The sequence below is a fragment of the Hypomesus transpacificus genome, chromosome 23 (genome assembly GCF_021917145.1).
Source record: "Hypomesus transpacificus isolate Combined female chromosome 23, fHypTra1, whole genome shotgun sequence".
Classification (NCBI taxonomy): Eukaryota; Metazoa; Chordata; class Actinopteri; order Osmeriformes; family Osmeridae; genus Hypomesus; species Hypomesus transpacificus.
Window position 1 is genome coordinate 20,100,427 of NC_061082.1, and position 140,518 is coordinate 20,240,944.

At 45.8% G+C, this 140,518-nt stretch overlaps 6 protein-coding genes across 9 annotated transcripts in view; 3 read left to right on the top strand and 3 right to left on the bottom strand.

The window, feature by feature from the left end:
* Positions 1 to 27,379, bottom strand: part of slc4a10b (solute carrier family 4 member 10b) — a 37,420-nt gene extending 10,041 nt beyond the window's left edge. Inside the window, 8 exon segments of the mRNA XM_047046019.1 lie at positions 1,828 to 2,205; positions 3,463 to 3,538; positions 3,590 to 3,799; positions 3,922 to 4,082; positions 4,828 to 4,966; positions 8,868 to 9,017; positions 12,492 to 12,573; positions 27,326 to 27,379. Coding sequence (XP_046901975.1) covers positions 1,828 to 2,205; positions 3,463 to 3,538; positions 3,590 to 3,799; positions 3,922 to 4,082; positions 4,828 to 4,966; positions 8,868 to 9,017; positions 12,492 to 12,573; positions 27,326 to 27,373 — 1,244 coding nt within the window. The 5' untranslated portion in view covers positions 27,374 to 27,379.
* Positions 27,380 to 31,059: 3,680 nt separating this feature from the next.
* Positions 31,060 to 35,015, bottom strand: tbr1b (T-box brain transcription factor 1b). Its single transcript, XM_047046053.1, has 6 exons — positions 34,017 to 35,015; positions 33,573 to 33,727; positions 33,214 to 33,335; positions 32,682 to 32,840; positions 32,513 to 32,574; positions 31,060 to 31,900 (listed from the first exon to the last, which is right to left on the bottom strand). The coding sequence occupies exons 1-6, from the start codon at positions 34,706 to 34,708 to the stop codon at positions 31,060 to 31,062; spliced, it is 2,031 nt and encodes a 676-aa protein (XP_046902009.1). The 5' UTR covers positions 34,709 to 35,015.
* A 17,836-nt stretch (positions 35,016 to 52,851) lies between these two features.
* tank (TRAF family member-associated NFKB activator) lies at positions 52,852 to 58,144 on the bottom strand. The gene is made up of 8 exons (XM_047046059.1): positions 57,949 to 58,144; positions 56,956 to 57,097; positions 56,472 to 56,577; positions 56,216 to 56,301; positions 55,048 to 55,112; positions 54,846 to 54,964; positions 53,756 to 54,243; positions 52,852 to 53,301 (listed from the first exon to the last, which is right to left on the bottom strand). Exons 2-8 carry the CDS (start codon positions 57,052 to 57,054, stop codon positions 53,140 to 53,142), a joined length of 1,125 nt encoding a protein of 374 aa, XP_046902015.1. The 5' UTR covers positions 57,055 to 57,097; positions 57,949 to 58,144; the 3' UTR covers positions 52,852 to 53,139.
* A 5,918-nt stretch (positions 58,145 to 64,062) lies between these two features.
* Positions 64,063 to 96,454, top strand: LOC124484929 (RNA-binding motif, single-stranded-interacting protein 1). 4 transcript variants are annotated; one of them, XM_047046055.1, is made up of 14 exons: positions 64,063 to 64,461; positions 75,128 to 75,297; positions 79,993 to 80,051; positions 82,256 to 82,347; positions 87,239 to 87,396; positions 88,208 to 88,287; positions 90,652 to 90,767; positions 91,197 to 91,246; positions 91,338 to 91,425; positions 91,763 to 91,813; positions 92,854 to 92,964; positions 93,321 to 93,401; positions 93,561 to 93,639; positions 93,873 to 96,454. In XM_047046055.1, exons 1-13 carry the CDS (start codon positions 64,390 to 64,392, stop codon positions 93,630 to 93,632), a joined length of 1,200 nt encoding a protein of 399 aa, XP_046902011.1. In that variant the 5' UTR covers positions 64,063 to 64,389; the 3' UTR covers positions 93,633 to 93,639; positions 93,873 to 96,454. The 4 variants fall into 4 exon arrangements, with proteins under 4 accessions (XP_046902011.1, XP_046902013.1, XP_046902014.1 ...); XM_047046057.1 differs by having other exon boundaries at positions 92,899 to 92,964; XM_047046058.1 differs by lacking the exon at positions 64,063 to 64,461 and adding an exon at positions 70,964 to 71,344 and having other exon boundaries at positions 92,899 to 92,964.
* Positions 96,455 to 99,352: 2,898 nt separating this feature from the next.
* On the top strand, positions 99,353 to 102,745 carry cd302 (CD302 molecule). The gene is made up of 6 exons (XM_047046061.1): positions 99,353 to 99,541; positions 100,080 to 100,205; positions 100,321 to 100,431; positions 101,058 to 101,237; positions 101,343 to 101,366; positions 101,486 to 102,745. Exons 1-6 carry the CDS (start codon positions 99,460 to 99,462, stop codon positions 101,686 to 101,688), a joined length of 726 nt encoding a protein of 241 aa, XP_046902017.1. The 5' UTR covers positions 99,353 to 99,459; the 3' UTR covers positions 101,689 to 102,745.
* A 4,711-nt stretch (positions 102,746 to 107,456) lies between these two features.
* LOC124484924 (bromodomain adjacent to zinc finger domain protein 2B) overlaps positions 107,457 to 140,518 on the top strand; it is a 69,469-nt gene continuing 36,407 nt past the window's right edge. The window contains 3 exon segments of the mRNA XM_047046047.1: positions 107,457 to 107,675; positions 116,919 to 116,961; positions 138,409 to 138,618. Of these exon segments, the coding sequence (XP_046902003.1) occupies positions 138,411 to 138,618 (208 nt within the window). The 5' untranslated portion in view covers positions 107,457 to 107,675; positions 116,919 to 116,961; positions 138,409 to 138,410.

Below are 140,518 nucleotides of genomic sequence, written 5' to 3' on the forward strand. Positions count from 1 at the left end.
CCTGATTCAGATGAATGGTTGTTATCATGCTTCTGCAGGGCTTGATAATGACCCGTTCATGTCAGTCAGGTGTGTTGGTGAACTCCCTACAGGGAGGAAGAGGACTGAGGGGAGCAGGGCAGGGCAGAGGCTAGACTTCCCTGAGTAGGGTGGCCATCTATCTCACACTGGTCCTGAGACAGGGGGGTCGGGGGCAACCTCCCCCCTTCTCAAGGAAGCAGAGGGCGGAGCCTGAAGACGGAAGTGGGGGGGGGGGGGGGTTGCTGGTGGAGGATGAGGAGGGAGAGGGCTGGTGGAGGATGAGGAGGGAGAGGGCTGGTGGAGGATGAGGAGGGAGAGGGCTGGTGGAGGATGAGCAGGGAGAGGGCTGGTGGAGGATGAGCAGGGAGAGGGCTGGTGGAGGATGAGGAGGGAGAGGGCTGGTGGAGGATGAGGAGGGAGACGGCTGGTGGAGGATGAGGAGGGAGAGGGCTGGTGGAGGATGAGGAGGGAGAGGGCTGGTGGAGGATGAGGAGGGAGGGAGAGGGCTGGTGGAGGATGAGGAGGGAGAGGGCTGGTGGAGGATGAGGAGGGAGAGGGCTGGTGGAGGATGAGGAGGGAGAGGGCTGGTGGATGGGGATGAAGGTGAACAAAGCCTGTCCATTAAGGTTCCAGCCTAGCTTGTTGTCCTCAGAACACTGACTGATGCAAACCCAATAACTGTTTTTTGTTACTTGGCTAAATATACATTTTCAGTGTTTGATCCGTTGAATGAAAAGCAGGTGGAAGTCCTAAGCAACATATCGCTGGGAAAATAAGGAGAGACAGAAATAAAAAACATGCCTTGTGAAATTGGATTCAAACTCCACATTCAGTATCAAACCAATGTGCAGAGGCTCTAATCTACAAGCAAGCTGCAGAGGTAGCAGCTGTCCATGAAGAATCACCCTGACAACACCTTTCCATGCAGCAGTGTCTACACTGAGTGGGATTCTGCCTCCACATACTCAGTGAAGGTGATACTTCAGTTATTGTATTTTTGTTTCTGCAGTTCAATCTGGTGCTTGTAGGGTCAGCAGCATGATAGAACAGTGTTTCCACCACTAAAGTGGTCTGTTAAAACACTGTGCTTTTGTTAAAACACTGTGCTTCTGTTAAAACACTGTGCTTCTGTTAACACACTGTGCTTCTGTTAAAACACTGTGCTTCTGTTAAAACACTGTGCTTCTGTTAAAACACTGTGCTTCTGTTTAAACACTGTGCTTCTGTTAACACTGTGCTTCTGTTAAAACACTGTGCTTCTGTTAAAACACTGTGCTTCTGTTTAAACACTGTGCTTCTGTTAACACTGTGCTTCTGTTTAAACACTGTGCTTCTGTTTAAACACTGTGCTTCTGTTAAAACACTGTGCTTCTGTTAACACTGTGCTTCTGTTAAAACACTGTGCTTCTGTTTAAACACTGTGCTTCTGTTTAAACACTGTGCTTCTGTTAACACTGTGCTTCTGTTTAAACACTGTGCTTCTGTTAAAACACTGTGCTTCTGTTAACACTGTGCTTCTGTTAACACTGTGCTTCTGTTTAAACACTGTGCTTCTGTTAAAACACTGTGCTTCTGTTAACACTGTGCTTCTGTTAAAACACTGTCTGGTGTTCTTCATGTCTTAATAAACTTGTGGAATGCTGGCAAATGTAGCTTCCGAAACATAATTCCAGTAAAATGTGCGGGAGATGAGACCTCTGTTTCTACACTTGAATAAACATGCCATTCTCTGTCATGTTCATTTGCTGCTGATAGGCAGATATTAGCTTCACTTTGTAACCCTCCCTGGTGATGGTGTAACTGTACCTGGTGATGGTGTAACTGTCCCTGGTGATGGTGTAACCCTCCCTGGTGATGGTGTAACTGTCCCTGGTGATGGTGTAACCCTCCCTGGTGATGGTGTAACTGTCCCTGGTGATGGTGTAACCCTCCCTGGTGATGGTGTAACTGTCCCTGGTGATAGTGTAACCCTCCCTGGTGATGGTGTAACTGTCCCTGGTGATGGTGTAACCCTCCCTGGTGATGGTGTAACTGTCCCTGGTGATGGTGTAACTGTACCTGGTGATGGTGTAACTGTCCCTGGTGATGGTGTAACCCTCCCTGGTGATGGTGTAACTGTCCCTGGTGATGGTGTAACCCTCCCTGGTGATGGTGTAACTGTCCCTGGTGATGGTGTAACCTTCCCTGGTGATGGTGTATCCCTTTGTATCAAAGGCTGTGTGTATGATTCCTCTTGGTTCCACATACACACTAAATCTGACTGACTGACTGGCTGACTTTCAGCACTGTATTTTCTTATCAAATCTTATCAAAAACATCTCCTCCATTCACTATCTATAATTGAAATATTGATTGGATTACCACCTTCATAAATTATGTTTTAGGAAGTACTAGCAGAGAAAGGCTGTCAAGGGTTAAGTTGCCTGGATCTGGCTTCTCCTCCTCCTCCTCCTTCTGGGATCTGGGGGGCGGAGGGGCGGGAGGGGGGTGGGTGGAGGATGGTGGGAGTGGAGAGGAGATGGAGGTCCGCTGGGGGCAGCAGAGCCATGGGGAGCAGGAGTCCACCTGGATGTCACTAGCCATGAACCTGCCCCACAGGGAGCTCCTTACAGGACAGAGAGATGGACCGCCTGCTAGACACACACACACACACACACAGATACACACACACAGATACACACACACACACAGATACACACACACACAGATACACACACACACAGATACACACACACACGGATACACACACACAGATACACACACACACAGATACATACACACAGATACACACACATACAGATACACACAAAAACACAGAGATACACACACATCCATACACTCACGCAGAGATATACACACATGCACACCCTCTCATACACACACACGCACAAACACAGATACACACACACATAACAACACACACTCACACATGCTCACACACACGAGGAGACAAGAAAAGAGAAACAGACTGAGACAGTGAAAAGGAGGTGACACATGGATGATGTCTAGCCCTTGGCTGTGACCTCCACTCTGAGGCAGCTGGGTCATCTCTGTAGGTAAGCCTCAGACACCACAGACAGTACACGCCACACACTGACACGACACTAACACCTGACACAGGTTCTCTACATGTTGAACACTCAACTCATTTCACATCCCCAGCCCTCTTCCTTGGTAACCCTACAGCTGCAGCATGCAGCAGGGAGCTGTTTATGTTGCTGTATGTCTATGTTGATATAGGTTGATATAGGTCTATGGGGTCTATGGGGGATATAGGTCTATGTTGCTGTATGTTGGGGAGTCAGGTTGGGGAGTCAGGTGGCTGAGCGGTGAGGGAATCGGGCTAGTAATCTAAAGGTTGCCAGATCGATTCCCGGCCGTGCCAAATGCTGTTGTGTCCTCCACTTCACCCTACTTCGGGGGGAATGTCCCTGTACTTACTGTAAGTCACTCTGGATGGTCTGTGGTGCTGTAGGTCTATGTTGCTGTAGGTGTGTGGTGCTGTAGGTCTGTGGTGCTGTATAGTCTATGTTGCTGTATAGTCTATGTTGCTGTAGGTCTGTGGTGCTGTAGGTCTGTGACTAACCATTCTTGTCGGTGCTGTGGGGCTCCTCCGGCTGCTTGCGGCCCATGTCAGCGAAGGATCGCACGATGGGGATGCGGTTAGCCAGCTTCTTCTGGTTCTGGTGGTGGTGCTGCAGGAGCAGAGCCTCCCTCACTCTCCTCCTCAGCACCTCCCCCAGGGGACTCAGCGCCTCCTGCTGGTCCAGCACCATGTCTGCACACAGGGACACACACAGTCACAGATACACACAATGTAAGGTATCAGGCTAGTGCCAGTGTGTTCCAGTGTGTTCCAGTGTGTCTCCTTTGTGTCTCCACTGTCCAGGGCTGCAGTACCTATGACCTCCTCCAGGGAGCCGGCCCTCATGTCCAGCAGCACGGTGCCGTTGATGATGCAGCTGCGCAGCTCAAACAGGCTGTGGAGGGAGAGCGTGGCCACGTAGGGCTTACTCCACCTCTCTCCTCCGTCCTCCACGTCCTCCTCGAACTTCAGCCACCTGCAGCAGCAGACACAGGGCCAGGCTGTCAGACAGGGGGCAGGGGATTCATGCACAAACACACAAACAGGGACTCTACAATGGGGGCAGATCAGCTCATGACTTCTTGGACGTAGTCCTGTCTGTCTACGTGTGTTCTGGGCAGTGTGGCAGCAGGGTGCACCTGGTCCACACATCGCTGGGTCATGGCTCCAGAGCGAACAGCTCCAATCTGTCTGCTGCTGTCTGGTTTCCTTGCTGGTTCAAGCTGGCTGGCTCTGCCCGTGCTGCAGTGCTTATTAGTTAGGCTTTATTTAGCCAGACCGGATGGTTACATAACAAGCCTTCTTTATGTAATTTTAACCCTTTCAGGTAACACACGCTTCTCTTTATGAATCATCTTCACTCTCATATTTCACTGTAGCGTAACAGAAAGGAAGTGTTGTGTGTTAGTTTAACTGTCATAACAAAACTGGCCCAACCTCTGACGTTTTTCCTTCGTAATAATTAGTTAGCTGTGTAAATGATAATTATGTTGTCTCTGTCTGTTTATGAACCTCACATGGTGGGTTCTCTATTCTCTGTGAACATCAAAAAAATCAAAAGGTGTTGTTCGCTCATGCAAAGTGGGAAGAGCATTTCCAACCCCCTATAACCTGAACCTGTATTAGTTAGACTAGAATCAGGAAGTGTTGCCACTGAAAAAAGGGCATGACATGAGGAGCCCTGATTGGCTTTTAGCGAGAGGTCCAACATGGCGTCCGACCTGGCGGTTTCCCTCCACTCCGCCTCCTCTCCCTCTCGCAGGCAGATCTCGTCCAGCTCGGTGAACAGGTCGTGGGGGAGGTGCTCCTCGTCGTCGTCCTCCATGCCCAGGAGGAACTGCACCCGCTGGGACGGCGTGTCTGGGGCACAGAGACACACGCACATGGGTCTCATCCAGCCTCGTCGCACGTTGATGAGGTCATAAGGACATGGCACACTTCTGGCAGTATGTGAGCTGCTATTGGCTAAACCCTCAATTACCAAAATCCATAAAATCCTAGATATACGGAACCATGCAAAGTCTTAGGCACACGTTTTTTTTTTTAAGTAAAACAAAAATGCTTTGAGAAATGATGAAATGAAAATACTTTTATACTTCCGCACAAATATAGAACACAAAAATGTTGTAACACCAGAGCCTGTTTAAGGACAGCCTGCCCACTCCCTATTAAGCCCCATTGTACCGAATATTGTTGCAGTTCCACCAGAGTTCCACTGGGAGTGATCGCGGTCGAGTGCAAAATGAATGAGAGTCTATGGAGCTAAACGGCTACATTTGTCTCTTTCGCCTGATTGTCGTTGAGAAATCTCAGATTTGATTGTAGTTTTTGCTTGTTCAACCTGGATTACAGGTCAAAAGTTGAATGAACGAGTACTTATGTCCTTTCGGTTTCTTAAAGGGTGAGTCGTTGTTGCCCATAACACGCTAGCATTCTGCTAACGAAAGCTCATTGGTTAGTGAAGGACTGACTACGACCAATGATCCCCCTTGATGGCATCCGAAGCAAAACCAGAATGTCAGAGCATTAGCAACATTAGCAACAACATAAGCAAGCCAAAACTCTTTCTAGCATGTGTATTGACAGGGAGAGCCTAACCTGTCAGCTGTGTTGTCGATGCGTCAAGAGAAAAGTGGAAGTAACCAGAGCTTGCCGTCAAGCATTAGCTCTGGTCGTACGATGTCTATGACGTCAATTATATTTTCAAAGGCTTTTTAGAACGAAAAGGCGACTTCAAAAAAAAATTACACCCAGCGGTGTGTATTTTCTTTGCCTCCCCTTTCGAATTCAGAAAATTATATCCTGAGAAAAGTGGATTTTGAGGGGTTCCGCTCCATAGACCTCCATTCATTCTGCACTCGACCGTTAGCGCCCTCATATGGAACTTGGGTGGAACTGCAACCAGTTCAGAACCCGGAAGTTTCCCGAGAGTGGGAGTTCTCCCTTTATTAGACATTTTCTGGTAATCGTAATGTGACTCCCTGTTAACAATTGTGATCAGTGCATCATTAAGTACTTTCTGAGTTATGTATTAACTGATGATGATTCATGCATTAGTTAATGGATTAATGAATGCTAATTAATGCACCCTTATTGTAAAGTGTTACCCAAAAAGTATAATATTTCCATAAGACAATATATACGTAAACATGTCTTTGGCATCTTTTGCACAGTAGCATCATAACTGTAATATCATAAAGAATCATCTGTGCTCACACAAAAGGCCGATAGTGACTCTTCGATGTTCTTACTCGATTCCAAACAAACATTCTACAGTTTAGCTGCCGCTTAGTTTTTCTCAATTGGTTTGGCTCATTTCACGAAACAGAAATGACATTCTCAAAACAACACGTGCAAACCTCCAAACCGCTTGGCACTTGTTCACAACAGATTGGAATTGTTCATTCCTTTAATCAAATTGCAATTGTATTAGCACATCCTTGTAAATGACAAGTGCAATTGCCTACAGTTTGCACACATTTCAAATGATTTTGCACATCTTTGAAATGGTTAGGTATAATTGCCTTCAATTAGGCCAACTATCAATTGAAAATATCTTGCTGGTCTAAACTGAATGTTGTTTCTCAGTCAAGTGGTTGTTCTCTGCAAAACATATTGGCATAATTTCCTTGTGTACATCATCACCTGCACAATAGTTCACTCCACTGTCAAAGTCTTTCAGGCACATAATACCATGAAAAACATCATGGTATATACTGTAATATGGATCTCTTGGATCATCTGCTTACAGTCATTGTCAGGTGCAACTAGAACTTTACCAAACAAGGGGACACATCCGATCACCAATCACACAGTAAGTTTAGTTAGCTGACAGGAGCTATCCAGGAGTATAAATCCTTCCATCAAATATTTAGAGCCTGTCCCAGGCCAACTCGGGGGAAACATCACTGTTTGTGCTGCCATTTCAGAGAATGGTGTAGTCACCCACATTCCCAGTCTTGGCCCATACAATACTCAGACACTCCTGGTGTCCTTGGACCGCCTGCACTCCGATCTTATCCCTCTACATGAGACCACTTTCTTACATTTGTCATTGTGTGAGACAATGTAAGCTTCCACCGTCACCCACTCATCAGGATTCACTGCCCATCAAAGAATGCTGATGGTGCTCATATCACCTGACTCCCCATTCCTTAGTCCTATCCAGGAGGTTTTTTCTGCATGGAGGTGGAGGGTTTATGAGCATCGGGTTCAAAACCAGAGCTCCCTGCTCCAGACAATGGATGCTGCTTGTAATGATGTCACGGCAGATCAGTGTAGGGGATTGTTGCGGCATGAACAACAATTCTTCCCCTGTTGCATCGTAAGGGAGAACATCAGATATGATGTCAATGAAATTTGTGGCCAGACAAACAGTGAGGACGACAACTAGTGAAACTCCAGCTTTGAAATGCCATGAACTGCACCCTCTGCAACTCTGACTAGGAAGGGGTCAGATGCCTGAAAAGTACCGTGGTTACTCATACTAGTCCCCTCAGTGTACAATAGGAATCATTTGATGCTGGGATATACAGAACAGACAATAGAGGAGGTGCATTTCATGCCGGGCTTACTGTAATGCACCCCCTGCTAACTCTGACTAGGAAAGTGTCACTTGCCTGAAACTTACTGTGGTTACTCATACTACTAGTGTAGGTTATACATAATGTTAGTTTTGATGTGCTTATTGTATGAAAGTATATTGTGCTGTACACATTTCCTGTAACAGTAACCATGATGTATGGCAATTACAGTAACAATTTCCATGGCAGTGTAAGTGCAATATGTGATGTGAAACCTTGTAGGCTACTCTTGAATTACTGTAATCTTTTTTCTGTTTGATACACATTTACATTTGACATGTATTCATTTAGCAGACGCTTTTATCCAAAGCGACTTCCAAGAGACAGCTTTACAAAAGTGCATAGGTCAATGATCCTAAACAACGAGATAGCCCCAAAAACATTGTTGTTAGCCAAAACATTAAGGGTTTTTCACAATGTATGCTTCATGTTTTGGCTACCCGAAATGTTTGGGGCTATCGCGTTGTTACTGTATGATACAGTAAGTGACCTATGCACTCTTGTAAAGCTCTCTTGGAAGTCGCTTTGGATAAAAGCATCTGCTAAATGAATAAATGTAAATGTAGATTGAGACACATTGTATTCTGGAAAGAAAACATCTACTACAGTAACTGTAGCACAGTGCACATAAGGGATATTTCTAAGGTTCACTGCCATACTGACAAAACATCTAAACATTTTGACCTGCAGTGTTTACACAATGCCAAAGGGACTTTTCATTTTGGGGGCACTGACTATTTGTATGAGAAAAGGATTTAGTTTTGACTGATAAGTTGTCTGTTTTAGGAAAGAGATTACCCTTTGCAGGTGTTCCATGGTGTTTTGCTGAACCATCTGGGTTATTTTGGCAAACGTATTTAAAGGTTTGAGTATGTTCTCTTTTTTCTCGAGAGATGAGCCAAAGCAATCGAGAAGGAACTTTTCATTTTGGGGGCACTGACTATTTATATGAGAAAATAATTTAGTTTTGAAGCATGAGTTAACTGTTTTGGGTGAGATATGATCTTTTGAAGGTGATCTATGTAGTTGTGCTGAACCATATAGGCTATTTTGCTAAATGCACGTGGAGCTTTGAGAATGTAATTTCTGTTTCAAGAATTGAGCCAAACCAATTGAGAAAAACTGTAACGTAGCCAGGTGATCTCCTATTGGCCAAGGTCAGGGCTGGCCTCACTCACCATTGGACGGGGACTCCCTCCCCTCCGCCAGGGTGGGGTCCCTCTCCTTGCTTCTCTTCCTGTGTCGGTGGCCATGGTGTCTGTGGCCGTGCCTGCGGTGACTCCGTCGGCCTGTGGGCACGTGCACCCCGATGTAGAGCGTCCTGTGATCTGGGGACACACAACAATCATGACGACAGGTCACTAGTTAGTCAGTACCTGAGGCCTTCATGCCTGGTCTGTTGAAGGGTGATAGCTACTGTACTCCACACCTACATATCTTCTATACTGAAGCGATGACGTGTTCAACGCTTTTACCCATAACGTTGTTCTTCATGGGCTCTGAACAGAAGCCCAGAGACACATCTGTCATGGACAACTTCATCCCTCCTAATGCATCTGAAAGGCTGGGAACACAGAGCCCCAAAACACAGACCAACTTTCAAATGAGCTTCCAAGGACTCGACTGTTTTGGCTTGCCTCCCATCGGCCTACAGATGGATCATTCCTTTACGACACATAAAATAGTAATATTTTGCTGTGAATATTCTGGATCTTTATTGACACATTTTTGAAGCACGTTGTGAATCCATCTGTATCAGTGGTCAGTGGCAGACAGACAGACAGGCTGACAGACAGACACGCAGACAGACAGACAGACATACAGGCAGACAGACTGACTGACAGGCAGACAGACAGACAGGCTGACAGACAGAAAGGCTGACAGACAGACAGGCAGACAGGCAGACAGACAGGCAGACAGACAGGCTGACAGGCAGACAGACAGACAGACAGACAGACAGACAGACAGACAGACAGACAGACTGACAGGCAGACAGACAGACAGACAGACAGACAGACAGACAGACAGACAGACAGACAGACAGGCTGACAGACAGAAAGGCTGACAGACAGACAGGCAGACAGACAGGCTGACAGACAGAAAGGCTGACAGGCAGACAGACTGACAGGCAGACAGGCAGACTGACATGCAGACAGACAGACAGGCAGACAGACAGGCTGACAGACAGAAAGGCTGACAGGCAGACAGACTGACAGGCAGACAGGCAGACTGACATGCAAACAGACAGACAGACAGACAGACAGACAGAAAGGCTGACAGGCAGACAGACTGACAGGCAGACAGACATACTGACATGCAGACAGACAGACAGATAGACAGGCTAACTGAATCCCAAGCTTCACCATCAGCTGGTTTAATAGTGACTTTTCTGCTGTGCAATCATGGGCATCTTTGTCTCGTAAATAGACATTAAATTAGTTGAGAATAAAGACCTTAAAAGCAGAGCATTAATGATCAATAACGACTATTATACATCATATATTTCACATGTCAGGCTGTGCATGATTCTGAGTGTGCATGCGTGTATGTAAACAAAAGTGTGTGTGTGTGTGTGTGTGTGTGAGAGCACTCAGCCCTTATTACACAGGAGCTCTGATCTGTTCCTGTCACGGTTCACTGTCCAGGAGGATTAAGATGAACCACGTTACATTGAATACTCCTGAACACCCTGTCACCCTGTCACCATGACACCCACAACTACACAATACACTCCTCTTACCCCACCTGGGCATTCGACCCCTGAACTCCCTCCAACCTAGAACTCACACAGCAACACTTTACATTAAGGTTACGCTGACTATCATGGAACTATATAGCAATATATTTAATTAAGATCACCATCAGACTACCATATCAGTTCCAATCATGATACTATAGTTATTGCTATGTACAGTTACATGGTAGTTGATGCAAGCTTAGTGTAAAGTGTTGCCATGTAGTTACATAGACGACTATGCCGTACTTACAGTAAACTGTAAAGGCCAATAATAATAATGTATTACTGTAATTTAGCAGACTCTTTTATCCAAAGTGACAAACAGGGAGGTTTGAACCAGAGACCTCTTGGTCTGAAATCAAATGCTTTGCCACTGAGGGGGGCTGGCCTTAGGGGGGCCACTGAGGGGGGCTGGCCTTAGGGGGGCCACTGAGGGGGGGCTGGCCTTAGGGGGGCCACTGAGCGGGGCTGGCCCTAGGGGGGCGACTGAGCGGGGCCGGCCTTAGGGGGGCCACTGAGGGTGCCACTGAGCAGGGCCTGCCCTAGGGGGGCCACTGAGCAGGGCCGGCCCTAGGGGGGCCACTGAGCAGGGCCTGCCCTAGGGGGGCCACTGAGCAGGGCCTGCCCTAGGGGGGCCACTGAGCAGGGCCTGCCCTAGGGGGGGCCACTGAGCAGGGCTGGCCCTAGGGGGGCCACTGAGCAGGGCCGGCCCTAGGGGGGCCACTGAGCGGGTCTGGCCCTAGGGGCTGGTCCTAGGGGGCCTCAGGGTTTTGGGGGCACTAAACATGTATAGGGCCCTTTTGACTGGCATTGTTTTCTTTGGGAGGGGTCCTGCCACTGAGCTATACTAATGCTATTCTTAGCTGCTATGCTTAATCCTTTGATTCCTACAGAACATGTACTGTAATATTGAGTGTATGTTGATCCAATGTACAGTCCTGTGCTGTTGCTGTTTTTGCAGTTAAGTATCAGTGCCCTGGCTGACCGCTGACTGGGCCTCCCTCGACGGCCCTCCCACTCTCTCTCTGTCTCTGTCTCTCTCCCTCCCTCTCTCCTCCCACTCTCTCCCTGTCTCTGTCTCTCTCCCTCCCTCTCTCTCTCTCTCTCTCTCTCTCTCTCTCTCTGTCTCTGTCTCTGTCTCTCTCCCTCCCTCTCTCCTCCCACTCTCTCCCTGTCTCTGTCTCTGTCTCTCTCCCTCCCTCTCTCCTCCCACTCTCTCCCTGTCTCTGTCTCTGTCTCTCTCCCTCCCTCTCTCCTCCCACTCTCTCCCTGTCTCTGTCTCTCTCCCTCCCTCCCTCTCTCCTCCCACTCTCTCCCTCCCTCTCTCTCTCTCTCTCCCTCCCTCTCTCTCTCTCTCTCTCTCTCTCTCTCTCTCTCTCTCTCTCTCTCTCTCTCTCTCTCTCTCTCTCTCTCTCTCCCCTGTCTCTGTCTCTGTCTCTCTCTCTCCCTCTCTCCTCCCACTCTCTCCCTGTCTCTGTCTCTGTCTCTCTCCCTCCCTCTCTCCTCCCACTCTCTCCCTGTCTCTGTCTCTGTCTCTCTCCCTCCCTCTCTCCTCCCACTCTCTCCCTGTCTCTGTCTCTCTCCCTCCCTCTCTCCTCCCACTCTCTCCCTGTCTCTGTCTCTCTCCCTCCCTCTCTCTCTCTCTCTCTCTCTCTCTCTCTCTCTCTCTCTCTCCTCCCACTCTCTCCCTGTCAGACATGTCCCCTGCTGCCTCCCACTCTCTTCCTGTCTCCAGGGGTGCTCTCTCACTCTCTGTCTCACTGTGTGGGGGGTGAAGGGTGCCTTGCTCACAGGGGAGTTGGAGGGTTAGGGTGGGTTGTATCTAGGGATGTTTTTGTTTCATTTCTTAGGTTGGTCTGGAAATTTAACTTTTCAATTCAATGGGCTTTGTTTGGGCCTCAATTCAATGGGCTTTGTTTGGGCCTCCCCCCCTCCCCTCCCCTCATCTCCTCCTCTCATCTCCCCTCCCCCCCCTCCCCTCCCCTCCCCTCATCTCCTCCTCTCATCTCCCCTCCCCCTTCTCCTCCTCCCCCCTCTCCGCCTCACCCCCCCCCACCCCCCTTACCTTCCAGTTCCTCCTGCTCGAAGTTGGTCTTCAGCATTGAGCGAGTTCCTCCTCGGTCCAGCACTGCCTCCTCCTCATTCTCCTGGGGAACAGAGACACACACAGGCACACACATGGGCATCGTCTGGTAACACAACTGTCAGGGTTCGAATTCTACAGACACACATGTAGATGAGCTGATAAAGCATGAATATTTTAGGGCTACAGCGAGTGACCTTTGGATTGTTCCCCCTTGCGGACGTAGAGAATAAACACAATATCCCACATATCCGTTCCCATGGAAACTAGTTATAGCAAGGGCCATTATATTGGAGAGGCCATGCTGTCAGCAGAGCAGCTATAAAAGAGCTTTACAAGAGCTCTCTAAATCAAATCAACAACTTAAGCTGGAGGTTAGTGGTGCTGGATCTCCATGTTCACTGGTCCTGCAGCCCATCTACAGATCTTAGGCTGTGATGTCATCAGTAACAAAGCACAGATACATTGTTTCTGTACTTACAGTAAAAACATGTTTCAGGTGTCAGTAATTTACTTCACTATAGATTTTTCACTGTTGCTATGCTGTTGTGTTATTACACTGTTGTTATACTGTTATCACACTATCAAACTGTGTAGTTAATACAGTGTTCTTACATTGTTGTAACACTGTTGTTATGCTGTTGTTATTATGCAGAGATGGGAAGTAACGAAGTACAAATACTTTGTCACTGTACTGAAGTAGATTCTTCTGGTATCAGTACTTCACTATGTTTCTGACAGCCTTTTACTAAAACACTAAAACAGGTAGTAATGATGACTACTTTTTAGTCCACACTTCTTTACTTTAACTTGAGTGAAAAAGTGTTGTCTGTACTTAGTATAGATAGTATCTTCTACTTCTACTTGAGTGAAAGATGCATGTACTTTTGCCCTCTCTGGTCATGAACATATGCGAGGATGTGATGTGTGTGTTACTATAAAACTGCGATCTCCGTCTGTGTGCATAGCTAAGTCCCAGAGAAAGGAGCTCATGATGTTTCACAGTACATTCTACTGTTTCTAAGCTCACGACAGCTGGTAACTAAGACCAACGAGACAATCTGATGAATAATTACTCCCAGGAAGATACACAAAAAGCACTCGAGACACATCATCCAGCCATAAACATGCCCTATGACCAACCATGATGGACAATGTGACGTGTCGGGCCCCAGTAAAGGTATAAAAGATACCAACTAAAAGAGAGACCAGTTTGTGAGTGGAGGCATCTCTCATATTAGGGCAGAGGAAGTACCACAGTGTTAACGCAGAAAGAGATCATTATCCCGGGATAAGGGCATGGTTGAGATTGGGAGGATATTGACCTCAAAAAACATCATTAGTGACACACAGTGGTGGAATAGTCTGGAATTACTACCCCTTCCACACCCCTGCTTCTGAACTGCATCACATACAATCACACAAACGCACACGCACACAAACAAACAAACTTACAAACACACACAAGCACACACACAAACACACACACAAACACACACTCTCCTCAGTACACTAAATTGTTCTCTTCCTCCCACAGTGAACAGGCCTGTGCTGCAGTTCCTCTCACAGTGAACAGGCCTGTGCTGCAGTTCCTCTCACAGTGAACAGGCCTGTGCTGCAGTTCCTCTTCCTCTCACAGTGAACAGGCCTGTGCTGCAGTTCCTCTTCCTCTCACAGTGAACAGGCCTGTGCTGCAGTTCCTCTCACAGTGAACAGGCCTGTGCTGCAGTTCCTCTTCCTCCCACAGTGATCAGGCCTGTGCTGCAGCTGTCAAATATCTGGCACCTCACTACCTAGAGGGAGGCTGGTGCTGGAACGTGTCAGTCAGATGGGTGGTGATGAGAGGATTAGACCTATTCTGCTGCCTCTGCTGCCCCTGCTGCTCCCAAATCCTCTGCTGCCTCTGCTGCCTCTGCTGCCTCTGCTAACTCTTCTGCTCCCGCTGCCTCTGCTGCCTCTGCTGCTCCTGCTGCCCCTGCTGCCTCTGCTCCCTCTGCTGCCTCTGCTGCCTCTGCTGCCCCCGCTGCTCCCGCTGCCTCTGCTGCCCCTGCTGCCCCTGCTGCCCCTGCTGCCCCCGCTGCTCCCGCTGCCTCTGCTTCCCCTGCTGCCCCTGCTGCCCCCGCTGCTCCCGCTGCCTCTGCTGCCTCTGCTGCCCCCGCTGCTCGTTGGTGTAAACACCAGATGTTGGTGTTTACAGTAATAGATGGGTTTACATGATATCCACAAGTCTAATTCTAAGAATAAAGATCTTTCTCCTAATTCTGACCATGGCTCTTGTTTCCTGTGCATGCAGATGCCAGGGAAGTGGGGATTGGAACCAGCAGATTCCCTGCTGACAGCATCATTACTGTGGTCGCACTTTTGCTTTGTTGCTTTATTTCTGGGTTGTCTCAAGAACTAGGAGCAACACGATTTCAAGGGCAAAACATGATGACGTGTGACATGATGACGTAAGTATCCATTTGCTATATTGCTTTCCAGCTCACATACGGATCAACCACACATTGTGCAACTGTACTGTACATACAGTGAGTACTTTAACTAATACAAACGACTAGAGACAGGCTGTGCATATCTGCATCCAGGCTGTGCGTAGCTACATCCAGGCTGTGCATCCAGGCTGTGCGTAGCTGCATCCAGGCTGTGCATCCAGGCTGTGCGTAGCTGCATCCAGGCTGTGCATCCAGGCTGTGCATAGCTACATCCAGGCTGTGCGTAGCTGCATCCAGGCTGAACATTCAGGCTGTGCGTAGCTACATCCAGGCTGTGCGTAGCTGCATTCAGGCTGTGCATCCAGGCTGTGCGTAGCTGCATCCAGGCTGTGCATCCAGGCTGTGCATAGCTACATCCAGGCTGTGCGTAGCTGCATCCAGGCTGAACATTCAGGCTGTGCGTAGCTACATCCAGGCTGTGCGTAGCTGCATTCAGGCTGTGCATCCAGGCTGTGCGTAGCTACATCCAGGCTGTGCATAGCTACATCCAGGCTGTGCATCCAGGCTGTGCGTAGCTACATCCAGGCTGTGCGTAGCTACATCCAGGCTGTGCGTAGATGCATCCAGGCTGTGCGTAGCTACATCCAGGCTGTGCATAGCTACATCCAGGCTGTGCATCCAGGCTGTGCATCCAGGCTGTGCGTAGCTACATCCAGGCTGTGCGTAGCTGCATCCAGGCTGTGCATCCAGGCTGTGCATAAAGGCTGTGCATCCAGGCTGTGCATCCAGGCTGTGCATCCAGGCTGTGCATAGCTGCATCCAGGCTGTGCATCCAGGCTGTGCGTAGCTACATCCAGGCTGTGCATAGCTACATCCAGGCCAGGATGGTGTTCTGGTTAGAGGCATGTTACTCACGGTAGGGACAGACCTGACAGACATGCACACTAAGTGACTCATCCCAGCTATGTATCTCTCACTCTGTATCTACAGTGCTGGACCTGCAGTCACATCCGCTAGCATGCTTAGAAGAACATGTGAGGGGGAGGATATGGGATCCCAGGAGAGGAGGCTGGAGGAGAGGGGAAGGAGGGAGGGAGCATGTGCACGTCACCGGAACCCAACCCAGAGACAGTTTGTTTATCCTGTAAAAGGTACACAGGAAGACTGAAGGGCACCTTCCAGAAGGGAGAGCAAACAGGAGGGGAGGGGAGGGGAGGGGAGGGGAGGGGAGGGGAGGGGAGGGGAGGGGAGGGGAGGGGAGGGGAGGGGAGGGGAGGGGAGGGGAGGGGAGGGGAGGGGAGGGGAGGGGAGGGGAGTGATATGATTATGTACTCTAATATCCTTGTTATGAAAAGTCTGCTTTTCTTCTCGAAAAAGTGTGTTCCATCAATGTTCCCTTGCAAGGTTGTTTAGGAGTCAAATGTGGTAAGGAGAATGTTCTATGGGAAACAGCAGTTTTCCTTCCGCACAGGGCTATCTCGTGTTTTGGGAAGATAAAGTAGCACCTAGTCCATTTCTTGGGTAACGGGGAAGCCAATAAAAGGTTAGGAGATGTTGAAAACCGGATCTAGGTGTGCGTGTAAAGCAATAGTCTGGAGAATAAGATAAAGAAGGGGGGATTCACAAGGCATACACATCCTGTGATCAAACTGAAGATGTGAGCTCTGATACTTTCTGTATCCTGCTTGAAGCTTCAATAAACAATCGGTACGTTGATTTCAAATAGATTCTCAACTTCTCTACAAACTTCTGATCCGTACTGCTGAAATTGCCTCTGCACATTCAACAGCGAGCTTTTGTTAAATAGAACCTTCATCCACTAAATATGTAAACATGCATTTAATCTCCATGTAGCATAATCTCCTTATGCTTGCTCTTCTGGACATAAGACTCCTAAATCATGCCTGTGTTCCACTCTGCATGGACCTGGCACACAACATGCCAAGACATGCAGGAACCTAGAACATGTCCTGGATTGGCCTTTTTATAGGTTTTAAAGCAAAGCGGAACTGTTTCCTTGAGAGCAATAGAATAATGTATGAGTGGGAATCACTGTACGTGATGTAACCCGTGACGACCGGAAGGAGAGTCACACGGAAGCAGGAACTGTCAGTGACCCCACAACTCTGTCCACTTCCTGTCAGTGACCCCACAACTCTGTCCACTTCCTGTCAGTGACCCCACAACTCTGTCCACTTCCTGTCAGTGACCCCTCAACTCTGTCCTATTCCTGACCACTTTGCTGCAAGGTTTTCTTAAGGACAGCTGTGCTATGACCCCATTAGGGTCCTGCTCAGTTTACTGGGATCTTAACATGGGTGTGAGGAAGTACTGTGTGAGTGTGTGTGTGTGTGTGTGTGTGTGTGTGTGTGTGTGTGTATGTGTGTGTGTGTGTGTATGTGTGTGTGTGTGTATGTGTGTATGTGTGTGTGTGTGTGTGTATGTGTGTGTGTGTGTATGTGTGTGTATGTGTGTGTGTGTGTGTGTGTGTGTGTGTGTGTGTGTGTGTGTGTGTGTGGTCATGGTTAGCGTACATAAGGGATTTGTTTCACAGTTTCACTGCACCAATGCAGCTTTAAATCAAGAGGTATCTATAGACTGAGAGTACCGGGATGAATGAAATGAGCACACCCAATCACCCAATGAATACTCGTTTCGGAGGAGCCTGTGACTCTAGTTCCTGCTGCAAGGTTGCAACAACATAGAGAGAATACTGGCCCACTGAACTGCAAACTCTGTGTCAAATTACTGAAGCTAAAGAACGTGCAAAACTAATTTGTAGGACATCTTAACAGTGGAACCAAATCTAATCTGCTCCCGAGTTCATACTTCCCATTAAGATAGTCAGACACTGACAGATCAAATCTACTTAGCGAACAAAAATGCATCGACTAAAAGCCAGCGCTGCATAAGCCAAACAAAGTGTGCAAGCTCTTCTGTGCTGGAGAGAATGTGCTGCTTCACCCCCAGTCTGACCTGGACACCCAGGCAACTCTGCGGGTAAAGTGCACAGCACAGGGGTTCGAATCCGGCCCGGACCCTTTGCTGTATGCCTCTCTCTCTCTCTCTCTCTCTCTCTCTCTCTCTCTCTCTCTCTCCCTCTCTCCCTCTCTGTCTCTATTAAACTGTACTATTCAATAGTACAGTTGAGCATGAAAATTCTTAAATACATATTTGTATAACTACCAGACTCTTAACCTGACGTTGTCATACTCATAATTCTAGTCAGAATATGAGTCTGAAAACTCTCCGTTGGGCTTTGACTACGGGGCGTGTTTCAACCAAACTCGTAAAACAAATGCCTCTTTGCTCAATTGGATAGACCTACAACCAATCAGAGCAACTTAATATGTTGTTTGTAGAAAACGAATTCAACCCAAGCTCTTTCGTGACGTTGTTGATTACGTTACTGTTGATCATCTGTCCATCATTGTATAAAGCCCGCCTTGGCAATTTCATTGGTCCGTCCCGATTCTGGTTTTCTGTAGTTGTCCCCAATACGAGACCCTCCAGACCCAACTTCCCGACCCAATTTTTTTGTGGGCGGGGAGAAGTTGGGCTGGCAGCCAGGCTACCTGACTACCTGTCTGAACCTCAAAATGAACACCTGGGACCCAACACACACTCCCTGCCTCAAGGACAGAGGGACAAAACACACACTCCCTGCCTCAAGGACACAGGGACACTACCTCTGTGAGCAGGGTCTCTCTGACACACTAGGAGAAAAAGACTGGTCTTGTTTCCTCAGTAGGTTAAGCAGTCATCGATCATCTCTCCATGGTGTTCTTCAGGTTCACGCCCTGACAGCTGGGAGATGACAGTGACATTGGAGGACACAGAGATCCTGCACAGCTGGGAGATGACAGTGACATTGGAGGACACAGAGACCCTGCACAGCTGCAGCAGCAGGCAGGTCAGAGCGGCTGACTGGGGCGCCACGCTGCTAATCTGGATCCTAATACACTGGAGGGGGATCATGGTCGCTGCCGGGATTAAACTACTGTCCACTGCACATATTCTGGCCACCAGAGTATCAACGCCATTAGACAGTGATTGAAATAAGCGGGGGGGGGGGGGGGGGGGGGGGGGAGGGGTGTTGGAGGACTGAAGAGGGCTAGGGTTAGGGCATGTTCTCCACTGGGGGGGGGGGGTTCTGATCTTTGTGGGTCCTTGGGCGTGTTAAAGGACAGGCGTGTTAAAGGACAGTCGTGTAAATCGATTCACCTGTCCATCTCTACAAGACAGGGTCTCGAACACTCCCTGTACTAGAGAGAGAGAGAGAGAGAGAGAGAGAGAGAGAGAGAGAGAGAGAGAGAGAGAGAGAGAGGCGGGGGGGGGGGGGATCTGCTGAGGTCCCCTGGTGGTATCCAGGGGTCTTGAACCAGTTTCCTTAGCTATTGCAGGTTAGTCTCTGGAGCCCAGGGGACCAAGCCTAGCTCCACCCATCCTGATACGCTGCACTGTTCCACCATGGTTTAAGAGATTAACTTGGTTATATGGATATATGAACAATGTGTTATGTTACAGATTGGATCTGTCTTGATCTGTGAAGGACAGAGTGGATCTGGCTATGAGGAGTCTGGGGCTCAGTCTCTGGGTAGCTCAACGATTCTAAAGCAGAGGCCTGTTGGATTAACAAGTGCAGTCCCAAGTGTTAATTGGATGATGGAAGACATTCTAGGTCCTGCCCCTGCAAATAGCAATCATCTATTTAGTGACATCATCACCACTAGAACCATCATGGAGACAAGTAACAACAGACAGAACACATATCCCCAAAATACACTGTACGTTGGTAAAATGCAAGCTAAATGTGAAGCCATGCACAACTATCACTCTGACTCAATGCCAGGCCTTTAATGCTGCAGAATGAATATGCCTGCATTTTTCTGGTTTCAGAGGGATCAATGGATGAGATCTGCAGAATATCCTCTAATCTCAATCAATGCTTTGCCCTTCTGTCTCTCTTGTTTGGTCTGACAGTACTGTGGAACGGTTGTCCACTGTACCTGAGGGTTCTGCTAGGCAAACTGAGCTCAGATGCTTCCAGAGATCATGCGCCATGTGGTTGTTATCATGTCTTTTGTCTTTGTCCTCTGTTCAGTAGTTATAATGTACCTAGTTATTATTCTGTCTGTAATCATTGTTCTGTGCTTCACCACTATCCTGCATCTAGTAAGTATCCTGCATACAGTCACAACAATGTATCCAGCAAGTGTCCTGTATCTAGTCATTATGTTGTATCTGATTGTAGTTCAGTTCTTTCCCCTGTATAGTCATGAAAACAACAGCTGTTTTAGTAAATTATAATACAGACAGAAACCAGAATGCCCCTGACCGTCACACGTCCTACACTTAAGCTTCAGTGTAGAAATATGTTTTTCTTTACCAGAGAGTGTCCCAGACTGAGTGAGGCCAGTCCTACCTGGGTGTTAAAGCGGCTGGCGTACAGGTCCATGCCTCCAGACTGCCTGACCTCTCCTGGCAGCGGTGTGTCCTCAGCTAGTTAGGTATGAGGCTGTACTGCAGCTCCTTGTAGCGCTGTGCCTCTGTCGGGATGCTCTCCGTGTGTGTGTCTGCAGAGAGCTCTGTCCTAACCCCTACTCACAGACACACACGCTGCCCGCGCCCGTGCCTCTGTCGGGATGCTCTCCGTGTGTGTGTCTGCAGAGAGCTCTGTCCTAACCCCTACTCACAGACACACACGCTGCCCGCGCCCGTGCCTCTGTCGGGATGCTCTCCGTGTGTGTGTCTGCAGAGAGCTCTGTCCTAACCCCTACTCACAGACACACACGCTGCCCGCGCCCGTGCCTCTGTCGGGATGCTCTCCGTGTGTGTGTCTGCAGAGAGCTCTGTCCTAACCCCTACTCACAGACACACACGCTGCCCGCGCCCGTTCACCCAAGCCTCGCTAGTTTTTTGTCTCTCACAACTGAGCATCCACTCCACTCGTGTGCCAATCCTGCGTGAGATTACAGCCGTGACATTACTGCAGCTCTCCAGCCTCTTATCTAAGTGAGGATGCTAAACCACTGTGTTTCTGCCCCCCCTCTTCTCTCTCTCTCTCTTTCTCTCTCTCTCTCTCTCTCTCTCTCTCTCTCTCTCTGCCTCTCTACCTCTCTCCCTCTCTCTCTCTCTCTCTCTCTGTCTAAATCTGCGTGCACCAGCAGCTTGCTCGCCCTCCCTGCAGCGCGGAGCATCATATCTCCCCTGGGGAATTTGGGGACATTTTAAACAGCTGCTGGCTGCCCTGCCAGATCCTCCTGCTCCGGAGCGACCTCGGACTCTTTTGATTGGAGCTTAGGTAAACCAATACCGATGATCCAATCACAAAGCATAGGTTTGAACACCTGAAAGATGACAGCTGTGCTGAGTTTGACAGATGCAGTGTCCAGGCACTGTACCACAACGCAGCAGCAATACCTTGTACTGATGTACTGCAGGTCAGTGATGATTGTTTTAATCTGTGAGATTAAGTGGGTCCCACTGTAAACATAAAAACACGCTTTATACAATTTACCACACTTCTGCGTGCGACCGCTGAGAATGGAGTGGCCACCTGAAACGACAATGTTCATGTCAGTGTCCAAGCCTCAGGGGGTCCCAGTGAGGGAGCCAGTATTCCTGGTCTGGCCTCCTCATCAACAGTCATCATTTACCACAACTGTGGAAGCATGCAGTAGCAGTCATATTATTGAGCTTCACAGACTGGGCACACCTGTAAACTCTCTGGAAATCTGTAACCAGCGGTTTGATATAGCCTTGATTTGACTACGTAGTATCTTATTATTGTACCAGTTCCTACTTCAGCCACAGCACACCACTCAATTCAGATTACAAATACTTGATTTGTACTGAGACTGTATTGTACATAACAGAGAAGAGTCAGCCAGCCAGCCAGCCAGCCAATTAGTCAGCCAGTCAGTCAGCCAGTCAGTCGGCCAGCTAGTCAATTAGAACATCAGGGCCGTTACTACTGTTACTACTGGAGGGTAGCGTGAACCTCACCATCATCTACTGTTACTACTGGAAGGCAGAGTGAACCTCACCATCATCTACTGTTACTACTGTTACTACTGGAGGGCAGTGTGAAACTCACCATCATCTACTGTTACTACTGTTACTACTGGAAGGCAGAGTGAACCTCACCATCATCTACTGTTACTACTGTTACTACTGGAGGGCAGTGTGAAACTCACCATCATCTACTGTTACTACTGTTACTACTGGAAGGCAGAGTGAACCTCACCATCATCTACTGTTACTACTGGAAGGTAGAGTGAACCTCACCATCATCTACTGTTACTACTGGAGGGCAGAGTGAACCTCACCATCATCTACTGTTACTACTGGAGAGCACAGTGAACCTCACCATCATCTACTGTTACTACTGGAGGGCAGAGTGAACCTCACCATCATCTACTGTTACTACTGGAGAGCAGAGTGAACCTCACCATCATCTACTGTTACTACTGTTACTACTGAGGGCAGAGTGAACCTCACCATCATCTACTGTTACTACTGTTACTACTGGAGGGCAGAGTGAACCTCACCATCATCTACTGTTACTACTGGAGGCCAGAGTGAACCTCACCATCATCTACTTTTACTACTGGAGGGCAGAGTGAACCTCACCATCATCTACTGTTACTACTGTTACTACTGGAGGGCAGAGTGAACCTCACCATCATCTACTGTTACTACTGGAGGGCAGAGTGAACCTCACCATCATCTACTGTTACTACTGGAGGGCAGAGTGAACCTCAGCATCATCTACTGTTACTACTGGAGGGCAGAGTGAACCTCACCATCATCTACTGTTACTACTGGAGGACAGAGTGAACCTCAGCATCATCTACTGTTACTACTGGAGAGCAGAGTGAACCTCAGCATCATCTACTGTTACTACTGTTACTACTGGAAGGCAGAGTGAACCTCAGCATCATCTACTGTTACTACTGGAGAGCAGAGTGAACCTCACCATCATCTACTGTTACTACTGGAGGGCAGAGTGAACCTCACCATCATCTACTGTTACTACTGTTACTACTGGAAGGCAAAGTGAACCTCACCATCATCTACTGTTACTACTGGAGGGCAGAGTTAACCTCACCATCATCTACTGTTACTACTGGAGAGCAGAGTGAACCTCAGCATCATCTACTGTTACTACTGGAGGGCAGAGTGAACCTCACCATCATCTACTGTTACTACTGTTACTACTGGAAGGCAGAGTGAACCTCACCATCTTCTACTGTTACTACTGTTACTACTGGAAGGCAGAGTGAACCTCACCATCATCTACTGTTACTACTGGAGGGCAGAGTGAACCTCACCATCATCTACTGTTACTACTGTTACTACTGAGGGCAGAGTGAACCTCAGCATCATCTACTGTTACTACTGGAGGGCAGAGTGAACCTCACCATCATCTACTGTTACTACTGGAGGGCAGAGTGAACCTCACCATCATCTACTGTTACTACTGGAGGGCAGAGTGAACCTCACCATCATCTACTGTTACTACTGGAGGGCAGAGTGAACCTCACCATCATCTACTGTTACTACTGGAGGCCAGAGTGAACCTCACCATCATCTACTGTTACTACTGGAGGGCAGAGTGAACCTCACCATCATCTACTGTTACTACTGGAGGGCAGAGTGAACCTCACCATCATCTACTGTTACTACTGGAGGGCAGAGTGAACCTCACCATCATCTACTGTTACTACTGGAGGGCAGAGTGAACCTCACCATCATCTACTGTTACTACTGGAGGGCAGAGTGAACCTCAGCATCATCTACTGTTACTACTGGAGGGCAGAGTGAACCTCAGCATCATCTACTGTTACTACTGGAGGGCAGAGTGAACCTCACCATCATCTACTGTTACTACTGTTACTACTGGAAGGCAGAGTGAACCTCACCATCTTCTACTGTTACTACTGTTACTACTGGAAGGCAGAGTGAACCTCACCATCATCTACTGTTACTACTGGAGGGCAGAGTGGACCTCACCATCATCTACTGTTACTACTGTTACTACTGAGGGCAGAGTGAACCTCACCATCATCTACTGTTACTACTGGAGGGCAGAGTGAACCTCACCATCATCTACTGTTACTACTGGAGGGCAGAGTGAACCTCACCATCATCTACTGTTACTACTGGAGGGCAGAGTGAACCTCACCATCATCTACTGTTACTACTGGAGGGCAGAGTGAACCTCACCATCATCTACTGTTACTACTGGAGGGCAGAGTGAACCTCACCATCATCTACTGTTACTACTGTTACTACTGGAGGGCAGAGTGAACCTCACCATCATCTACTGTTACTACTGTTACTACTGGAGGGCAGAGTGAACCTCACCATCATCTACTGTTACTACTGGAGGCCAGAGTGAACCTCACCATCATCTACTGTTACTACTGGAGGGCAGAGTGAACCTCAGCATCATCTACTGTTACTACTGGAGGGCAGAGTGAACCTCACCATCATCTACTGTTACTACTGGAGGGCAGAGTGAACCTCAGCATCATCTACTGTTACTACTGGAGGCCAGAGTGAACCTCACCATCCTCTACTGTTACTACTGTTACTACTGGAGGGCAGAGTGAACCTCACCATCATCTACTGTTACTACTGGAGGGCAGAGTGAACCTCACCATCATCTACTGTTACTACTGGAGGGCAGAGTGAACCTCACCATCATCTACTGTTACTACTGGAGAGCAGAGTGAACCTCAGCATCATCTACTGTTACTACTGTTACTACTGGAAGGCAGAGTGAACCTCACCATCATCTACTGTTACTACTGTTACTACTGGAAGGCAGAGTGAACCTCAGCATCATCTACTGTTAATACTGGAGGGCAGAGTGAACCTCAGCATCATCTACTGTTACTACTGGAGGGCAGAGTGAACCTCACCATCATCTACTGTTACTACTGTTACTACTGGAAGGCAGAGTGAACCTCACCATCATCTACTGTTACTACTGGAGGCCAGAGTGAACCTCACCATCATCTACTGTTACTACTGGAGGCCAGAGTGAACCTCACCATCATCTACTGTTACTACTGGAGGGCAGAGTGAACCTTACCATCATCTACTGTTACTACCGGAGGCCAGAGTGAACCTCACCATCATCTACTGTTACTACTGGAGGGCAGAGTGAACCTCACCATCATCTACTGTTACTACTGGAGGGCAGAGTGAACCTCACCATCATCTACTGTTACTACTGTTACTACTGGAAGGCAAAGTGAACCTCACCATCATCTACTGTTACTACTGTTACTACTGGAAGGCAGAGTGAACCTCACCATCATCTACTGTTACTACTGGAGGGCAGAGTGAACCTCACCATCATCTACTGTTACTACTGGAGAGCAGAGTGAACCTCAGCATCATCTACTGTTACTACTGGAGGGCAGAGTGAACCTCAGCATCATCTACTGTTACTACTGGAGGGCAGAGTGAACCTCACCATCATCTACTGTTACTACTGGAGAGCAGAGTGAACCTCAGCATCATCTACTGTTACTACTGGAGGGCAGAGTGAACCTCAGCATCATCTACTGTTACTACTGGAGGGCAGAGTGAACCTCACCATCATCTACTGTTACTACTGGAGGGCAGAGTGAACCTCACCATCATCTACTGTTACTACTGGAGGGCAGAGTGAACCTCACCATCATCTACTGTTACTACTGGAGCGCAGAGTGAACCTCACCATCATCTACTGTTACTACTGGAGAGCAGAGTGAACCTCACCATCATCAATAGACTAGAATACAGTAGACCAGACCAGACTAGACTAGAATACAGTAGACTAGACTAGACTAGAATATGTACATTTGATGGATCCTGTATCTCATGTTTGTGCCTGACTGCCAGTCTTTTCTTTCCCATAAGTTTCCAGTTGAGTCAGCAGATATCTGGATCCTGAGTAACATCTGGATCCTCAGTAACATCTGGATCCTCAGTAACATCTGGATCCTCAGTAACATAAGAGTGACCATGGTCAAATTGTCTTCGAAATAAAATACTTTTCTTAATGTAACGCAAAAGTAACTTAACGCCTTACTCTCTACAGCAAGTAACTAAGTAACGTAACTAGTTACTTCACGGGAAATGTAACTGTAATTAATTACTTTAAAAAGTAACGTTACCCAACTCTGATCCTCTGTAACATCTGTCCTCAGACCCTCTAGTGTCTGGGTTACACATTCAAACAGGTGTTTTGGGATTTGCTAATCTACTGTCCTTTCATCCAAGTACAGGACCTCTGACATTTGCATCCCTCCATGAATAGTACAGTACTGTCCAATATAATCTACTGACTACTTTCCTCATTAATCTATGACCATGGAACCAACTCTAAATCCATAGGCAACCAGGGCATCTGCCACCGCAGAAACACTTTGACTAATTAAAGTTGGATTGTAATTTATTCCGTTCCTACCTAGTATGCTAAAGTATGCTAAAAATAAATATTTAAAAAGGTTTGGGGTCTGCATTCATTCAAATGTATGGCACAAAAAATCTAAACATTGTAACAACAAAAAAATACCCTAATTATCATGGGAATTACAGTGGGTTCACCCTAAATCTTACTTTGCTTCCTGTGTTTCTTCTAATCAAGACTTTAGTCAAGCACACAATGTATGATAAGGTTCAAATATAACGAATATGTAACCATGTTACGTTAGTCGTAAATGCACAACACATCAACCCAAATGTACCTCTGCTTTGGGCAGAGCGCTTGGTATTGGCTACATAAAAAGCAGGGCTCTCAAGTTTTATCCAAAGTTTGGCTGAGATTACCATACCTGTCAAAGAGGGGGTTTGGGTTGCTGATGATGTTTTCTGATTGGCTTAACTCTGTACAACTACCATTTCGGCAGACATCTTCCCCTCAGTATGCCTGCGTCTCGACCATTAATTGTATAGGCAAGTTTTACCTTACTTTTCAGCGTGAGAAATTGTTGAAATTCGTGAGAAATACAAGGTGCGTGACAGCGTGAGAAATTACTGAAATGCGTGAGTCTCACGGCGAACGCGTGAGACTTGAGAGCCCTGTAAATTATTCGTTATTTAAATAATTGCATAAGCTGCTGCAGGTGTGTTATCTGTGGCACTGTTTAACCGAATGCTTCGCGTAGCGTAGTTTACAGATTATTTGTATCAGTGATATATTCAAAGATGCATGTTTTGATTTTAATGGTTTTGGCAGAACACGCGTAAGCATTCCTTGACGATTTCAGTTCTCACGATCAACTTGATACAGATGCTGGTTTCGTGGAAGTGCGCCACGAAGAAGCCAGGTTTTTCTGAAGTCTGAATCTGTGTCGTGGAATAGGGGGAGCGGAGCCTTACCGTTCGCAGCAAAGGCTCCATCTGAGCACCTTCATCAGTGATATCCATCTTCCGTAACTTGAATAGTAAAGCCCAGTGTAAAAAAAAACGGAGGTGAACAACTGTCCGGTTATTATTCCAAGTAGCCTAAGTCTCGATAGTACCCTACAGTTAGAGAAACTAAGAGCTGACATGTAGTGGTCACATGCTTAGCAGGCTAGCCGGTGTGGAAGCAATGCTAGATATCATTATTCCTCTTACGGGCGCAGCTTGACTGTTCATCCTCACAAAATATGAGCATCCCAATTGCTGATCGTGACGCGGCAGAAGCAAATTGCCGCATTGGGGGAGGCCATATTCTACTGTCAGATTATGTCTTTATTTGAATCGTGATATTATCCTAGCTGCTGTTTTATTACAATCCAGTAAGATATGGAAATGTAGCCGAATTAACCTTTTAGATAACAGGCTATATAATATGCTCCTCATGATTTCAGAATATTTTAAGATGTAAGATCACTCTTATTTAATAGCTCCCCTTAGTAAAGACACAATCTTAAATTTAGGACCCACACCTGTTGCCAAGCCATGCAGTCTATACAACCAGCCAAACCCCACCTTCACATTCGTTCGTGGGACGTCACTTACTCCAACCTAGCATTCTTTCTCCCAAACATCAGGAGAAAGATATCTGACATGTTAGACCATGGGACGTTAGAATCTGTTAGAATCTGGGCGGGGTAAACAGATTCTGATTCTCAAGGTGACTCAATGTAGAGACCTAAGGACTTCACTTGTTAACAGCCTTCATATGGTGAACACCTTCAACGGGAATGTCCGATTGGTTGAGCTTGTGTCTCAGTGCTGATGTATTGTGAACCCGTGCTTAATTAACAACGTCTCCTTATTCTGGGTACACACTAAAATATTTGTTTAATCTTTTAAGATTATTTAGTGGTGTGTACCCAGCATTGGAGCCATTGTCCCTGGCTCTAAATATTTATAATAGGTCATGATGCCTTTATAGTGTCAAATGTTTTTTTAACACTTTTTTTACAATACTGCAGAGTGGAGTCATGCATGTGAACTAGACTTCCTGAGGATATCGGACAGGCGTGTGCTTGCTCTGGCTCATTGTCTGTGCTGCCCTCTGCTGTACAATACAAGGGCTCCCAGTGGACCTGCAACACGCATGTACAGAGGGCCTACCTACACCATACGCGAATGGCAATTAACAAAGAAATGCTTAAATTAATTTAATGAATTCATTATAAAAATATTTCACTGTCACAATATTACGCTTGAGTGCAATCCCATTATTTATAAAGCTAATAACCTGAGGCAAAACGATTTCAACATTAGTGAATCGCTATATAGTCTACCGGTAATCGATATGTAGAACAGTAAAGGGACAATGGCTTATGTTAATTACAATTTAAGCCTCAATCGCTGACTTTACGATAACCTTGTAAAAAGAATAGCTTACATTTTGTTTTATTGAAATCATTTGTCATTTAGATTAGAGTCATTAGATCCTGACAAAAAAAAACTGTTGTGATTGTTTTGAAGCTCATGATCGCAACCTGCTTCCTGATTATGCACGAGATACCTTTCACTCTGACGTTTAATCACATGGTAGTTTAGACTCGTGACTTAAGAAAGGAAGAATACGTTTGTACATGACCGACCAAGTTACATTTATATAATTGTTGTTGTTGCCTTGTCCGTGCTCAAATGCACAACCTTAGTCTATAGGCTGTACAACTCTACTGTTGACAACATCTTAAATCAGGGGCTCCATGGAAACGCAGGTAAGAAATAATGATGGATCGTTATTTTGATTGTAGCAGTGGCGGTTCTGGACTAATTTTAGGGGGGGGGGGGGGCAGTGATTAATCCGAGGGGCACATGAAAAAAACAGAAACAATAGATATTTAAACATTAAATACTTAAATTTTGCTTTACATTAAAATCATAAAATCATACAAAATGCTCTGGCTCTCCCTCAGCTGCTCAACTCTCTCAATACCTTGATATGTTTCTCTAACTTTTTTATTTAGAGGGGCAAAAAAGGCTGCAATGTCCCTTCCTCAGTTCATGCGCTGTATGGTGAATTAGGCCTTCTGACAACTGGCTCAACCATTGTGCATATAATGACTTCTGTTATGAACTAAATCTTTAGATGTTTGTGGCGTTACTGGTAAGACAATTTAACAGAGAACCATATATTACATTTTGATCCACATAACATAAGCAATTTCGGAAAAAGCAGACTAATGAAGGCACATATTTATGTGCATGAGTGTAGGCTACACAGCATTGGCAAATTGACTAGAATAGATGTGGAGGTTTAACAAGTACTTCAGAGATGACAGAGAATTTCAATTGAGATCTGAGAAATATAGGTACCAAAACCACTGAGAACAACTGTCATCCCCAGCTGCACCACGGGCACTGCACTATCCATAATTACAAAAATCTGTCACCGACATCATCGCCGGCACTGAACCCTGTTTTAATTCCAGGAATCTGTGTGTGCCACCCATTTTATCACAGGCACAATGCACTATCTAGTTCAAGTACTCTATTTTGTTATGTTCACTGACATCTTAATCACCAACTGCATCACGGGCACTGTGTACTAGGTGTACTAAACAAGCAACATCGTAATGGGATCAGAAGTTTAGCCTGTTTAGTTCTGGTCCCGTCTCACTCTCAATATTATGCGTTCCCTGTTGCCGCATAAAATGGCCGTTTGCCCAATAATATTGCATTTTGCTGTATCCAATAAAGGTTAGCCTACAACTTCTGTTACCGCATGAACAACCATGGCATCTATTGGTCTTTGGAAGTGAGTAATTCATGCATGCAGTCTGGCACCACGTGACACCGTTAAGGTTTAAAGTTGTGACCTTTGGATATGCGCATAAGGATAGCATATGGCTAAGTAAATGTGTGAGCAAAAGTAATGATATTTTCTACAAAGTTCTATTTAATGGCAATATACTACTTTTAAAATACATATTGCATGCCAATATTTACGTTGTTCTGTTATATTTATTGCATTAAAGCACGTTACAGCGAATACAGAAGCTTTTCACAAACAACAAAAAATCTATGAAAATAACAGGTCCGAGACTTAAAAATGAAACATTTTCCCCTCACAGTAGACCTAGAAATGCGTACATTATCAACATTAATAACAATTTACCCACAACAAATGAATTTGATTCACTCTAAATATGGTTAGGTCCGCATTTGTCTAACATTGGACAGTGATAGACAAAATGGGCATTGGGTAGACTTCAGAAATGATTACAGCCTACCTAGCTCTCGCTGCTATAACAGCAAATTAAGCCCTATGCTACACAACATTAGATATTATTTAAATAGTTCAAACTAACACTTTGTATGCCATCACACTGTACGTTATTTGCATTTTAAACACAACCAAATAATATTTTTTTGTAAATATCAAAATCGAATCCAATAGTTTACATTCAGTCACTAAATCACCAAATAGTTAAATATTAGGCCCTATATACATTATTTTCATAATTACAATGACTGTTGACTGGAAGCTTCGGAATGGCTGAACAAATTATTGTCTCAGATGTCAAACCTTCTGTCCCTTAACACGGTGTAACATTTAGTCGCCTCCAAATCTTTTGTCAACTTTGAGATATGTGCAACAGACAGATAGGATAGATAGATAGATAGATAGATGTAAACACAAGGTCACGCAATGTGATTTTTTAACTATGTGGATAGAAACTATAGTAACCAATGTCCTTGGCACAATTTTTCTCACACTCTCTTGGTGCCAACATCTCGGATTTTAACGGGGACACTGTCTCCGAAACTGGTGTGGCAGACGGAGAAATTCTTCTCCGTTTTGCTTGCTCGAAGATTCCAGAATCACTGGAATCAATTGACTTTATTGAAGACGGCGTCTCTATCCAGCTGGATTCGGACAAGTCTTTTGGTTTTGCCTCGTCTGACGCCCCTATTGGAGACCGCTCTGTGGGAATGGCGTCTCCCTCCTCGGCCAAGTAACTGGACGGGCCCATTCTGCCGGTAACAGTATTCGTGGGCCAGCATGAGAGAACGGAGCTCGACTTGCTACAGTACTGTGGTGGCGTACGGGCGCCCCAGCCTGACGGGTCGGCGTAATACCCGAGCGGTCTGTTGGAGCAACCTGCCGTGGAGAGGGGAAGAGCCTTCACTCCAGCCGCTGCGTAGGACAGCAAGGTGGCCGCGTTGCCGGCAAAATCTGCAGCAGCGGCAGCATCGTATGCCGAGGCGGCAAAGTCCAGTCGGTTGTTGGCAGGGGTGACAAACCAACGCTGTGGGGAAGCAACTGTGGGCTCTTCGGTTTGTTGCGGGGATAGCAAGCTGTTACTAAGTGGGACGCTGCGGTCCGTGCCAGGACCAGTCCCTACGCCAGGGTGAAAGCGAGATTTGGCATAAGTGCTGACAAATTGGTCCTGCAGGAAGGAACCAGTCATGGCATATCTCGCACCAGGCACGATCTGTGAGCGAGGCGAGTCACCCGGTGATGGCGTTAGGCGGTCAATGTCGCAACCTGTGTAGACACTGAAAAGATGAGAGAAAACAGACAAACAATTTATAAAAGAGAATATTTGACAAACAGCCAAGCAAACTGGATTTATTAACAATTATGCGTAAAACAAAAATCGAAAGGTCTATCGGAAATATCTACAAAGGCTTACAGCTATATTAGGACACATTTCATCCACGTCGCCTTGATATCTTGTTAGCAGAACTATAATAGTATCAGAATTATCTGTCGGAATATCATTGTTAAATTAACTCAATACTCCTTTAGGAAAGACTGATAATTTTCTATCGTTAAATAACCGAGGAATTAGTTTATGAAAGACCGCGCACAGTTGACTACATTTTCCGGAACTAACTTTAATGCATATATTTCTTTCAAAATATCAAATGGAATGTGTTGTTAATCATCAATTGGTTAAATTGTTTTTAGAGATGTAAACATTTAACTTTATGTTGCATTGATGTCCTTAAAAGTGCAGCAACAGGCTATTTGTCATGTCGGATTAATTATTCAAACTCCTCCTGACGCTGATAGATGCTTGATTTTAGACAGACAATATGTTTAGTGCTCAAAATGTGAATTCTGCTTACAACACAATTGAGCGGAAAATAAGAACATAGTTTTACGTGTCATAGTTGTCCCGAAATCCTTTGGCAAATGGATTGTGGTCGATCTTTAACTGTGTAATCTGCAAAATCACATACATTGATCCATGAGAGATATCATACATTATCAGAGTCAGTTTAAGCACATCACCTGGATGTTCAATTTCAGCACAAGAAACCTTTAACTTACATCGGTATTCTGGTAAGCCGTGACTGCGATAAACTGTGTTTCTGGGAAGGTAAAAGTCTGTACTCTTCCAGGTTGGCTGGAGTCCTCAGTTCCATCTTCGTTAACTTCCACCACGTGGAGTCTGGGCTGGTACTTGTGAAGAGACTGAAGAACCACCATCTGGAGATGTAAAAAATAAGAGGAACATGTTATAAATAACAGCCACTCTGAAGATGTAATACTAATTGTATCTAATACATCCTAATATTTCGCAGTGCAAATAATTGAAACTGAGAAGAACGACGATATTCGTTTGAGTTGTCCATAAAATAAAATGGTGCAATAATTATTCATGGAGAATGAACCACCGGGAAAATGTGTTCAAATGAATAACAGGATAAATTATCTATGCGTAAAAAGGTGTGTTCACCCGCCATGTTTCAGTGATTGAGGGTATTTTCCCATGAGGTTGTCACTATAATAGCATGCATGATATAACATTTAGTTAAACCACAAAAGATCATGTTAGTATGTAGTCCATGTGAATGCTGACCTGGCCCGTGTTGTTGGAGGCTCCCTTATTGTTTGTTAACTTCAGTTTTCCAAAAGAAATTTCTTGGCGCATCCAGTGCGCTCCGGTGTTCGGTGAGTCAGGGTGCATGTAAACTCTGTTTCCTGAAGATAAATATAACAAAAGACAACATTGAAGTAATTTCTAATCTTTAAAAATATACCCTTTTTATATTTATAAAAAAATACTATACGTTCGGAATGTTTTCGGCTATGTTTGTTTTTTTCATTGTGCGTATCCGAACGAACATGTGATCGGTTTGACAACAAATCCACGTTTGCGAAGGTATTTCTAGATCATAATCCTTTACAGAGTTATATGGGCTTTTAGAAAGATAATACCTGTCACATTTGTGTCAGCCTTTCCACATGGTACCCATTTTCCGCCTTGAAATCGCCAGTGATTAGGGTCAGCAAGGATAACGTCCACAAATATGTTGTAGTGCGCCGTAGGATCGAGACCAGAAATGTTGAAACTTAGAAAAGGAAACATTCGTCTGCGGGTAATAATAAATAAAGCACATCGTTCAGCGTTCACAGAAGGCGTCAGTTCGTGCAAGCAGTAAATGGCATGCGTGTAGCAAACCTTATGACGTCTGGAATGCACCAGTAATGACTTATATGATTTAAAACTATTAATATGGAATTAACAAAAACTTCAACAACAAAAAACTCACACGCAACATTGAGATATAGGTCATGAATAAATGTCCACCACACCGTAGCAACACCAACACTTGTAATTAAGATAAACACTGATATGACAGCGAAGCTGTGGATACCCACCGTCCTTGTTTTGTGATTATCATCTCTGTCTGATGTCTGTGGAACTTCAGCCATAGGGCTCTGTTGCAAAGATACACCTGGGCTTTCCCAGGTACGAGCCCAGCTTGCGCCGAAGAAAACTGGTAGAACGCCGCTCCTTGGTATGTGTGTCCATACTGTTGCGCGTAAGGGTAGCCCGCGGTGGGATAGCCTTGTGCAGAGCTGTTGGTCAGTAGACTGTTGTACGCTCCATTGGTTATGACCGGGTGGTGGGCCATGTAACGACTCGGGCTTCCAATCGAAAAAGCCGGGTGCGCAGGTCCATGTTGACTCGGATAAGGGAACATAGCACTTGGAGTTGCTGAGACGGACTGGGGTTGGCTAGATTGAGAAAGGATATACCTTTCTCCTGCAGATCCATCGAAATTATGACGAATTTCAGAGACTCCGTGAAGATTATGAGAGAGTTTGCCTCTCTGGACGTCCCCTGGTGCGTCCTTGGAGTGGGGAAAATTGTCTGCCTCTGACTGATTCGTCATCCCCCTGGAGTTTTTTTTCAGAGGTGAACTTCTCTCCAGGTTGTCACTTGCAGATATAATAGGATGGTCCTGCAATGAGAGCTCAGATCCAACGGAGTTCGAGTAGCCACTACCCACATTCATAAATTTCTTCGAGAGCACACTAGATGGTGAGATGCAATTCTCGAGCTGCATAGCTCAATGGTAAACGTGCTATAAGCCCAATTTATATCAAACCACAGTCTTTTACCCACGCCTAGCTAATCCAACAGGATGAAAAACGCCTTCCTATGGTTTGAGGGTACTTGAGTACGGCAGCAAATTAGCCAATTGACACCATCCTGCAATCAGGGAGGATTCGCTTTTCATCACTCTTTCTGCGATGCTAATGAAACAAGAATTGCCATTGGTTAACTCCAGACGATAATTTAATTAGACAGTTCTTAATTAGGAGAATGTGAGGGACTGTGCGCAGACCTGATTCGCTTGTATAGACAATCAAGACATATCATGTCATTATCTAAACAAAGTTAAGATTTTATGCGATAGCTGCCCGTTTTTTACTGTTTCTTTTCTGTTGACGCTACACCAAGAGGCTTTCCTTGCAGGTTTCACAAACAACGTCCATGAGGGGACTGGACACGACCAGACTCTCGTGGCAACATTTCTGTCCCCGCAGTGAATTTCCTCAATATTAAGGAGAGCATGCGTTGTTTACCTATTAATGGGGTATGAGTGGCAAAGTATGTTTACCGGAGAATTGAAAATATATTATTAAAACACCAAAAATGACAGGCAATGACGGGCAGTGCATCTGATGCTTTAAAATGTTTGTGATATAGCGTGAAATCATGGCAGTTCTCTGAAGATGTGTTTATGAGTCCCTAGGTATGTAAATATTTCATCACAGTACGTCCAAAGTTCAGAATCAAGGCATTGGTAGCCTAAATGCACTGGTAAATATAGCAGCCCATACAACTTAAAAAATACAATAATACAAATTCAACCCTAAACAAAAAATACAGTCGTTAATGCCATTTAATACAGATTTTAATATTTTGCATAGTTTGGCAGGTCATTGTCTATCAGCCATTGAATGTTATGAACCTTTTCGAACAAACAGACTAAATGGTAATTGACATTTTGTATTTAGTTAGCAGATACTTTATACAATGGGTATAGATAACCTATAATATAGGCCTAGAATAATATAATAATATATTTTCATTGGACTTCGTCTAAGTTTAATGGTTTTATCAATGTTCATATGAAATCTATAGAATACTAATAAGCCTTATAAGGATAAGCTCTCTTTCGGAAAAAAAAAAACTATCCAAAACAAGTTTAACGTTCACAGCCTAGAAGTCTTGACCAATTATTTTATCTGGAGGCTATGCATAGCTCGCTTGATCGGGAACAATATGACATCGTCATTTGGCAAAATTTGAGTGTGCCATGAATCTCGTGGGCTGGAGCCAAAACGAACACCGTGTTTTTGCTGTATACTCGGGTGGCAGCAATCCAACTCTGTACTAATGCCAATATCGACAGAAATACAATAGAATGGGTCGGCAAGATTAAGTTTTGTTAAATGAAGATAAGACATCTAAGCACTTTTCTTATAGGATTTACTTATTTCAAAGAAATATGCCTTTTTTATTCAAATACACATGAGTTATATCCAGTTAATGTCCCATTCCCCAAACAGCGCCCTTTTTTATTCTAAAACTGTGCATTATCATAGTAACCTCGTATTTTATTAGAGACTGTAAATTGCTTATTGCGATCTTGAACCCAAGTGAAACAGTTTTCTTCCTCGAGCTTGCCTTTAGCGGCCAGAAAGGAAAAGAAAAGCCATCTCTTTCTTAAAGTGAGCTTAGCGATGCGAATTTGGAACCCATTATTAGTCCCTATTTCAATAAATACTAAAAGTCAGATTATATTTTGCGGCATTATACAACAATTAAGTGTCACAGTTCGAAATAAATATAAAACAAGTAAAAATTTAAGGGTGCAAAAGCTAAACCCCATCTCTGAAACAGGGTTTTACAGCGAGGTGAAATGGTGAGCGGTGTAATGATAAGCTCTGCATCTGTGAGGCTAACAAGAGAGGTCATTACAGGAGGGCAATAGGGTCCAGCAATCTATTCCTGTGAAACTACAAGCACGGGCTTGCCTGTGCCTGGGCTGGTGCGCGGGCCCTGTCCTGCTCATTACAGGATTATGGTTCACTTCCATCACTGATCTTTAATAAGCAAACGGGGTTGGCTTTCTCTCTCTGTCTCTGTCTCTGTCTCTGTCTCTCTCTCTCTCTCTCTCTCTCTCTCTCTCTCTCTCTCTCTCTCTCTCTCTCTCTCTCTCTCTCTCTCTCTCTCGCTCTCTCTCGCTCTCTCTCGCTCTCTCTCCCTCTCTCTCTCTCTCCGGGCCAAACCAATTGTTGAATCAGGCATGCACCCTAGTTTGTCGTTCACGCGCCCCCTCCCCCAGATGTTGTGCGCCTTTGTTGTTTATCATGCCCACCACTGTGCTCTTATTAGCCCAGCTAGCGGCCATAACCACAGAGTACAGCCTGATTAGCCTCCTCCTCCGTCCTGTGCCACAGGGGGCCTCTGTGTTTCCTTAGAGAACACCTCCACCTGGGAAGCTGGCTTGGTAGCTAACCTCCACTGACCAGGTCATGATGCCTTCTAATCAACTGTTTAAGTCGTTCATAAAAAAAAAACGAAACGGAACGTCTCTCATCCAATCAGAAACAGCTATTTAAGTCGAAAAAAAACAATTGTTTTATAATTAGTTATAATTGTTGATATATCATTTTTACTCAATTTCTATTGTATTTTTAAAATAAAAATGAAAATTGAATTGACGTAGGAGTTATTTATAATGACCTCTTTGGTGGTGTTTGTCTTAGAGCTTTTTTTAAAGACAAGATATCAACATTTCCATTGTTGTGCCAAAATGGTGTGTAGCTAGCACCTGGGTGTAATGTAATCACTGTGAGTGATGGGGTGAGCAGGGGCTGAGAGTGAGCCACAGCACAGGGACCTTACCTAATGCCGGATCTGTCACTTCAATGATGTGAACACAGCACACAAAATGACAACAAAATTACAGCCAGCAAGGATATGGGGACAGAGTGTGCTGCCCCAGTCAGGTGCAATTGCTTTTTCTGACTATGAAATGGCTTGTCTCTTGTCGGATGGGTAAACATTTCCCTGTCAGGCCGGTAATAAGGGATGAGCCACACTGGGCTCAACTAAGAGGATAGAGACAAGGTTATTTGGGATTCATGACAGGTAGTGGCTTATATTACAGTGGCCCTAAAAATTTCATGGGAATGCATTTAAGATGGCCTTTAAGTTATTTATATGTTGTTTGCTGGATGTCACTTTCAGATTTCCATCAATAAATCAAGTTGAAGGATTTTTTTGATAGGTATAAAAAAAAAAAAAGACCGGGCATTATTTTTGTTGTTGTTTGTTTTAGCAATTAAAAAAGATCCACAACAAGGCAAATTACTAATGAGTTCCAGAGACCGGTGCTTTGTTTGCTTGACGCTAACCTGAGCACCGGCTCCTGCCTCCGTGAGTCCCCTGTCAGGGAGGATCAAGGTGCTCCCTTGAAGGAGGACAGCTGGTGATGTGCCAAGGGGCCAGCGTGGACAGTTGTGGCTTTTAAAGTCTTATTAACCCTCCTCCCCTGACACACTGAGACACGCGGCCATGTCATCCCAGAAGTGCACTCCTACAGCACTCATTATTGATGTCCTCTCAGGTCCACCGGCCCTGAGACCACTCCCCCGCTTGACCACGAGCCAGACGGTGTCTGGGCAGGGGACACAGGGCTAGCACAGACGGCTTTTTGAAACAGCCCTAAAATCTCAATCTGTAGTAGTCAGTAAAATAAGCACTTTCGGAGACATTTAAAACAATACATATCCTTTTAATTTATTTAAAGATAATAATAATAAGATAATAATAATGCAAATTAAATAATTTCCATTACTTTGCATTATCATATGGCAGCCCACTATTGTAAATTAAATGTATGTAGTATTGTTTTTTGCTATGGAAAAATGTGTTAACTAAAGGAACACACTGCTAGACAGTTAAATACATTGTATAAAGTATGTAATGCTTTTGAGTTCCAGGGAAGCATTGGGTGTTGACCACTGTATGACAGAGGCAGTCAGATCGCTGGTCCTGTACTCCTGGTTCAAAAGCAGCCGACTGTAGGGATCTTGGTTTTATTATGCCTAACTCTAGAAAACACTGAGTGGAAAGCGCATGAAAATAGTGCTGGATACATCTTCATGCATTTTCTAAACCATGAAAGCATCCATTGGGAGCACCTTATAATGATGCAATATTTGCTCATATTTAGTGAATGTTGTCAGTTGCAGTGGCTACATCTGCAACTCTGGAGCCTTAAATTGAACATCTTCACGCTGTCACTGAGAAAGAGTTATTAACAGAAATCCGTAATGAATTCATTAATAAGGCGTAGAAATAAACAGGCTATCAAACACAGTCAGTACTTGCTAAGTGTTACAGAACCCACTCTGAGGTACTTGCAATTCTAGGACAGTTCATGGAGGTTTTATGCATAATGATGCTTGGAAGTCTAGACTTTGCTGATATGCATACCCATTTTTTGTGAGAAGTGCCATTTTTAAAGCAATTTCAAATGAATCACTAAGTGACTGTGCAGAAGTATGTTAATACAATGTTGTGAGAAAGCTAGTCCCATCAGTGGCACACATTAGCCTTCCCATAGTGTTAGATTTATCTTTGGGACTAATAGGAGGCCTAAGCATTTAATGCAATTATTTCATCAACATAAGTGGTCAGGGTGTTAGTTCTCAAACAGACACTTAACACGTCTTCCTTAAACAAACCAAACAATGGTGATTTAGCAAAATGTGATAACATTCTCTTCTAAAAGTCTACAGTTAATTTAGACAGAGGCCAAAGGACAGGTGATTCAGTTGTCATTGCCCTAACCTCTGCTGGGGCACAACCGTGTGGTCATTAGCACATGGTCATGGCTGTAATTATTATGCTGCGAGAATGAAGGCAAAGGGATTTTTCATCATCCATCGAAGAGGCCTGCCACTCGACAACAACAGCATGCCTGAGGAGGGAGAGACCAGGTGAGGAAGGAGAGACCAGGTGAGGAGGGAGAGACCAGGTGAGGAAGGAAAGACCAGGTGAGGAAGGAGAGACCAGCTGAGGAAGGAGAGACCAGGGGAGTCTCTGTGATCTTACTTCTCCTCTGGCTCCACAGTGTATCCCTACCACTTCTCTGTAGAGCTTACTCGCTGATGTGTATTACTGGATTCATCAGATGGCTTGGATATAATGTCAGCAATCACCATGTGTGGAAAAAGGTCTAATGTCCCAACTAAAACTTCTGTTAGCACCTGCTAGTGACCTGTTATCAGCTGTTTGGTTTGTTGCTATTCTCTTGAAATATTCAGAAGGCTTAGTGACCCTGGGAGTGCAGCTGGGGTTTGTGAACATTTTGTTATTTCTGCTGCCATGTGCTGTCAGGCAAGCAGGAACCTCGTCCAGTATTCCCAGTAACCCCACGACATGAAAGATTCAGGCTGACTCTACTTTTTAAGCCATTTCTGATGAAAAGCACACAGAAATGAAACTGACTTATGCCAAATGAATATCACTGAATCGCTGTGATTGTGGAGCGCATGTTTGTAACGTGGGAATTATTTATAAAACATCAATTCCATCTTAAGAGTAGCGATGCCATGAAGTGCACAGATATCCCAAAGGTCTTCTCAGAGAATGCTGGTGCACCAGAGGCCATAAGCCATCACCATCAGGTGAAACCATCACCAGGTGAAACTATCACCAGGTGAAACCATCACCAGGTGAAACCATCACCAGGTGAAACTTCTTCTCAACCAGCCTGGGTCGACTGAGTCAAATTGTTTCTCACATCACTTTCCGAGGGGAGTGTTAATCACCCAGTTATAACTGAGATGAGTTTTACAGTGTTGAATTATATCCGAAAATTGCTTTGATGTGATTTTTTGGGGGGAAAAGATTGACCTGAGTGAAAACCCCAGATTTGGCAATCATGCCAAATTATAAAAAAAATACTTTCAATATGATATTACAAGAAAAACATACATTTCTGTCAACACAAAAATGCAGCATTCTCAAGGTGAAGAGAGAATATTTGAAAAATGGGAGCAAACAGGCAATTGTCGTGTTACAGGAATAATCTTCATTAAAATCACAGGCAACAACAGCAGGCCAACACGAAGCTCATTGAGAATGCAGTGTGAAAAGAGAGGCCCACAGATTATCGCTCCAACTCATGTTTAATTTATCTAGGAGCAATACAGTCAGGCACCCTTCCCTTTCAAAGGAGTAGTGGCTGGTAAAATCTGGAATAGAACCCAAAAAGGCAGACTTGGAAATAACTGAAGCAGGACACGATCACTCGCTCCACAAGATGGGTGAGTGAACATTTGAGAGTGAAAGCACTGGAAGCATCTTCAATATGTTTAGCACAGCTTCACAGCAGCGTAATATCACCGGTTTATGGTCATATATATTTCAGGAGCCCACCACCAAAGCAACGTTAACAATAAAAGTGCTCACGCAAGTGCCAAGCATGCTATATATACAATGCAGTAGTTAACATTTGTAATAATGATGAACTGAGTAAAAAAAAATTGGTAGCTACAGAGGTTCTTCTTAGTACATTGGTTGACTGTCTGAAAAAAAAAGAGTTAAGCAATACAAGCAGAAAACCAGTGTCCTTGCCACTCAGCTATGAAAGGTAGCCCTAAGCCAATTTCTGTGTGCTGTATGCTGCGCCTTTCTCCTCCTCCCCATGGCAGGGAGAAATGGAATTGCCTCTCACATTCAAAGACAGCTCTGTGAAGGTGATAATAGAGCTACTCCCTGCTGTCTGCAGGGAGGAAATAGGAAAGTGGCATATGGGGCCAGGAACCGAACGGAGAGGAGAACAGACCAGGCAAGGGAAGCAGCCACAGGAAAGGTTAATGATCAGTTCTCAATTCAGGAGGGAGGAACTGTTCTACCACGAAGAGGAAGAGAAATGTGACATGATTTACGTCTCAGTGACTTGACGTCCACCTCGCCACCAAACAAACACTGCTAAAAACACATCTTCATGCCGCTCTTCTACAACCAAGCTAAAACAGAGACGACCAATGAAAAAAGGCCATCTCAAATTCGACGGGTAAACCAAGTGTTCCAAAGGGTCAGCCGACCACACAGCCACTAATCACGTAACCATGTCAAAAGTAAACACAGCCGTCCTGCAACACAAAGGCCTCCAGTATACAAGCAGGCAGACAGAGGTTTGACAGAAGCTCTGCACAGACTGACCAGACTCTCAGGTGGAATGGAGGACAAAGATGAGGAAGGAGGCCATACCTGGGATGAGGGTGACCTTCCCTGCCTTAGCAGCATGCTCCGACCAGACTGCAGCCCTGGGCTGGGTGTTAATCTGGACTCCAGACAGCGGTCCTGCCAGGCTCAGGGGCTCTGACACCAGCCCGCCCACCCCTCAGGCCTGCAGCAGCTTCGAGAGATGCCACCCTCCAAATGACCAGGCACCTGCATCCAACTGGGGATAAATTAGACAGAGGGGTGCGTGGGATCAAAGGGTGTGAAGAAGAAAAATAAAACAAAGGGACACCGAGAATTGAAAAGAGGAAACTGAGTGCTGTGTGTATGATGGGAGGCGTGTTAACATTAAGAGGGGTGTACATTAGCGGAGAGAGAACTTGCTTTCAATGTTTCACCCTGTTACCACACACCTTGGCTGAGACAGTTGGTACCCTTTCAGCACATGTGGCAGGATACCCACCCTTTAAGTATCAATTAAATCACTGGTGAGACTAAGGAATCCATCATGAAACAATTTACACTGTGTTGCAGAGCTGCTAAACCTTTGTTCACATTCATCTCAAGCTTTTTCTCCTACTTCAGAAGTATTTGGCGAAGAGGATGACAACTGTTGAAGGGAGAAAGCTTCGGAATAATAACAGATTTTTCTAGTTACGATTTATATCTGTCTCTTGAGGATCATGGTTCACACAAGATCAAACTGGAACAGCACACACCCACACACAAACACGTATATCCTGGATGTGATACTCCACACAGTCTTGTTACAATAATGAAAGAGTCACATATGAAGCGGCTGCCGTGTAACAGAGCTCTAGCGACAGCAGGATAGCCAGAAACATCACAGAAGACGGGTTTTTCTGAATCTGACGGGGAGATCATTTGGACATGACAAGATAACACTTAGACACGGAGGTGACATGACAGTGTGTTGGGAGGCAGATGGATCGATACTGAGCTGGGGTTAGGGGGTTCTCTAGGGCTGTCTGCCCGTGCCATCTTTCCCCACCAGCTAAGGACAATACTGGTTTCAAGTAGTCCTGATTATGTATTTAATTGATATATCTCGCCTCATTTTAGCAAGGATGCCAGAAGCAATAATTACGTTTCCATAATCCAAAGCCGGTTTTGATGGGTTGGTACGGTAATTACTAAAATTGCATAATATTAGTGTATATACGCCCATGCAGCATAAAAAAACATCAGTGATGATGTGATGTGAAGGGAATATAGTGTAATGAGTCTAAAGCAAGGTAAGTGGCATGGCCTTGTTATTGCTGCTGTCAGTTGTCGAGCATTTAGAATGACTGGCAGGCAGGAGACAGGCAGGGATATTTCACAAAACACAGAAAATTATCATTCTGAGGTGCAAATGAAATCCATGGTAATATGTTACCGTGGATTATTAGATTCACTGCTGTGTCTCATGTTGATTTAATCATGTTATGTGTATGTGTTGGGCAAATGTCAACTATTTACTACTTTCTTCGCAGTGCATGTAATTTACACATTATTATCACAAGGTTAAGGTTATGTGAAAGATGGGGATTGGGGTCATAAACATCCCAATTCTAAATGAAAAGGTTCATATACTGCATTCAATGTAAAAGGTAAAATAATAATTACAAAACTGAATTTTGGTGCACTGACTATCAAGCTGAAAACATACATCCAAAATGTATTCAAAGGATTTAGGGCTTGGTTCAATATTAGAGAATTCCACATTGAACTTGGATGTAGGATTGTGTTAGAACAGCAACATGTCCCTTGACTATTCTAGAAAACTCTCCCATGTCTTCACTGATCTCCATCATCTATTCCTTCCCACCTAAATCTATAGGCCTAAATAAAAAATCTAATATTTTTTTCAAATATTCACCAGTGTGTTTCTCTCCGGGCTTGTTTGGGAGTGTGCTTTAATAATGCAGAGACAGGACACAGGGTCCTCCCTCTTCAGGTCTCCACAGACACGACAGAGGGAGTCGTTCTGATCTTGCTTCGCCGCCATCCATCTAGATGACATCACCGTCACTTGCACCAGGCTTACGAGACTAGACAGTACAGTAGTGGCCCGGTAACTTGAACCAACTCCAAACCTCGCCAGTTACTACTTGCTTGCAGATCAATCTATTGGCCATCTGTTGATTCCCCCAAACTGTGGTCTGACTGCCAGTTCTAAATGGAACATGTTCCGTATCTGTGTATCGTCCAACACAGCAGCTAGGAGGTCTGTGAGAGAGGGCCTCGTCCATGCTGCGTGTTCTTCATGTGTTTCCGTGGTGTAATAATGGAATGAACACTGGGAGAGGCAGCATAGGAGCTTCAAGACAACAACAAGCTCATCTCCACGCAACGGCAGCCCGGGGCCCCTAGCCCACGACTGAGGCACAGGGAGCACTTTGTAGGTTGTTGTCACAGGTACAGCGGGGGAGAAAGACGCCCTGCTCTTCCCAAGGTAGCAGAGGTGTGAACAGCATGTGCAGCCAATTTGCTTTGAGCGGAATTAAAACGAAAGAAAAACAAAACCTGAATATGTTTTGCATCATCTACATCTGTCAGTTAGACTGTGGGTGTTTCCAACATTTTGGGACCCGAGTAGTTCTGTATTTTTACATACACACCCAAACGGCAATACTTCAGCTATCATTCATTTTCATTTGAAAAGTAATCATTTCAACTGGTACATCTGACAGCAATACTTAAACTACAACAAATGATCAGATTGGGGGTATAAATATATTAAACTATTGCAAGTACACCTACCAGTTGAAAAGATTACTTTTCAAATATGTATGTGTACCTCCCCCTGGCAGTTTATAAACAGTATATTTATATGTTTACATATACAATAGTCCTATATTTTAGTTTTTGCTTTTCTTGAGTATATATATAGAGAAAAAAAAGTTCAATCAAATCACAGACAAAGACAGAGTGTGAATATTGGCACAGGAGGGACCTATCCTGGGGGAATTGGCGGGGCTAACAGCAAAAAGAAGCATTACATATGGTGTGCCATTTTCACAGCTTCCACAAAGGGAAAGTACAGAGTGCTATCTCTCACTATCTAAGACCGATAAACAATGAACAAAATGTGCTAGAGATTAAAGTTGTGAGAGAGACTACGTGTAAACGAGCAAATGATGCAGAACAGACAAGCATAGAGAGGATACTGGTGAACCCACAGCAGGTATTCAATAGAGAGGTTCAAACACTAGATTGAACATGAGAGCAAAGAGACTGGGCATTGATGAAGCCATCCTCCCACTTATGCAATGAGGTGTCAGTCAGAGAACTGGTCTGCCAGAATGACTTTCAATTCTACCCAGGCCAGATGGTTTCCTAACACTGAATAAATAAATGAGTTTGGTTTGTAGACCTCTCCAACAGAGTTCACGCTCCTCCACGACACTCAGGACAACCGGACGGTCATCCGAAGAGCAGGAAAGCTATGATCTGGTAACCCTGAGCGAACACAACATGTGTTAGAGAGACCGAACAGGGTTTTCAAGGCTCCTCTGACTCTTGGAGTTGACTAACATGTTCACAGTATCTAAAGCTGTTATGTTGACAGAGTGCTAAGACAGGGCCTTTGTCATCATAACTGTACACAACTCACACCTAAAAGTGTTATCCACCATGTTCTCCTCTTCTACAATTTGTTAACATCATTAGATAGATCACTTCACCTTTTCCAGAGTGTGAACTGGTATCAATTATTTAGCTGTCTTTCAATTATTATATATTGTTAAAATACCTGCTAATGAATTGTGAAGCCATGTGTTATGGTGTGATTGTGGTCTAGCTATGGGTAATACATGGTTGGGCATTAATAGTGGTATGCAAGCACCTTTTTCAATTACATCTACGGGTGTGTGTGTGTTTCCTTCGTTCATTAAGCATGTGGCTGGTGTGTGAGTGTCCACCTCACACATACACTGAGGTGTTTCTGAGGGGGCCGTGTGCCCCCTCGTGCCCCCATGCAAGGCCACCTCTCCCTGTAAAAGGACTCTGTGGAAAACAAAAGAGAGGCCCACTGTGATTTTCACCAGGGGCTTGAAAATTCACACCTGTGTAAGGTGTTGTTCAGGAGACTGATAAACATGTGTGAATCTGAAGGGCTGGACTGGAATGAGCACCTTATCCAAAGGAGAACTGACGTTTAAATGAGTAAATCAAGACATACATTTATTTATATATATATATATATATATATATGAAAGATAGAGAAAAGGAAATACTTTTTTGTTCATATTAAACAAACAAAAACAAGGCGAAAAAAATCCCAGAGCAGGGTATCTTAGATACCACAGCCGTGTGTCTAATTGAAGCTGCACGTGGCCATATGGACATGTGCGAAAATAGAATGTCCAAGAACTACATAAGGATTATGTGGCGCTTGAAAAAAAAAATACAGCTTTTCCAATATTATCTGTCTGATAGTCAATGGCCAAACCTTGTCAACAGGAGACAGAATTATAATGACAGTTGATACAAAGATACTTTGGCAGAATAATTGAGCCGAATCCTTTTCAAAAAAGGGAAAAATACAGAAAGCTGAAATGGTCTGGACAAATGACTTTCAGTGCTGTCTCTGTCCAAACTGAATTCACAGGCCGGGATAACAACAGATCATAGGCTGAAAAACAAAGTGCATGTGAGCCGCTCCGCCTCTCCTTGCGTCGGTGATGTTCAAGAGGCAGTCTGTTATTTGAGGTGTTAATTGGCAAATTCAGTACAAGTCAAGAGCGTGTTCCCTGTCGTCCTCGACCGGTATGGGTAGGTCATTAAACCGAGAATGGATTCTTTAATGCTGCCTTAACCCTTGCGATGCGAGCTATCGTTTTATTCCACTAACCCCCCTCACGGGTCCTCTCCACCCCCATGTGTTATGAAGAAAAACAACCATCATCCACGCTACAGACAATCACTGCAGTACTATAAAGGGCATTTTCTGTAGGCCACTATTTCAAGTACTTACTTAGAAGTAAGTATCTGAAGGACACCATGTTCTGCCACGAGGCCAGGGATATTTTTCTAATCCACAAATATTATAACCATGGGATTTTTTTTCACCAACTAGTGCAACACAAAAAATGATCTCATTGTTCTTAACATCCAAAATACCAACGTCTGCCATCGTGCAATGTATACAACAGCGCATTCAAATCCTAGGACAGGGGGAGCAGACAGGTTGATTTCCACAAACAATGGTATCATCATAATTACACTGATCACTGGTGCCGCTAACCGTGTAGCATCCAGCCTCCACTTCCCCTGAAATTGGATCATTCCTCTGGGGTTCTGGGTGCGATCTCACCACTGCCTCTGTCATCACTTGCTGTGACTGCCAAATCTCTGCTCCAGAAACCAGGGCTTTCGAACCAGCATGGAAACAAACACCACGGCGCAGGGCCGATCAGAGAGTTTCCGAAAGGCAGCCATGGCTTCAACACATTTAATCTAACACGAGTCAATCTTACTGCTTGCGTACACAAAGAGCACGATCAGCTCAGCACATGGCACGAAAACTGTGAGGTGAGACACTTGGTTCCCTAAGCCGTAGACTTGGCATTCCCCAGTGCCATTGTGACCAGCGCAGGGACAACTGAATATGTTCGTCTCACGAGTTGTTAATTGTCTGAATGACACTGATGTTGAAGGGATATTGTGGTCAGGTGGCCTGATGACAAAGACCACGCAAGCCTTGACTGACAACACATATTCTAAAGCTATATTATCATGTTTGACATCGATTATAACATTGAACACAACACATGTTTAATATCTGTGTGCCAATGCAAAGTTGTCTTGTAACACAACATTGTTTTGCTGTTTTAATAAGTTGCATATATCAGTCATTGATGAAGTTGCCCCACTTCAATGACGTGGCCCATTATTCTGCTACAATAATGATTGGAATGTTATTTAATACTAAAAAAAGATATATAAACATTGAGGGGAAAAGCTATAAATGAAATGTCAATTAATTAGGCTTCTCCAAATGTTGGTGTGTAATTACAAGAAAGACCTGACAAAACTTCCTGTTAATTAACACTACATATTAATTCTAGACTTTGACTTCCTGTTCAGCAGTAACTAACTTTCTGTTTTCCACTCTGTGCTCTACAGAGAGATCAGAATCAAGTTATGTGTTTGGGATTATCAAGAGGATCATGCATAGTTCATTTTCACAGGAGGGCCAGTTTTCACCATCTTGCAGCACTGATGAGTGGTTGTGAAAGGTTAAGGATTGGACCTGTTTACAGCCGCTGTAACCACGCAATTATGCACAATGTGTTCAGAACAACAGGGTAATGACAGCAACAGCATGACCTCTAATCACATGTTGCTGGACAGTATATTACACGGATCTTGACCTACTCAGTCCTATGACTAAGGACCATAGACAGAGCACACACTGCTGTGCCATGTTAAAGGTAGGCAGCACTTAGCCACAGTTTAAATGCAGATCATCCAGTTTGAGCACTAGGTTCAGTAGTTTGATGATTGTAAGGTGTTTGTGCTGTGATTGGGTGGCTTCCTTCACAACCTGGGTTCACCTCAAATGCAAGGGCTGAGCTTTAGGTACTGTCTTAACAGCATACTGCCTTAATATCTAGCTTATTTTAAGCCTGGCAAGTATATTTGTATGTATATTTAAGTGAATTATTATTATTTCTTTTTTTTAAGCTCTATATATCTGATGCAATTTTTTTGCTATAGTACCACGTAAATAAATTAAATGTGCTGACAGTGAATGTCCACAGATTTATTTTACAAAGGTGTTTTAAAATATTACACATATTTAAAATATGTATTTATTTTTGCAATACATACAATATCTATACATTGCAAATACATTTAGTAAAAATGTATTATTTATATAACTAGGGCACGGTGCCCGTGATGCAGTCGGTGATTAAGATGTCAGTGAAACACACAAATGACTTGAACTATAGATAGTGCACAGTGCCTGTGATGCAGCTTCTCAGTGGTTTTGGTACCTATATTTCTCAGATCATAATTGAAATTCTCTGTCATCTCTACCTGTTAAACTTGTTAAACCTCCACATCTATTCTAGTGAAAATTTTCAATGCAGTGGGAGCCTCCATTCATGTAAATGATTATGTAGCTTTCATTAGTCTGCTGTTTCCTACGTTATGAATTGCTTTTGTTTTGTTGATCAAAATGTACTATAATGATTCTCTGTTAAATTGTGTTACCACCACAAACGTCTAAACATTGAGCTCATAACAGAAGTCATAACATTCACAATGGTTGAGGCAATTCACTGATCTATATTGAAAGTATATCCACTTCATATTGTCATTCTGTTAGCTTGCCAGGCCTTTTGAAAGCAGCTGATTATCGGTTGTAAAGGCAAATTCGCTTCCAAATAACAGAACAGAATTGCCCTATTTTCCTTACTACGCTTAGTTTTATTTAATTGTGAATGCCTTTGTTAATCACATTAGTTTAATCGTGATACTGCACTCCATTTGATTATAAAAAGGACACCTGCAAAATATGAACTTTTTAGAGTGCCTGGTCCTCGAGATGTCAAACCAGACTCGCTGCAGACCAGAGGACCAATCAGAGTGAAGGGGCTGTGACACAAAGAGAGCAAGCCAAGCTGGCGGTAAATTATTTTGTCATTATGTTTATTATTTGATGTTGAAATGCTCATCCAAATAACGTCAATCGCGGCACTGCACTCTGTTGGTTTATACAGAGGACACATGCAGAATATGAACTTTGCATAGTGCCCGGTTCTTGAGTTGATCATGGGAAACTAAACCCATTCTGATTTGTACACACACACACAGACACACACAGAGAGTCCTGCCATTATTAGAGAGATGTGTACCATTCAACATTCCTTTTGAAATCTTTGTAGAGTATGTGAGTATGAAGGCCATATAGACCCACCCCAAAGTCTATGAGCACCTTCAGATCATTCAAACTTATTCATACATGTCAAGAAGTGCTGCCAGTGAGAATATAGCCCCCTCCTCTCTCTCCTTCTCTCTCTCCTTCTCTCTCTCCTTCTCTCTCCTTCTCTCTCTCCTTCTCTCTCTCCTTCTCTCTCCTCTTCTCTCTTCTCCTCTCTCTCCTTCTCTCTCCTTGTCTCTCCTTGTCTCTCTCCTTCTCTCTCTCCTTCTCTCTCCTTGTCTCTCTCCTTCTCTCTCCTTGTCTCTCTCCTTCTCTCTCCTTGTCTCTCTCTCCTTCTCTCTCTCCTTCTCTCTCCTTGTCTCTTTCTCTCTCTCTCTCTCCTTCTCTCTCCTTGTCTCTCTCTCCTTCTCTCTCTCTCTCTCTCTCTCTCCTTCTCTCTCCTTCTCTCTCTCCTTCTCTCTCTCCTTCTCTCTCCTTGTCTCTCTCCTTCTCTCTCCTTGTCTCTCTCTCCTTCTCTCTCTCCTTCTCTCTCCTTGTCTCTCTCTCTCTCTCTCCTTCTCTCTCTCCTTGTCTCTCTCTCTCTTCACCATTTGGAATTGACCGTTGTCCCTAGAAGATGATGACTTCCTATTTGTTCCCTTACCTCTCTGCAGCTCAGAGTGGCAGTGTAGCAGCACTGCTTATTAGCATGCAGTAATGATGGGGAGCTGGGCTCCATTGTTCTAACACCTCCCCTCTCCTCCGCACCAAGCTGTCAGCGTTCACCAGGCTAGCGCTGCCTCAAATGCTGCTCTCCACAAATGAGATGGATAATTAGTTGCCCCTCACGAATGCTGCACTGTTCTCACCCCTGATTGCTTTCACCTTTTTGCTCCTGGCAATTTTGACACCTCCTAATCAGCCTGCTGCTTCTCTCCTCTCAATCCATATCCTTCTTCTTTCTTTCTTCTTTTTTTTTTTTATCTCTCAGATGTACCCCACCGAAACATACCTGCTTCCGCTTACAAAACTCACATTGAACAACAAGATGGCCTTTATTACACAAGCTGAGCCACAGGGTTGAAAACAATGTGCTCCTGAGTGTTGAAGTGGAGTTCTTCTCTTACTGTTCACATTACTTTATTAACAAGCGAGTAAACATACAGGAGAGAAACAAGCTAGACCTAGCTGTCAGTGCAGCTTCCCTCTTCCAAATAACAAGCAATGACAACATAATTATGTGCAAGCATCTGTCGATAATTCCAGAGAGGGAACCATGCAGTCTGCACTATGTTCAACTCTTCACAGATTTACAAGAGAGAATCATTAGGGAGATTGCTTATTTGTATTTGCTACATTTTCAGAATAAATTCTCTCCTTGCCTTCCATAATTTTATTTTGTGAGATGAGAGATTCTGTGGTTTATGTTGATCCAAGCATGGCCACATTATGCCTGACACATTGTACTTGATACAAATGTCGGATTCAGCTTTGTAAATACAGAACAAGGACATGTTGTTTCAGCATGCGTCCGTGGTGCAGCTCAGACGATGTGTGTTCCTCTGGTGTTCCTGCCGTAGCTGGTCTTTCTCCACCCTTCCTCGTTCTCTTGACTACCTACAAACTGATCTGACAGCAGGTGATGAGAGGTCACAGTGAATGAAGAACAGTCAGGTTCCTCTTCTCTTATTTCTCTTTCAGCAGTTAATCCTGCAAAGCCATCTTTGTCTTCACCGAAGCCAGTTTGAGAAAAATCACTTTTTAAGTTAAATTTGTCGACCCTTGTAGCTATGGCCTTCTGTCACCGCTGATGCATTCAGTGTTTTGAGATTTGCCGTATACACATAATTTACCGTATACGCATTATTCCCTTTTAATTGAAAACGGCTCACGTATTGCATTGTCGAGGAGCATCAAATGGAAATTCAAAATAGTCTCCTCTTTGCAGTCTTCACACCAGCTCATCTACCCAGCACAAGTGTTACCAACCCATATCCAGGAACTGCAAGGTCCTACTGCCACAGCAACGTGTTGCAATACACATATTTCCCTATTTTCCTAACACATCATCACACTAGATAGTGAGAATTATTGCTATTGTTCTCAAAGTGTGAATAAATATTGTTGAAAGTCAAAAGCTGTTATTTGCTTTTGCAAGAGGTGAAGACGTAAATGTTCAAACATTTTAGATGCTTATTATGCAAGATAAACTCTGTAACAGCATTAAAGACCTATATGATCATTATATTTTTTTCTCAATTGTCAAAGATTAAGAATAAAGGAGTGAGCCACATATCTAAATCCATTCATCCAATTCAAAATTGTCTATTCATCTGTTCACAGAGCAATAGTAGCCATCTAAATATGTAGAAGAAAAGGGTTTGCCAAGGCTAAAAACATTAAACTACAAATAGTAAGATAATGTGTGACTAATTGAACAATGAGCATGTACCTGATGTTATGTGTAGTAACACAGACTTTTAATTAACTTGAAATACCTGCACCAACCTGCTTTCAATGACCATATGGTGTTAGAACTTTTAAAATCAAATTAATTAAGTGGAATGATTTCGCATTCTGTACTAAGTATACCATGCAGCTGCTCCAAATTACATTAACAAATTTAACCCATTAGTTGTGGATTGTTATGGAGTTATTACTTCAAGGTCCACTGACTGAAATTTCACTAAACAACATATGCTGAATATTCTGAATATTGCCAAAAAACTAATGAACTTGAACATCGAACACTGGAATTACGCCTTACTTCTTATAGCGTTGCTGTCGGTTTTCCTACAGTTCAACAGAATACTACGATTGTACAGAAATAAACATTAGTATGAAGACCAAAATAATGAAATATTCAGTTTGGTGTGTGTTTAAAAAAATATGCAGGCCTACTTAAACCTACCTTGATATTAAGTTAAAATATGATTCTGTTTATTAAGTAAAATGTATAGATTATTTAACACTCTTAAAGCCTGTGTTTTAGGATTTTCTGAGGACAATGTTACACTGTCTGATCAATTAAACTGCCATAAATTGGAACAGCCTGGTAAGATTAATGATATCTTTATTAAGTACTGTGCCAAAATTATCCTTTACAAAACCAAAAAATTATAGCTGTCAAATGTACAGTACCATTCAACTTCTCCTTTTTTTTGTTCAACATTTAATTAAATAAAAGACTGAGAGCGGATTCAAGTCCCATCGCAACCGTCAGTGTTGGTCCCCCTCCGCCTGGCACGCTCACCCCGCCGTGGGGCAACAGAGACACGAAGAAACCAGGTTCATCCTGGAGGCTTTACTGTTGCATTGTACGTCCAAAGCACCCTCCTCTGCAGTCAGTTCCTTGCTCCCTTATTGAAGTGGGAGTACAGGTGGCTGTTCCACTGCTGGGGCGGCACCACCTCATGGCAGAAGGCACAGTCACTGGAGCTGCTGTGCCCTTCCTCCTCGCTGCCCTGTGGGGCTTCTTCACAGCACAGCACAGGGCTCCAGAGAGGCTGCGAGGACAGAGGCACACACACCACAACCCTGGATTATTCATGACCTTATCTTTCACTTGCACTCGCCTACTTGGGACTGTGTATGTGGCTTGGATTGGGATGGTGAATTACATGCTACCCAGGGGAATACAAGCAAAGTTGTGTCCCACTTGAGGCCACTGCCCTAACATATCTGACTGCCCTGCTCTCTTGTAATGTTGCATATTCATGTTGACGAGCGTATGGGATATCTCAGAGTATAATGTGTGAGGTCATCCTAACTAAAACTTGAGGACAATGTTCAACATCTCACCAACAATAATATTTAAAGAGAAGATTTGACAGAAATGTGATAGACCAAAATGAATGTTAATTTTCCTTATGCTTTAACTCTCTCTCTCAATTATCCCAGAACTGCACTTGAGAATATGCCTGTTCACCTGCCCAAATGAGCATTCCCTGTGCATCTCACCTGTTGGGGTCCCCGCACACTCTCCCGCAGGCGAGCGTGGGAGTGTGACGGGGAGCGGGGGGCGGAGGAAGACGTGGGGAAGGAGAACTGGGCGCTGAGCTCGCCAGACATCTCTTCGTCCAGCGCTGTGGCGATGCTGCCGACGGCGGGCAGCTTCCCTGGCGGCCGCCCCAGGTGAGCCAGCCCCAGGTGAGCCAGCCCCAGGTGAGCCAGCCCCAGGTGAGCCAGCCCCAGGTGAGCCACCTGTCTGTCTGGAGTGCTGTTCAGAAACTCGTATTCACTGTCTGTGGAAGGAGGGAACTTGACACTGAGCTTGGTGAGGGACTCGTCCAGGTCCCTATCCTCCGGGGGATCCAGGGGGACCAGGGGGGCCAGGGGGACGCGCGGTGGCTGGGGGGCCAACCCTCGGGGCAGGCCTGAGGGTGCCGAGCTCCCCCCCCCCTCCACAGTCCCGTCCGTACACTGGATGGGCATGGAGAACTGTTGCTCTGTCCGACGGCAAACACAAACAGTCTCACCATACCTTCACACAACGAGACAAACCCAAATAACGACCTACCTAACCCTAACCTAGCTATTTGACTGACTAATGATCAAGTGACTTCATTGAGAACACAGAGCTGCATGGCATTTGCCTAGAAATGTTCGCCTGGGACATTGTCCTTGACGGAGGTTATTCTCTGTATTTTCTATGGAAAATTGAAAAGACACAGAATGGATGTTTAAAAAACCCACTGTGTCACTCCTGTTCAAAGATCCACATCCCTGCATTAACGTGGAATAATTAAATGTGTTTATCCATTCGGTGTATTTCCACACAGGTGGATGGGCATAGTTCAGGAGGCCAACACGGTAATTATGTCTACTTGTGGTTAAGGTGTTGTTATTGAATTGTGTTCAAGAACAAGTCTAAGACATAATGAATCTAATTGTGTACTGACACATATAAAGTAATTGTGATTGCGAAAAAATACTAATATTTTCTCTTTTGTAATTAAATTAGGGCGGAGACGAGCACTGGATTATGATATTAGAGACTTCCACCCCAAACGCAACAAGGGTCTATTTAGTAAAAAACAAATCACATTACCATTTGTCATATCATTTCCTCTGTAAAATCTTTTAAGGTGATCTTTCTGTCTTCTTGTTAAAGTCTGTATCTGATGGAAATTCCCTTGAAGGGCTTTGAATGCCTCCAGGACATGTTTGCTGCGAGACATAGAAAGAAAAGCAAGAATCAGGGGTTTTAGATCAAATACACAACATGGTGTTGGAGTGAGTGGGCCTCGTACTTGTCCATCCTGCTGTTCACAGGTAACATCTGAGGTGGAGCAACAGCAGGCTCTATATTCACCTCCTGAAAAACAGACACAAACTTTAAATGACAAAAACATCCCTTTAATTGCAACTCTGTACTGATAAAAATATTATATTATATAATATTATAAATATTATAAATATTATATAATATAATATATTATATTTTTTATAAATTATAAAAAATATAATATTATATTACAAATATAACACAAAGAAGATATCACAGAATAGATATAGAAGATATCTGATGTCCTGCATGGCATACTAAAAATCATTGTGGCCTGTGATCTCTTAAAGCAGGGGTGTCGAACTCCGGTCCTCGAGGGCCGCTGTCCTGCATGTTTTAGATGTTTCCCTGCTCCAACACACCTGATTCAATTAAAAGGGTTGTTATAACGACCATTCATTCGAATCAGGTGAGCTGGATCAGGGAAACATCTAAAACATGCAGGACAGCGGCCCTCGAGGACCGGAGTTCGACACCCCTGTCTTAAAGCGTGTTGCTTTGGGTGGAAGGGTGGTTTAAAGGAACCAATGCTGATATTATCCTCTAACCCCATCTACTGGTAAAACACAGTACTGCCGTCTCTATTAGTGCAGTTTTTAGATTCAATTATTAGATGATAGATAAAGTATTTGGACAGACAGCAGAAGTGGCTGACTGAATCTAAACTGTGAAGAGAAGTGGCTCATTTTCACCTCCACCCTTGAAGACATAAGTGAAACAGATTTATCAGTGTTCACAGTCACAAAAGTTCAGTGAGGAATTATGAAGACACTGATGCTGGAAGCTCAAATGACACATTGCGACACTGATAACAGGAACCAGATGAAAGATGTCCTATGCTACGGGAAGTGGAGCTATTGTTCACTGGCATGAACTCTATGAAGAACACAAGAGAATAGAGTTATCTCAGCCACTACGCACAACTAATAGCAAACTATTTGTGGCACTTAAATATATGTGTATGGTGTGTGTGGTGTGTGTGGTGAGTGTGGTGTGTGTGGTGTGTGTGGTGTGTGTGTGTGCATGAGCGCACAAATTACTTTTTAATTATGTGAAATCTAAACGTACTATTATTGTAAATATAATGGTAAACTGTGGATGTGATAGAAGAGTTTGAAATGTGCTAAACATACCGGCGAGAGCAGGCTCCTATGGAACTGTGTGTTGTCAAGGAGATGATTGACAGGCAGTGCAGTTTCTTCCTCACATTTCACCTCTCCTAATTTTCAAATAAACACAGACAAATCCTGACACAATGTTTTTAAACAGGTTTAAGATAGACTCAAGTCATGATTAAAATGAATAAAGACAGAAACTACGATCAACCTTCAAACATATTTGATTTGAAATAGATGATTTTATGGAGAGTCCTTTGTGTTTCCTACTGACCTGCTGATGGGTTAGATGTCAACTGAGCCTCAAGTTTGAAAATCTTTCGCTTCTGTTCCTCGATCTGTTTCAGAAGTTGCTGGATGTATCGTTCGTAACTCTCAGTCTGCAAAAGGAAGATGTTTCTGTTATATGTAATGCAGCCATGTATATTGTATAACTGGTTGTATGTTTATGTGATAGCCATGGCTTACCTACATGGCCAACACTACCCACTAGTGCACAGATCCACAAAAACGATATACAAAATAACACAACCAAATTGTTAGGACAAGAAAACACACGGTGGCGTGTCTTGTGATATCCGTATTTAGAGATCCAACAATAACTAATGATTAATTACTTATGATTAGGAAGTGATAATAAAGACAGCTGCTGTTATTTATTATGGGGGTGAGTGATCACTCTGCTGTGCAGCGCTGTGTGTAGACAGCTTTACAGGCTGACTGATTCCTCTCAGAGGTAGATTCTGTCAATGTCATACCTTCTGCTGAAGTTCCCTTTTGGCGCCGTCTTTCTCGATGGAGGCCTGGCGGTAAGCTTCAAAGGCTTTGTTGAGCTGCTCTCCAATGTTCCTCTCCATCCCGCGAGCTCCACGGTCATCACGGACACGGCAGGCATGAGCTCTTGGTCCGCACATCACAAACAGGGCCACAAGGTTCACAAAACGCATTGCAGCAGTTCAGCACAAATTTATTACGGGCTGTTGAGGGCATGGATTGAGTTTAAAGTTGCTTGAATTTCATCATGAAATATAAACCTTCATATAATGTTATTGTTAATGTACATTTTTGGGTCCAGCATAAGGCAATGATATACATCATCTTCGAAATGGGGTCAGTATGTAAATATGGGGTTTCAAAAAACGCTCAAAATAGCACTTGCCTTTTTAAAAAATATATATGTTTTCTTCTATTGACTGAATTAACTCTGCCTGCTATTTATGGGTCAACAACTGACCAGTGTACTAAATTTAACAATACATACATCACACAGTACACAGTCGGATCCATTCTGAATATCAGAAAATATCATGAAAGTCAATGTAACGTCTCTAAGAGTAGTTGGTTAGTTCAGCTCAACCAAAGAAGTTTGACATGTCATGGAAATTTAGTTTTGCATTAATTTGAGACCTACCACACACAGGTTAAACAACATTTTTAAACGATTTCACTTATTGGTCATCAGTTATTAACAGACAGCATAAGAAACGTCCATGGAGTACGTCAACTAGCTAAGTCAGTTCAAGATAAGGTTATGTTGTTAAGTTATTGCAACATTTGTGTTCAAGTATACACTGGCGAATATAACGAGTCACAATTGTCTCCAACACAGTTCCGTATTTTGTATCGAAAAGTATGTGTTTGTAAAGTTGTTATAAACGTTATTTAGCGTTGATTGTTTTCGAACCTTTTTAGTATGGGTAAAGACTCGACGCGCAGCTATCATGACTTCGCCTACAATGGTAGAAACTTACCTTCATTAGAAATATTTCACAATATTGTTTTGCCACCTCGATACCTTCTTGTTCTTCATGTGGCCTACAAATAATATGAAGTTCGGAAGAGGATATGGTGTATGTCTACAAATGTACATTTTACATAGTTTACTTTGCGCTGGGAACTTCCCTCGGGGAATCCCCAGCGCTGTAGACTTCCGCCTTGCTGGATCCTGACCAATGAACGACTAGATACGGAGTTGGAGCTGGTGGTTGAGGGGTTTTCTTTCTACATGCACGTCTGTCCTGTGGCGCACGAGTTCTGATTGAACCATAGTTAACACCCGGGGAGTGTTCGTGTTCATTTAACTCTTTTGTTTACCCGCTCACGATTTAGTTGCGTCATAGCGACGGTTCACTTCTAAATGTGCCAAATGTAATAATTAGTAGTAATCAGTTGTCAATGCAGATCACAACATTTATTTTTCAACATGTTCACAAATTTTGGGGACGTGCAAGTATGTTTTGCATTGGTGGTTCATTAATTCAAAGGATATTGGCAGTGGGTGGTTGTGTGAAGCTTTGGGTGTGCAGAACAGGATAATGTCTCTTTATATCTATTATTTACAGACTCCAGACATTTTATACAATAGTCATGTGTTTGTTCACACGAGTGCATGGAAATGAATGTATTAATGAATTAGGTCTGTGTTGCCATAGTGCTGTCCTATGTCTGTGTGACCCTTAATATCTATAAATCTCTAAAGCACATCCCATTCAGATGTTCTGTTGCATGTGTGCAGTGATCTCTAAAGCACATCCCATTCAGATGTTCTGCTGCATGTGCAGTGATCTCTAAAGCACATCCCATTCACATGTTCTGCTGCATGTGCAGTGATCTCTAAAGCACATCCCATTCAGATGTTCTGCTGCATGTGCAGTGATCTCTAAAGCACATCCCATTCAGATGTTCTGCTGCATGTGCAGTGATCTCTAAAGCACATCCCATTCAGATGTTCTGTTGCATGTGCAGTGATCTCTAAAGCACATCCCATTCAGATGTTCTGTTGCATGTGCAGTGATCTCTAAAGCACATCCCATTCAGATGTTCTGCTGCATGTGCAGTGATCTCTAAAGCACATCCCATTCAGATGTTCTGTTGCATGTGCAGTGATCTCTAAAGCACATCCCATTCAGATGTTCTGCTGCGTGTGCACTGTGTTCTTGGGGCAGAGGGACTTGGCTGGCTGTGCTTTGCAGCAGTGACCAACAGGTGGCAGCTGGGAGCTCACCAATAGTTCAGTTTCATTCACACACTTGGTTTAGATTGGTTTATTTGATTTCTCAAATAAACCTGATTTGAGATCAGCAAGTAAAACTGGAAAGAATGCATGTGAAAGTAGAAACACACAAGACCCCGATGCAATTCTAAAGCAAAAGTGATATAAATAAAACAAAACAATGTGGAGATCACATTATTGTGGAGAGGGATCTACAAAATGGTGCTGACGAGGTGTCCGGTGAGCTGTGTGTGTCTGGTCTGCATGTTTTACAGTAACAGCAGCCTCATGGACATGTGAAGATGTCTTCTGGAATACCTCCCATTCTGGACTGGGAGGGGATCTGTCTCGGCTGTGAGAGTGTAGGTGTGTGTGAGTGAGTGTAGGTGTGTGTGAGTGAGTGTAGGTGTGTGTGTGTGAGTGTAGGTGTGTGTGAGTGAGTGTAGGTGTGTGTGAGTGAGTGTAGGTGTGTGTGAGTGAGTGTAGGTGTGTGTGTGTGTGTGTAGGTGTGTGTGAGTGAGTGTAGGTGTGTGTGAGTGAGTGTAGGTGTGTGTGTGTGTGTGTCGGGCGGGGGGTTCTGGAACTCTGATTGACACATTCATGTCTTACCACTAAGGAAGAGCAGAGAGCAGGAGCTGGGCAAGGCTGTTCAGTCATCTATGTGGTAATCACTTTCAAACAACAATATGGCCTGCACTGCAACAGACGAAAAAAAAGCAATTTACGAAAAACATTCAACTCCTTTTAAAAACTTGGCTGCAGACAAAGGAGGTGGGGGGGGGGGGGGGTGACACAAAGACCAGGCTTGGTCACGCAGCAAGGGAAGTACTGACAAACCAATTTGCAAAAGCCGTACTAGCCAAGAATTTGCCTAAGTGAATAGGATAACTGGATAATCTGAGTCCTGTCTCCTGCGCCCTCAGCCTGAATGGTGAGACTCAGAGACAGCCTGTATTAGGCTGCTGCAGGGTCTTTGTGTGGCCATGCTGAAGCTGTGGGGCTCCCCAGACCTGGCTCCTCTTGCCTGGGGGACCCCCCTCCTGCAGGCTCCCTCACCCCGCCCCTCCTCTCCTCATGGGGCACTCCAGACCCAACCTCTTCACCCGGTCTGGATGACTTATGCCTCCAGATAGCCCCGCAAACAACCTCAGTTTAGATGAAACCCAAAGGAAGCTCCCTCACTTCAAGGGACAGCGAGGTCATCAGAAGGGTTAGTCTTACATCAGTTTTTAACAACCCCAAGATATATTGCAACACAGACCCTAATGGATTGGCTGAGAGAAAATATGTTTCAGATGTTGGCGCAGTGGTGAGCAATGAGGAGATAACAGTGTTAGAATGTGGATATGAATCATTACAAGCGTAGAGTTACATAACTCACATTCCACTGTGATCACACCATCCTCTTGTGCACTTATAACATGTCAAACATCTTGAGAATCACGTTTGTTGCTTCCTGAATATCACGATTTTACTTAAATCAATGAAATGCTTGGAATTTACAAATGAACCAGATGGAAATGTGTACGGTCTTGCATTGTGGGAAGGAAATGACAATCGTCAGCCAGAAGCCTGCTCACCTCAACCTAGCTCTGTGAGTTTGGGCTGACCTCTCTGACGGTCCTGCTGAGCGCGTCTGGAGAGACACAGAGATACACTCAGTCAGTGATATGAACAGGGAGAGAGACTGAAACAGAACACTGTGTTCCCTCTAATCTGACAGACGGCCATTGTTTGATGTGCCTCAAACTCAGACTGTGTTGCTGACTGCTGACAGCGGGGCTGCTGTGGACTGTCTGTCTGTTTACCTGGTAGCTGGCTCTCTACGACCCTATACCACACTCTGTCTGTCTGTCTGTCTGCCTGTTAGCTGGCTCTCTACGACCCTATACCACACTGGGAGTGGTAGGAATCACACAAAGAGGATGTCAAAAAGAAGTGTTCTTTAGTTCGGTCTCCAAAAATACAAAAACAAGAAAGCTTCACAGGGAATATACAACAAAAATATGAATGCTCTAGGCCAACCTTAAAACAAGGGCAAACAAACGATATGCTCCGGGATACTCCACTAACAATCCAGCCAACATGACAGTCACAGGAGTTCTGCAAATCAATCTGGCAAAGAGAAGAGGAAATGGAAAGACCAACAGCAACAGGTGACAATTATTACAGTAACGGGGTGACATGATCAGATCACACAGAGGGGGAGGGGAGGGGGGGAGAGGAAGGGGGAGGGGGAGAGGAAGGGGGAGAGGAAGGGGGAGGGGGAGAGGAAGGGGGGCCGATTAGCCTGGAGTCATAACACTCAGGGCTTAACAACTGCCTGTATGACAAAATACTGCAAAGTATTTGTGCCCCTCTGAAAAATATTCGACGACTTTGGTGGGGGTGGGGGGGGGGGGACAACTACATTATTATGATTTTCTGTTTGTGTCTGTGTTTAATTCTGTGCCTCTCAAAGACAAATAAAGTAATCTATCTACCCATCTATCTATCTATCAAGTCAACAGTAGGCTATAATATCATGAAACCACAACACCAAGCTCCATGCACTGAATAGAGGAGTAAAGCATGTGGGTGAAGAGATCTGTGGCATGAACACTTGCAAACGTGACCTCATGGACTCAGGAAAACCCCATAAATCCAAGATGGGGAAACCAGGGACGTGGGGGGGCTGCCCTCCCGGGGGGAGATCCTCCCTGAAGAAGGTCACTCATTCTGGGGGAGGTCATCCAGTAGGTCAAACGGGATACCTATCCACCCTTGATCACCTGGGAAGTAGATCATGGCACTCTGTGACAGGAACAAGATGGCTGCTGCTGGGGTGTATTGAGAATGTTGTGAACGTTTGCCATTGATTTGGCTTGGGTTTCCACATACATTTATTCATGTAGCAGATGCTTTAGAACAGCTTGGAAATGCCATTTTGTTTCATCGTGTGTTTTGTCTCTTTCTTGGTTTGTTTTTTGCCAGTCTAACACATTTACGCCATCTATGTTTACATGAGATGGGACCCTCGACTTCTTGTCATGGGAACAGGGTTGATGGGTGCGGGGGGTCAGTTCTCTCAGAGGCCCAGCATTCTGGAGCCTGACTTGAGAGCGACAGTAAATCTTGGCCCATCGGAAGGTTTCCCCCCTGTCTCTCTGAAGCTAGCCAAATAAACAAACTGCTGTAGGTCTGCAGAGAGGCTGGAGTAGGAGCAGTGAGCGCTGAGCTCTGGCATGCTGGGGGGGGGGAGGAATGCAGAGAGAAAACTCACAGATCAGATTTCAGGAACCAGGACCACAAGCGGCCAAGGAGAATGAAACGAAAGCCTGAGGGTAAACTCAACACGGAGCTGTGAGGACACAGAGGGTTGGGGGTGATGCAATATCCTTTATTTCTTTAATTATTCAGTGTTGTTGGAGGGCTGTGCCCGTATATCAAGAAAGCGGAGACATTTTTTGATTGTTTTTCGATTGCCAAGGAGGCATTTTCATTTCTTTACATCCTCCGCTAAGGTTTGAAGTTGAAAATTTGGGGATACAAAATGACTGTAGCAGGAAGTGAGAACCCTCCCAGGCCCCCCTCTTTCTGTGTATTGAACCCGTGGTTTCCATCCGAGTTGAGAATAATATTGTTGTTTGAGTTGAGGCTCTGGCCTAGGGGGGTTCCTGCCGTTAGAGAGGGGGTTGGGAGAAAGTGGAACATGGAGACTTTGCAGAATTAAAGCCCAAACCCTTGTGCTACACAGAGCGCTGCACCTCGTATACAGGTCAGGGTTCTGGTGGTCTGACACGGTTGGCTGTTTTTGTTCTCACCACACCAGGGTCAATGAGTTCAGGGTCAGAGGACAGAGTGCCAGTTGAATGGAGACTGACATCACACAACTCCTCTGTCAAAACGGTGGTCAAATTATAAATATTCAGCAGATCTCTAAGGATCACTGAATACTCTCACAAAATGGAAATAGTAACAGCCAATATTCACACATTTATAAATGATCCAGTTCAATTGTTTGCAGTTGCACAATGATTTCATGAAAATTCACCGCGTTCTCCAACCACAGTGGGAGAGATGCTTTTTCACCTGTGTGGGTTTAGTATTTCAATGATTCAACTTGATAAATGAGTGTGTCCCCTCAGCACATCTGGAAGTGAGTAGCAGGGAAGACAGGCTGCAAGTAATGAGCGGACGGCATCGGCCTGGCACCACCAGCGACCCGTGAAGACCCTCCTGAGCTTTAAAACCTGGATGGGGAAATCAGGGCCATGGCCTCCAGACTTCTCTGGATCAAGTGAACATGGATAATTATGTGAATGTAACCATTTCCACCAGCACAATACTTCAGCCCTGAATTAGTTTGAAGTTCATTGCTTACAGTTTGACCGCAAACTATGAGTCCTTCATTGTTTTATGAGTTTTTGTGAAGAATGTGTACTCTGTGAAAACAACAATAGTCAGTTCATCAACGTGTAGCCTACATTAGAAACCTGCAATTGGTTGTGCGCGAAATACTTTTTTGCTGTTGAAATGTGAAGAGAGTCCACCATGTTCTTACCAGACACCCTGCTTAACCTTCCCTTCCTTACTGGGAGTTTTCTGTTTCCAAGAGCAGGAAGTTGTCTCCCAGTACTCCGATCATTCAAAACTAGACTTTAAACAGCTAGCCTCAATCAAGAACCACGTTTTAGAACTTAATTTCCCAGATATATTTTCATACATTTCTACATTCCAATAGAAAACGTGTACATTCGTTTTCCCATGGTCAGAAATATGATTCACGTAGGCTTAAATGCCATTTAATGCGTTCAACTAACTCGAAATATGACATGTTGAATGCAGTTTCAGCCTTGTCATTGGTATTGTAGAGAATTTACAGAATTTAAACATTTCTCTTAATGGATAACATATGACGCATTTTTGGCCAGTATCTCACGACCAGCAGCGGTCTGGATCTGATCACTATGGCTCTGTCCTAGAGAAATTCATACACATCGTATAGAGCTGGATTATTCGAAGCAGGTCCTGCACGCCCACGCAGAAACCCATAGTTCATTTGCACAGAGGCTCGCTGATTTCAACAGTGCTTCGCAGTTAGATGGCAGGGTGAGGTTCCTACCGACAGAATACGAACATCGTGGGAAACAAAACGGAATTGACGGAAATACTGAAGCATCCTTCAGTTCCTGGCCGACAACGTAACATTTACATCTACATGGGAAAAGTGTGGGAACAACAGATGTACCCCCACTACTCCTATCACTATCCCCAATACCTGCAAACGAAGGTAGAGTAAAGCATTGTTTTCTGCGCTGGGTTAATCAACAGTGTCACATTTATTATCGCTTTTTCATCACTGTTTAGGCTATAACATAATTGAAGCGCGAAAAGCGCAAATGGAGAAAATGTCCTGCTGTGGTTTACATACGGTTCTTTAGCACCTGTCCGAACTGGTGTTTAGCCTCGATCTGTGGACGTTTAGTCTGAGATTTTTATCTTTAGGAATAGGCTATTTTAAGTTAAGGTCCTTAACGGATAAGAGTGCATTGCATTAAATAGAACAGAATAGAAAGGATTAGATCAGATACTGTACTTTTTGGTCTACTGTATCAAAAGAAGCGTCTTGTTTCTAATTGTAAGGATATACCATATTAAATTATGAACTCTGCAAAGTCTCCAGATGGGAGAGAAGATGGTTAGAGGACAGTCCTGAGTTGAACTACAAACCTCTCAACTGACTATCATCAAGAAGCTTCTACTGCTGCCTCACTTAAGCTCATGAATGTTTAATCAGTTTGGCTGCCTATTAAATGGCAAGGTCTCCCGGGACAGCCGTGTTTTTTTATGTTCTACAATGCAGCTGTAGATGTGCTTAGTGTCCGCCCAGTATTTCAAACGGGAAAAATACAACAAATTCCTCTTAATACGCTTTCAGCGCTGTAACTGGATGGATGTTGTGCTGTGAATAATTGTGTACATCCTCTTGAAATCCGACTCGAGAATAGAGCTATTCACCAAAAAGGTTCATTTTGTTTTATGGCGCACTAAAGATATGTTGGGTGGCCTTGATACAGGGTGGTTTGTAAGCCTTGAACAGAGCTGTGCTCATAGCCTTGTGGATAACTGTCATGGTGGTGTGCATTATCTTTGTCCTGCTGTGTCCTGAAGGCCCCCTTCTGGGATCACTATGAATTGACCCTATTATTATCCTATGAGGGGGCCTTGGCACCAGAATTTTCCTCTTGGCTATAAATATTCCTTTATTTCCGACATGTATTTAAAGTTATTTTTAACTCTTATAGGCCATTTCATAGATTTTTGGGGGTTCTTGCTGTGAGAGACTTGCAGCTATGTCTTCTTAGTACTATCTCACAACAACAACTATGGCAGTGACTTGCGGAGATGTAGACGTCCTTCTTGGTTTAATGTATGTATCCTGTCGCAACTCAAAGTTACACCATCTACCACAGTTCAAATCCTCACAGACCCCAGGTTTGGAAAGCATACCCCTCAACCAATTAAACCTCTAGACTTTATTCACATTTTGTTGGTGGGCTTTCCTTGTCAACATAAGCTTTTAATCAATGGCACGGTGAGTGTATTAACTGCCACTGGGTGTTCCATGCAGAGACTGTGGACAATGACATTACGCAGAGGCTGAAAAGCCCTACACAATGTTTACAATAAAGTTTGGAGAGTTGCTTGGCAGCGGAATGTACACAATGGAACAGCACTGTGGCGCTGTTCTTTCTGTCCCTGCCGACCTGAAAGGCCTCCTATTGTGCTGGTATGATTCTCATTCTTGGGACTTTTGACGCGAGTAAAACAAGGTCCGAGCACCACAAACCCCCCAGCTCTGTCGACGGGCTCTGCCAAGTGGCTCTTTCAGAAAAAGAGAGAGAGAGAGAAAACGTCAAAGCGCACTTCACGAGTGAAAAGGTGTGCCCGGCCTCATGTGGGCGTAATGTAATCATGTCTGATGCCCGTGTAAACAATTTAGATGAAGCCACGGTGAAATCAAGCAGCGATAGCGAACATAAAATCAATCACAATGAGACATCAACACTACAGTCTAGCATTCCTTTTCTATAATTTTGCAAAGTCAATTATCGGGAAGAGAGTTGTTGTAAATGTAATGTAAATGTTGTCAGGGTTGAATGAAATTGAATTTTCATTTCTCATCAAGACTCACTATTTTGTCATGAACACATATTTTATTTATGAGAAACACAGATTACCATCTCACATCAGAATATTGAAATGATGATCAATTTCCTTTTTCTTGAATTATTTATGAAACACCTCACTGGATATGAGAATATGAGAGGAGGTTGGGAAAAAACGTTTCTATTAAAAATTGGTCTCCTGCTGTAGGAATATGGCTATATTTGTTTGTAATCAAAATTAATATCAGCGAAGCTATGCGGGATATTAAATGTTCACAATTTCCCAACAAAAATGAAAAGTATTATTAACTTTTGCTCCATGAAAACAATTATGTGCCTTTGTTTTAATCATTACTCAATACTGAACACTGACTCAAACCTAGTACAGTGCATTATTTAATATGGAACTAGGAAAAGTCTACGTGCAACTAAATTTGCAGAATCTGTCTTTACGGACATTAACTGAAGGCAGAACCTTTTCTCTGACCAACGGACTGCTGCCAGCCAAACTGCAGTGTGTGATATCCTCGCCCCGCGCACTGTCAGAGTCAAACATAGATCCTGCCACATGATGAGCTCTCCACCAGCGGGAGTCACATGACCTGTGAGTGCTCTGGACAGATGGACAGAGTGCTGTCTGTCATGTGGACGCCTGCTGCAGTATCACCCTATCACAGCCTCTTTCTGCCTCTGTGGGAAATACAATATTCTCTGCAAAGTTCAGCTCACACTTTAGATGAATTGAGGAGATGTGATCGACAGGTATTGTCAGAAACATGTCTGTACACAAGTATGTAGCTTGATGAAACTGGAGAGGCTAGGTCGATACAGTTTTCTATCTGAAACTCATTTCAAAAGAGGTGACCTTCAAAGGGGATTTCATGAAATGAGAAATGGTTTGGGTCAGACAAGAAAAACCCTTTAATGGTGGTAGCGTCCTCTATGATACTGGATGACAAAGGCTCGATACCTTATTGAATTATATCTTGTCATTCAATACACCCACGTCTTGCAGTTATTGGATTTGTGTAGTGAGATTCTCCAAAATGGTCTATTGTTTTATTTCTTTACAAGTCCCATGAAAACATAGAAAATCAAATTTAAGGCAAATAGAGGGCAACAAAAATCATTCCTGAAAAGCAGTGAGCTCAGCTTTTCCGCCCCTGCCCCCGCCCCTGCCCCCACCCCCGCCCCCACCCCCTCTGGTTTCTAGAGGTGGGGTTTGCGGATTTGCGGCCTGTCTTCCTGTATGAAACACATCAACACAGACAGATGCACATCTCAGTGGTGGTACGCTTGCTTCCACCACCTAAAAGCGCTCGGTAGAGCCGCTCTGTAGAGCCGTGGATAAATGAGTCAATTTCTGGTTCAATGTGGCCTCGACCCCTGACCTGAAAACCTCACGTCCAGGCAGGGAGATAAATAAAGAGCTGTTACTGGAGCTTCCTGTTGCTGTTGAGGCTAAGGAAGGACTGCAGGGCTGCTGGATGTGTCCCAGTGTGAGCTAGCGAGACAGGAAGTTGATGGAGAAAAAGTGTTTGCCTCAGAGGAAGTGTTGTTGAACCACAGCTGCAGCTGTGGCCACTGGTTTAATACTGTGAATGTAATACCAGGCTGCACAAACTGTAGATACTATATATTCAGTGACTTGAGTGTGTGTGTCTGTGTGTGTGTGTGTGTGTGTGTGTGTGTGTGTGTGTGTGTGTGTGTGTGTGTGTGTGTGCGTGTGTGTGTACGTGTGTCTGTCTGTGTATGTCTGTGTGTGTCTGTGTGTGTGTGTGTGCGTGTGTATGTTTGTCTGTATGTCTGTCTGTGTATGTGTGTGTCTGTGTGTGTGTGTGTGTGCGTGTGCGTGTGCGTGTGCGTGCTGGTCCTGAGGCCATATTAAGATTGAAAGGGATCCACTGCAGGGGAGTGCTTCCTGGTTGTGTGTCTGTGTTGATGATTCAGCACAGACACGTGGATCACGTCAGTTGGCCTGCTCAGGACCTGATTTGTGGCTGTGGCTGCACCAGCAGATTTAGGATTAGTCACGCAAGGTCTTCCTGGGAACTCAAATCATTGCAAAAAATATGTAACATTTATATTTCACCTTCATAGAGAAGAACACGTCATTTGTAATGACAACGGACACAACCGCTCATATCAAACTAGTCAAAAAATGAATTAAAAATTTGGTAGTTATGTGATAGATAATGTGATAGATCATGTGTTAGAAACTTTACATTACCGGTAGTTAAGCTCACAGAAATGTGATACAATGTATAACATTCAGGGGATGTAAACTCCAAGCAATAATATATACCTTGTTGGTGACCATATAAATGATAGTATAGATACCACTTGGGTGCCAGGGAGGTGACCACTGTCACCAGCCTCTCCCTGCTCTGGTTGTCTTGGTGACCTCTGTAGAGTGCTGAATGAAATCAGTGTCTTCCATGTTCTGACTCTGACCTATCGACACGTTGGCCTAAAGGACCTCATTACACTCCCCACCGGTGACATTTGCTGCCTTTCAGGAGCACTAGATTGAATTAAAACCTGTCCATTGAGAATCAGTGTACCTGTTTTCCTTCCATTGTTACATAGTCCTGAGCAGGCTGGAGCTTACAAACAGGAATCCAGGTTCAAACATTTCAATCCTCCTGCGCCATTTCAAGGACAAAATGAAAGAATTCTTCTCTGATTGGCCTTCCTTTGTTTTTGAGGCTGATCTGGGGGTTACACCAATGTTGACTTTGCCCTGTTTGCAGTGGTCAAAAGAACAGATGTTGCATAATCTTATTAGCAGCTGGTTCAAAGCCCCGAACACAAAAGGGCAAACAAAGAGCATGCAGAGGGAGAGCAGGGGTGCTGAGGGCCTGGTGGGTAGGTACACATGGGTTCCTGTGACCTCCCCCCCCCGCTGCCCAGGCAGAGTGGACCTGTCCCAGGAGGGTGGCAGACAGGGCTTTATCTAACACCATGTATGGAGTGACAGGGATAGGGGCTGAGGCTAAGCCACAAAGGCCTTCTGGGACCAGGCTGGTTCCTACAGCTGCTTGTCCTGGCTGGAAGTGATAGAGTCATGAAGGCGGTTATCCCATGCAGGAGGAAAGCAACTGCCTCTGGCTTAAGTCACAAGCAGAGAGGATGTTGTGTGGAGGTAGGCAGCATGCCAGGTGAGATAGGATAACCAGGCAGGACTAAGAGAGAGGTCAGGGGAGGTGAGCTGTTGAAGGTCAGCATTAATTCACATCTCTGCAGCAACACTGTTAGGTTTTCCAATCACAGACTTGACACTGGCGGGTGAATTGGGTTTGATTTATAGCTTGGCCTAGAAATGGTCCCCGCTTCACTGGTACTTTCTGCTTTAATAAAGAGCTTGTCCTCTCCAGCCCCCCCCCCCCCCCCTTCCTCTCGAGCACCCCCTCCCCCTCTCTCTCTCGAGCACCCCCCCCTCTCTCGAGCCCCCCCCTCCCTCCCTCTCAAGCCCCCATCACACCCGTTAGGTCACTGCCTGCTAGTGACTCCTCATTGTAACTCTCCATTCATTAATTCATGCATATAATCACTGCAAGACAAAGGGTTTTTCTAAACTCACGTGGGTATCAATTTAATTCCTTCATTATTATTTTCACCACAATTGGCCTGATAAGGACAGTATCTGTCAGTGGGTGCTGGCTGGCTTGAACAGCGTTCTGTGCTAGATCCTTTTCACACAGGCTGTGTGGACTTCCACATCCTCCATCGCCTCCTGTCCTGTTTCACACACCTCTCATAGTGTTTGTATGAAACTCAGTGCTTCTCATAATTGTGTTCAGCTGGTTTTCTTTTACTTTGAAAATTGTATTTCAGAAAATCATGATAAAAATCATGGCCATTCATATGTCACATAGCTGCTGTAACACATTCATACTATAGGTTGTGTGGCCAAACATTGAAGAACATTGAGGGACATTGAAGGTGTGTATGATTATGGGATGAGAAGACTGTGTCTGGCTCATTAAACTGGAGGTAATTAAAGCTGTATTTTATTTGTGTTTTGTTATCTCAAGAGCAATTTACAGTATTTTATGATTCCAGAACAAAACGCTTCTGGCTCTTGATTAAGTGATGTATTTAATATTTGCACAATAATGTATTTCGATAAACGGTGTCTGTTAAATGAATAAAATGTCAACTATAAATGTTTGAACACTGTCATTATGTGTTAAATGTTAAATGTTCCACAATGATTGTTACACATGAAGTATTTTTGTGTGCTAGAAACATACACAAATTACTGGTTCTTATTGTGATTTTACTTTGTATAATATGGTATTACTTGAAACTATGACAATTACAATTTAGTAAAAGACGAATTACCATAGCTGAAAACCAAACCAGTAAAAAATAGCGTACTGGTCCTTTAATGGGCGCCCGCACTGTGGAATCTTAGGTATGCACTCCAGAATAGTCGAAGGGCCACAAAAGGTGAAACATTGTAACTATTTACGGTTAATGATCTACTTGATCAAACAATTATGAAACATTACTTTAGATGTTACCTTTTAAATATATTAGCAATTGTTGTAATGTTGGTATTTGGATGAATACTGAAGCATGTTATAATATATGCCAAATTGAGACCCTATTGTCCCTCTACCGGATCTCAGAATGGTATCTTCCATCGTAGCAGGGTCGGATCCAGATCTGTTCTGCGGAGGACGGGATCCAAATCAATGAATCTAGTCAAACAAACGGGGTTGGGCAATCGAAGTTGGGACTAATTCATACACTACGATTTGTGTGTGGGCATGGTTTATGTATGATACATTATTTATTTGCCGATAGTATTGTGTGGTTGATTATATAAATTACACTTATATGGTGAAATCAACAACTTTACTCAAACAGCCAATTGGACAGGCTATTTATTTAGGATTACCATATAATTATAATTTTTTCCATTTGGGTCTTTGAAAACCGAGAATGATTTTTGCTAATTCTGGCAACCCATTGAGGACTCCTTATCGTAAGCAGGTAAACGATACATTTTTACAGTCCGTTTGTAGCCTAATAGAGTAGTCATGATGTACCTGGCCTTTAGCAAGTCGCAAAAAAGATTGGTTTGAGATAGGCAGTTATCTGCTTTGGTAACCTTAACCCTGGTTGAACAGAAATTCAGCTTTTAACCAATTATTTAATTTTCCAAATATTGCGAAGCCTACCATTCTGCAATGAAACCCACTCATGTCAGTGGTGTAGGCTAGGTCAACTTGCTCTACGTTTTGTACAGTAGCCTAGATCACAGTGGTCGTTGATGCTTCCTGTAGATGTTGTCACGGTAATAAGGGTTTGTTATTAACTTTTGTCGGTGGCTTAATGCTTTAGAAACGCCTTTAAATAAATGTTCTAACGAATGTTGTGGTTGAAAATATTTGGTAGATTGAACACTTGATAGTGTTAGTTGAACTGAACACTGATATTTCTGCTGTGTGCGTGTAAACCACTGTAGTGGATCCATTATTTAAAAAGAGACGATAAATGTAAAGGACACTTACAATCTAATGAATTGTTGCCTACTGTGTTGTATTGAGGCAATGTAGGCAAAATAATGTTTTCTCGTGTGCTCTCGGCTGGTTCTTATAGTGTGAAATATATGTGCCATGTGCATAACGAAATGTAATTCATTCATGCATACACTCTGCCCCAGTTAGATATGGATTTTCGTTTTTACCAGATGAATGTGTTGAGGACGCAAGGAACATCGCAACACGTTCACGCTGTGCTGTCACCGTCGCAGGCCGGTTTGAGCTGGCAGGCCAGAACAGAGGTCCGAGGGCGAGGTCTCGTGCTGGAAGCCCCCGTGTATTTCAAGCGCGGATATGACAGGCAGTGCTGGTCTGGAGTCGACAGATAAGATACGGGGCTCCCTCTCTGCTAGGGTAGAGCAGGCAGGCATATACATGAAGACTTTCAGTCTCTCAGAAAGGAAGTTGAAGTCAGGTTTTTAGCCTTGACTGAGGGTTCCGCTAGCTTTCTCCTCAATAAAGGCCTTAGTCCATGTGTTGTCTGTGGCATTACAGTTACATCTATGTTGCACTCTTCAATCGGATGGTTTGTTCCTTTGAGAGTGTGTGCACGTGCATCTTAAGCTTTTCTGCTTCACAGACAAGCATTCTCTACCAACTCTCTGTGTGGTCTGATCTAAAGATGGAAACATCTTTCAAGGAGTTTCACGGTTTACAGTAAACAAGGGGGGTTGACTGGTGAGTTGACTGTTTCCGGTAAGCAAAACTCCCACAACCTGTCAGGTTCAATGGGATGGCCTCTTCAAATCACTGGAAGAACCTTTTCACAGCAATGTATTTGACCATTCTCAAGTGGCCTTTCAGTCTCTCTATTGCCTCCCACTCCCTGCCACCTCAAGAGTTTGTGTTTGGGACTGTTGGTATGATTCTCTCATACAGGTTACGCTGTTGGTGTGGCCACATGCCAGCTATGACCTTTCGGATCATTATATATTTTTTTAGCTTTCTCTGGCACTAGATGGTTGTTGTGTTGATGTGACACTTTCCCAATGAACACTTGACCTTTTCGCTCAGGCCTTTCGTAAAGGTTGTCGATTGTGATTCCACGATGACATTGTGATGCCACGATGACATTGTGATACACAATTCTTGATAGCGTGTCCATCATTCACTTGTGAGCAGTCTCTGTGTATTTGAAGTGTTTAAATGCAACAGACCTCCAGACTGGAATCTCCTCATGTGCATTAAAAGGCAGTGAAAGGAAGACTTTGGTGTGAAACGGAAATTCCTGGCCCTTACAGATTCCTCCTAGAGATGTATGCCCTTGGACCAAAACCCCCAGAGAGCTCAGGGTAAACATGAAATACTGGCGTGTTGAGTTTCCACCCTGACAGAGCTGCCTTTGCATCTTGACAAGGTCTCCAGCACCCCAATGTTGCCGCCACGATTATGTATTCACCTACAATGTTTAAGATTTATTTTACATCGTCAGAAATCTCTATGTGGTGTAGCGATGGATAATCCTCTTTGATGAAATGCACGACTTTCCTCTTGTTGGGGGCTCCTGTCCCTCTAGAAGGCTACGAGGAAAAATACTGAACAGCTGCAGCGCCCTGTGCAAAAAGCTGCCAATTAGATTTTTGATCCGGAGGAGGGAAGGAGAGGGTAATTCATATCACACAGAATATCCTTTCCAGAGAGAGAGCGGTTTCAACGCTGCCGGCTGAAGCAAAGCAGCGGGTCAAGTTGGTATCCGGCATGCGAAGTGGCGGAGACGACCTCCTGTCTTGGGCCCCAGTCCAGCTCGCTTCAGTCACCAGCCCATGCCTGAGATTCCATCAGCTTCCTCCTCTCTTGTGGGTTCCATGGCGAGGGGGGGGGGGGGGGGGGCAGGGAGGAGTGAGGGAGGGATAATCAGACTCAGATTTGCAGAGCTGTTGTTGAGAACAGGGAAGACTCCCTTGATGAGAACATCTGGGCCCATACAAACAGGAAGCCTGCTGCCTCTAAACGCCGCACAGGCCGTCTTTTCGGAGTTGTTTGGGACAAGCTATTCCCGGCAGTGCCCATGTGATCTGGATATACTTAGAAATTGATGAACCGTGACTCACGTTTTGTGGACAGGGTGGGGGGGGGGAAGAGGGGGGACGATGTATGGTCCTCAGTGAATACCCATTGAGCAATCGTTCAGCTACAGTTGCACCAATGGAATGTCTTTGTCCTGACCACCTCTCAATCTTAAAACAACAAACCACAAATTCTTCATGTCAAGCTAGGGTTTGTGGGAAGCCTCTAAATTGTGAGAAGCTGCCTCCAAAGAAACATACATTTTGAATGACCACCACAGTACCCTCTTGTGTCATCTTGGGAAGCTTGTGTCTGTATGCTAGTCCAGCCCTGTAACCGAAGGGATGGGCCTGGGTTACAGTGAGCCTGACCAGCCTGTCCAGCCCTGTAACTGGAGGGATGGGCCTGGGTTACAGTGAGCCTGACCAGCCAGTCCAGCCCTGTAACCGAAGGGATGGGCCTGGGTTTACAGTGAGCCTGACCAGCCTGTCCAGCCCTGTAACTGGAGGGATGGGCCTGGGTTACAGTGAGCCTGACCAGCCAGTCCAGCCCTGTAACCGAAGGGATGGGTCAGGGTTGGGGGGTGAAGGAGGGGGGCGCTGTGGAGCGCGTCACAGTGAGCCTGACCAGACCAGCAGATCTGGTTGTTGATGTTGACATGTACGTCAGGGAGTCACTTACCCAGGGGCTGCTAGGAAAGTTTCACGCGCTCAGTGTCACACTGGTGTCAGCTTCAGGCTGTCCCAGGGGTCCAGATTGTGCTGACTGCCGACCTCTGGACTAGATTACGCTACAGACATGTATCACTGTGTTGTGAGACATTAATCCTGAGACTGGGCAGACCCAACCCTTGACACAGACACATGATGGAGGATCTGAACAGTTCAATCTTAGCATGCATGGCTGTTTGAGATTTAGCTCGGCCACACAGCAGTGTGCTTGTGGTGAGCACAGATGGTTCTGGGCCACACTAAAAAAGCCTTCTTTGAGAACAGTCTTGGACAGAATCACAGTTCACTAAACACATGTTTAGCACAAACTAAAAATCTTTCTGTTCTTGTCTTAAACACAAACCACTTTCATCATCCAGATGTCCCAACATATTCCTGTTTCTATGTAGGCCAGAGTGTGGTTCTCTCTCTGTCTTGCGTCAGCGAACAGTGTTTACATTTCACACCAAGCCGAGGTTTTGTCTCATACTGACGCCATTTTGTTTCCGTTCCAGCCACCTGTGGGCCCCTCGTCACACCCAATGGCTCCGCCCAGCCCCAGCCCCAACAACAGCAGCAGCAGTAGCAGCACGGCAGGCTGGGAGCAGCTTAGCAAAACCAACCTGTACATCCGCGGTCTGCCTCCACCAACCACAGACCATGACCTGGTCAAGCTCTGCCAACCGTGAGTACTTCAGCACTTCCTCATATCGTTAACCGGTATTGATTGCTCTATTGATCTTGTGGCTCCGAAAAATGAAAGGGGGCGGAGAATCAGCACACCAATTAGTAGTTTGAGGTCCCATGGTGATAAACAATTCAGGTCACTTTCGAAAACCCTGGTAAAATGTTAGCTTTGTTGGCATTCACAAGTGGGATTCAGTTTGGTTTTCATTAACTGTTAATGGCAATTGTAAATTGTTGTACAAACAAAGAATAATGTTTTCCCTCCGAATCACAATTGAAACTAGCTGCATTTAATCATGGGAGGGGACAAGGTACCATGCAGGCAGGAGGGGGACAAGGAGGACAGCCAGAGAGAGAGAGAGGGGGGGGGGGGGGTGACAGGGCCATCACATCTGAATCTAAAATGAAATACAACCTTGAGGAACCCAGAACAGCCTGCTAAGATCCTGTAGCAGCTGGCAGTACAGGTGAGCTACAGCCATGGACAGAGTTCAGACAGCGTCTACTTAAAGCTAAAGCTCTAGAAAGATGGGGGAAATCTCCAGGCGTTCTCATAAAAACTCTATTGTCTTATTGAATACCTTTATGTCTGCCGACCAGAAAGACCACCGGGGTGACTTTGACATCTAATTTACCTTTCCCAGACCCCCCACCAACCTCCCCCCTCTCATTCCAAGCTCCCCCCACCTCACCTCCCCTCACCTCCCCTAACCTCCCCCCACCTCCCCTCACCACTCCTCCCACAATGTGATGTTGACATTGCGGCACAGTCGAGCCCTCTCCAAATCAACCAGCACATCCTCTCAGTGTTTAGAGAGATGCTCTGCCTGGCCGAGTCCCACTGAGCAGGTCAGGTCCATGGACCCCTGCTTCTACACTGTGACCCTGGCCATGAAAACACCATCATTTACCTAACACCTTCAGTAATTAACCTTACAAATATCCCCAAATCATAGATTTCCAGAAAGATTTTTTTTTTAAGGTGTTTGATTTGATTTAATTTAAATGATCTACTGTTACTTTTTATTCTAGTTGTTGGTTATTACTTTGCTTATGACTTCATAATGTTGTTTATTTTACAGTTTGCGCATTGCTCTGACTAGGAGATTCCTTCTTTCTCAAGCTTATACCTTCTTCTTCTTTAATACACCGGATGAGGGTTAAGGAAAATGAACAAATTTAAGACATCAAGCATGTGCTGTTCCTTATGTAAGGTGAACTCCTCCTAGATGATTCTGGTTTGTCTGAGGACAGCCATTGTTGTCATTTAAGGTTTGGGATTAGCGCTTAGAGTCCAGATTCAGGTCAAAGGTTCCTGCTCTTTTATCCGGTGTTGTTTTTAGCTTAATCCTTTTCAAAATGACCTTCCTTCATAATGGAATAGCGCTACTCATAGTTCAGGGTTCTATAGCATTGTATTAAAGTCTGGTCATATGCCTACTATGACGCGGGTTGGCCCGGACAGGCAAGCTTGCAGGCTGAAACAGACCAGAGAACAGAGTCTCTCCTCACTGTCCAGGAGTGCGAGCGGCCCCAGCCCCGTCAGACTGAGGAAAGGCATGAAGGTGGAGAGGAACAGGCACGTTAGGGTTTGAGTCAAGCTTGTCTTGTGTCAGGGAGTATTGTGTACCTCCACCCCATACTGCTGTCCCTGGGTCCACCCCACCCCACACTGCTGTCCCTGGGTCCACCCCACACTGCTGTCCCTGGCTCACACCCCACCCCACACTGCTGTCCCTGGGTCCACCCCACCCCACACTACTGTCCCTGGGTCCACCTCACACTGCTGTCCCTGGGTCCACCCCACCCCACACTACTGTCCCTGGGTCCACCCCACACTGCTGTCCCTGGGTCCACCCCACACTGCTGTCCCTGGGTCCACCCCACACTGCTGTCCCTAGGTCCACCCCACCCCACACTGCAGTCCCTGGGTCCACCCCACACTGCTGTCCCTGGGTCCACCCCACCCCACACTACTGTCCCTGGGTCCACCCCACACTGCTGTCCCTCGGTCCACCCCACCTCACACTGCTGTCCCTGGGTCCAACCCACCCCACCCCAGACTGCTGTCCCTGGGTCCACCCCACACTGCTGTCCCTGGGTCCACCCCACCCCACACTGCTGTCCCTGGGTCCACCCCACACTGCAGTCCCTGGGTCCACCTCACACTGCTGTCCCTGGGTCCACCCCACACTGCTGTCCCTGGGTCCACCCCACCCCACACTGCTGTCCCTGGGTCCACCCCACACTGCAGTCCCTGGGTCCACCTCACACTGCTGTCCCTGGGTCCACCCCACCCCACACTGCTGTCCCTGGGTCCACCCCACCCCACACTGCTGTCCCTGGGTCCACCCCACACTGCAGTCCCTGGGTCCACCCCACACTGCAGTCCCTGGGTCCACCCCACACTGCAGTCCCTGGGTCCACCTCACACTGCTGTCCCTGGGTCCACCCCACACTGCTGTCCCTGGGTCCACCCCACACTGCAGTCCCTGGGTCCACCCCACACTGCTGTCCCTGGGTCCACCCCACCTCACACTGCTGTCCCTGGGTCCACCCCACACTGCTGTCCCTGGGTCCACCCCACCCCACACTGCTGTCCCTGGGTCCACCCCACACTGCAGTCCCTGGGTCCACCTCACACTGCTGTCCCTGGGTCCACCCCACACTGCTGTCCCTGGGTCCACCCCACACTGCTGTCCCTGGGTCCACCCCACACTGCTCGGAGAGAGAGTACCAGTCAGACAGTAGTGGAGGAGGGTCGTGTGGCCCAAACTTTGCGTTGGCCTGCTTAACTGCAGATCAAGAGTTTACAGGTTCAAATCCTCCAGTCCTGTTCATTGGATTGGATTCAAAGTCTGTAACACTTTTGACGAGTAACACCTCATCAGTAGTACAGGACACTTTTATAAGCCAAAACTAAAGGTGCACATTTACAGTGTTAGTTTACAGTGTTAGAGTGTCCCATTTGAAGTGCTCCTGATTCCTGTCAACAAAGCGTAAACTGAGCACTTTCTTCTTATCTTGGCCCCACCTTCCCTGGTGGTGGAAACCTTTTTGGGGGTTTGTTAGCCTCCATGACCATGTCTGTAGAGTGCTGGAGCTGTGAGCTCAGCAGTGTCCTCTCCCTCACCTCACCGTGGCCCAGATTATGGCAGGGCGTGGTAATTCTGCACCTTCCTTAACCTCTGCCTTGAAGCCTTCGATTTTGCGTCCCTGCTCTCATGAGACCCCGCCCAGGGCGTTTGCCTGTTTGGCTGACGCGGCCGATGTGGTGATTCCTCTAATTGATTAATTTTCAAGTCAATTAGTGGGAACCCTTCATCCCCAGGGTTCTTTAGCCAGCGGAGCGCCGGGCAAGGTCACGGCCACCTGGAGAGCCCAAGGCAGCGAGTGCGGACACACGTGGGATCCCACACACTTACGTACACGCACACACACACACATCTTCACATACACAAGCCCACGTATATTCACACGCACAAGTATACGCACATTCCCACCGGTCGTCTCACAAAAACACCCACACGCACTCGGAAGTCCTTCCTTCTAATTCCAATGGATGGTGGAGACTTCTTGGGTTTTATGAAGCTGCTACCTGTCATTAGCTGGGAGAGCTCTGCCTGACCTTTCCTCCAGTGACAGCGGGTGTAAAAACACGCCACATGCTAGATGTGTCAGAATGGGTTATATCTACGAGCAGGGGTCGAAATGAAGACCTCGTCCTCACGCAGACTCCACCTGCCCACCTCTCAGCTGAGGTCAAAGCTCATCCCTCCTTGTCCGTGTTCAGGGAGCCAGCCAGTCAACCTCATTAATCATCCGTCCACACGGCCGCTCTGGTTTACTGTGGAGCTCTCCAGCCCAGGGTGTTTCTAGTGGGTGTGTTTTGGCCGCGGCAGAGACACGGGTCGTGTTTGGGTTTGAGCGCGGCACTCTCGCCGACATTTTGTGTTCCTCCTGCTGGGGTAGCTTAGCGCTGGAGGAACACTCTGCTGTCTGTCTTCAGAGGTCAGAGCTGAGTTCGTTTGTCAGAGCTGGCAGCAACTGTACACCGAGGTACGGCTGAAGATCACTATGTAACTGTGGAATGTCACCCAGTCCTCCTCAAGCAGGCCTGTCAGGTCGTGTAACTGCAGAGCGCTCCTCAGTGTTTCATCAGGTTTATTACTCAAGACATCTCAGGTTGTGCGACTCATTTCAATGAGTGTTTTCAGTCGCCATCACCAGTTCTCCCTAATAATGGTGCTCCAGTGTTCGATCTCTGGGTTCTAGAACTCAGGAAAAACCCACTTCCAGCTCGGTTCTATCTATGTTCGATATATGTTCTAGCCCTGTTATACCTATGTACTAGCCTTGTTCTAGCTCTGTCCTAGCTGTGTTCTAGTCCTGTTCTAACCAAGTTCTAGCTCTGGTGCAGCGATGTTCTAGTTGTGTTCTAGCAATGTACTAGCCCTGGTCTAGCTGTGTTCTAGCTGTGTTCTAGCCTTATTCTAGCTGTGTTCTAGCCTTATTCTAGCTGTGTTCTAGAACTGTCAAGATTCTCAAATCCACATGGAAATGACTTCCTGTTTCTTCATGCTTTTTAGGTGATGTCATAACCTCTTGTGGCTCAGTCTGTCTGGTTGAACTGGCTGCCTGTGTCTGGTGTGTGTTGCAGCTCACAAACCCCCTCTCTCTGCTCCTCTCCCAGGTACGGCAAAATAGTCTCAACAAAGGCGATTCTGGACAAGACAACCAACAAATGTAAAGGTGTGTATGCAATGCCTTTGTCAGAAACATGCTTTTATTAGCATTTCTCCACAACAACCAAAATGAAAAAAAACAGAGGGAGATCCTAGTCTAACAGATAAGCTCTTTCTTTTACTCACAAATGATCCATAAAAAGCTACAAGTCATGCTCAGGAATGACCTGCAGGCCTTTGGCAGTAGTAAGCCTATCTCATGCATTGCTGCAGTGAACGTCCCTCCTCACAGTGAATCATTGTTAACTGCTTCAGATCTCTGTCTCTGCTGTACTGGTCTCTACCAGGACACACTATACCTATAATGTACATTTTCTTTCTATAGACAACAATGGTCTATGTTTAGGGTTGGGTGATGAATCTGCCTGCAGGTGTGACTCATTGTGTGTGTTTTGGCAGAGTCAACACAGTCAACAGGCTGTGCCTTGTTGAAGTCATCCAGTAGCTATGCGTCTGTCTCTGAAGGGCAAGGTGGATCAGGAAGCTGTTAGACAGGCAGGCTTCCACCCCGATCCTTTTATTTTAGTCCTCAGGCTGTCAGCGTCCGATGGGGGGGGGGGGGGGGGCGGTTCCCGAGAGGAACCTGGCCCCGCCCCTTTGTAGCGTGACTTGGCTGCAACGCCTAGCAGCACACACACTCTCATACACACACACACACTCTCATACACACACACACACTCTCATACACACACACACACTCTCATACACACACACACACTCTCATACACACACACACGGGCGCAGTGGGCAGCTTTCAGGGTTAGGGAAGCGCTCTGTCACCGGCCCTTGGATTATTTAAACGCTGATTAATCACAGCTTCACAGTCGCTCTGTCAAACATCATGTGTCCCCTCACGTGGGCTGCAGGAAGGACATGGACTGAGATGGGCGATTTAAGGTTTTAGATCAAAAATGATTAGATCACAAAAATCTCATCTATAAAAGCAGATTGTTGTAGGGAATATTCCAGGGAATTAGGAGTGGAATGATACATTGAAGTCACGGTTCAGTTCATACCGTGGTTTAGACATCACGGTTCGGTACGAGTCCGGTACACTGGAGGGAAAAGAAGGAAAAAAACAGGTTCCTCTACGAGTGAATACGGGCGCATTGAAGATGACATGTAAATTCCGATTGCGTCAGTGATTTTTTTGGCCCTATTTGTATGTGTGTCTAAAGGCTGGTTACGCACTGTAGGGAGGAGAAGTTGGCAATTTTTTGGTCTCGTTCCAGTGATTCGCACACCTGGGTGATGGCGTCGGATATTTTTAGTCATTTAGCACACGCTCTTATCTTATATGCGTTAGCATGTTAAGATGTATTTCTCACATACCCCACAACTGCTGAACAACGCCGACACAAAGTGCTCGTCTTATCCGCCACTCTCTCGCCTGTACTACTGGGACTAAATGGGAAACCGAAGTGTTCCCAAACTTGCGATCGTTAGTGCTGCTAGCTAGCTATCTCTGACTCACGGCGGCGCCAATCAGAGCTTCAGAGCTAATGCGGGGCAACACATTAGGTGTCCCTAAAGAACACGAGTATCTAACAGTAGTTCCGCATTAAATTAATTTATGTGCACGCGAGTTAAAAAAAAAAAATGTTTACCGTGTATTCTCCGAGTAATTTCATGCACCGAACCGTGACGCCCGTACCGTTTCAGTTCAATACGAATACATGTACCGTTCCACCCCTACTGGGAATATTAGCGTGTTACCTGTTCAGATGGAGCCCAGTGTTCTAATGTGATGAGTGTGTTGGGCCATGACCGGGGTTGTTTAATTGTTGACGCTAGCTGTTAAAGGTCGGGGATGGCCTGTTACCCCTGATAACAATACGCTGACCTGAGGCCTGAACACAACCAGGACTGCTGCTACCTCAGCACTTTGCCCTCCATGAGACCCCATGGAAACACACACACATACATACAGTTACATGCACATACATGCCCAAATACAAATACACTGTTACTTGCACATTCACACACACACACAAACAGAGGTACACATTTACAGATACACACGCACACACACTGACTGACTGAATGAACATTCAATGTATCTTCTTGCATCCTATAACACAAATGGATCACAGTATGAACATGTGATTTCTTCCCGCTGGTTTGAGTGAATGTCCTGAGTGGCTGGGGGGAGAGGTGGAGCAGGTCTGAATGCTGGGTTCTTCCTGAGCTGTTGTCTCTTTGTCCTGTCAGGTTACGGCTTTGTGGACTTTGACAGCCCTGCTGCTGCTCAGAAAGCTGTCACAGCCCTGAAGTCAAGCGGAGTACAAGCCCAGATGGCCAAGGTGAGTTTAAAACAGTCCCTCTAATCCTGACATCACACCCAAACACCGGGCAGTGTTGTGCTCTATCTCTGGATGGTCCTGCTTCTGCTGGAGGACATGCAGTCCCCCCCACCCGCTCCTCTGAGGTCACTGCTGTAACTGGAGCCTACTGCCAGAATGGCATGTGTGTGTTTGTCCGTGCGTGAGTAAAAGTGCATGTGTGTTTATACCCATGCACTGTCAGTAGACATGTGTGTGCGTTTGTGTGAGTGTATGTGACCGGTTACATAGTAGTGTGCGTGTGTATAAACTCATGTATGTGTGTGTATGAACGCATGTGTGTGTGTGTGTGTGTGTGAGACAGCTCCTGTCAGCTGAGATCTCTGGGCTCTGGAGAGACTCTGGGAGAGACTCTGAGAGAGACTCGGGGAGAGACTCTGGGAAAGACTCGGGGAGAGACTCGGGGAGGGACTCGGGGAGAGACTCTGAGAGAGACTCGGGGAGAGACTCTGGAGAGACTCTGGGAGAGACTCTGAGAGAGACTCGGGGAGAGACTCGGGGAGAGACTCTGGGAGAGACTTGGGGAGAGACTCGGGGAGAGACTCGGGGAGAGACTCTGAGAGAGACTCGGGGAGAGACTCTGGAGAGACTCTGGGAGAGACTCTGAGAGAGACTCGGGGAGAGACTCGGGGACAGACTCTGGGATAGACTCGGGGAGAGACTCGGGGAGAGACTGGGAGAGACTCGGGGAGAGACTCGGGGAGAGACTCTGGAGAGACTCTGGGAGAGACTCTGAGAGAGACTCGGGGAGAGACTCTGGAGAGACTCTGGGAGAGACTCTGAGAGAGACTCGGGGAGAGACTCGGGGAGAGACTCGGGGAGAGACTCTGGGAGAGACTCGGGGAGAGACTCTGGAGAGACTCGGGGAGAGACTCGGGGAGAGACTCGGGGAGAGACTCTGGGAGACACTCGGGGAGACACTCGGGGAGAGACTCTGGAGAGACTCTGGGAGAGACTCGGGGACAGACTCAGGGAGAGAGTGGTGCCGACAGACAGACAGTGAGCTTGTGCTCTGCCATGACAACAGGCGTGAGGGGCCGGAGCAGGAATCCACCCTGGGGTCGCTGTCTAAGCTCCGCCCACAGCCCACGCCCCCTCCGCATTACAGTCAGCCTGTCTGAGGACTGTCCTAAAACAGGTGGGCTGGGCTCAACCCGAGCAAACATCACTCAGGATTCAACTTAATGCCTCCGCTAGCTCATGTCCCAGCTAAGGACACTGCATATATAGTCTGGGGTCAGCACAGTGTCTATAGAAAGCTTTGTCTGTGCTGACAGGTTGTTGCTGAGCTCGCCTGTGGTCGTAGCAGTCCCAGTCAGATTCAGCTAGCGAGGACAGCATCCAGCTAGCGTTGGGTTTTGCCGGGTTCATGCTGTTGAATGGCACCCCGAAGACTGCCTGAACTGTGATGTGTTCAGCTTAAACAGTTTGTTGGTGTGGAGAAGGTTGTCGGCAGGAAGACAATGACACGGCACTTTGCTGGTCTTCAAAGGTGCCTGTCGGCTCTGTAACGACTCTCTCAAGGTGTAGGTTCCCCCGGAGAACCAGGAAAGGGAAGGAAATAATTGGAGGTTGTCATGGAAACCGGACCCCCATACAAGTCGCAGAAATGGTGTTCCTGGTTCCCAAACGGTGCTGGAGGACAGGAGAGGACTGTCTTTCTGTGGATCTCCCTCCTTGCGCCCATTAAGGTTTCTTTATTAAAGAAAGAAAAAGAATGAAAGCTGTTTTGTGGAGCATAGCTAAGTTTAATCTATGCATTGTTCAGGGTAACGGCCGTTAGAAGAGTTTGAGCCTTTCCCTTCAGCTTCACCTCTGCTTGTTTGGCTTTAATAGACTTCCCAACAAAGGGTCTTTTTCCCTGAAAGTGTGGAGTGTTCCCCGGTCCACACAATGGTCGTTCTCTCTTTAGTGTTTCAAAGGCAGGTGGGGGGGAGACTGCCAGGCACAGCTCCTGTTGAAACAGTTGACTGCATGTTATTCCAGTGAATGAAGGGATGCTCGGATGAGTGAGTGAGTGAATGAATGAGTGAATGAATGTCCTACAAGTGCTAATAACTCTTCTGTCTGATCACAGGAGCTGCATATGTAATTCCATAGTCGCGCTTTTCTCTGAAAGCCATGTGTTTGTCTTGTTCTGGTCCTGTGTGTGGTGCAGTCTGAAAGGCCACAAGCTACTTTTTCTCGATATAAACTTTAGATTTATCAGAAGGTCTGATTTGGGAGACTACGGTCCTTCCCAGATCAACTAGCTGAGGAGGTCTTCCCTCTCTGTTACCTGAAGGTTCAAACCTCCAGTCCATGTGTGGGGGCTGCCCGCCTGCCTGCCTGCCCTCTTCCCTTCTCCTCCCCCCTTGCTTCCCCTCCCCCTGTCATGGGCCAGACGAGCGGTACCTCCCCCTCTATCACCCTCACCGACCCTCTTCAAACACGCCCTGGTCACATGACGCATAATGACTGACTGGTTGGCTGGTGACCTGGTCACAGCACAAACAGATGTCTTATCTCACTGCCAAATTTCTGTCCCTGCGATTTTAAGAGCTGCTCCACACGCACAGGAAGGGTTTTTCTTCCCCAGCTCTCTCTATGTCTCTCTCTCTCTGTCTCTCTCTCTTTCTCTCTCTCTTTCTCTCTCTGTCTCTCTATCTGTCTCTCTCTCTCTCTCTCTCTCTCTCTCTCTCTCTCTCTCTGTCTCTCTCTGTCTCTCCCTGTCTCTCTCTGTCTCTCTCTGTCTCTCTCTGTCTCTCTCTCTGTCTCCCTCTCTGCCCCTATACCTCTCGTACTCTCTCTTTTTCTCTCGCTTACTCGCTCTCATTCTTCCTCTCTCTCTCTCTCTCTCTCTCTCTCTCTCTCTCTCTCTCTCTCTCTCTCTCTCTCTCTCTCTCTCTCTCTCTCTCTCTCTCTCTCTCTCTCTCCCCAACCCCCTCCCCTCTCGCTCTCTCCCTCACTAATTTCTCCCAGATGATGATGGAGGCAGGCTTGTTGTCAGAGAAGTTATATTCTGGATGACTCCGAGCTAAAATATGTGGTAATGACTTTCTCAAAACTTATTTTAATCTTCCATATCTTTCTCTGGAATTCCTGTCAGAATCAGGCAGCAGTGAGTAGGGGTCATTCTCTCTCCCCTCACTGATTTCCTTTGATTATATATTCAATATGTTCATCGATCATTATACATTTTGTGGATTATTATTAAACAAAACTGACAATTTATCTGTGACTTATATTATATTTTAGAGCCTATTTAAGGATGAATAATTTGACGTCCATGCTCTGAGGTAAGCCTTCAGGGAAAGGCATTAAGGCAACCTTTCTGCCCTTGTGTATAATTAGTGTGTGTGCGTGTGTGTGTGCATGTAATGTGTGTGTCAGAGCTTTATAAGAATATGCGTGTGTTATAATTTTGTGTGCATGTGTATGGATGTGTGATGTTGCCTGTGTGTGTGTGTTTGGGGGGGGGGGGGACAGGGAGGAGTGTTCATATTGGCTTCCCCTCCACAGTTATTAGAGCAGCATACACACACACACGCACACACAAAGCCTTAGTGAGGCTCCCCACCCCCCCCTCTCCGCTCACACCAATCCCTCTGATTGAACACCTTCTCTGGGTGCCATGCAGAGGGTCTACTCCTTGTCCCCTAATAGTAAGATGTGGATTTTTCTGTCAGCGTATGACTCTGGTAATCTAATCCATCCCTGTAGCTGGCCTGAATGCGGCAGGACGTTGATGAATATTAATGAGGAGCGCGCTCTCCCAGGAGAGCTGGAGCCGTGTCTTGGGTTTCTGCTGATGCTATTGAAATACAGGCTGGAATCAGCTGATGCAGGCTGGGATCAGCCGTGGGCTGCATGCTAATCGCTCCTCATCACTATTCATAGTGACCTGTTCTTAGATCAAACCCCCAGCACACAGGGACAGGAGGAGAAAGAGAGAATGACAGGAAGAGAGACAGAGAGACGGAGAGAGCGAGAGAGTTACAGAGAGAGAGACTCACACAGGGAGGGACGGAGAGAGAGACGGGGAGACAGAGAGAGACACACACAGGGAGAGACAGGGAGACAGAGAGAGAGACACACAGGGAGAGACAGGGAGACAGAGAGAGAGACACACAGGGAGAGACAGGGAGACAGAGAGAGAGACACACACAAGGAGAGACGGAGAGAGAGACAGGGAGACAGAGAGACACACACACAGGGAGACAGAGAAATACACACACGGGGAGAGACAGGGAGACAGAGAGAGAGATGCACACAGGGAGAGACTGACAGAGAGAGATACAGAGAGAAAGACACAGGGAGAGACAGAGAGAGAGACAGAAAGAGAGAACAGTTGAGACAGAGAAAGAAAGAAAGTGAAAGAGAGAGATGGAGAAAGAAAGCGAGAGAGAGAGAGAGAGAGAGAGAGAGAGAGAGAAGGGAGAGAGAGAGAGAGAGAGAGAGAGAAAGGGGGAGAGAGAGAGAGAGAGAGAGAGAGAGAGAGAGAGAGAGAGAGAGAGAGAGAGAGAGGGGGGGGGGATTGAGAAAGAAAGTGAAAGTTGGGAAAAGGGAGAAACACGGGGAGGGATTATGGACTGATGTAACCCCTTCCCTGCTGCTAGGTCGATCTCATGGAGCCAAAATGGTTCTGCGGATTAACTGTCTGTGCAGTGCTGCTGGAAGTGGCTGGAGGGGGATGGTGTTTAAAACAGTATTAAAATACCTTCTTCCTTCCTGGCTCTCGGAGCCTGAAACCAAGGCCAGCCTGGATGTGCAGCGAGAATGAAAGCATAGCTTGTGTTTTCTGGAGAGTTCCAAGACCGTTCCTGTGTGTCATGATCAACGACCTCTGGCATCCTCTCCTCTTTTTCACCAGCAACAAGAGCAGGACCCTACCAACCTGTACATCTCCAACCTGCCGCTGTCCATGGACGAGCAGGAGCTGGAGGCCATGCTGAAGCCCTTCGGACAGGTCATCTCCACGCGCGTCCTCAGGGACTCCAGCGGAGGCAGCAGAGGAGTGGGCTTCGCCAGGTCAGCTCCTCGCACCGCCGGGGCCAAACAGGGCAAAAACATCAGCCTCAGAACCACTTTAAAAACATCAGCCTCAGAACCACTTTAAAAACATCAGCCTCAGAACCACTTTAAAAAGTGGACTTAGCCCTTGTAAAGCACAAAGTAAACACGTCAAAACTCAATAGTTCACACGACTCTTGACAAGGCCACGCCCTCACAACCGTCTATTTGAGTGAATGGCTAATTATAATCATAATAATAATGATAATTCCATCAGTTAAGCTCTACATTTAATTCAGTGTATCTCTGAGGCAGTGAGGGAATGCTATCTGGCTGTTGATAACAGGGGATTATGAAGAGTTAATGTATTGAAGTGTCTTCTGAAGAGCAGTTTTATAATGACGGGTCTGGTGTAATTATAGTGTTCCACGGGGCTCCTTCCGTCATGCTTGCATAACGAGACACTTGACTGGAGAACCTGAAAGAGAGAGGCCCAGCCTTCAATTCATAAAGCAGCCTTATCTCTGCATGAATAGGAATGTGTGTTTCTGTGTGTGTGAGGTGTGTATGGGTGTGTGTGTGTGTGAGGTGTGTGTGGTCAAGTCTCGACATGCAGCTTCTCTGTGAAGGCAGATAAACTATTAACCTTAAATGCACTTTAGCAAACTGCTAACCGACGTACATGAAAGTTCCTTGATATTGATTTGTCAAGGAAAGCTCCAGTTTTCCTGTTCACCTCAGGCATAAAGTGTTTAATTCCTGGAAACCATGTGATGTTTGAGCATAATACGTCTGGGAATCGATTAAATGTGTCTCCGATGTGTTTCAGGATGGAGTCGCCGGAGAAATGTGATGCAGTTATCTCTCACTTCAACGGCAAGTTTATTAAGACGCCACCGGGAGTCCTTGGTAAGAATGCGACACGTCTATTCCTCTCCCTGTTTGATATCAAACACAAGCTCTCATGCATGAGCTCTGAAGATAGACCCATGGAGAGAGAGGCAGAGAGAGAGAGACACTGAAGATAGACCCATGGAGAGAGAGAGAGGCAGAGAGAGAGAGACACTGAAGATAGACCCATGGAGAGAGAGGCAGAGAGAGAGAGACACTGAAGATAGACCCATGGAGAGAGAGGCAGAGAGAGAGAGACACTGAAGATAGACCCATGGAGAGAGAGGCAGAGAGAGAGAGACACTGAAGATAGACCCATGGAGAGAGAGGCAGAGAGAGAGAGACACTGAAGATAGACCCATGGAGAGAGAGGCAGAGAGAGAGAGACACTGAAGATAGACCCATGAAGAGAGAGGCAGAGAGAGAGAGACACTGAAGATAGACCCATGGAGAGAGAGGCAGAGAGAGAGAGACACTGAAGATAGACCCATGGAGAGAGAGGCAGAGAGAGAGAGAGACACTGAAGATAGACCCATGGAGAGAGAGGCAGAGAGAGAGAGACACTGAAGATAGACCCATGGAGAGAGAGGCAGAGAGAGAGAGACACTGAAGATAGACCCATGAAGAGAGAGGCAGAGAGAGAGAGACACTGAAGATAGACCCATGGAGAGAGAGGCAGAGAGAGAGAGACACTGAAGATAGACCCATGGAGAGAGAGGCAGAGAGAGAGAGACACTGAAGATAGACCCATGGAGAGAGAGGCAGAGAGAGAGAGACACTGAAGATAGACCCATGGAGAGAGAGGCAGAGAGAGAGAGACACTGAAGATAGACCCATGAAGAGAGAGGCAGAGAGAGAGAGACACTGAAGATAGACCCATGAAGAGAGAGGCAGAGAGAGAGAGACACTGAAGATAGACCCATGGAGAGAGAGGCAGAGAGAGAGAGACACTGAAGATAGACCCATGGAGAGAGAGGCAGAGAGAGAGAGACACTGAAGATAGACCCATGGAGAGAGAGGCAGAGAGAGAGAGACACTGAAGATAGACCCATGGAGAGAGAGGCAGAGAGAGAGAGACACTGAAGATAGACCCATGGAGAGAGAGGCAGAGAGAGAGAGACACTGAAGATAGACCCATGAAGAGAGAGGCAGAGAGAGAGAGACACTGAAGATAGACCCATGGAGAGAGAGGCAGAGAGAGAGAGACACTGAAGATAGACCCATGGAGAGAGAGGCAGAGAGAGAGAGACACTGAAGATAGACCCATGAAGAGAGAGGCAGAGAGAGAGAGACACTGAAGATAGACCCATGGAGAGAGAGGCAGAGAGAGAGAGACACTGAAGATAGACCCATGGAGAGAGAGGCAGAGAGAGAGAGACACTGAAGATAGACCCATGGAGAGAGAGGCAGAGAGAGAGAGACACTGAAGATAGACCCATGGAGAGAGAGGCAGAGAGAGAGAGACAAGAGGAAATGGTGTTGAGTAGAAAAGAAAGGATGTACATCCTAGTGTTGAGAAAAGCATGACCCTGTAGCGTCTTTGCCTTTCAGAGTGAATAGCTGTACATAACATGCTGAGTGTTGGGTGATTGAGCTGCACTGGTCAGTCTCCTGGTATCCCTGTGTGTCTAAGCAGGGATCAGGCCAAGACAGACCGCTCTCCCCCGCACCACTAGAGCTGTCTTGTGAGGACATCTTCCTCCCTCTATCTCTACCTCTCTCTCTCTCTCTCTCTCTCTCTCTCGCTTCTCTGTATCTCTCCCTCCCTATCTCTCTCTCTTTCTTTCCCATTCTAAGCTTTTTAATTGGATTATTAGACTGAAATAGTCTCGGTTGGCCATACCGCCTTTAGGAAAGGCCAGGGATTACAGCTCCACGGCTGCCAAAGCCTGTCTGTGTTCCCAGGCTGACAGTGCTGGTCTCTCCCAGGCTGACAGGGCTGGTCTCTCCCAGACTGACAGGGCTGGTCTCTCCCAGGCTGACAGTGCTGGTCTCTCCCAGGCTCACAGGGCTGGTCTCTCCCAGACTGACAGGGCTGGTCTCTCCCAGGCTGACAGTGCTGGTCTCTCCCAGGCTCACAGGGCTGGTCTCTCCCAGGCTGACAGTGCTGGTCTCTCCCAGGCTGACAGTGCTGGTCTTTCCCAGGCTGACAGGGCTGGTCTCTCCCTGGCCAGGCCGGGGTGGGGCGGGGCGGGGTGTGACAGGACAGTAAGCAGGGCTGACAGCACTATGCATAGATAGTGTTAGAGAACATCCTTTCTCTCACACACACTCTCCCTCTCTCTCACTCCTTTTAACTCCCCTCCTCCCCCATCTCCCCCGTCTCTCTCTCGCTCTCTCTCTCTTTCTCCCCCCTCTTTCTCTTCCTTCCTCTCCCTCCAGCGCCCCCTGAGCCCCTACTGTGTAAGTTTGCTGACGGCGGGCAGAAAAAGAGGCTAAGCCAGAATAAATTTGTGCAGAATGGCCGTCCCTGGGTGAGAGATGGAGACGCAAGACTGGTGAGTCCTTCCGCTCTCTGACAGCATGCGGATGAGGGTGGCTGGGCTTGGGTCTGACTGACTTGGAATGGGAAAGACTTGTGAATTGATACAGACTTTTATCATCCGTCTATAAAAACCAAAAAGCATTTTGCAAACCCACCCCAACAAGCATTGATAACAGAGATCAGTGGAGCGCTTGACCTGGCCCACTAGCCAATGTGTACTGTAGCGTTTAGCATCCCCAGGCTCGAGTCAGTGGTGCGCTAGCTGCTATTGTGTGTGTGTGTATGTGTGTGTGTGTGTGTGTTTTTGTGCTAGCTGCTAATGTGTGTGTGTGTGTGTGTGTTAGTGCGCTAGCTGCTAAAGTGTGTGTGTGTGTGTGGAGGCGCCCCAGGCTGTGGGTCAGTGGGCCTCATCTCACGTGTCGTGCTGTGTCGCCCCCCTCAGGCTGGGATGACCCTCACATACGACCCCACCACAGCTACCATGCAGAACGGGTGAGCCCTGCCACACTCCAGGACACTTCCTATTTCCTGTCAGCACGCTAAAGTCAGGACTCTTTGTAATGTGCTCTTCCTCCCTCCGAAGGTTCTACCCATCTCCTTACAGTATCGCCAACAGGATGATGGCTCAGTCCTCCATGTCTCCCTATCTCTCTCCTGTCTCCACCTACCAGGTACGGATGTATTCACCAAAAATAGACTCTTTTTAGTTTACTCTTGATAAGTGAAATAACTGGTGAACAAACGTTATTCAGAGGGTATGAGTCAAGTGCATTTGATACTGGTCAGAATCAATTCATTATGTAATCAATTCTCCATGATAAATACATATTTATAATTTTTGCACACATAAGCACATATGTACATGATAACATTTGGACCCTGAACGGTGTGTTTTCTAGGGTTTGGCCCAGGTTACCAGGTTACAAGGTTACCAGGTTACCAGTACTGTGAAGGGGAGTGCCTGTGTGTGTGTTTGTGTGTTGACAGCGTGTGTTTTTGATGTTCCAGGTACAGAACCCTTCCTGGGTGACACACCAACCCTACATCATGCAGCACCCAGTGAGTCACCAACTCTTCTGCATGTCTCTCTGTCATTCTCTCTCTCTGTCTCTCTCTCTCTGTCTGTCATTCTCTCTCTCATTTTTCTTTCTTTATGTCTTTCTCTCTCTCTGTGTCTCTCTTTCTGTCATTCTCTCGTTTTTGCTCTTTTAATGTCTTTTTCTCTCTCTTCTGGATATTCTCTCTTTTTCTGTCTCTCTTTCGTTCGCTCTCTTACTCCTTCTCTCCCTCTTTCTCGCTCTCTCTCTCTTCTTTGTCTGCCCATATTCCAGTGAAGTGCACAGCTCAGGATAAAGCTGTTCTCTGTGTGGTAGAGAGAGGAAGGGACACCAGTGTAGTCAGACGTACAGTGTGACAGGGTCTGGTGGGATTAAGGGTTGCTATGGTGTTGAAAGGAGGGTTTGGAGCAGGAACTCTTGCTCTCCAGGATGAAGATCACCATGGCGATGTGGTGAAGCCTCAAGCCCCTGCTGTTTGATGATTCCAACAGATGGTTTTGAGCAAGTGGGGTTCTTCAGGACATTCAATTAGCCTGTTTGATAAGGAAGCTTTTTCAAATACTCCCAAGTGCCCCAGGCTTGTTCCAGAGCAGCAGAATGGATTGTCAGGGTCTGGTGAAACCGTGGCCCGTCTTCAGTGTGCTGCGGATATGAAGTCTGATACACTGAGCCCAGTTGATCTCTCTCTCTCTCTCTCTCTCTGTCTGTCTGTCTCTCTCTCTCTCTCTCTCTCTCTCTCTCTCTCTCTCTCTCTCTCTCTCTCTCTCTCCCCTTGTAACCCAACACAGGGTTAGTGCTCATGATACCCAGCTCAGGAAGGGAGGCTTTTCTCAGGGTGTTATTCTAGGTCCAAACCCTTTCCTCCCGTCTCGATAAGACAGAGGCTCAACAGGAAACTTGGTCCTCTTTCTCTCTTACACTTCTTGTTGTTTTTATATCTGCTGATTCCAGACCCTTTGTTTGTTCAGGAGAAAGAAAATGCTGTCTTGACTGTCTCTCTGTGTTCTGCCTCGGTCTTACCCTCTCTCACTCTTGTCCCAGGGAGCGGTGATATCACCCTCTATGGACCATGCTATGTCACTGCAGCCCACGTCCATGATGAGCCCTCTCACCCAGCAGATGGGCCACCTGTCCCTGGGCGGTGCAGGAGCGGTGAGAGCCAGAAGGGTTCCAGAGGGAGGGGGGGGAGACACACATCACCATTCATAATGTAACACGCCAGTAGAGCTGGATATACTATTCAGGAGTCAATATCAGGTTGGATAATCTTAAGTTATTGTTCACAATGTGTCGATTCCACACGAATGATTTCATATCGTTAAAACATTTTTAAGAACATATGGATAAGATTGCAAACCAGTCTTCAGGATTTCTTCATAGTTTGGATGAAATCATCGGTCATTTGGAACCCTGGGACAAAGACTAGTTTGTATGTTACTGGGAGATCTCATCAGTCCTTGTACTAAATATGGATATGTCATGACTGAGTTCTGTCATTTGTTGTACAGTTTATGGCCGCTAATACACCTATGCAAGGAGCGTATATTCCCCAGTATGCACACCTGCAGACTACGACTCTTCCAGTGGAGGTTAGTGGCTGACACGCTCTCTAGAACGCCTGCTTACTTACTGAATGTAACTTGACTTTCATCGTAACTTTGGTTACGAGAAGCTAGACATGACTTGGTGCCCTCAGTGTTAGATGGCTGTGTGAGGCGAGGCTGACTGTGGCCTGTGGTCTCCTGCAGGAACACGGGGGGCAGCAGCCTGGAGATTCATCTGGAGATCAACCCCAGTACGCCTACCAGCAGGCCAAGTAACACAGAGGTGGGTCTGCTGCTGCTGCACAACAAGCCTCATCTTCTACTTTCTGTTTGCACTATTTACAGAATACTTTGCTTTGGATAAAAGCGTCTGCATGTAATGTAACATGGAATGCAATGTTTGACTACATGTTCACTATCAAGAGCTTCGTTACTAGATGATATGTGTGGCATGGTGACGTATACTGGGTCAATATTAAGAATGTGTTACATGTAACCTCTGTTTGGCGGTTTCAGGTGTGAGTTGAGCAGAGGATTGGGACAACAGCTAAAACAATCATGTCTTTCTTGGATGGCTCAAACATTAAGGAATTATCACCATTTTGCAGGTTCTGCAATGATTTCCTTATGTTTGTGATGAGAATAAGTTAGACTATTTTTGCTATAAGTTCCATGAGGTGCAAACAAAGGATTAATTACAAGAAAAAAAAAAAAAAAGTTTTATTTTGATAAGGAAAAACTAAACGTTTATTTTTTACCAATGATTGTCACATGGATGCAAGAACCTAGTGGATCGTGTGACTCCCTGTTTTAACTGCATGATAGTAAAGATGTCTTCTGTTCATATTTTTATGATTTTAATTTTGTTTTCTCTTATTTTGTATTGAAATAGTTTTTATCTGAAGATTTATTAGTGAGACATCTTGAAAATTATGTTTTGTGCTTGCTGTGTGCGTGTTGCTATGGTGAAGTGTTCAGTGTTTTTCCTTGTAAAGTGATTTATCTTAGTGGTCTGCTCTAGATTGATCTTGCTGTCTTATACAATTTGCCTTAACAATTTCCGTACAGTAGCTGTACAGGCAACCTCCAAGGCTGGCCATGCTAGAAAGGGAGAGCTATTGCCTTGTAAATCAGCTAAATAGGGCTTTCTATTGGATATAGCAAATTAAATCTGCTGTGTTATGTGTTTTTGCTTTTTCCCCTCAGAAAAAAAAAATATCTGAGTCTGAGTAGAAAATGTAGAGAGGAAAAAAAATGATTTTAGTGAAATGATCTTCTGATTCTGGTTTGAAGAAGATGTCATGTTTCTATCACCAGAAGATAATACATGTCTCTCTGGTTGGTTGAATATGGTAGAAATTATGCTGAATGATTGCATTTTAAATCTTGCCTTTTTTGATTCCTTGGTGTTGTAGATTAGACATGGGTGGGGAACATTGGAGGTGAGGAATATTGGAGGGGGGGGGGGGGGGGGGGGTTGGAGGGGGGGGTTGTTGTTTTTGTATTGTCTTTTGGGGGACATTGTTGTTGCTCTGTCAGTTTGACATGATGTGTCTTTTTCACTTTTCAGTTGAAATGCAAACAGGCGAACATGGATTGATGATTGTGCAAAACTATCAAAGCCTTCCATTAAGACTTAGGAAAACGTTCTATGGAGTTTGAGTTGGGAGGAAAAACACAGAGATAGATATGTAGATTATATTGCACCTAGCTCTTTCATAGGAAACAAACAAGCTTGGCACTTTCAATCATAGTTTACCTCACCAAAGACTGTGAGCTAGTATGTAAAAACAAATAGCGTCATTTTTCTTTCTACCCCTGACGTAACTGACTCTTCTTCCAGACTACATCTCAGTTTGGAGAATGTGCCTTTTTTTGTACATTTGCATTCAGTTGTTGTAGGTTTTATTCAAGTATGGACACAGACGAACAAGAAGGAAGACTTGGATATAACAAGTGCCACACATGGATTTAATCGCTGTTGGAAAAATGCAATGTAAAGAAATATGAACCAGAAAGGAATACAGTTTCAAAACTATCCAATTACAAAAACACAGTAATGATCAGTTTTACATGGTGCAATGGAGAATGTTATTGCTAAGTACTATTATTTAGGATCACAGTAGATTAAGTTTGTCTTCCAGAAAGCCTGTGTTTAGACCTGGTGGTCGGACTGACCAGTTATCTACCTCGAAGTGTTCCTTCTCCTCTGTAAGGCCGGGTGAGCAGGTCCAGCCGGCCCTCCCAGACCAAACGCCGCGCTCAGGAGCTGGCCTCATACAGCTGTTTCCTTTCAGGTGGTTTTTAAATACATTTTTTTTCCGGACATAATTTTTTTTAAGAGGTTTTATTCCAATCAGTATGGGGACAATTGTGCGTTGAGCATGTTTTGAGTTGTATTCAGACATTCAGTTTCATAGTTTCAAAAGATGAACTGCTGCTTTCATCACAAGCGATTTCAGAGGCTGACGGAGGTGTTGAAAAGAGAGGGAACACGACAGCAGAGCTGAGAGTGGTGGTATTCACAGGATCTGTGCTCCAATAAACAACCAGGTCCAGACAGACCTGCAGCATTTCCCCTGTGGTTGGCCTGCGTTTTCCAGAGGACAGGTCTGTGGGGCCTGTACTTGAGATGTGTTTGAGGGCTGGCTGACACAGAGAAGTTATACTGTTGAGTGCTTGTGAGGGTCATGCTGCTAGCTGTCTGAACCGCGTGCCACACTACGTCTGGCTAGAGATGGAAACGTGCATCGAAGGGAGACATGCTCATTAATTAACCATCGTGTTGAACAGTCATTAAGTTATATAAAAAATAATAATTTATGAAGAGAAAAAGTTTTGTACAGATCGTTTGAAGAAATAAAAGATTTTCATAGAGATATCTATATGAGAGTTAATTGTTTTATTTTGTTTTACATGTGCCACACATTTGCCAGTGGTAACTTGTATGTCCAGTTTAAGGAAACCTTCTGTATTTTTGTTTTGTAGTGTTTGTTAAAGCCAAAAATATGTTTTTTCGGTAGATTGTTACCTAAGCTTTATTTCTGTTCATTTCTTTGATTTTTTTTTTTTTTGAATAAAAACTTCCATTGGAACTATTTAGTGTGATGTTCTGTTTGTCAAGTTGCCATGCATGTGAATATTCACACCGTTAAAAAAAAAACATTACTGTGTGAACACAGAAGTTGAAAGTAAGGTGTCACATTTAAAGGAGCATTTGAGGGAATTCACCATCTTTCAAATGCCTTGTCTTATAAATGTTGAGTTACAGTAACCAATGGAAACAATTAGTTTTTGTATGCAAGTATAGTGAAACAACAATGCTGATTTTGATTTTTGAAACGTTTGTAAAGGCCTATGGTGTTATAGTAATTCCGGCAAGTTTTACTAACTGATATGAGAACAATTTAAATGGCTTTTGTTTGTAATGTGTCATTACAAGGCCTTGGTTTTGTAAACTCCCCTTGGTGATGGTGTTGCCCTATGTATTTAGGGAGCAATTGCACCTGAAAGCATTTTATTCAATATGAAGGGGTGGAATCAGGGATGGTTTCCATTCATTGTGGCTTCTATCAGCCACAGATGATTCTTGTAACCTTACCCTTCACAGATAAGGCACTCACAGGAAACCATTTCACAGTCCCTATCAGTAGAGCTGAGGGACGGTCATACATACTCAAATGGCTTCAGGAAATGATCTGAGAGTGAGAGGGGACGTGAGAGAAAGAGAGACAGGAAATAGGACAGTATGTCTATATCTCCATAACAGCCCAGAGCGTACCAAGGCTACAAGGATTTTCATCCAGGCCATTTCCGGGGACCAGATGAGAATTCCAGTAATGTGTCAACACAGTGACAGTGACCTTCGGTCCCAGAGGGCTGAGGTTGACACTGCTCTGTCATTCGCTCAGAATTGATGTGACTTGTTGTCTGGTGTGATGGAGGAGGGACCTTATTTGTCTCTGTTAGCTGTCCCCATCCCTGTCATCTACTGTACATGTTTAGGACGAGCGTGGAGCGTGGGGAGTGGAGCGCTCAACAGCACCCGGAGAGGATCCAGGATGGGGGAGAAAATCAACACTTTACTGAATTGTTGTCAGGTTTTCTTCTCTGCCCATCACTCAAATGGACTTGCACTTTAAACCCCTGCCATACTAGTGAATTGATTTAGCAATTTCATTATTAAATGTGTCCATGTGTGCAACAAAGGACGTAACACTAAATCAACACATTTACCATATGGGTGCTGAAACAATGGTGGCCATTTCTTGTCTGTCCTCAGAGTGGCGGAGCTGGGCTTGCTGTCTCTGAGCCCTTCTACTGTGCTGGCCCGACAGTGTGAACAGTATGATACAACACTCCCACAGATCAGCGAGAGGGGTCATTCACACCACCTCCTGGTCACGGTGTTAGCATGCCTTACCCAGCCGGGGGGAAGGGGGGTGTGAGGGGGACCGGAGAGGGGTACCAGAGGGGGGGGGGGGGGGCGGGGAGGACCATGGCCAGGCTGCAGGATGGCAGATGGGACTGGCGGTGTCCTGCTGGGTGTGCTGCCACCCCACAGGAAGCCAAGAGCTCCAGACGAGCAGCGGGACGCAGGCTGCAGCTGTTTGAGGCACGGCCACCTGCGTCTGGCTGCTATGCTCTTCATCACACTGCTCCACCCTCTTCATCACACTGCTCCACCCTCTCACCACACTGCTCCACCCTCTCATCACACTGCTCCACCCTCTCACCACACTGCTCCACCCTCTTCACCACACTGCTCCACCCTCTCATCACACTGCTCCACCCTCTCACCACACTGCTCCACCCTCTCACCACACTGCTCCACCCTCTTCACCACACTGCTCCACCCTCTTCACCACACTGCTCCACCCTCTCATCACACTGCTCCACCCTCTCACCACACTGCTCCACCCTCTTCATCACACTGCTCCACCCTCTTCATCACACTGCTCCACCCTCTCATCACACTGCTCCACCCTCTTCACCACACTGCTCCACCCTCTTCACCACACTGCTCCACCCTCTCATCACACTGCTCCACCCTCTTCACCACACTGCTCCACCCTCTTCACCACACTGTTCCACCCTCTTCAGCACACTGCTGTATGGAGCCACGGTAGAGCAGAGCGCCCTCGGTGTGGACCGCTACATTTACTACCAACACACACAACTACTGATTAAAGTTGTTATCTGGATTAATGAGACGCATTGTGTCTTTATGACAAAAAGCTGCAGACTGGGTTTAGTGTTCATATTCGATAGAAAATGACGTTTTTTTTTATTTATTTTGTCTGATGTTGTGGCTTCCATATATCCCACTGGATCTGTTCCTACATCTCCCTGTGTAACGCCTTGAACAGTCCTCAGGCACAACACAGATAAAGCACAAGGATGCTCAAACCAAAAAGCCATCATAGTGTTGTCCATTTAGACTCAGTGCCTCAAGACAAGGCGTTGACATTGGTTAGGGTCCAATGCAATTCAATGTTTAGTGAGTATAAATAGTTCACTCATGTCTGTGAGGCAGAAATGGTCATATTCTTCACATACATTTATTATTTAAAAAACAATAGTCCATAGCTTGCGTAGTTAAGTAAAATGCACGTACACCGCCATCTAGAGGACGATTCTACGATTAACATTGTTTCATAGGTCTGCATAGAATTCATAGTAATTCGAGTAAATAAATATGTCAAGGTATCGTTTGAAAAGAAACAAATTCTGTCCACAACATCAGTGATGCTATTACATTAAATTAATCAATTAAGGTTGTCAACATCTCCAATTAGCTTTCTCCCTGTAACTTTATAATAAAGTTGTTCTCTTCCAATTCGGACATTTTTTTAATACCATTTATTGAGGGCAAACTGATGACTTAGGATTTTAGATTTTATTAATTTCGCACTTCCATGGTGTACTTCGCTCAACCATACGGGGTCACTCAAGTACATTCAGGGTTGTTTGAGGAAGCGTGGGCCTACGCTACGTGCGCCACTAAACGGTTTTTGTCTTTTCTCGCGTTGAGTGCTGGAGTCCAGCACAAACTCCGCGAACATTCTGTTGACTTTAGAGCCATGATTTTTGACTCTTAAACATGAAGTTACTAAGGACACACAGGCGTTCCTCTTTATATGTCGTTGTCTTTATAGCTTACCTTCAATCAGCTCTAGGTGGTGGTAAGTGAAAGCTGTACATTAAACAATATGGTAACTAAATATGTGCACTAGAAGCAGTTTCGACCTGTACTTACGCCTGTGTTTCTAGACTCTTCAAATCTTAACTAAACTCTTTCTCTGTCAGTTTGAGTCTAATGTAGCCCACGTGTGCCCAAACATTGACATTTGGCATTGTATCATTTTAATGAAGGAAAACAAAACAATTTTTTGAGGCAAATTATAAATAGTGTTCGTTTATGATTACGTTCTAATTGTGTGATCGTCCCTTGACATTTGTTTTTCGATATCTATCGTGATTATTATTGGAAACAACTCGTGATAAGGATTAGTCTCGACATCACGAGTTTTCTAAAATGGAATGTGAGATACGCGTTTGAAATGAATAGGATCAAAAGTAGTACGCCACTATTTATTTTCTATGGTTCTTCTAAGAACATGTGATAAAAACTTTATAGACGTCAATGCTGTGATGAAGTGAAACAGCTAGCTATGGAGAGTGCTTTTCTGGAGCTGTAAGTTAACTAGTTCCCTTCCACAGATTGTCCTGCAGATGGACGCACTTGGGTGCCTTTCGGACAAAGATGCTACCATTTCGTCCACGGAGAAGAAGACACAATTAAGAGCTATACACGTGAAGATGCGAAATCCAAATGCATCGGATATGGTATGCTACTAACTTCGTGCTGCTATGATTTAATCTGATCCACAGGAGGCTAAACTCTTGATGTTTATTTGTTTGTTTTCAAACCCATCAACATGTCATCATCTTTACTTTGTAGAACTAGTGACCATTCAGAGTGCCGAAGAGAATGACTTTGTCATCAGTTACAGCAAAAAGGTGTGGAAGGAGACCACCAACATGTGGCTTGGCATGTACTATGACACTGACAGTAAGTGGGGCACTCCACTGGAATATTGCATAATGGGGAGGAAATACACTGTGTACAATAATCTTGAATCATATGGTGTCAATTATAAAATATACTAACACGAAGGAATATGAAACAACATGAAAATCACTTTTATTTAGGTGGATGAGTGCTGTCTGGTGTCCAGTGTGTCCTGGTGTGCATATAAAGACAACTTAGGCTACATCATAAGACTGTTTGAGTCCTTTTAGCAGGATGTCCTGTTTTCACAAAAGTCAGTCTTCAGGAAGCTAAAGAAGTACACTAGGATTCACACCCTGACGTTCTTGTCTTTTTGTGGTGTTGTTCTGGAGAAACAGATATTGGCCGGGTTTCCCAGATTCGTTAAGAAGCTCTTAACGCTAAGAGCTTCTTAGGAGCGTTCTAAGGACGCTCTAGAATGCTCTTAGAACGCTCCTGAGAAGCTCTTAGCGTTAAGAGCTTCTTAACGAATCTGGGAAACCTGGCCATTCTTACTGCGCTGGGTATAGCAACTGTCATTAGTTCACTTATAGTCCTTGATGATGCTGGTGCTTGTACTGTATGCACTTCTCTGTGGATAATAGCATCTGCTTAATGATTAACTGTCAAAGTCTTTGTCTTGTGAGTCGAACAGATGAGATGGTCGGATGAGACTGCTGTGAGCTATACTAACTGGGAGGACGGTGACTCCTCCGACCTTAGTCCCCTGGACACCTGCGTGGCGCTGCACACCAACACGGGGAAGTGGGAGAACATAAGCTGTGTTGACGACGTGGAGAACGGGGTGGTGTGCCAAAGTGTCGAGAGTAAGGTCCACTTCACCGCCAGCTCATGTAACCATATGTCTGATTGCTAATCACGATTTGTGTTGTTCAATTGTTGCATTCAGTTTCTTTTTTTCACCCTCTCAGTGTCAGCAGAGGAAGGCAAATCAAGTAAGTTCAACAGTTCAGACGCTGTTTGTTTTCCATTGTTTCACTCATTAGAGAGACAGAGGGCTGAGTGGTGACCTTCCTTGCTTTGTGTCCCCCCCCCCCCCCCCCCCCCCCCTCAGAGCCCAGCCCCCTCCTCTCCGCCCTGGTCATTGTGAGCGTGGTAGTCATCATGGGGGCCTCAGCCTCTATCTGGTTCCTGCACCAGAAACACCACATGGGCACCGCGGTCTTCACCTCGTTTGAGTACCACCCTCCCTTTGGGGGCCCGGCCCCTGACGAGGCCTGCCTGGTGGAGACGGAGGAGGTGGAGGACATGCCCTAGCGCCTGCTAACGGACGGTTCTTCTGGGTGGGGTTGAATCGTACACTATCAAGAAGACATGTTTTGATTGGTTGGCACACAGTAGGTCAATGATCTAGCCAATCCCATTGCATTATGTTCTGTTTGAACGGGCTTCATTGGGGTTGGCCCTGTCTGCATTACAAAAACTTTATTCTTCCACTTAAGAATATTTGCAAATACAGAGTGGTTAGGTAGAATTAATTGTACAGTGTTTGAAATTGTATTCCTAAGACATGCAGTTTGCTGACCACTGCTTTGCCTTGTTTTTAAGCTCTAACCGGTTCTTCACAAGTAGTCTTTGTCATGAGAATGGGTCAAATGTGTTTTCCTGATGTATACTCAAGGTTGTTTGTGGAACGCTGGTAACATTTCTCAGTAGAATTGTAAGAGTCACTGTGGTTAATCATCAAAAGCTCATGAGCCTTTGTTCAGGTCTCTTGTTGTTTCCTGGCTGCCTGTGCATGGAGTGATTGCAGAGGCTCCTGTGCTCTCTGTCCTGCCTACTGCTGTTGACATACACTATCACACATCTCTCTCGCTAGATTGCCTTTGTTGACGTATTATGGAACATTATCGCCCTGGCGCCTGGGGTCAGGGTTTTCAGCCTGATACAGATTGATAAGAGAGAAATGTAATTGATCACAGCAATTGAATGTAAGGGAGGATAATCTGTTGTCCATCTGTGCAGCTGTCAAGGCTTGTAAGGAGACAGATTCAAACTGAACTTCCAGAGGGTTTGTCTGTGAGAGAGTGGCTGTAAGCCTGTGGTCATCCTTGTATTTATAGTGTGTGATAAATGATGATGGTTGCCTGGCCTTACATTACCAATCAATGCCAAGACTATTCTTAATCAAATAACACAAACACGCCTTTAGAAAATGTGAAAAAAATAATCAAACTTTGGGAGTAGGTCTTGGAATAAGCTTCATAATTAGTGACATAAAGCTTTTTGCTCATCGTTATACATTCACTGCTGCATCTCTCTGGAGACAAGCCGCTGTTTGTTTGTTTTGAATATTAAAGTACTTTTGACCGCCCTCTGTGAGGCAAGAGACTTTGTTATTCCATTCAGTATTGATCTGGGTCATGAGTTGCAACAGAGGCTACAACCCTGTGTGACCCAGAAGCCAATGACTGTACTTCCCATGCTGCAGTGCACAGCCAATATCTGCCCTCTGACCTCCCAGGGGTCACATCGGCATTCTTTTCTGTGATGGTTACAGATAATTATAACTAATTATACATCTGTGTGTATCTATAATAGAGTAGAAGGAGATGAATTAGGACACCAAATTAAGGACAGTCTAATTACTCCTTGAGGGATAGATAAATCACTGTCATCTGAGAAGTGTCACACCCTCCCAGCGGTTTCCGACTGCTCACCTGCTCTCTTATCGGCGTCTCCAGGAGTGTCCTAGACTCTGTCTAGGTCTTAGTCTGTAGTAGGGAAGTCCACTGCTGTGAATGCCCCCAGCAGGAGGAGTTGACCCTGTGGAGGGATCATCCTGAACAAAGCCACAAGGAAACAGCCGGGTTGTTCCCTCCTGTTACCAGATGAGTATTTCACTTCTGTTTATTTCTCCCTGGTGTCCAAAAAAGTAGCTCATTAATGGCTGTGCCTCCTCACAAATGTTCTACATCTGCTTTATCATTGTAGAAATATTGATGATTTAATTGTTTTGTAGATGTGTTACTTTCGGTTTCCAATCCTGTGATTAAGGACTTTGACCACTAGGCGGGACAGTGAATCACTTTTTTATCCAAATCTCATTCACATATTTTCCGTTCAAGCAGACAGGATGGGATTCCATATGTTCATGTCTCATGCTGTTTACATTCTAATACATTCAAAATATGTCAATAGTATTATTCTTGTGTGCCGAGATTGGACAGATTACAATTGTACTCCGTCGCAGTCTTACAACTGTTGCCTGATTGTCTGTAAATCTAAAGGCTACGGAAGACAGTGTTAGACAGACTGCAGCCAGTGCTGACTGGTGCTTTAGGGAAGTTCCATGAGCATATTCCAGTAGTTACCTAAATCCCAACCAATCTGTGACCCCGAAACAGAGAAATTATGAGGTCAGGTGAAAGTGACACACAAGACAGGAAAACCTGAAGAGAGGTTGTGTTGGGATTTGACTTCATGGTTCAAAGAGGATTTATAAAGAAGTAGCTTTGAGCATACAGATACTTGAAAAACACAACGTAATGTAAAAAGTAAACCCCTCCTGTATGCATTCAAATCCTGTGTTGTTGAATGTAACAACAAATTAATATATAACCTAATTGACCTTACTCTATAACCCTATCAATGTATCCGGTAGGTATGAGTTGATTGATCAGTTGATCTAACTACCAGCTCGCTGTTCCTTTTATGGCATAGGCTTGCGTAACACGACAACAATACAAACCAGAAATGAACCTTGTTCAGACAGAGCTTAGCAATCAGCCTCTGTCTGCATGCAGCACGTGTAATCACAGAGGAATGCTGTGTGACATATCTACTGGTCTAGCCCAACCACACCACTATTTTCCCAGGACCCAAGAGTCTGTCTTCCTCTGCCACTCTGAGCAAAGCAGCCATGAATATGCAACAAAGCATAATTTATTAGATAGGAGTACAATGGCAGCTTGCTGTGAATGCAGTTGTGTGTGAATAGGACATTGAATGAGGCATTTAGAATGGTTCTGAGACGGGTTTTAAAGAGTCCCCATGTTGTCTCGAGAACCCAGATTTCACCTGATTCCTGGTTGAACAGTCAGAGGGCAAACACCCTCTGGTTTGGATTTTATATGTGTATAAACCAAAACCATTCAAATGACATTTCATCTGTAGCTGTCCTCTTGGATGCAAATGATACCAAAACGTCTACTTTTAGATTAGACCTCTTATCTGCAACACTCAATGAAAAAGAAAATGATCATATTCACATAATTGTATGAGCCGTGGACTCATACAGCAATAATGAAACAGACTGAAAATCCAGTAAATGTTAATGTCCAAGATAGTGCAAGGCAAGGCTTTCTGGAATGGAGGTTTGTTCTTATGTGCATAGGTGATTATCATAATTAATTCTAGTGCTAATATGGGCCAAAAAAAAAGCCACGTTTGAGGTTTTTGAAAATGATGGGACCTGCTTACATTATAATTACCCTTGTCTGGTAGAGCCCTTTTGTTTCAGCAGATCTCTGCTTTTGTGTTTCATCATGTTTCCTTCTCCCTCTGCTTCTCCTTAATATCCTCTTTCTGCTTCACGCGGAGATGGATTGCTTAAGGAGAGCATACATTACGGAAGGGGCTGTCGCTATTATGATTATGGCTGTAATGGCCTATTTTTGATCAAATAACACTGAAGGCATTTCTTTCACGCGTCTGCCGAGCTGCAGCCTGTTGGAGAAGGGGGTTTTGCTGACCTGAAATCACTAATTAAAACGGACAGTGGTACGCATGAATAAGATATGACACAGAGTGGCAGTTGGCATGGGAAGGGACCTCACTGCTTTTAGCAAAACATCAGGTTATGAAGTCTGCATAACTGAAGCAACGTTTCAATGTTTGATTTTTGTTTGTGTGGACTATATCAACAAAAAAAATTGTAGTTGAAAAGTTCAGGGTATTTGTTTCATTTACAGGCAAAATACAGTTAATAAAAACTGAGCAAACTGAAGGATTACACTAAACCCAGTTTGGCATTCAGTGTATTATCTAACTAAACCATGCCATCATCCGAACCATTATTTTTTTTCTCCGTTTTTCCGCCTTCCAAATCCAGGTGTCCTTTCAAACTTGTGGTCTCATTAGATATCGACTCTCTCTTCTTTATTATTCTCTTTTCATCCCCGCTGCCTTTTCAGGCGTAGAGGCCCGTAGTCAGAAGTGTGTAGCATCTGTTTCTCATGTTCTGGAAGTCTCATGTTTCCCCCTCATTCACTGTCCTGGAACATGCTCCAATTAACACAAGAAAAACAAAAGCCACTATTTAGATAGTTTTTCACTCAATGTACTGTGTTGTTGTGAACATAATTTGTAGGTAACACTGGCCTTGTGATATTACACATATCCATTAAAACAATTTCAATGAACATGCATGGGTTTCAAAAGATCTGTTTTTGTCTTGAGAAGGCGGGACGAGTTGGGGTGTTGGTTTAACACTGGAGGGCTGAAAGGTGATATCGAGGTAAGAAATTATTATAGTACATTTGCATTCACAATGCTGTTTTGTTACAATAGGAGGTTATTCACTTGGCGCTCTTAGTAAAATGTGTTTTCTGTGTTGATAGCATTAGATTTGGGGAAAGAAAGTCTGCTATTACTGTATTATAAAAACCCTAAAATTGATAATGCATAAAAACTTGAGATGCTTTCATCCTGTTTTAGCTTAGAGACATGTGTGGTGCTGGAAGCCTCCTGTTAATGGAATTAGGTTGTTGTCCTGAGATGATTAAAAACTGTATTCTTTGAATGTGTCAGGCAAACAAAATCAATAATGGCCAGCCCAGCACAAGAGCCTTATGGATATCCTGGGGTTGCATTGGACTGATAGAAAAATAATAATTAAAGAAAAATCACTACATTAATTTGTTTTCCATCAGTCTCCTGAGAGATCATCTTTGCGGTGTCTTTTGGTATCTCATTATACTTTCTAATCAAGGCTCTTTAAAAATCCCTTTTAAGGAACAGACTGTTTTCCCTTCCCCCAGTGAGCTGCTTGCATTGCAGTCATTCCAGTTCCCACTTATTATGTTACAAATGACCGAGGTAAGGCTGACATTTTGTCTGCATGCGAAAGGCCTGGTCAGAGAAAGCTCTTTTAATGATGCAGCCCTGAGCTTTTTTCATCATTCACTATCCCTAATGAAGATTCTTCAATACAATTAAAAATCCCAACATCCTACAGCCAGAGTGACAAAATAATCAAATAATTTTCCCTCTCCAGCCATGTCTATTAAGCCAGGCAAATCTGTTTCCCAGTCAACACAGCTCCTCTGAATGCAATGTCTGAATTGACTCAAAGATCAATGAACACATGAAATGGCGAACAAGAAAATAAACATGTTTTAAATTCCAAATGCTGATGAAGGATTTTCACCCACATCTTTAATTCAACAGTGGTTTTGTTTCTTAATTACCTTTAGCTCTGGTACAATTATGTTATTGTAGACATGCCACCGTTTTTCAGAAAGTCTGTTAATGAATTATGTTTTCAGACAAGTTCCAGCATATTGGTCTTTCGTTGTTTGTTATTGAACGTTATTATATGCTAGCACTGTCTTAACCCAGAACAGGTCACAAGGTTGCAATTCACCCTGTTGCTAATTGTTTGCTCAAAGAAAGACAACAAAAAAATGACACAGCGGCAGTCTTTGCCCAACTGCAGTTTATAGTCTGTTCAAATTGCGATGAAGACAAGTTTTTAGGTTTTTCGATGACTGCAAATTATTGAATTGTGAATCAAACGCCGTGGCAGATGGCTATATTGAGGGCTTTTGCGTCCATCGATTTTTTTTTTAAGAAACAGGATAAAAGAGACACGTATTTCAGTTGTTTATTATTAGGCTTTAAAACAAAATAAACAGTCTAAAAAAGTTAATATGCCCGATCATCAGAGAGGGATAGAGTCAATTTCTCACGTTATATCCTTCCTTATCGCACATGCCCCACATGTATTTTCTTTCTTTCTGCATTCATTTCTGTGACAGAATTTTTGTGCAGACAAAAGTTTGCAGCGTAGAAGCTTTGAGCTGACGTCACTTTTGTTCCTTGAAGTGATGCTGAACAAGCCTTGAGAAGAGTCTGTTGGATCCACACACTCTCACACACATTCACCCAGACTCAATTACTGCCCAATTCTCTTCTATCATCTCCTGCCACCGTCCTCAAACAACGCGAAATCGTAAAAGGAATTAATTTTGGGCTCTTTTGAAAACGAACTCTAGGAGGATACTTCTAGCACGGACACTAAGGTGAGTTATCGTAGTGTGCTTGTGAAGTTAGCTTATGTTATGATTCATAACGTTCAGTTTTTGTCATGTCGCTAGCTTGGCTAGGCTAGCTACGGAGATTCCACGGCTGGTTGGCAGTTCGTTGCAAAAACAGACAGATAGCCAGAGCTAGCTGGTAACACAGACAAACAGGATATCTGCTACACTGTCTACACTTGCCAAATCTGCTAGGTAGTGAGTTGCAGTTGTTGATACAAAGTTGTCACTTAAAAGTAACATGGAATTGTAGCTAGCTAAATTTATAGTTTGTCCATTAAAGTTGCAACTGTATTATCTAGCTGATAACTAAGTTAGATTCCGGGTGGAAACTTAATTATGTGATGGTGTCTGCTTTTTCACTTGTCTTGGCATTATCAGCTAGCAATCTAGAAGTCAGTTAGTGACTGTCCAGAATCTTGGCTTTGTGTAGCTAACAAGCAATAATAAACAGTGTAGCCACACTAGTCTCTTGCGCATTAACTGCAGTTGGTTAACATGTTGTTTTTAAACGTTCCAATGAACTAGGCTTATAGTCGCCATTAAACAGAAATACAGAAACAAAAAAAGTGAGAAAAGATGGGTAAAACAATATTTGTATGTAGCGCTTTATGCTTGGCAGAAATGTTCAACATCGTGTCATGTGTCATGGGCAGAGATACCTATCGACGGGGTTGTGAAGTGTCAAACTAAACTGCTGCTTAGCAAATACATGCAATCGAATCGCCTATTATCAACATATTTATTATTATAAGTTGTTTGTGGTTTTAGTTAATTCATTTGACAACATTATTCACGTTAAGAAGGACGTTCGAGGGGAAACCAGTGGCAAGCAGTGTAGTCCGCTGCGTGGGTCCGAAGCTCCGTTCAATCTTATCTATTGTGTTGCTTCCCTAAAGCGCAGCTGCTGTCTGGCTGAGTTGAAATGTATCCCTTTGTGTATAATACAATATATCCTCCATTTCTCTGCCCTCTAAACACGCTCCTCGCCATTTTGGACAGTTTAAATTCTGGCTAGCCCATCTACGTACAGACAAAAAGTTTCGCTAAAAATGAAAGTGGAGAAAATGACGTAATTTAACTTAATGGCAGAGGCATTTATTCACTTATTTCTATTTGTTTCAATTTTATGAATTCTGAAAATGTATCATGATCCTGAGTGCATGAGAACAAGTGGTGTCTGAGTGCGTGTGTTTGTGTTGGGGGGGGGGGGGGGGGGAGGAGGAGATACACACACACACACACACAGTGTGTAGTAGGTCTACACTATCACTGTTCTATCACTGTTCTATCACTGTTCTATCCCTGTTATATCAAATACTGTTTTACGGCGTGTCCAGGCTTTCTCTTGATGCCTGTTTCACCAGAATTTGGTTAAGCTTATGATTTCTCCAAAACTGCTTGCACATTCGGGATTCATTTTTTAAATAGCCCACTAAAATGTTAAAGGAGGCTGTTTTCCATGTGCTATAAAATGCTCTGTAATGCCAGACCTAAGATTTCTTTGTTTGGATTTTACAGCAAAGGTAAAATGTAAGGAGCAGATGTGAAGTCAAACATCCTGATGTGCAGCCCTCTCTTAAGGGACTGTCTTCCACCTCTCCTATGCATCAGCCTGACATCTGCTTCGTTTTGTGAAATGCTCTGGGAAACCATTTGGTGGCAATGGAGTGAACACGCATCTCTCTCTCTCTGTTTCAGTTTTCTCGGTTTCACTCTGTCTCTTACACAGAAGCTATCCTTCAGTGATCTAATGATTAATGGAGGAAGTACAGCTAATATTCTCTCCTGGAAAACATGGTGATCAGAGACATAACAGCAACAATTTGCATCGTGTATTTTCTTTCTTGTTTTCCAGATCAGATTAAGAACTGACATGTTTGTTGTGACCATTGATTTGTGTCATAACTGTGAATTATTTGGCTGTGCTTTGTTATTGCGTGTGCAGGATTGTTAATTGATTCGACTTTGTAAATAGTTAATTGATAGTAATTAACTATTGCACGTAGTTTAAGTGAAAAGGCAATAAAACATCATTTCCCTTAAGGTCCGTCATTTAGCCTGAATGACTTCAACTGCCAAGGAAGCCAGATAAATCAGATTACAGCCTTGATGTGTTATGCATGCATTCAGTCCTGCCAATGAATCAGCCAATAAATAGATACCTGCTAGAAGGTCACCGAATTTACCTCATATTTATTCAGACCTCATGTCCTTTGAAAGGGTTGCATAGCAAGGAAACTAAATGGTGTTGCGACAAATCACAGCCCACTGATGGGAGGTCTGAAAGCTCATTGTGGCATTTGAATGCTTGGAATATTGCAAGCCATTGTTCTTCAAGGCTGGGGAATCTCACAAGTAAACCGAAGGTCGCTAAATTGCTTGAAACAGCACTTTCTAAATGTTAGCATCCCCTGTGGTGTGATTTAGTGGGTTTTCACCGCATTCATTCTCAGAGCTTTGTCCACTTCAACCCATTTCACCCGGGCCTAAAGATGACCTGGATTAAACCCGGGTGACACGTTGGTCTGTAGAGGTTGACCTGTGTTCACTGAGCACATGTACACAGGCCGGTCAAGAGGCCTCCGCGTCGCTTCAACCACCTCAACATGACTGTGCTAAAGATCATTTACATACATTTATGTAACTTATCAGTCATAATTCGCAGAATAATTATTACACAATGTGTAAAGAAGCATGTGGAAAAGGGCCAAACAATTAAGGAGCATTTCAATTCACTCTGTTAGTGATGACAAACACAAATACTTGGTGTGCCATACAGGTCTTGCTTTGACTGTGACAACATTGTACAGGTTCAAAGATAAACTGGTAAACTCTGCTTCTTGGTGTCAGTTAGGTATTTTTTGTGTCGCCTAACAGGCCCCAGGTGATTATAATGTGTGACCAGGGACAAAACGTGAGTGATCTTCTAACATAGTGAGACATTCAGTAACTCATATTTAATAACAACTAGAAATGACTACCCTCAGCTTGGCTAATTCTAACAAAAATGCTCTGAGCATTGGTGAAGACATCTTACTGTTGATTCTGCCTCAGGACGTTTATGAAAGGAGTGGATGAAATAAGAAATAGGCTGTGTGTTTTGTTTACAGTGTGAAGCTAGGATTAGGCTATTCATACCTTTTGTGCTTTTTGTTATAGACGATGGTTTCTTTGAATGAGGTCAGACCTCTAGTCTACAGAGGCCTATCTCGTGTGCTACAGTCTTGGAGCCAGCCCTCTTCTGCTTTCAGCTGTCTTTAACCGCAGCAGCTCTGGCCGCGATGTGAAAGGGCTCATCGGGTCGGAGGTTTCTCTATTTAAAAGCCTTAACTAGACCCAGCAGTAATTGTGTCCACCGTCCCGATGGCACACTGGCAATAATAGTGTGTTGGCTGTGTGTTGGCTCCCCAAATGTTCCCCTTCCTTCCCCTTTTCCAGAAGCTTGCACTCATTAATCAAAGACCGGGGGCTCCTGCTGGGGGCTGGGAGGTTCATCACATTGGCAGCCGCCGGTTCACTGTAAAGAACAGCACCCAGGCTCTTAACACACGGGCATAAATAAATCTAAGGTCTTTGTATGCAAACCCTGGAGGTTAATACTGTATAATTCAATGTCCTCTCTTTGTTTTTATGATTGATGTTTTTAAACATTTAAGGCTTGACGCAAGTCCTTTTTGTAGGTCAGGGTTGACAACTTTCTGATGGGGTGAGCTGGGGCAGAGGTATTAGAGAGGTGGTTTATTAGGAATATGTCAGGGAGATTACTTTTCTTTGCCCCCCACTCCTCCCTCCGCTCATCTCCCCCTGGTCTATTTTCCCTCCTCCTGAAGATGGTTGTCATAATGCTTTAGTAGAAGCAGGAATGCTTCAGTGATTGAAGTCGCCCTGCTGTGTTAATGGGGCCGATGTTTTGAAATGCCAATAGTTTGTCCCATTTGTTCGTCTGCCCACCGGTATTTGCATCCTTGGCTGAATTTGCTCGTTCTACAAGTTGAAACCACTGAGATTTTCGGAGTGGAGACTGGGATTCTGTGAATTGACTCCATATTCATAATTCAGGAGCAGCTGGTTGAAGAAGGAGCGCAAGGCGTTCAGTGGCTATTAAAAACACACACACACCCCAGGATTGAACCTGGGCAGATCCCTGTTATTTATTGATCCTCCCCGCATTTAAAATCCAGTCACTGCTGCCACAAAGGCTTGCCATTTTAGCTGTGCTAGCAGCACGCCACGACCACTGTTTCAAGCGTTTAGTATTCACAGAACACTGTGAAATGAGAGAGAGAGAGAGAGAGAGAGAGAGAGAGAGAGAGAGAGAGAGAGAGAGAGAGAGAGAGAGAGAGAGAGAGAGAGAGAGAGAGAGAGAGAGAAGACACATTCTGATAGAATGTGTGGGTCAGCACAAGAGCCTGAGCGCTGTGCTTGGTAATGTGCTGGGCTGCTTGCATGGCCCTCAGACGGGGGGGGGGGGGAGGGGGCTCATAGGACCTCGCCACTTCACATGATTGTATTGAAGACAGATGAGCATTTAGGATGATCCCATCCTCTCAACCTTTTAAGAAAGCTTCTCAGACGTTTTCTCAGCCTAGGGTGTTAAAGGTAACCAGTGGCACACACACACTGTCACACACACTGTCACACACACTGTCACATGCGATGGTCTATGCTACGACTGGAAGGAAACACTGATTACTGAAAGCAGACTGTTTTTTTATTGGATTATATCACAGAGCACAGGACTGTTTTAGCTGAGTGTTTTAAAAAGATCCCCAGTTTGGAAGAAGTGGATTATCGGGAGTAATCTGCCGCAGCACAGAGGTGCTTCAGCAGCACAACATGAAAACAGGCCCACAGTAGCATTCAAACAGGCCTTATTCCTCTGCATTCACACATCATGACTCCTATTGGTCATCTGGCTCAAGTCATGTCAAGCTGCCAACTGCATCTGGTGGACGAGACCCACTGACAGACATTGTGCTAGATAGCCTAGATCTTCCAAATGGTACTAGGCCTAAAGTGGATGATAAAGTTGTATGGAAATGTTCCCGTTCTGTGGATCTCTTGACACCCATAATGTCCCTCTGCTGGTCTCCAAGCCAACAGTGCTGTAATCCATCCCAGCTGTGGAGCAGACCATGGAACAGACAACCTGCTGGAACATCACTGTTATTTATGACTCATTACCATAAAGGCTGCAGCTCTCTCCAGGCTGCCCAGTATCGTGGTCTGTTTTGAAGTGACGGTGGAGGAAAGACAGCGCCGTAACGTGAGCAGGTTTCAGCCCCAGCCTGGGTTCAGAGCCCGGCTGGGAAAGGCCTTCATCTGAGCTTGTGGAGTGACCTTTGTCGCTCCCAGCCCGGGGATGAAACGGCAGAGAAGAAAAGGAAGTCCTATCTTTGCTCCACTGATGTTGACACGGCAACAGGGATGGAGAGTGTAAGGAACAGCCTGTCGAAGGGAAGGGGACTGTGTAGGTCTATTCTGGGCTCTCCTGCTCAGGATGTTACTGCTGTGTGTGTGTGTGGGTGTGTGTGTGTGTGTGTGCAGGGAGCAGCCCCTCAGGGTGGGCAAGATCCTGTGTGGAATCCAAATATTTAGAGCAGTTTTGAGCGTACAGCAGGAAACAACTCCTTTGGCGCTCGGAATATTATTTGGATATTGTGCGAGCGAGCTGCTGTTTAGGCCTTTCCGGACCGTGTAGCAAACGCTCCGTCCCTGATATCTGATCAGAGCATCTGGGCAGTCATTCAGTGGACTGGACTGGAGCAGAGACTGGACGACTGTGGGTGAGGACGTGGGGTCAGAGAGTCTGGGTAGCCGTGGGATCAGAGCCCTTCCGCCCAGGCCCTGCCCACCCCTCCTCCTGATCCAGCCTCTGTCACAGGGGCCTGGGTGACAACATAACAGGTTTCTCCACACCGTCGCAGATAAGCCACGTTCCGTGTCAGGGACTGATTCTTCCAGGTGGTTTTGAGCAGCGAGCCCGTCTGGTTGTCCCCTGCATGTGGAAGCCATCACAGCCGTGTGTGCCTGGCGGTGTTTTGATCTTGGTGGTTGTGTGTGGAGTGGCCTTCGGGATCTGTGGCTGCCTGTGCCACAGGCTGCGGCCACTCGATGATGATGATGATGATGTGCTCTGTTGCTGCGGTCAGCCAGCGTGCAGATGGAGCAAATCTCCACCTCCTCCTCCGCTCCCGACGTGACATGGTGAAAGACTCGACTGGTGATTTTTGTTTATCATCATCTGATTCGTTTCCATTAGTAAATGAGTGCGTGATTGGACAAAAAAGGTCTGACTGTAAACAGCCTTTGTGTTGGTCCAGTGAGCATGCTCCAGGGAAGATCTCGTTTGGGGCGAGATCTTCCCCCAACATGTGTGCTTTTCCTCAGATGTTTTCTTCGTCTGTTTTCCATTTCCAGGAAGCTCACCGTACAGAGAGAAGCACAGGGGATGGCTTGGTTGTTTAATGACTGTCATAGCTACCCGTCTCCTCCATGCAGCTTTACTGCCAGTGAAACCTTACTACATGCCATGTAACCTGAGAGGGCTGCTGGATGCGCGTGCAGCCAAATGGCAAGGGGGCCAGGGACACGCTACTCAGAATGACTCCTATCAACACTGGATTATTCCGGATAGATTTGTTACCAAGCAGGCTGTGGCGAGGCATGTTTCTCTAATTAGCACCTGAATGATACCCTGCCTTTGAGTCAGTGAAGATGGAAACATCACTCCTTAGATACCATTAATTGGCTCGAAGCCATTTTGAGTTGAGAGAAGCATCTGGCAGTAGGGAAATGGCTGAGCCAACAGCAGCCAGGAGCTAGATAGCGGTGACTGAAAGCAAAGGGCCTGGGCTCGTGAGCTCTGGGCGCTTTAAGAGCGTCCTGTGTGCCGTTCTGAACAGCGGCCTGACAACACTTCCACGAGGGCAGTTCCTGGAGAGGGATGTCCAAGGAGCGCCAGGTATCAAGGTGGTAGGAACACGACCCTGTGCCTGGATCTAGGCCCTGGGCTCATCTTAGGTCCAATATTGTTTGGATTTAGCCTTTAGCTGTGAAAATAAATCACTGATAATAAGGATCTGTATAGCTCCAGTTATCCCGTGTCTGGATTGTTCTTTCAGGAACTGTACTGGCTGCAAGTGAGGCCTCGGTTAAGAGGCCCGTCTGGGAACGCTTGTTGTGATTGTTGGCCACACTTAATTGGGATTTTATTTTCTCCCTTTTCTCATGATTTTCATGTGGAAACACAACATCCTTGCCTTTCGCCAGGCTTAGCCTAATTGGTGTAATATTGTATCCACGATGAGCATCCCTATGGAAGGCTGGCTTGGCATCTTTAGGGTGAGACGTCATAACATCATCACCAGTGTACTGGGCTTTAACTTTAATTAGTCACATGCCTGTTGTAGTCCATGTAACATGCCTGTTGTAGTCCACGTAACATGCCTGTTGTAGTCCACGTAACATGCCTGTTGTAGTCCAAGTAACATGCCTGTTGTAGTCCACGCAACATGCCTGTTGTAGTCCAAGTAACATGCCTGTTGTAGTCCACGTAACATGCCTGTTCAGTGTTTCCCACAGATTAGAAATCTAGTTGTGGCGGGGAGGGGGGTGGGGGGTTGTCAGACCGGGGGGGGGGGGGGGGGGGGGGGGGGGGGTCGTAATAATTCCTTCGTTAATAATTCGTTACACAGTTAATTTGTTAATAATTTGTTACATTATATATTAATCCTAAATGATTCACACCTTCACAAAATTAACAACAACTAACATATCATTTCTGCATTATGCATATAGCAACGCTAGTGCTAAACAACTATTTAACTGGTCGGCTCCATTATGCCAGGTTAGTAGCTAGCTCCTGAGACTTCTCACCAAAAGAACGAAGGAGAACCTTCCAGTAAGGTACCTAGCGAAAAGTAGCCTCAACTTTCCTCGACTTTTAGCTACGGCACTAACGCTGAAGGCTCGCTGATATAGCTGTCGGTCTTACTAGAACGGCGTATGTATGCATTTTTGCCAACGTGTGCTGACGTTGTGACTGTGCATATGTGAGAAAGACGCATGAGTGACCGAGAGACGGAGGGAAAGCAGGGGAAAGGAAATGCAGCTGAACGAATACGCTGCGTGTTTTAACCTAAATAGCGATTAAAAAAAATGTTTTACGAAACGCAATATGTGGCGGCCGGTGTTGATTCTGTGGTGCACCGCCACAAATTGGTCTATGTGTGGGAAACACTGCTGTTGTAGTCCACGTAACATGCCTGTTGTAGTCCACGTAACATGCCTGTTGTAGTCCATGTAACATGCCTGTTATAGTCCATGTAGCATGCCTGTTGTAGTCCATGTAACATGCCTGTTGTAGTCCATGTAACATGCCTGTTGTAGTCCACATGTCTGTTTTCAATATCTTACTCAGAATGCCGTTTCCCTCCCAGATTGTGTGGACCATGAGTGATGTGTCGAGGCTGGGAATCAGATGTACTTAAGTCTGTTGTTGACACCGGCGTTAAAGTGCTCCGGTCTTCAGCTCCTTCGCATTCCAAACGAACGGAGCCCAGAAGAAAATGCATCTAGTGAAAATAATAGAAATGTGCTGGCTCGCCAGAAATGTTCAGAGGGCTTGTGCTTGTGTGCTTGTTTCTGGTGATGGCATCTCCCAGGATGACGTGTGTTGGGCAGAAGGAGAGAGAGGTTTCTAAAGCTAAGATTACGGCGCGCGTCTCAGGATCCAGAAGGCCTCTAAAGGGAGAAGAGATGCTACAAATAACCACAGCAACAATTTGAGATGACGCGTACAACTGAATGTTACTGTAAAATACGTTGCTACTCTAGACGTCTTTGTGGATGACTAAAATATAATCACTTAACCAGGATACAAACTGGACTACTTCAGTTTGGGCTGGTGTTCACAGAGTGTGCTTTGCTGCCCTGGTCAGTCAGACGATAGTCCTGTTCCAATTTCAGCGTGAAGTTTTTCCTCACGGTCGGATTCAGCCCTTTGTTTTCTTTGATCCCCATAAATGACCACTCTGCTGCAGTGTTTTGATTTGCAGCTGATGTCGAAATGGATAAGGCACCTCCCTGGGGGGCTAAGCCCCAGGAACATTTGCATTTTTATTTTATTTTCATGGTGCTTTCAGGGAGGAATTATGCTGAATGAATAAATCAATAAAAATCAAATAAAGCAATTAAGCTGACTGTTGTTGTCTTGTTTTTCAGTTTGCAGAGTCGTGATGTCACAGACCTGAGGACGCTGTCCCTGGTAAGTGTTTGTTGACAGTCACCCCTCCCTCCCCAAACATCTGCCCCTTGTTTGAAGTCGTCCCCCCCCCCCGTCCCCCCCGTCCTCGTTTTAATTCTGTATTACAAAATTGCAAGTTTACTTTGGTAAATTGGAAATTGTAAGTCTTGAAAGGACAGGCTGGACAAAGTTGTACTCTTCAATTAAAAGCATTATTTAGGTATAGGATTAGAAAATTCCAATTAGACCTAGATTTAACAAGGTCCTCTTTAATGGAATTAGTTTGTGCTACATTACACTTTTCTCTGAGTTGGTGCATTTCTAACGAGTTCTCATTTTGTATAACATTAGCATGTCAAAGTTTCAAAACATATTAATCTGTGAAAGAAGCACTTTCTTACTTTTGGGGTATTTCAAAATAAATTACTGTCAACCAAATTGGGGTAATTGGAAGGGGGCTTGAGCTGTCCTTTGCCTTTTGTTTTTGAATTTGAAAGTGAGCCACTTTGCATACACAGGCTTTGAACAGTTGTTGCTTGGCTGACTCTGTAAATTGTAGTGTTGTGAGGAGGGCTCTCTTAGGCTGACATACGTTTTCTTTTTTCTGACTGCTGCAATTACAACCACATGGTGTGAAAAGCCCTTGTCAGAGTTCTATGTAGTGCCACGCAAGTATGTACAACACATGTTAACACACAGACAATCCTCCATGTTAGGAGAGAGCTTCATACACAGCTCCCGATGGGCTGTTATTGTCAATACAACCGTGGAGACGGTTTCGTGTCTAAACAGGTTTCTCAGATGACGGCGTGCTGAGGGAGATCAGGTAACGGCAGTGTTCTGGAGACGGGCAGTGTTCAGGAGACGGGCAGTGTTCAGGAGACGGGCAGTGTTCTGGAGACGGGCAGTGTTCTGGAGACGGGCAGTGTTCAGGAGACGGGCAGTGTTCTGGAGACGGGCAGTGTTCAGGAGACGGGCAGTGTTCTGGAGACGGGCAGTGTTCAGGAGACGGGCAGTGTTCAGGAGACGGGCAGTGTTCTGGAGACGGGCAGTGTTCTGGAGACGGGCAGTGTTCTGGAGACGGGCAGTGTTCAGGAGACGGGCAGTGTTCTGGAGATGGGCAGTGTTCAGGAGACGGGCAGTGTTCTGGAGACGGGCAGTGTTCTGGAGACGGGCAGTGTTCAGGAGACGGGCAGTGTTCAGGAGACGGGCAGTGTCCATGCTGGACTTCCTCTTTCCAGTCGGCAGTTTTCCCTGTCATGCCTCCCTGCTCTAAGCAGAGACGTCAGAACAACAACTCCCAGAAGTCATCAGGAATCTGCACGTCTCCTTCCTCTAACGCTGTTCCGCTGCACTACAGATGGCTGACGAGGAAACAGTAAACACAGGCGGCCTGTTCTCATTGGACGAGCGATGTCTGTATGTAGGTGTTGGGGCAGCTCAGACACGTACAAGGTTAGCTCGTCTTGATCTGCAGGCAGGGCCCATTAGAAGCTTTATGTGCACAACCCTGGCAGGAGACAGGTCACCCGCAGCTCTCTGGACAAACACAGGCGTTACGGCCAGGGGAAATGAGCGCAGCTCCCGGAATTCTATCAGCCGTGATGCCGGCCCTGTGCGTGTGTGTGTGTGTGTGTGTGTGTGTAATAGAAACCTCCTAGGATTTACTGTGGCAGTCATCAGTAACCTTCAGTTTACGTAGAGACCTGACTACACCACGGAGAAGAGAGGAGAGGAGGGAAGGGGAGAGGAAACGTGGCAGGAAGAGATGAACATGAAGGGAAAGTGAAGACGGCAGTAACAGAATATCACAGACAACCCAAAAACACAGACATTAGTGAGGAGAGCGGATAATATGAATGAACAGCAATAAAAGAAAGAGGTTTGTGAAGAAAGGCTAGCGTTGAGAAGGAGGGAGTAACGGAGAACAAACCAGTGGGAGGAGAAGAAGAGGAGGGAGGGATCTATCGACTGAGGTCACTGTCCTCTGTGTGTGTGGGGGGTGCACCGGGAGGGGGGTGGGGGGTGCACCGGGAGGGGGGTGGGGGGTGCACCGGGAGGGGGGTGGGGGGTGCACCGGGAGGGGGGTGGGGGGTGCACCGGGAGGGGGGTGGGGGGTGCACCGGTGGGGGGGTGAGGGCATTGAGCTGCCGAAAAGCCAGTGTCATTTTTCTATTTTTCCTTTTTAAAATATTGATGTCCTCCTACAGTTAACGGTGTGCCTTCAAAGAGTGTATTCTGTGTCGGGGCCTCAATGGCTAACAGATTGCTGTGGCTCTGTAATATGATGTGGTAGTAAATACTGGAGCCCTCCCCTGTCCTGCTCAGTCCCTGTCGGGGATCAGGGCTGAGGAGGAGGAGGAGGAGCGGGGGGGGGGGGGGAACGCCAGAGACAGCGATGAAAGAACTCTTGTCAAAGTTGAATCATGGTGCCACTGTTGTGGAATTCTGGTCTGGCTGGAAGGACGTTAACTCAGCAGCAGCAGCGACATTCACATCTTAACTTGACCTTGTACACCTTTCTAACAGCTGAGAACACACCGGACAAGTACCCAGACCAGGTTTGGTTAGACCAGGCTTGGTTAGACCAGGCTTGGTTAGACCAGGCTTGGTTAGACCAGGCTTGGTTAGACCAGGCTTGGTTAGACCAGGCTTGGTTAGACCAGGCTTGGTTAGACCAGGCTAAATATGAAATTGGGATGATGTTTCTGAGGTTGTTTTGAAGGCGCTGTCTTGTCCTGCCACGTCCTCGTGGAGCCCAGGTGTTTTAACACACTAGTGAATTATGCAGCGCCATGCTTACCTCACCTACTTCACCAGCTAACAGTTTGGCGCTAGCTCGTAATGCGCTAATTTTTCAACAACTTTGGTCAACACAAAATATACACCCCCCCCCCCCTCTCTCTCTCTCTCTCTCTCTCTCTCTCTGTGTCGTGTGTGTCGGTGTGTACACCTCCCCCTCTCCCTCTCCACAGCACGCCTCACTGCTAATTTGTGCACAGACAGAAAGGATTATTTATGTCTCTTCTGAAGGGCAAATATAGAGAGAAATAATGCACCTTAATGAAGCATGCGCCATGATTCAGTGGTTTCACGGTCGCGCCTCAATTTGCCAAGTGATTGTAGGTCATCTGCAGCAAGCCATTCATCTGCATAAGGAGAGGGGGGGAGAGAAAGAGAGAGGGGGGGAGAGAAAGAGAGAGGGGGAGAGAAAGAGAGAGGAGGGGGTGAGTGAAGGCACGGTGTGGAGATGTCAGGGTTAGGTGTGTTGAATAGGAGCATGGAGGAGGAGGAGCGTGAGGAGGGGCCAGGGGGACTGTGGTTCCCAAGGCTGGGCCTCGGGGTGGAGTGGAGGGCGAGGAGGGGGGGGAGGGGGGGTTCCTTCTAAGTGCTGTATCACCAGCAGATCCCCGTGACCCCTCTGTTAAAGCCCTCTGACAGGATGAGGGGCACAGCATTCAGCCTCCCCCCCCCGGTGCCCCCTCCCCTCCCTCTTTAGAGCGACCATGCCTCCAGAGCCCCTCCCTAACGCCCCCACTAAACTCAGCCAGTCGTAGCAGGATAGACTCATGCTAGTCTGCATACGAGACCGTCCTCAGAGCCCTATAGAGAGGGCCCTATAGAGAGAGAGGGCCCTATAGAGAGAGAGGGCCCTATAGAGAGAGAGGGCCCTATAGAGAGAGAGGGCCCTATAGAGAGAGATGGTAACTAGAGAGAGAGAGGGCCCTATAGAGAAAGAGGGCCCTATAGAGAGAGAGGGCCCTATAGAGAGAGAGGGCCCTATAGAGAGAGATGGTAACTAGAGAGAGAGAGGGCCCTATAGAGAGAGAGGGCCCTATAGAGAGAGAGGGCCCTATAGAGAGAGGGCCCTATAGAGAGAGAGGGTAACTAGAGAGAGTAGCCTAGTTGTTGAGACCACAAGGAAAAAAGACTATAAGAGAAACTTATCGTGGGAGGTGGGGGTGGGGGATTTCCACAGCCCCTTCTGTACCATGATTAGATTAGTGTGTGGTTCCCCCCTGGTCTTGAAAACCTCTGTTCTTGGGGCAGCTTCAAGGTGGAATTGGGAACCTCCAGGGAATAATGATGCCCCGGGATTTAAACCTAAGGGATGGGCTCCAGCCAGCTGCACCACACGCTAATTTGTTGTCAATAAAGTAGAACTAATCATGACGCTTCCCCTTCAGGGGTCAGAGGTCGGAGCGGGGCGGGGCGGGCCTTAGGGCAGCCCTGGCAACGTCCACAGGGGAGGGCTGTGTTCAGGGAGGAGGGCTGTGTTCAGGGAGGAGGTCTGTGTTCAGGAGGAGGGCTGTGCTCAGGTAGAAGGGCTGTGTTCACGAGGAGGGCTGTGTTCAGGGAGGAGGGCTGTGTTCAGGAGGAGGGCTGTGCTCAGGGAAGAGGGCTGTGCTCAGGGAGGAGGGCTGTGTTCAGGGAGGAGGCTGTGTTCAGGGAAGAGGGCTGTGTTCAGGAGGAGGGCTGTGTTCAGGGAGGAGGGCTGTGTTCAGGAGGAGGGCTGTGCTCAGGGAGGAGGGCTGTGTTCAGAGAGGAGGGCTGTGTTCAGGAGGAGGGCTGTGTTCAGGAGGAGGGCTGTGTTCAGGGAGGAGGGCTGTGTTCAGGGAGGAGGGCTGTGTTCAGGGAGGAGGGCTGTGTTTAGGGAGGAGGGCTGTGTTCAGGAGGAGGGCTGTGTTCAGGGAGGAGGGCTGTGTTCAGGAGGAGGAGGGCTGTGTTCAGGGAGGAGGCTGTGTTCAGGGAGGAGGGCTGTGTTCAGGGAGGAGGGCAGGCCCATAAGGGCTTCTCTGTAGTGGGGTGTGCAGATGGTGAGCAGGAAAATTAAATTTTCTTTAGTATCTTTCAGAGTAGTTATGGCCAGCTGCCTGCCATCCCACTTTAATGCTGGCATTGAGACTTCACCAGCAGAGACGCGCACATACACACACACACACATACACACACACACACGCGCGCAACCTACACACTGACTTCATCACAAAATGCACAACAGACACGGTGCTCTGCTAAATGAAAATCCTAGAACACGCAGAGGGCCCTAAAATGACTCGCTGTCCAGATTCCCCCTCTTCCCCTGTTCTGTCAGCCTGAATTCAACCCTCCATGTTTCCAATTCCTATTTGCCTCTTATCATTATTCAAGTGTGAATTAAAAAAATGTGGAAACCTCGCGGGCCTGCTGGTATACGCATCTGAAAGGTTTCAAATAATATCAATGCTAATAAAATGCCCTTCGTCCAGGGGCTGCATAAATGCCACTTAGCTGGATGAGGGCTGGATGAGGGCTGGATGAGGGCTGGATGAGCTGGCAGCCTGCGGTGCCTACAGAGAGAAGATCTGTACTGTCAGCGCTCAGACAGGCTGTGGAGGTGAGACCAAGGTGAACGCAGACTTGCAGAATGGTCGGAAATCATTGATATTCTGACTCGGAGGCTGCAAATGGCTCGGTGGCAGATGGAGTCTTTGTCAGGGAGGAGAAACAGCAGCCAGGAGCTTGTGTTCTGTTCTCCCCTCCAGCCTAGCGCTCGGCCACTCACCTTCCTCCTCACACACAGCCCTCACGCTCTTTGATCAATGATCCCACCGCCACTGTTTACCAGGGATGTGGAAAAAGATTCAAATGTCAATTTTGGGGTGGAAGTTAGTAGGTGGAGGCCGGAAGCTGTTGTTTGCGTAGTCATGACTAAATGATGAGAAGAAAAACAGGGAAAAAAGCGTTGTTTAATCATTGCTAGGAGATCTGTGGTAAAGGATCAGGCCATTTTTTATGTTTTTATTTTGATGTGCTCCTTTTATTGTCCTTATGCTGTCACTTCTGAGAGTTTCCACTCTGAGACTCTTGTGGGGTAGGCTTTTCTGACACTTTATTTGTCGTTTTCTTCACCCCTTGAAATGAACGGAGTTGCTGCACACTTCTGCTGTAATGCAACATATTGTTACAGAGTGCAAACAGCATTACACAGACCTACATCTCACATGAACAAGCTGAGGGATCTGCTATTTGATCTGCTCTTGACTAAATCCACATGTGAATTTCACAGGTTTTTGCAAGAAAATGAAAAGTAAGCATGTATGTTTTCCCTTGCCAAGCACTGGAGATGCAGTGTTTGTGAGTAGCTTCGATATATTTGTCTTTTGTTTAACTATTAGGATAATTGATTTGACAAAACCTGCCTGATCGTTAAACAACATTTGTAATGGATTACCTCTAATGACTTGGTTAGACATCTAGTTGCAAATGAAGGAAGTTCTCTCTGCACATTTGTTCCAGAATTCTAATCACACTAATGCTGCTTGTCTGTGTTTATTTCAGATAATCAAACTCCTAAAGTGGCTCATAATGTTTCAGTTTAAAAGGACGGGTATGTAGGCCTAGCCTATTCTTTGTGCAAATAATAATAATAATGGTAATGTAGTCAGAAATTGTAGTGTACATTGTTGCAGAGAGGAAACATGCCCAGAATAAAGCAAGGGTAAGCAATCATCATTCTTGGCTGAGATCAGATTCAAGGTAGGAGAGAAATATTGAAAGGTCAGAGAAAAGAAATGAGGAAAAGAACAAACGATGCAAAAAGCGAATGACACCGAGACCCTGGTTTTAATATGGATGCATTTCAGCTTGATGGTTGATTTCATTAGCCGCTCTCATTGTTATGCATCGACTGTTCTCCTGCAGCAAAATGAATATTGTATTCACATGCCCTGAATATTCAGGAGGAAATGTTTGGATTTTGATGGCATCCTTCAGTTAAAAAGGAAGCTATGCTTCCCTGCTCTTCATGCAAACAATTAATGCAATTCCAACAATTGTCATTCAGCCCAGATGTTGTGTAATTTGTAGAGTGGCGTTAAGGTCTAATTTAGCCAGGCATATTATGTATATATTTCAAAGTGTGTATTATATTAAAGATGTGTGTGTGGGTCTATATAATATATAGACACACACATAAATAAATTGCAAAATGTGTGGGAAAGCTGAAGGCAGTCCTGAGCGTCTGAAGGCAGAGTGTGTGTTCTTGGGAGCTGTGTTCCCTGTGTCTCTGCTGTGGTACAGCTCTCTGCTTTTACAGAGAGATTAACCTGCCAGCCTTCCCGACCCACGCACGTTTACGGCCCCATTTACAAATGCTCGGCCGTGCTCGCTGGAGAAGCAGCTCTGTCTCGCTCCACAACAGCCGTCTCGTGAAATGGATGGTGTGTGGAGGCTTTCCTCACACTGTGAACCAGGTAGAGATCACTGTGGGGGCTCCCCCTCGTCAAACACTTTGACTGTAAAGACCTGGTGCAAGGCTAGCTGGACTAGCTCTGGGTCTGGTGCAAGGCTAGCTGGACTAGCTCTGGGTCTGGTGCAAGGCTAGCTGGACTAGCTCTGGGGCCCAACAGGAGAGGGGGCCTCTCTGCTCAGCCAGGGCTCTGCTGTCCTCTAGCCTGTTAGAGATTGTGATCATTCAGAGGGAGTGGATGGTGTTTCTGTGGGTGTGGATGGAGGGTGAGGCCAGGGTACCATGCCAGGCATCTGTCCTCCCCTGTTTCAGGCACGGCTGCACACAGCTTCGAGAGGCCAGCCTCGTCCGGGCGGCCCCTCGGCCCACTGAGGTGCCGTGGTAACGAGAGCTGTGTGCAGCTCAATATTTTTTTTTCTTCTTTTCTTTCCATTAGCAAGGCTGTGTGTGCGCGAGGCGCTCTGTTTCACACTATCTTCCTACACCTGCACCTGCTATGACAACAACAGCAGAGAAAAGACTGCTTAAAGGCCAGACTCACAGATGTTAGGAATACCTTTACTAGCCAACATGAAAATGCAGTGCCAAATAGGACTGACATGGCACTGATATTGCTAATATTATTTTATGGCACATCACAAATTATTTATAATTAGATAGGCCATTCGTAATAGGATAGAACAGGGTATTATCTCGTTTCCTTCGCAAGACAGAGTGTTTGGCGAGGAGGGGATTGGCGCTGTGTGTGTGTGAGAATGCGCTGTGAGGTGCTATGACAGGGCTCCCAGGGTCCTGTGGTCACAGGTGACAGTGGAACCTTACTGTTCCTGCATGCAGATGAGCACAGTGCAGATCCTTGGGGGTTCTAGTCCTCCTGCTCTTTAGCCTTCCACTACCTCTGCAGCTGACATGACAGGGAGCCATCAGGAATGTGTGTGTGTGTGCCTTTTCGTATGTGTGTGAGTGAGCACTTCAGGAATCCCAGATCACTTCACAGCCCTAACCTGGGAAAGCTTCTGACTGGCTGTTGACGTGGACTGGAGATACTTAGAGCCCTGAACAGTGTTGGAGGTGGAAGGTCCTCATCCTGGTCTCTCTGCTGGTCCTCATCCTGGTCTCTCTGCTGGTCCTCACCCTGGTCTCTCTGCTGGTCCTCACCCTGGTCTCTCTGCTGGTCCTCACCCTGGTCTCTCTGCTGGTCCTCACCCTGGTCTCTCTGCTGGTCCTCATCCTGGTCTCTCTGCTGGTCCTCACCCTGGTCTCTCTGTGGTCCTCATCCTGGTCTCTCTGCTGGTCTCTCTGCTGGTCCTCACCCTGGTCTCTCTGCTGGTCCTCATCCTGGTCTATCTACTGGTCCTCACCCTGGTCTCTCTGCTGGTCCTCACCCTGGTCTCTCTGCTGGTCTCTACCACTCCCACAGCCGCCCAGCTTGCGTGACAGTCCTTTGGGCTGAGTCCAAGTCAGGTGTCCAAACCCTGTGTTACCAGCATAGCTCCAAACAGGTTCCGTATTGTCCCCATGTGTGTACACACAGCATGTGCTGCTTCAGATAGCCAGAGCTTTTGATACATAAACAGTTTCTCTTACAAGTAGGGATTTTAGATGTGGTGCCCACATTAGGCTGGAGTGCAGCAATCATTCATATCTGGGAAATGTTCTTCTATTAGCATGTCCATGTGTATCCTGCTCAGGCTGTTGAGTGGTCACAGGCGTCACGCGCCCCATTTAGACCTGCTGGAGACAAAGACACACAGGAAAGACCAAAGAGGCATGATGGAAATGTTCATTTTGAAGAGAGAGGCTTCTTTTTAGAAGATGGCTCAGAGGCAGACAGGAAATTAGTTATTTTCTTCACACATTCATCAAAATAAAAATAGCCTGATGAGTCTCCCCAGTGACTCTCAGCCCTGAGTACTGTCGCCGTGGAAGCCACAGCTGCACATGCCATGCGCTCACTGTTAAATCTCAGATGAATTTCAGGTGTTTTTGAGCAATAATAAATTCCTCCCTCTCTGTTCGCTTCCCCCCTCGCCTCAAATCTTCTGTCTTCGGTTTCATCTTCCTCTCGATGAGATTTTTTCATTTAATTACATTTTTGGGAGAAAAACAATAAGGCCTATTTCATTTAATCACCCCCACAAATGTCATTTGAGTTCTACCTGTGTGCACAGTCAAACAAGCACAGAAGGAGAATAGCACCCATTGTCCAAATGACAATACTGTTGTACCCAGACTTGTGACACCACCGTCTCTGATAACCTTTCATTTACTGGCTAAGCGGGTCTGGGCTCAGACCGGGCTGGAGTCACTGGCTCTGCAGCAGAGACCAACGCGATCCAGGGGATCAGATAATGGAGGAGGGCCGTTTAGATTTTGGAGTGCCTCCTTTTTCCACTTTGACGTGACGCATGTGTGAGGGGTGTTGGTGAAAGGCGTGGGCCACGACCTGTCCCTCCTGACAGCCAGAAGAACACTGCTTTGACTGGACAGCCAGAAGAACACTGCTTTGACTGGACAGACTCATGTTTGTCTCATCTCTGGGGGTGGGGAGAAAACATGGCTATTTGATAACGAGCTCTGTTGAACTAATGATAGACTCAGAACCCTCTTTAAATGGCCTTTTACTGTTTATTTGGAAGAGCTAGTCGCTGTTTTCTCCTATTTTAGCACCTAATTGCCTTATTGTGTCATGATTCTATGTTAAGACATGTTCTCCTTTCGAAATGTGTGCTCTGTGATATAGGACCCCGTCTGTTCACCTCAGTACTGCATGTGAAGCAGCCTCGGTGTGTTTCAACCTCATACAGACCTGTGCCCGATAGTGACCTCTCTGTAGTGGCTAGTGTCCTTAGCAACTCAGATCATATGTCAGCCTGCCTATGCCTGTGATTGGCCCTTAAACAGGAAGAAGTGTCCCTGCAAGAACTGAGGAGAATAGTCAGAACTGTACATAAAGATGAGGATTGGAAACAGTCGGGATTACCACCGGTTAAAAATACGAACTCTTTTATGTTTTCTCTTAAAAGTGGTGCCAGCTTGCTGTGGATGTTCAGAATGTGTTCATGGCTTCTAAATTGTCATTTACACTTAGCTCTGGGCTACCCCTGGGCTAACTTGGGCTCTGGTTTTAAGTGGCACTCATACGAAGTAGAGATTAGGCCAAATGTGAGACACTCCATTTTATTCATCACAGCTGAATACAAATTGCTTCATTGTGTGACTTTTGCCCACAAACATCATAGGGCACATGTTACTTGATAATTGAATTCCCCTGAAATGAACAAAAAAACCATCAAAGCCTTTTTTCTTCTTCTAATAGTCCCCCTCTTGCGTAACCTATGTTGTGTTTAGCGGCTCGGCCCATGTCTTGGTGTGGAGGAGTCTGGCAGTGTGTTCTTGTAATGAGAGGGCCTCACTACTAACTAAAGTGTGACCCTCTTCAAACAGGAATTGTGCAGTTTTAGGATTGAAATATCAGTCAGACACCATCCAGCCGTTTATCCATCTTATGTTGTTGCTGTAATTTTACACTTATTAGTACAACTCAGTGGAGCAGAGCTGGTGTGATTAATGTCAGCTTTAAATGCTGCTGTGATTGTGTGGATGAGACCATTCCACTGTGTTTGCCTTCGTCTTTTAGAACGCTTCTGAAAGGATTCTGTACAGTGACCTTCACAGTTGTTTTGCAAGGGTTTGCATTTTTTTAAATATTTTAATCAAGCCCTCCAAATCCGACTGTGTATTCTTTAAGGCAGTTCTCTATCCATGCAGGAATTACAAAAATCCTGTGCAAGGTATTTTTTCCCGTTGCTGTTGATGTAGACATTTCTCTAGAGTCTGTCTCCTCTTGATTATTATGCAGATTTGCCACATTAAGGAGCAGTGTTTAGTTTAAGGTTATACTAGGTTATATGCTCAGAGATAATTGCTCTGTTTCTGCACACTTGAAAAACACCTCCAGAACCTGATGCAAAAAGGATTCTTCAAACCTGGAGACTTGAATGCCATTTGTTCAACACATTGGTTGAAATGAAATCCTGTGCTGTCGTGTAATTGGTACTGCACAGCGTACGGCGCCATCTTTGTTTCTAGTCAAAATGGTGATGTAGAGACTGTCTGGACTGATAGTGTTGTGGGTGATTCAACGTACAGGCTGAGCTGTAGGGCTGTCCGCCTGGCGCCCGCTCTAAACCATTTGATTTAGTTTCCTTGTTTTGTGTTGTGTTGTTCTGGTCACAACGGTAGTGGTTCTCTGTGTCTTCAGGGTTCGTACAGGGGAGGTGTGCTCATGTTAATTAGAAGTCAATTCACAGCATTGATTAGATTATGCTAACCAGGGGTGATAGTATCTTTAAACGTGAGTCTGGTAACAACAGCAGCTGCTGCCAGAGAGTGTGAGTCCCTCCAGAGTGACATGTGTGACTTGCTCCCAGGAGTGAGGGCCATGTTCTCCAGCACTTTCCTCCTGGGGTTTGAGAGCCAGGGGAGTACATCCCTGAAAATCACAACCAAAAAAATATATATATTTAGAGTATAAAAAAAAAAAAAAAAAGTATGTTTAATTTCATGGTTTTTTTCCCTTTTTTTATTATTTATTTTTATTTGTGTGTGTGTGTGTGTGGGGGCTTCACATATGTTTAGTATGCTGTGTCTTCACACTGACGTGTGTATGTGTGTGTTTGTGTGTGTGTGCGTGCCAATTGTGCGCGCATTCTTCAGCATGCGTTGATAGTAATGTGGGGGCGGGCCAGTGTTTGATTGACAGATGGAGTGTTGAATGGCAGTCAGTCAGAGTGCTGCAGCTGAGCAGGCGAGGCTGAGCAGGCGGGAGGGGGGTGACCAGCCACCGGCTCCACTCTCTCCTTTGTGTGGATGCAGGGACCATGTGGCTGAAGTCCTCTGCTGCCTGCGGAGATCCTCTCTCGCTTGTCAGCCTCCCTCACGCCAGCCTGGCTCAGCCCTCTCTCTCTGCCCCTGACACACTCACGCCAGCCTGGCTCAGCCCTCTCTCTCTGCCCCTGACACACTCACGCCAGCCTGGCTCAGCCCTCTCTCTCTGCCCCTGACACACTCACGCCAGCCTGGCTCGAACCTCTCTCTCTGCCCCTGACACACTCACGCCAGCCTGGCTCGAACCTCTCTCTCTGCCTCTAACGCACTCCCAGGCCAGGCGCCCACAACACATTAGCTTCAGAAACCCCACCTCAGATTCACACTTCAAAAATACAAATAAATAAAGGACAGGGTAGGGTGCGCTTGGTGTGGCTTGTGAATCAGGCCTCAGCTCCTTTCAGCCTCACTCCCTGTGGAGCTGTAACAATGTCCCAGGAGGGCTGGCTGGACTCTGTATGTCCAGGGCTGCCCCGTGTTTTTGTAACCATGCTGGGGCCGCTCTGGAAGGTCCAGGGCCTCTCTCTGCTGTGAGACGGAGGTTTCAGTTCATGGATGTTTCATTCCATGGTTTTTTCCCCCATCCTTTGTAGACAGGGGTTATTGCAGGAGCAGCCAGTGTATTTTTCCTGTAGTGTTGATGCAGATCTGTAGGTTGGAAGTGAGCTCATGTGCTGCTGTTGTGTGAGAATGCATGATGGGCCTTTTAGCCTGGGCCCTTTTTCAAAGGCAGAACAGTTTATTCAGTTCCCTCACTTCTATCTAAAGCACTTTGCAACACTTGATGTTATTTTGCCTGATATCAGGCTGTTCAATCCTCCCTGTAGCAGCCAGGTGCCAAGGCCAGATTTACACACTCCAGCGCTGAAGTGAACTTGGGTAAATGTACCACTTAAGTGATTGAGTGTTTTTTTTTTGTGTGTGTTTTTTTGTTGGTCTCCACTATCCTCATGCTCCCCTTCCTCATCTTCCTCCTCATCTTCCTCCTCCTCTGCTCCCAGTGTGAGGTACCCTCTGTCAGGGATGTGCTGGATGTTTATTGCTCCATCCGGCTGCAGAACAGCTCCACTCTCAGTGTTGCTGCTGTTGTGTGATTTATCCCTGCCTTCCTCTGAGAGGAGAGATGGACCTCCCTCTGCAAGCCTGACACACACAGCCTCCTGATGCTCACCTTGGTCCTGCACGCCTTGTATGTGCCAACCCCGACACTGTGGTCAGGCACAACCAGGATGAAAGCTCTGCTCCTTCCCTCCACATAAATAGCAAGCAGACATGTTGTGGTTTAGCCGGTCATATGATGCGTGAAGGTCACTGATGGTGAAGCTGTCCTACACAGACAGGAGCCTTCAGCCTTATTGGTGTTGCTAGCCTGGTGAACTAGTCTGAAACTAGCCTCCACAGGCCTGTGGTGTTGCTAGCCTGATGAACTAGTCTAAAACTAGCCTCCACAGGCATGTGGTGTTGCTAGCCTGGTGAACTGCACAGTACTATCTTTCTTTGCTCAGGATCTTGGACTTTGGGTGGTGTGTTTCCTCATGACAGACAGCACCATTGTTACTACTGTACAGCTAGTAATGACTTCTGGAGAAAGGACTTCACCAACTATGACCAAGACACAGCAAGTTGGCCCATCATACGATTGAAAAGAATCCCCCAGACTACTGTACACAGCCATCAACTGATGAGTAGTGAGTGGGATTAATTGAGTTTCCTTTATCACAGGTTGTGCAACTTTCTGAGGGAAAAAAAGTTTTTCATGTTGGTTATCTCTCCAATAGTTTCCCTAATGAGAAATTGCCAATGAAGATGTCTTGTGTGTGCTACAGTGGAATGAAAGCAGATAGAGAATGCCCTTGGGCCTGACTGGTTTTATTTAGCGGTGGAGAATGACAGATAACCTTTGCACCGGCGGCTTGGTCTCATGTTTAATTTGTAGCTCTGTCTCTTGTCAGGTGATTGCATTCTATTTATATTCAGGCTGGTTCTCCTGTTTACATGCAAATAGACACCATCCCCCCATCATATTAGACTGAGGAGCCTAAATGGTGAATGTGTTTCTGAATCCCAGCCTGGTTTTTGAGTCATAGTCCAACTGCATTAACACCTTGCTTTGTGTGGATAATTGAAGTTGCGAGTTAAAGCTATGCAAATGATGTTTTGCTTGGAAGAGCTGCATTTTTATCACCTACATTAACACTTGGTGGGAACTTGAAAATATGTTTTCTTTTTTAAGAGAAGAAAAGTGTGAATTCTAGACTAGGTAAACAGACCCTTTTGTGTGGGCTAAATGTCTGTCTGGAGTACTGCTACTGTATGATTGTATTACTGGGGTGTTGAAATATTTCCCATCATCACAACAGCCTTTGAAGCTAAATTTTTCACAAAGACTTTGGAGTTTTACGTTCCAAGAAAATTGGTTTTTGAGAGTGACCTTGTGCGGTTGTCTTTTAGTAAATTATAACTAGTTTTAAATATATTTTTTTAAGCTAGCCAAAGGAATTTTGGGATAACAAAATGCACGCTGGTTTTCCATAGCATTAGACGCATGTCCTCTATAGCATTAGACTCATGTCCTCTATAGCATTAGACTCATGTCCTCTTCTCCAGCATCTCAGATGACAACAGGGTGTCAGGCTGGCCACGCTCAGGCTTCGGAGACTCTCATTGTTCCAGGCTGAAAGCAATTGTCGTTTCTCTTTTTTTTGTCTTGCCTCTCACATGCGTGTCATCTGCATTATGCATATCATGAGAGAAAGAACCTCCAATCAGATCGCTGATGGAGGTCTCCCCTCTTCTGTCTCCCCTCCCCTCGCATGTCTCACTCCTCTCTCTCTCTCCCTCTGTTCTGCTACTGTCTCTTTCTCTGTCTCTTTGTCTCTCTAAATCTCTTACACTCGCACACACAGGTTCAGAATCTGACATGCTAGTATGCTATGAGTTGTGTGAGCAGGTAGAGGTGGTGTGGCGCGACGGTGCGGTGCGGTGGCAGCCTGTCTGTAGCTCCTCCCTGTTCAGTATCAGCCTCGGCAGTTGGGTTCATGCGATGTGACACAACGCTCCTGCGTTTCCTTCCCGTGATCAGAGCCAGAGTGTGGATGTTGCTGCGCGGCGCGGCCCTCATTTACACACTTATTTCCTCATTTCTGCCTTATCAGTGGCATCGCTGTGATGCTGCCTGTGGGAGAGGAAGAGTCGCGCAAATGAGTCAGGAGTAAACAAGAGGCCGAAGATGGGAATGAGTGTAATGTAAAGTAATAACACAGTGTGATTATCTGTAACAAGCATAGGCCTGCCTTGCCATCTCCTCGCCTCTCCTGCCTGGAAAGGCTCATTAGGGCTGGCTGTACATGCACCTAAACAGCATCTGTTGTGTTGGAGGTCTCCAGCTCTGGGCCCGGATCTACTCCCAGGGGTCTTCATGACAGCATCCAGATGTAATAAGACAGACATTAGCCTCAGTGTAGCCTAGCCTCAGACCACAGTAGGGAGTTGGTCTCTTAGAACAGAGGATTAGACTGAGGGATGAATGAAGTGGCTGGTGCTTCTTTTTCGACCTCCCCCGCTCTTTCCATTTCCCCTTCCCGCCCTCTCTCTTTCCTTTTTTCTCCCCCTCTCTCCTCTCTCTCTATTTCTCTCTGCATATCTCCCTCTTTCCCCCCCTCTCTCTTTTGATCTGTATTTCTCTTTCTATCTCCTTGTCTCCCTCTCTCCTTTACTTCTCTCTGTGTCTAATTAGGAACGTGCAGGGCTCCATATTTGAAGGCTAATGCCTCCTGTTGACAGGTCCTGGGAGGTTCCAGCCCTGCGGATGTGTGTGTGATGGATGTCAGTCTGGACAGAGCATGCGGGGTTCCACGTCCCGCCGTTCCGCCCCTGCTTCCCCCCTGATGGAAATGATTGGCGCTCGCCGCCTCGCCTCTCCTCTCGCCTCTCTCAGCCGCCTCGCCTCTCCTCTCGCCTCCCTCAGCCGCGCTAACGCCGCGCTGTGAAGGACAAATGTGTTTCTCCAAACATTTGTCATACCGAACTTCCACATCATTCATCAGAGTTCATTTGCCTCACAAACTACCGTTCCCCCGCCCTCTCCTTCATTCACGCCCGCATTCGATACTTGTCTCGGCAGTCGATGCGACCAGAAATTACTTTTTTGGCATGAAGGTCCTCTTAAAAGATGTATGCTCCCCGCGGAATGATGAGGACAGAAAGCCAGCCTTTTGTGTTTTGTGGGTCATTGTTAAGAACAGGAAGAATGGAGTATTATCCCTGTATTATGAACAGACCTGGGAGAGAGTGTGAGATGTGTGCCCTTGTTTACTAGGTCAGAGGAGTGACACCCTGCCTGCCTGCTACTATGCCGTCTCTGGCTGTGGAGGGCTCATCCGGGAGGTGTGTTGGTGTGTGCAGTTTGTCTGTGTGCATGCGTACAATGTAGTGTGTGTGTGTGTGCAAGGCGTGTGAGAGTATGTGTCTGTCTGTGTTTGTGAGATATGTGTGTGTGTGTGGTGTGTGTGTGCTGCAGGATCAGTGCAGTATGCAGGGCTGGATGTGTGTGTGCTGCAGGATCAGTGCAGTATGCAGGGCTGGATGTGTGTGTGTGGTGTGTGTGTGCTGCAGGATCAGTGCAGTATGCAGGGCTGGATGTGTGTGTGTGGTGTGTGTGTGCTGCAGGATCAGTGCAGTATGCAGGGCTGGATGTGTGTGTGTGGTGTGTGTGTGCTGCAGGATCAGTGCAGTATGCAGGGCTGGATGTGTGTGTGTGGTGTGTGTGTGCTGCAGGATCAGTGCAGTATGCAGGGCTGGATGTGTGTGTGTGGTGTGTGTGTGCTGCAGGATCAGTGCAGTATGCAGGGCTGGATGTGTGTGTGTGGTGTGTGTGTGCTGCAGGATCAGTGCAGTATGCAGGGCTGGATGTGTGTGTGTGGTGTGTGTGTGCTGCAGGATCAGTGCAGTATGCAGGGCTGGATGTGTGTGCTGCAGGATCAGTGCAGTATGCAGGGCTGGATGTGTGTTCCGGCGAGGCAGGGAGGGGGACCCCCTGTGGTGGAGACTGGGCTGGGAGAGGCTGAGGGGATCCTGCCCATGTGAGGCTGCACTGTGCAGCCATCTGCCTGCCCCAGCACATGGGGGTGGGGCACATGGGGGCTGGGCACATGGGGGCGGGGCTGTTGGAGGCACATCCTTCCTTCATACCCTTCTCTCAGCCCAGTGGTCCACAAGGAGGAAACAGACCCGTTTGTTGTGTGACCCTCCTTTCGGAGGGATCTGACCATGTGAAGTCGATGTCTCGTGAATGAGACACAGCATGAAGGCATTTACCCCATGGCCCTCATCCACCACCCCAACACAGGCCTGGTGACGGCATGGCCCTCATCCACCACCACCCCAACCAGGGCAGCTCAGGGACTCATCTGTCCCCCAGGAGGAAGGGGGAACATGAGAGTTCTCCTTGGAGTAAATGGAGGGAAGGAGGGAAGGAGGGGCTGACCTGACCTGACCTGAGCTGGTGTCCTGTGTGAGGACCTGGTCTGGTAGGAGCACACTCGGGGCTGGCCCCAGGCCCCAAGGCCCCGGCCCCCAGCCCCCAGGCTCCAGGCCTCCACAGAGTGACTCACGCCAAGCTACACACACAACCATTAGAACATCAGGACCAGACGCCATCATTACATCCACAGTTATCATTTGCTGTATTTACATTTACATTTAGTCTTTTAGCAGACGCTCTTATCCAGAGCGACTTACAGTAAGTACAGGGACAATCCCCCCGAGGCAAGTAGGGTGAAGTGCCTTGCCCAAGGACACAACGTAATTTGGCACGGCGGGGAATCGATCCGGCAACCTTCTGATTATCAGCCCGACTCCCTCACCGCTCAGCCATCTGACTCCTGATTTATAGACAGGCAACAGTGAGGCTAGTGAGGCAGCCAGGGCAGAGGCGCAGCAGTGTGGCCAGTGAGGCATGAGGCGCCTCTGACATGGAATGGGGTCAAGGCACTCTGGGCTGCCTCCTTCCTCTGTCCCCTGCTCCTTCCATTAGCTGAGGAGACATTGTGTCCGCAGTCTGAATCCTGCTGATCCATGCTGATGACTCTGTTGTGGGATTATCACTGTTAGCATCAGCCATCTGTTACAAGGGTGGTGGTTGCAAAGGCTCACACACACTCACACACAAACAACACTAGAACTCTTTCTTAAACACACACACACACATCAAACAACACTAGAAGGTTTCCTTAAACACACACACACACTTACACACACTCCAAACTACACTAGAAGGGCTTTTTTTAACACACGCACACACTGTCCGCAATTCCAGGGATCATAGCCGTGATGTTTTCACAGCCAACCTGCTCCTAATCCTCTGCCATTGAAGCAGTCACTGGTGTTTTGTGGAGTGTGCAGGTTTTCCTCGTATGTTCATTAAGCATCCAGGGCTGTGTGTCCACTCCCTGAAGGCAGCCGGGGTTGCAGCGTGGCAGCGACAGTGTGTGTGTGTCTGTGTGTCCAGTCCTGTCTATAGACGTGACTCTGATTCAGCCTCATCCATTTCTAGAAATCATCTCTGGACCATTAGCAGACATGGCCTTCTACCTGGGACCAGCAGCCTGCTGTGTGTGTCTGTGTGTGTCTGTGTGTGTCTGTGTGTGTCTGTCTGTGTCTGTGTGTGTCTGTGTGTGTCTGTGTGTGTCTGTGTGTGTCTGTGTGTGTCTGTGTGTGTGTGTCTGTGTGTGTCTGTGTGTGTCTGTGTGTGTCTGTGTGTGTCTGTGTGTGTCTGTGTGTGTCTGTCTGTGTGTGTCTGTGTGTGTCTGTGTGTGTCTGTGTGTGTCTGTGTGTGTGTGTCTGTGTGTGTCTGTGTGTGTCTGTGTGTGTCTGTGTGTGTGTGTGTGTGTCTGTGTGTGTCTGTGTGTGTCTGTGTGTGTCTGTGTGTGTGTGTGTGTGTCTGTGTGTGTCTGTGTGTGTGTGTGTGTGTCTGTGTGTGTCTGTGTGTGTCTGTGTGTGTGTGTGTGTGTCTGTGTGTGTCTGTGTGTGTCTGTGTGTGTCTGTGTGTGTCTGTCTGTGTGTGTCTGTGTGTGTCTGTGTGTGTGTGTCTGTGTGTGTCTGTGTGTGTGTGTCTGTGTGTGTCTGTGTGTGTCTGTGTGTGTCTGTGTGTGTCTGTGTGTGTGTGTGTGTGTCTGTGTGTGTCTGTGTGTGTCTGTGTGTGTCTGTGTGTGTCTGTGTGTGTGTGTGTGTGTCTGTGTGTGTCTGTGTGTGTGTGTATAAGTCGACCGTGTGGGCACTAACACACCTGCGCACACACACACGCACACACAGCCAAAGTCAAATTAATGTAGACGCTCATGGTGGTTCTATAGCACCAGGAAAACTACCACTGAGCCATAGGCTTAATTACCTATAACATCAAGCTAATTCTGCTGCTAAACCCGTTTTAATCTCTCATCATTAAATCGGGATTGGCTTTTTAGAATACGGAAAAAATGCTCTATTATTTCAGCAATTATCATCTCTGCCACTGCGCGTTAGTCGGATTGCAATAGCCTTTTCGCTTTCGATGTTGTCAAATGGACTGTCAGTCAGTAATCAGTTTGTGGGATTGTTTAAGGAAACACCTGTTCTCTTGTTATTCCTCAAGACAGAGAACCCCTGAGACTACTGGCCGTTTGCTTTTGCTACAGAGAAGGAATTACCCAAGAGGAAATCATTTCTGCAACATCTCTCAGCAGAATGAAGAAGTGGGCAGACATTGAGGAAAATATCAAATGTGTTTAGAATTTCTTAGTCACGCTTCTCCTTATTCTTAATCTTACGGTTCAGTTCCTTCACAGACTGTTTGTGTCTCTGCGGGTTAGTGGTGCTGCATGATCACCAGAAGAACCCAGCACACTTCATGTAGCTCCTACATATCTCATTTGGACTCTTAAAAGACGCTGTAGAAAGTGTAGTATTGACGTGTTTACATTTGATATCTGATTCTTTAGGTGCATGCTTTTATCCAAACCCACAAAAGGTGTGCATGTGTGTAACATGCTAATTCATTGAGATACCTTGTATATGATTTGATACCCTTCAGGAATGACAAATCAGTAGTGTTGTTATGAAGCCTAGGCTCTTGTGTCAAGGATGTTCTTGAGTAGTGTGTGGTTGTGATTGTGACTATGACACACACACACACTGAGACTATCTCCCCTCCTACAGACACACACACACACACACACACACTGAGCCTGTCCCCGTCCCCCACTCTGCAGGAGAAGCCAGGGCCTTTATGCAGGGCTGCAGCCTGTATGTCGTTTGCGTGGCATCAGTGTTGTTCCTGGCCAGGAACGACACTTGATATTCACAAGGTAGCTTTGTCTGGCAGATGTAATGAGCTAGCCACTCCCACACCAGAGGACAGGCACCAGGCACCAGGGACACGGAGGGACTGTCTATGTGTCATGAGACTAAAACTAAACTGGCCTGGAAAGTCTGGAAGGTTGGTGGGCTCGGGGGGGAACTTCAGGATGGTATCCGTCATGGAAGGATCCAGAAGATCCAGCGGTGATGAAAGGCTTCTTCTAAAGAGCCGGGGTGGGTCCTGATCTGGGTGGTGGTGGGCAGAACTACTGGGGTCCATGTCAGCACAGAGCCGCTGGAGCAGAGCCGGCTAGCTAGCTGGTCATGGAAGACGGAGAAGAGAACTGCTGTTTCTGTCTGGGCTCCAGAGCTGCGTGTCCGAGGCTAGTTAAACAGGAAGGTTATGATTCCAGGGAAGACTCCATTGAAATGACCCATCTGCTCTCATCAGAAAGCTCTCGAGTTGCTGACACTGTTGTCAACCCCTGTGTGGGTGTGTGTAAGTGTGTGTGTAAGTGTGGAAATGTGTGTGTGTGTGTGTTGAATTCCCATGTTTGTGTTAGGCTGCAGATGCTGGTGGTCTAGTGTTAGTGGGAAGCGTCCGTGTTCCCTGGGTGACAGCTCATGAGGACTGTGTCTGGAGGTGGCCTGGCTCCTGGCCTTGCCTCAGCACAGAGACGGGGGAGCGTCCTTCACATGGAACAAGGAGAGAGTCTCAGTGGGGTGTGTGGAGGGAGCGCCCCTCTTCCTCCCTCCTCCTCCTCCCTCCTCCTCCTCCCCCTCCTGCCCCCCTCCTCCTCCTCCTCCTCCTCCTCCTCCCCCTCCTGCCCCCTCCTCCTCCTCCCCCTCCTGCCCCCTCCTCCTCCTCCTCCTCCTCCCCCTCCTGCCCCCTCCTCCTCCTCCTCCTCCTCCTCCCCCTCCTCCTCCTCCCCCTCCTGCCCCCTCCTCCTCCTCCCTCCTCCTCCCTCCTCCTCCTGCATATGGAAGCGTGCTGACTGGATTGTGTTTGACAGATATGGAGTCTGCTGAGCGGCTAGCCTCCCCGTCGACAGCCTCGTCCTCCCTGCACATGGCCTCCTCCTCGGTGTCCTCAGCCAGCTCCTCCCCGGCCCCTGCCCCGGCCTCCGCCCCGGCCCCGGCCCCAGCCTCAGCCCAGACCCCCTCCTCTAAGTGCAGCCCAGCCCCCAGCCCTGCTAGCCTGGCCTCCACTCTCACCACCTGTGGTATGTACCCGCTTCCTCTGACACACTCACACACACACTCACACACACACACACACATGCTCATACCCACACACTCACACTCACACACACACACACACACATGCTCATACCCACACACACACACACTCTCACACACACACACACATGCTCATACCCACGCACACACACACTCACACACACACACACACATGCTCATACCCACGCACACACACACTCACACACACACACACACATGCTCATACCCACGCACACACACATACACACACACACACATGCACGCTGACACGCATGCTCACACACACACACCAACAAAGCAGAGTTAAATCATTAAAAATTAAATCGGGGGTTTCCGATGTACTGTCAGTATATGACATCACATTATGCGAGGGTTTTAGTAATGTGATTTAGCCATAAACCATAACCCTAATTATTTCTATGCTTTATCCACCTCCTCCTTTTCCTTATATTTTGTCGTTCTCAAAATATTTTGGATGAGCTCTCTCTCTCTCGAGTGTTAGTTACGAGCGTGTGTCGTTATACGTGCAGGAAACACTCTTTCCCATCCAGTCTCACACTATTCTGACAGTTTAGTGCAGGAATCAAAATGCTGTTGTATTAAATGAACGGCAACAATTCAAAGTGTGTTTGGTAGATGTGCACCCTGTCGGATGTGTGGTGACAACCTTTAGCTCCAGTTTAGCCGGTGAGTTCTAACGTGTCAGCTGCTCCCAGCGAGCGTGCACAAGCCTACATCCTCGCTTTTCTCCCCATCCTAATTGTGGTCAAAGCTATTATGCAGCGAGCAGCAGTGATGCAGAAGCTGTCAGATTACCCTGACCAGAAAATAACATGCACATTTCCAAACTGTGATTAGTGTTTTTTTTTCTCTTTCTTTTTTGCGCTCCTCTTTCATGATAAGAAATGCCTAAGTAATAGAGTGTATTTTTCCTCCTGCTGTTACAATGAAGAAGCCATGAGAGATTGTTCCTCATACATTATACATTTTCATTCCCCTTCACACCAAACATGCTCTGAGATTTTTTAAGATAAGCTATTTTGGACCGGGCACTATATTAAATGGCGAAAGCACAGTGGCACCTCTGAAGTCACGTTGCTTCAATGAGACTAAAGAGAATTGAATTGTGCTTAGCGACTCCAGCCTCCTGTGTAAAGCTGAAGAGAGAGATATAACTGTTAACACCCCATCCTGAGTGATTGGATTACATTCAAGCTTCCATACGCTCGTAAGCTTACTAACTACACTTACAATATTAGTTTTTGACTTTTCTCGGTTGTCGTCCTACTTCTCAGATTGTTCAATACATTTAATAATGGAATTGATAGCAACTGAGTTTGAATATGTTGAGAGCTTTTTGATTCCAGACTTCATCCGTTACTAATGGATGGTGGAGCAGAGAAGATTGGCCTGATTTAAATCCAAACACACAATCTTTTTATGTGTGAGTGACATGAATGATAAAAAAAAAAATTAAAAAATTGAGCATTTATCCGTTCAGTAATAACCTTCCTTTTTTGCGATGAGGTCACGGAAGCAATTAAAAAGTATATGTTGATGGATTGTAATTGACAGGGATGTGGGATGTTTGCAAATCCCCTTAGAACGCATTATACGAGATACAAGGTTAAGAGCATCAGAAAGCTGTGCAGCTTCTCACACTAGGCCAAAACGCTGTGCCAAAGGAACGGGTTTAGAAATCCATTTTCTTTTTTTATTGACTGCCACTGCTCCCTGGGGATTTCTGAATGTTCAGCTCGTTGTGATTGAGATTGGATGAGCATAAACTCTCCCGTGTTGTAGGGGACCGTAGTAGGTCAGTTCTGCGTTTATTTGTATCCGTTTGTGCTAATGTCCAGTACCAAGATCAAATGCATTGTACTG

What these genes read in the sequence shown, in the direction of transcription:
- tbr1b (XM_047046053.1), bottom strand. Translation starts at nt 34,708, where the DNA reads ATGCAGCTCGAGAATTGCATCTCACCATCTAGTGTGCTCTCGAAGAAA. An exon ending in CCTCCAACAACACGGGCCAG is followed by an intron (nt 32,841 to 33,213) that starts GTCAGCATTCAC and finishes TTACATCTCCAG; the next exon opens with ATGGTGGTTCTTCAGTCTCT. An exon ending in CGGCTTACCAGAATACCGAT is followed by an intron (nt 32,575 to 32,681) that starts GTAAGTTAAAGG and finishes GTGATTTTGCAG; the next exon opens with ATTACACAGTTAAAGATCGA.
- tank (XM_047046059.1), bottom strand. Translation starts at nt 57,054, where the DNA reads ATGGAGAGGAACATTGGAGAGCAGCTCAACAAAGCCTTTGAAGCTTAC. An exon ending in ATAGGAGCCTGCTCTCGCCG is followed by an intron (nt 55,113 to 56,215) that starts GTATGTTTAGCA and finishes TCTGTTTTTCAG; the next exon opens with GAGGTGAATATAGAGCCTGC. An exon ending in GTGTGCGGGGACCCCAACAG is followed by an intron (nt 53,302 to 53,755) that starts GTGAGATGCACA and finishes CTGTCCTCGCAG; the next exon opens with CCTCTCTGGAGCCCTGTGCT.
- cd302 (XM_047046061.1), top strand. Translation starts at nt 99,460, where the DNA reads ATGAAGTTACTAAGGACACACAGGCGTTCCTCTTTATATGTCGTTGTC. An exon ending in CATGTACTATGACACTGACA is followed by an intron (nt 100,432 to 101,057) that starts GTAAGTGGGGCA and finishes TTGTCTTGTGAG; the next exon opens with TCGAACAGATGAGATGGTCG. An exon ending in AGCAGAGGAAGGCAAATCAA is followed by an intron (nt 101,367 to 101,485) that starts GTAAGTTCAACA and finishes CCCCCCCCTCAG; the next exon opens with AGCCCAGCCCCCTCCTCTCC.
- LOC124484929 (XM_047046055.1), top strand. Translation starts at nt 64,390, where the DNA reads ATGGGAAAAGTGTGGGAACAACAGATGTACCCCCACTACTCCTATCAC. An exon ending in TACAAGCCCAGATGGCCAAG is followed by an intron (nt 82,348 to 87,238) that starts GTGAGTTTAAAA and finishes CTTTTTCACCAG; the next exon opens with CAACAAGAGCAGGACCCTAC. An exon ending in CCCTGGGCGGTGCAGGAGCG is followed by an intron (nt 92,965 to 93,320) that starts GTGAGAGCCAGA and finishes TTTGTTGTACAG; the next exon opens with TTTATGGCCGCTAATACACC.